Here is a 122,348-nt window from a genome sequence, read left to right on the forward strand (position 1 = left end):
AACTATTTACATTTAGAGTCCAACTAGAACCTCATAGATGTGAATCAGAAATTCCTCCATAAATGGTGATGTAGTTGCTGCACAATGGCAATTTAAGTACAGAATGACATAGGTGTTATGCAACCTTGCTTTCAATACAGGAATATAGCCAGAACACAACCAGCTAAGACTGACTCAGACTGATTGCAATATACTGGCAATCGGTCTGCATTTGTAAATTAGATTGAAATTATTTCCAGCCCTTGCCAATCTGTCTGAGAGTCACTCCGAGTCGGACGGTGATTATTTGGAGCAGATAGTTTGCCTCCCAACAGGTGACCTGTTCACTTGCCTTGGAATGAAAAATGACCAGTTTGGTAGTGCAACTACTCACAAATGGTTGCCAAATGTGATAAAATTCAAAGAAATCGCTTTAAAATTTGGGGGACAATATCTCACTATTTCACACATATTGCACATTTTACAAGCCATCCAGTCAGTGAAGGATAGCCAGTGTTGTACCAGTACTGAACAACTACAATGTGGTAGTTTATATTGTGTCTCTGAGTATACATACATAATAATATGGGAAATTGGGAAAAATAGCTCTAAGTGCCTTGGTCACAAGGTAGATTAATCAGTCAAAAAAAAAAAATTAACAATTAAAAATCCAACAACAACAACTCCAATATATGATTAAGCAAAGTATTTTACTTGAGTTGCTGATCAAATGATCAGCAATTCTGGCAAAACAACAAGCCTCTGAATCTTCCATTGCCGTGTGCTGTTAGTCTGTTTTACCAGAACATTAATAGTGCTTGCTGACATGAGCCTTGCTAGCACAAAAGTTCTGGTACTCTGAGCTCTTGTCATGAGGAATTAGCTTTTGCAGTAATGGCTTACGCCCCCCAAAGTCCCCAGGTTAATCCATTTATTATTGGAAATCTAAAGTGTATTAGGCATGATGCAGTCGTTTCAATACAAGGATAAAGATTCTGTCTCACCCACTTTAATAGGCGAGTGTAAAATGAGCAATACTTGTGATAACTACACATTATGAGCATATTTGTTGCCGTAATGTGTTTGATCAACACTGACATTCACCCTATTGAAATCAAAAGCTCTATCCAGCTACACCCATTTGTTAAATATACAAGGATTCTCCTTTGTGTGAATGGGTGCCATGTTGTGCCACAGCTAGTATTTAATAACTACTACACACACAACCTTCTGTGAAGTCTTTATATGCCAATGTAAATTTTCCATTTACTTTTGACACACACGAAAGTCAAGTTTGAGTGCCTTTTAAAACATTTGACAAATTAACTGTATAAGGAAAAAAAGAAACACTTTCAGCATTAACATCAAGTGGAATCATGATCAGAACTGCAGATATTTTAGCGGTGCTCTGCTCACGCCTAATGTGTGATTAGGAGTTTTGCCTTGGGAAAAGAAATTGGTCATATATTCAAGAGAAAAAGAAAAGACAGGATTACAAGGCCAACTGGTTATAAGAATTCAGAGTCCTCTGCATTGTATTGTAACTGTATGATTTATGCCATATGTTTTCATCTTTTTGTGTAGAAAATAATATTAGACCTGGGGGCTGGGGTGGGGGTGAACACTGGTGACTTAATGCAGCACAGTCCATTTTTCTTCATTTCCTTTTAGGAGCGCATTACAGTAACCTGCAGAGCTCTCTAGTTATCTTCACAAACATCAGAGAGGCAATGCATTTTCATCATGTGCCTCATGGTCCCAGCCAATTCAAAGATCCACAGCTTTTTGTCTATATTTCACAGATACATTCATCAGTCTTTGCTGTTCCAAAACCTTGTCTCAGGGCATGTTTAAGGGGTTTTACTATGTGTGTGTGTGTTGTGTTCATTGACATGCTTCCTTGCACCCCAAGCAACACACCTCCGTCATAACAAGCAATTATTAATCGTCAAATTCAGAACCCTAAATCCTTAAATACACAAAGTGTCTCCAGCCATGCATGCGAATTATCACCTGTCACTGAGGTGTCCAGTATTTTCAGAACAACAGCGAAATGAAATTTGGAAACAGCGTACTTTGACAAATTAATCAGCACCCTCCTTCATGATTTTACCGACTGCCTCAGGCTAATTTTAATTAATGACAGTCCTCTTCTCGTTTTTCTGTTTTCAGCTCACCTTTTCGTACAGTTTTTTTCTCTTCTAGAGTGACACTTCATTGGATCACAGTAAATTTTTTAAATCCAGGGAGGCTATAAAATGGCAAACTATGAAAACAATGATGACATGATTTTCTTTTTTTAATCCACATCAACTGGGAATTTCAGTGAGAGAAAATGTTGCAAAAGTCTGTTGCGCATCTTTAAGCTTAAGGGAAGTTTGGTATGTAATTTAAACGAGACAGCTTTGGAATAAAAGTTCTCCTTGTGGGCTACACAAATGTGAAGTTACAGTTTGCAGAATTTTGAACTAAATACATCAGCAAAATGTGAAGAAACAATGCAACAGTATATCCAAGATCTCTATGCACTGCGTTCCAGAGATATATAGTAAAGTTGAGCTATTGCCAGGCATTACCCTTGTATAATACCACAGTAAATCAATGTTGCATGTAGCCTGCCTTGAGTCCAAAGAAGAGAGAGAACAAAGAAGTAGAACTGATGCTGAGACAGTAAACAGAACAATGTCTGAAGCTTCTTCAAGAAATGAAATGATAAAAATAAAAATGCAACAAGAATAAACATTTGCACCACTTTCCATTGCCTCAGACAGCTTTTGGAGAAAAAAGGAATTAAGTTTGGTGCTGAACTTGTTTCTTCTAGACTGCTAAGTAAACTGTTGTTAATAGTATGATTAATACTATTCACATGTGACTATTACCACCTCAGGACCTCTAGTAATTTGTAATATTTTCAAAGATCCATGCTGATATGTCTTTAATTTTTAAATTAAAAAAACACCTAGCACAAATCACAGAGGTAATATTTTTTCTGCCCAAATATGGCATGTTGATCCTTTCTTTTTGCTGTAATTTTATGCCGTCTGAACCTATGTTCTGCCTCTTTACAGCACGGGAGTTATGGAGCCAACATTGGCAATTATAAATAAAAGTTTGGACAGCATTATAGACCCAAATTTAGGAGGACTCCTGTCGCAGCACAGCATGGAAATCCATTCATGGACAGAAGAAGGGAAAAAAACCCAAAAAACAGTGAAATCTCCACGAACGGATGGACAACATGTTGCTGCCTTTCAGCAGACTCAACAGTTGGTATACTATTAATGTAGCTGCTGACCACAGATGTCAGCAAAGCACAGACTTTTCTTATCCCACGTGAATGCAGTGCACAGATGGAGGCGGTTGGTGGGGGAGATTTCGATCAGGGTAATACTTTTCCTAAAATGCTGCCCCCTCTGTGTTCACTATTTCTGATGAGAAATCTCACATATTTTACCTTTAATACCCTTTTAAGTGCTTGTTCTTTCTAAAAAAAAAAATGCTTTAAAACATATTTTACTCGTGTGTACGTGTTTGTGCCTATGTATGTGAACACATTTCATGGTCGTGTCCCTTGAGCCGTGGCATGTTTGTACATAATGGGCAGCTAAGTACGTTATGTCACATTCTCCTAAGAGTAATTTTAATGGAAACACAGATTTTGGTATTTTGTCTTTTAATGGTTCCACTGCTATTTTCAAAATAAAAAAGCTGCAATGCTTCCACTAAATGTTTCTCTGTAATGTACTTGTTCCCACTGACCTACTGGTAATCCTAGTAGACTAGCTGAAAGCAATTCTATAAAGAATAAAAACAAAAGAACACAGTGACCTAAATATGTCTTCAGATATAAAAGAAAAGCTGGCCTTTCAAGGTGATACTGTTTATTAAACCAGAAGCTGGGACCTTTTGCTCAAGCTCACAGCTTGCTGTTGAAATTCACACTATAAAATCTGGCACAGTATGTATACAAAATTTAACTGAATGCTGTCCAGTGCAATGCTGTGAAAAAAAAAATCACTTCACATAGTAAGGACTTAAGTCTGAGGAGATATTCGAATTGAGCTAAGACAAAAGCCCTTTTCAAGTGTATGGGGTTGAGATGTAGGTTGTGCTATATTTGAAACATTAAGTGAAATAGGACTTCATGAGAAACATGAGCAGATATAATGGACTGCTGTGTTGTAATGTAAGCTTCGTGATTTCCTGCTCAGTTGCTATCAAAAGACTAGCATAAAGCTTTTTGAAACACAAAAGCCATAGTAGTCCAGAATTTGTCCCACGTGTCACAGCTAGCAAAAGGAAGAGGGCTATGAAGGATGTTAATGACCGTGATATCTGACTCCTCACTGTGATTAGTTTGTCTTTTTGAACTTGTGATGACACTCAAGGGAAGCATGTGTTCATATTCCAAGGCTGCACATGTATTATGCCTACATACTTTGGAGGTTATTGCATATCTGCAAATGAATATGTAGAATCTGTAAGAAAAATACTTTTCAGATGTGAGTTTTCTCATTCTGTATGCTTGTATACTATTCACTAATCATGTTTTAGCAGGCTTTGGTTGCATGCAAGTACACAGTCTTTGTGAGGAACAAAAGAGGGAACTCATAAAACTACCACCTACCACCTATCATCTGACAATGATTTAGGTTAATTCATCTGAATTCATGAGCAATAGCTGGCAAACTGAACACAAATTATAATATATTAGCCTAGGCTGGGGTTAAGAAAAAACAGAAACCCACTTGCATAATGGGATCCATTCCTTTTGGTGGTTAAACGATCTTTTTTCATTTTTTTTATGCTGAAAGAAGCAAAGCATTTAGAAGAAAAAACCCAGACTGGATCAATACAAATGGCTTTAAGGTAGAGGTCTGCTACTATACTCTGAAATGCTCATCTGTAAGGTTCAATCCCTGCATTCAAATCATGTGTAAATGCAATGCGTAGTCATGGAAATGATTAGTTTAACTCAGAAGCCCTGAACTGCACAATAGTTTCACGATAAAGCCAGTGTTTTGAGAGTATCAGTGACATGACTGTGGTCATTCCATTGAAATCCTCTGTGTTGCAGTCAACCTACAACATTTCAGAACTAACATTGAGAACAGTAATTGATGTGTTTTGACTGTTGTAAATGAATAGATTCTTTTCAAAATAATGACTGAATAATTAGTCATAATTAAGTATGCTAACAAGAGCTGATTTATTAAGTGATTTCTCCATACCGGCTTCATCAGTGTTCACTGCATGCCAGGCTTTATTTTAATGATGCTGTCTGTCCCAATCAGCGTCAAGCCATTTCTGCAGAGAAAAAAGTCAATTATGAACCTTTCAAAGTACCATGCTCTGTTGACGCTGTTTCTGATCTTGCACACATCTTACACACAATTCTGCATCCATAATAAAATAGTTACTCAGAAAGGACAGACTATATAGAGACTACAAGCCAGTGGTTGATGGAGTTTCTTCACCTTAGTACTCTCTATTAAGGTTAGGTAAAAAATATAATGAGCTGTTACACTTGGTAGATTGTATATGTTATATACTGAACAGCTAATCTTAAGTATTACATATCTTCCAATACCACACTCATAAAAGGTTATCAACCATTAAAACAAGACTTTCTGTTCTGCTGTGGATAGATTTGTAAAGGTATCTAATTATTTAAGAAGAGTAAATAATAAGAAAGGCATCTGCGAAGCAAGGAGTACCAACAATAGGCCTGACGTCTGTGGTTATTAAAGTAGTAATTTTGGAGATTTCAGTGCTGGTATATTTGGTTACACCTGTATTTACTGGTTGTAACAGAAATGACGGATTGAAAGCACAACCACACAATTCTGGAGTTGATAAATTTTATTTTTTTTACTGCGGCCCTCCCAGTATACTTTCAGACTGTGTCGCCATCGATGGATTCGCTATGCTGGCCAGCAAGCCCACTCGGTCTTACCAGTTGAGTGCCCACCTGTATGGAGCTGGAAGCGGGTCTCTGGAGGAGGTGTGGATCACAGCAATCTTCGCCGGCTGGGACGCGCTCCTAGTAGCGTTAAAGTGGCTACGCTCCGAATGGCTCTGCTAAACACTAGGTCACTGGTGAACAAGTCCTTCGTTGTAAACGACTTTTTTCTCGCGTCAAGGCTGGACGTCCTGTTTCTAATGGAGACCTGGATTCGCCCCGGTGAGTCCTCTTCCTTTTCGGAACTTATTCCTCTGGACTGTGCTTTCTTTAACTCTCCTAGGACCTTGGGCAGGGGTGGAGGGCTAGCCTCGGTTTTTAGAAGTAAATTCCGAGTGCGGCAACTGCCTCCTGCCTCGTATTCCAGCTTCGAAGTACAACTACTGGAGCTGTCCGGTTTCCCCCGGACCCTCTGCGCGGTGGTGTATCGACCGCCGAAGCGCAATAAGGATTTTATCCGTGAATTTGCTGATCTTTTAGGATTTATCTTTTTAAATTTTGATCGTGTTCTTATTTGTGGTGATTTTAACATTCATATATGCTGTGAGGCGGACTTATTGGCTAAGGATTTTCTTGCCCTTATTGACTCTTTTAATCTCACTCAGTGGGTGAGAAAATCAACCCACACTAAAGGGCATATGCTGGACTTGGTATTGTCGTATGGACTGGATATTTGCATCACGGACATTAATGATGCTGGGATTTCGGACCATTTCCCAGTTATGTTTGATGTTCAGTTATGCAATATGGAACTGAACTCTGAGGGTCCACAGAGCCTATCGCGTCTGATTAATTCTGAGGCTGTTGCCCTTTTTTTCTGCGGCCTTTGCTAACTCTGCTTGTTACGATGACATCAGTAATGCACCTCTCTCGGTTGATGGCGTAGTCAACTCTTTTATTTGTACATGCTCTTCTATTTTGGACACTGTGGCTCCAGTAAAGACTAAATGCCGTAAAACCTCTCGCCAACTCTGGCTAAATGAATCCACCCTCGCTCTTAGGCGTGAATGTCGTTGAGCTGAGAGGAGATGGAAAAAAGATCAACTTCAGGTGTCCCTTGACATCCTGCATATGAGCCGGTCTAAATTTCAGAAGGCTGCCAAAATGGCAAAAACTTCTTTTTTGTCGAACATTATTGCAACTAATAGTCACAATCCTCGAGTTCTGTTTAAAATCTTTAACTCAGTGGTTAATCCCCGCTCTGATGTTTCGATGGGTGCCTCCCCGGCCCTCTGCGAAAAATTTCTAAATTATTTTATAGATAAAATCTCAGTGTTAAGGGCCCCACATTCTCTAGTAGTAAATCAAGCCCCAGTTTCCGAATGTTCAACGGTCTTTCAACAGTTTGAACCTGTGTCATTCTCGACTTTAAAGAAAATAATTAATAACCAGAGAAGCTCAAATTCTCTGCATGACATTATTCCTTCTCGTATAATTTAGGATGCATTAAATACAATTGGGTCCTGTATCTTATTTTTAATGAACTCATCACTGTTATCTGGCTGTGTTCCGACTGTCTGTAAACATGCAGTCGTGCAACCTGTTATCAAGAAAAGCAGCCTTGATCGTAACACCCTAGCAAATTACAGGCCGATTTCTAAACTCCCTTTCATGTCAAAAATTTTAGAGAAAATAGTGCTTCAGCAACTACAGACCCACTTAGAGAGAAATGGTATAAGTGATAAATTCCAGTCTGGATTTAGACCGCGTCACAGCACCGAAACTGCCCTACTAAGAGTTTTCAATGACCTTCTTCTAATCGCTGACTCTGGGCGCTCTGCGGTCTTAGTTCTATTGGATTTGACTTCAGCCTTTGACACGGTTGACCATGATATCCTTTTGGCAAGGTTGGAACAAGTAGCAGGCCTTAAAGGAAATGTCCTATCATGGTTTAAATCATATTTCTCTGAGAGGTCGTTCTCTGTCATGATGGGAAAATATTCCTCTTCTTCTGCCCCTTTTTGCTGTGGTGTGCCCCAGGGCTCGGTATTGGGTCCTGTGTTGTTTTCTCTGTACATGTTGCCCTTGGGCTCCATTTTTGAAAAACATAATGTCTCTTTTCACTGCTATGCGGATGATATTCAAATCTACCTCCACCTGACTGGGGATGTTTCATCTTCACTACATCCCCTGTTTGATTGTCTGAGGGATGTCAAAGACTGGTTATCACGTAACTTTCTTACTTTAAATGAAAAGAAGACAGAAATTATCGTTTTTGATAGAAATATGCCTCTGGGACAACTGATTGGCACACTCGGGCCTGTTGCTAATCACCTCACTGAAGCTGCTAGGAATCTTGGAGTTTTCATGGATAGTTCCTTCAAACTAGATAAACAGGTTTCTAATGTGGTAAAAACCAGCTTTCACCAACTGCGCCTAATTTCTAAGGCTAAACCGTATATACCACGCAAAGATCTGGAGAAACTCATTCATGCTTTCATCACTTCAAGACTGGATTATTGTAATTCTCTTTATTTGGGCCTACAATCTTCTCTTCTTCAGCGATTGCAGCTGGTCCAAAATGCCGCAGCACGTCTCTTGACCGGCACTAGAAAGTATGATTCTGTCACCCCTGTTCTGGCCAACTTACATTGGCTTCCTATTAAATATCGAATTGATTTTAAAATTTTATTGTTTACTTATAAAATCCTAAACAATATGGCACCTGACTACCTAGCTGATCTCCTCTGTCTGTATAGCCCTAAGAGAGCACTAAGATCATCGGGCCAACTGCTCTTAGTGCAACCTAGGTCTCGGCTGAAGACCAGAGGAGACCGTGCCTTTGCCGTTGCCGCACCCAGGTTATGGAATACTCTTCCTCTTCATATTCGTGCATCAGATTCCATTCAGTCTTTTAAATCACGTCTAAAAACGTATTTGTTTAACCTGGCATTCAAGGCTAATTAGGGTAATTTACATCTGGCTTTGCATTTAGATTATGTAATTATTTTATATTCTATTTATTATTTATATCTGTAAGTTATATTTTATATTGTGATTTTTATCTGTATCATGATTTTACTGGAAAGCACTTTGGTGTACTTCGGTCTTTAAAATGTGCTATATAAATAAATTTGATTGATTGATTGATTGATTATTGTCATTTTAATAAATAAGCAGGAAATCGACTTTCTCCATTTTTCCATAAGAAATCCTTTTCTTTTTTATGCAACAGAGAGGCACAATGGAAGCTAACACTGTTTACCTTGCTTAGAGGTTGAAGTTTTGTTTTTTTTAAAAAAGAAAATAAGTTGAAACTAGGCCAAAAAGTCCTGCATCGGCTACAATGTAAATTTTAAACTGGGAAATCAAAGGGGAAAAAAGAAAACAAAACATGATCCAATGTCTATGGCACTCACCAAACAATTTATTAGGTACACCTTGCTAGGTATACCTTCAGAGCTGCCTTAATTCTCGATGGCACAGATTCCACAAGTTGCTGGAAGCATTCCTCATAAATTTTGGTCTATACTGACATGATATCATCAGACAGTTGCTACAGATGTGAATCTCCCATTCCACCACATTCCATAGGTACTCTGTTGGATTCAGAGCTGGTTACTGTGGAGCCATCAGTGAACTCATTGGCATATTCAAGAAATCAGCGTGAGATGATCTCAACTTTGCGACAAGGCCCTTTATCATGCTAAAGCAGCCCTCAAAAGAAGCCTTGTGCTCATTAAGGGATGGACGTGGCCAGCAACAACACTTAGGTAGGTCTTTAACCTATGTTTAGCTGGTACTAAGGGACTCAAAGCATCCCACCATCCTGAGCCATTGAGCTTGTGTGAATTGTAGCCTGTTTCCTGTTCTTAGCTGATATGAATGACACCCAGTGTGGTCTTCTGCTGTAGCCAATCTGCTTTAAGATTTGCCATGCTAATTCTTGTAGCGTGGTTATTTGAGTTACCCTTTTTCTTCAAATCAGCTCAAAGTCATCTGGCCATTCTCCTCTGACCTCTGACATCAGCAAGGCATTTTTACCCAGAGCCGCCGCCACTGCCACTCACTGGATATCTTCTCTTTTTCAGACCTTTCTCTGTAAACCCTATAGATGGTTTTGTGGGGAAATCCCAGTAGATCATAAGTTTCTGAAATATTTTGACCAGCTTGCCTGTCACCAACAACCACACTGCACTCAAAGTGACTAAAATCAACTTTCTTCCCCATTCTGATGTTCTATTTGAACTTCAGCAGGTCATCTTGACCACGTCTACATGCTTAAATGCAATGAGTTGCTGGATTTAATTGGTTTATTAGATATTTGCATCAATGAGCAGCTGAAGAGGGGTACCTAACAAAGTGGCCAGTGAGTGTATACTTGACATTTGACAAACTGGAGACGTGTGTTTGGTTATTCATCTGCTGGTATGATAATTTTCACAGTTCACAACATTATATTTTTGTTACAATGCTGAGTTTTAAGATGTTGGTGTTATTGCACTGAACACTAAAATCCCTCACAATGAAAATGACTGCAGTACTTGTTTGGCAAACTCACTGTAGTCATCATAGGTGCGAGTGGATAGATTTCTTTGTTTTCCTTTGTTCTATATCCATAAATAACTGAGACCACGTCGTATTTGAAGTCGGATACAAGCAAAAAATGTTAATAAGCTGTAAGACATACAGTTGTACTTCCGGATGTTTCCTCCCTGAGTAGCTAATTAAAAGACATCTTTTTGATCTCATAATAGCTTTGCTGCCAGGGTAAACAAAGCAAGTGACAATGACACAATAATGGATTTTAGCATTTCAAGAGAGGCTAGAACTTAAACACTGGTCTATTTTTAACTGTTTGTTAAGCAGCACCTTTAGAAATGATATTCTTGGGATAATTAACACATCTTAGATTTTGCAACTCCACAAATATTTCTTGATAAAAAAAAATGTTGTATTTTTCTGAGGTTTCTTTTCACTGCTAAACTCTCCATCTACATTGTCTGGCAACATGAAATATGATGAGACATAAAAGATAACTTATTTCTCTCAAATAAACAAACATCAAAACAAAACCCCGCAGTGAAATCCAATAAAAATGGCCTATAACAAACTTTGGTTGTGAAAAAAGCAGAGTCAAAGGACATTTCGTGATCTGAGCTTTCTTGTTTAAATCTTTCAAATTTCATTGTGCTACATTTTTGTCAATAATGGGGCTAATTTATTCGATGAGTAACTATTATGTCTGATTAATTTACAGCACCCTGTCAGAAGTAGGCCGCTAATCTTGCCATCACATTAATTTCAAAATTGCGTTAACTACGTGTCAGACAGGATTTTTTTCTAAAAAGAAGTGAAAGTAGGTTATTCGCCTATTGAATTTCATGAGTGGCAGGTAAACGACAACAGCTATTTACAATAAAAATAGCAGCTGAGAATTGTTTGAGTCACCTGTGTCGATTTAATTATTCCAGTTACCATCGACTCGTTTGTTTTTACAGACAAAAGGTATATTAAAAAAAGTACTAATTACCTCTGTCGGAAGGCTTAGGAAAAATGACTGGTTAGTTAACCTTTGGTCAGGTGGCGCTTTATAAGACATGTCAAATTTGGATTGTGGGGTTATTCTGTATTCTAATAGGGATTTTGTTCAGGTTAAGGTAAGCGGAAACACACAAACAACATAAACAGAAACACTCGCGAGATTTGAGCTCTACGAGCGGGACTTTGCCGGTTGCTATGGAGACGTGTCCAGAGTTAACTAAACTGGTGTTCCTCAACTGCCTTTATCATTTGAACAGAGGTGTACGCCCACGTCAAATTAGTATTTTCACACCGCTGACGTTGTGTCATGTAAAATGTTCAGGAATAATTATCAGGTAAGCTTATTTTAACCGAATCAATTTAGCCCTTTATTTACTAAAACTCTTGCCCTGTGTATAAAAATACAATTTCCTTGGGGCTGATATGAGCTTCAGGCTGATGTAACATCGACTGCAGGCTAGCGAGAACTAGTTGTTTCTTGCAGGGTGGAGCTGTGGTTGAGATCTTCAGTGGACAAGGAAAAGACCCTGCGGCTAAATGGAAACTCTGCGGAGGGCCGTCAGCCATATATAAAGTTAGTTATTTATTAGTTATTTATTTATTATTTATTATATATATATATTTATTTTTTAGAGCTGTTTGTTTAACTTACTATTAGCTTATTACTAGTAACGTAATCGCACTAACCTAGGCTTTATATCCTCTCAAAGACAATCTGGCACCTGCATATGAGGACTGAAACAATTGCATTTCTCCAAACATGTATGCTATAGACTTAGATAAAATTCAGATAAAAAGCAAACAAACAAAACTAAATACACAAACGAAATTTTGCATCTCTGAGAGCAGTTACACAACAGGTAGTCTTCTGGTCATAACACACGGAGACTGAGCAATTCCTCTTGTGCATTATTTTCTCCCTTAGGAGTATAATAAAGAAGTCAAAGGATGTGTTTACTGTCTGGATGGAAGCAGCCAGACAGTCAAGATGCAAATGCCAGAGAATGGCAAAATGTCTCGTAAGTCTCTACTACTTTCATATATTCATGTGCAACTTGTTTTGTTTAATTCTAAATATTAATAGTAACTCATTCTTTTTGTTTGCTTTTTTTTTCTTAGTTGGACTTCTCCAAAGATTTTTGGTGCTTCAAGTCAATGTTTCTCACGGTCATGACTTTTCTGCTGAGCTTGTGTAAGTAGCGCAGAGATTGTTCTTATGGTACAAATGTTAATTCAATTGACTGACTTAAACATTTCGGTATAAATCTTTAACATTCTGGCTGAAAAATGTATGCGAGCGGAACAAAATAACATTTTGTGTACTCACTTAGAGTACTTGCTTATTGTAATGTACAGTGAAAATGCTTTTCCAGTAATGTACAGTGTGACAAAGAAATAGTGATTGAATAACAATGGGCTCACAGTGAAAACAGCTTGTTTACATCTGGTAGGAAAAAACCCATCGAGCCACTTAGAAAACAAAGTGCCTCATTGACTGTTATGTAACAGCCTAAATAACCATTTATTATTAAGATATTGTTCAACAATTTGTTACAAAGAAGGCTTTTATCTTGTGTGCCACTATAAATTCTGAACAGCCACATTATTAAAATGTAGAATGTGAATGTCAAGTGCTCACTGTTTTTCTCCACAGTTTGCATTTAGTGGCTCTGATTGCATAATGCAATTGTGTGTTCACATATTGTCACTGCTGCATTTAGTCACTGAAAGAAGAATGCCACTCTACATTGTGGATAAAACACACATTATTTCAATCTTTATTCTATTTCAGTCTAATTTGGTAAATTCTATATTTACCCCAAAAAATCTTTGGTAAACTGCAGCTTACAGTATGCAGTAGAAACTGCTGTTTGGATATCAAGAGCATCAGGGAGAGATATTGCCTGAAGTTGAAATGATTTTCTTACACTTACCTGCTTATTTACTCGCACACTATTTTAAGAATCGGTGAAAACATTGTGTGTCGTTGTTCTTCTTCCATTTGAGTATGTCATGACAGCTGATTTCACAGCGTGAGATAAAAGTGAAAACATCTTTAAGAGCTTACTCTAGAGACCAATAAAGCTTTTTGTTTTCACAGGTCATGATTTCTTAGTGGCACTACTGATGCTGGTGATAATTCATGTTCTACTTTGCTGTCTGTTAATCACAGGATAACTGATTCAGAGGGCCTAAAAAGAAGACTCCACTTATCAACAGTGCATAAAGAGGTGTCTGCCACACTTTTGCATGCAAAGATACCTTTTGTTGGACTGAAACGCAATGTTGTGAGTATCTTATTCATCTTTGACATTCCTTTAGTATTAAATTTGCTGTCAGCTGTTTGTTTGTTTTTTTTTGTTTTGTTTTTTTTCTTCTCCATGTTTCTTAGTAGGTATTGAGCTTTATCTGTGTGTGGTGCTTTTAATTACAAATTCATATTGTATGTGCTGTCTCAGTGGTCAACTTTATGCATCGACCTTGTATCACTGAGCGGTGAACTGTTCAAGGGATTTTTGACACTGGATGGCATCACGTTGTTCGCTACCTGCAAAGTCCGGAGAATCTTCACTGTAAGAACGGAGCATGCAGGAATGTCAGATGATGGTAAAGCAGTTGGTTGCTGGTTTCAAATTTTGAAGTTTTATCGACTTACCCAATACGCTACTCCAAATGTGTTTAATAAAGATACAGTACCTAAGTACTTGCCACAGAAGCAAGCCAGTGGTCTTTGTTCTTGTGAGTTTGTGTGAAATTATGTTTGTGTGTTTGGAGAGATAGAGAGACAAACAGTTGGCTGTTTTTCTGTGGCTGGCTGAGAACTCAGTGGTAGATTTTGTTCAAGGCTGATATGGCTCAGCAGTGATAACAGCTGCACATTACTGGCTGCCTACTGCACACCTACTCTATCTACCAAAAAGGGTGTCTCAGTCAGTTCGTATTTTTCAGTTGATCAAAGTGTTACTTTTGTGGTGTGATGTTATATATTGTAATGATGCGTTTGAGCTTATTTTATAGCTAATATTAGTGTGAGATTGTTACTTTTTCCAATCTAGACATGTTTCACAGTGGAGCTGGTCTCATGGACTTAATCCCACGCAGTTGCCAGTTCCCACCAGACGTGAACCAAGTCATTCAGGTGTTCAACAGGGAAAATGTGCGAAAGACAGATTTGAGGACTGGTCTTTCTAACTCTGACTGTGGTACGTAAGATAAGACACAAACAAAAAACATTTTGAGAATTGTAATTTCATCAAAAGTAACCATAAAGCGTGTAAAAGTGTAAACTGTCATTAAAATCATATATGAAGTAGCTGTTGCTTTGTTTAACAAAGACGATTTAGACTATTTGGAGTAGGACCCTTTGTTTTTGAGATTGGTAGTCTTTTCAGCAACAGTTTGGAGGAAGGACTTTTATCTGGAAGGATAACAGTACCCCTTTGCACAAAGCCAGGTTTGCAAAGAAAAAGGCTTTATAAGTTAGGTGTGAAGTAATTTTTCTGCACAAAACCTGAGTTCAATGCCACTGAGCGCTGTTGGGATAAATTGGAGTGCAGACTCAAAGACAGGCCTTATCTTCAGCATCAGTGCCTGACTCCGCCAACAATGTTGTGGATGAAATCCCTGCAGCCGGATTTAAAAATCCGTGCAAAGCTCTTGACCCCAGAGGAGATGTGATAGTTACTATAGCATAATAGTGGTGTGTTACAACATTGCAAATTAATGTAATGTTCACAGGGTCAACATAATTTGTCAGATATTTCTGCCCTTTAGTGTAGGTCTTCTTTAACGCATCACAGGAGGTTCATAGCATTCATTGTTTTGAGAGTAACTTACAATCAGAGTGCTAAATATGTGAGTCTATACATTGAGCGTACACAATATGAGCCACAGTCCACCCATGAACTCACTTATTTATACAGATGAATAGGAAACGGTTCACAAATGGTTACATGTAGAGAAAGTGTTTGCTACAAAGGCACTGTGATGATAATCACTTTGTTTTCCTGGAATGAAATTCCCGTGGTCTTCATTTTTGTGTTCATTTGTGCCTCACCTGTACTCAAGGAGCTGCAATTATCTCCTCATACAAAAAGACATGCACCAGTAATCCACTTCTGTCGCCTTTGTGGCCTTTTTTATCAGTGCATATTTATTTGTTCTGACAGCTGTCTAAGTCATGTTGAGTCAACCAGCAGTGCCCATAGAAGAGAGCAGTAACCATGCACAAGAAATATCTTTTCATAATTAGCATCTGCATTATTAGCATAACATTCCTAATCATAATTAAAACGATTGCTATTAAAGTAGGCATCCAATTTTGACTTTGACAGAATTGCTGGGTGAATGCTGATCCTTCAATAGCCAAAGTGTCAGAAACTGTTAAAAGTAAGCTACAGCACTTTGTATCATGCAACAACAAACAAGCCCTGATTATCTCTGTGCTTCAGCAAAGACGTTCTCTTAATCCCAAAGACAAAAATTTCTCATAAATTAAAGTCTGTTCTAAAAATATTTTTAGCTTATGCAGACATAGATCTTGTTGTAGTTCTTGCTGTTATATCACTCTTTTTCAAGTTTCAGGAGGAATGTACACATTCCAGCAGTAAAGTTCAATTAATTTAACTTGCTGTATCACACAGGGGCAACATCATCTCTTTCTCTTCTTAAATCCACCAAAGCTCTGTGTGTTTTTTATTGTAGTGTGTGTGTGTGTGCGTGTTTTGCAGAGAGCAAAGTATTTGCTCACTCTTCTGATGAGGCTTTACAAGAAAGTGTGTTTGGCTGTTAACATCAGCAGAGGTGGTCCTGATGAGTCCTGGCACAGATACAGCGGGGTCAAGTTGTCGCCATATCACATCTCCCACTGTAGCCCATTATTTTCACATGATGAAATGGAACAGATTGTTAGATTAAAGAAAAACATCCGTTATATCAGCTCAGCAGTAGAGTCAAATTTGTATCCAATCATTAATTTTCATTCCTCATAAAATATTTTGCCCATTAGACTCTAATTAAAATGCTAAGCATTAGTAAAGTGCATAGTATTTTCTTATTGATTATGTTTGCAATATAGTTTAAGAATTTAATAAAAAAAACATATTGCAGTATATAATCTACATAAAAGGGAACGTTCTAAAGATTTTTATTCACAGGTACAAAGGGACTTTAAGGGATCTTTTTAGTTTGAATGAACACAGCTCTTTCCTCATCTTAATATGCTGGTCTGTGCCCTTCAAACTGAAATGGCCTTATGTATTAGCATAAGAGAAATCCTACAGGAACTAATCAATTCAGATCAATAACTAATGGGAATGTCTTACTTTTGTGCAGTTCCTACCACTGCCAGATCAACCAGTTATCGGAGAACCAGGCCCCAGGGCATTTTACACACAGCCTCAGGCTCCAGAGCCTCTGGACCACCTCTCCTAACTGGAAGAAAAAGCAAGGTAACATAAGATGGAACTGAAAGAAATGTAGTCTCTTTTTTTTCCTTTCCAAATTAGTAATCTAACCAATCCTGTAAGAACATAGAGCATATCTCTCTGAATGATTTGTATGCCTGCCATAAATTGTACTTACTACAAAACAGAATAAATTTGTCTCTGAACTTGTATGTTTCCTTTGGTTACGTCCCACAGGGATCGAGTAGAATGAACCAAAAGGTTACTACAGAAAGTCAGAGCATTACCAACCAGAGTGAGAATTTATCACATGGAGAACCTTCCCACATTCTCAATGAGGGTAAATTCGACAGAGTACAGAGAGTGATTTTATTGAGTCTGAATGCTATCTATGTATGAACAAACCCTGTTCATCTTGCTATTTTATCACTCAAACACTTAGCATTGCTTGTTACAGACTTTATTTATCTATTATCTGTTTGTTTGTTTCTTTTTCTTTCTATTTCTTTTTACACTAGCTCAAGCTGAAGTTATGCTTTTCTGGGCTGCATGTACACCATTGTAACATATGTCTGTGTGGACTGGGAGTGTTGTGTATCTGCAGGAACCCATGCCACATTAAACAAGGTTTAGAAAATGAGGAAGAACCCAGGAAATGGGACTAGATAAATATTTAATTGTAAAATGATATTTAGGGGTTTCAACAGGGATTTAAAAAAAAAACAGTTCTTTAACCCAAAAAGAAAAAAAGAGGCTGAAACCTGAAGAAAAAGAATAGTTTTTGGAAAGAAGCCAAAAAAATATATTATTTTCACTTCCTCTGCTCATTTTTTGCTGTGCCGATGCTGAGCAGAATGATGATGGGTTATTAAACAGATACTACAAGCACTACTCCCCACACCCTCATTAGGTCATATTTTTTTAGATGTGTTTTTTTGGCATTATGCCTTAATTGAATAGCTGACAGCAAAGAAGGAGACAGAACATTGGGTGAGAGAGGGGTGTGATATGCAACACACCCGCTGGCTGTAATCAAACCAGGGGCATTGCAGTTTTGCACTGTGACCTTTCAGTTACTGGGCAGATATGTTATTGTTGAATCTGTGCAGGTCTTGAGGACCACTTTATCTAATTTGCCAACAAAGGAAATGAAGAGTTCATTAGAGTTTAGGTTTGTGAAGCCGATTCACCTTATACTTGCTGATGTGAACTGTTAGATATAGACACAAAACAACTAATGCCTATTGTATGAACTTAAATTGTGGTCTGGAAAAACATTTTCATCATACTTTGAACTAAACATTGGTATAATGAAACTAACTGAAACAGATTTTACCACAAATCTTCAGTGCAAAACTAGCTGCCATTGACTCAGTACCTGTGAATGGTTTTTGACACTAAATCCTCAAAGAGTAAAAAAGTTTAAGCCTTTGGGACTGGGATTTTAATATACTTGATTTCCAGTGCATCTTTGCCCTTAGACCATAGATGATTACTTTGCCTTTTCATTTCTTCCAGATACTAGACATCAGTAAATGCAGTGCATTTGAATCAACAAACTAACAAAATAAGAGTCCTCTTTCTCAGAACATGCTCTTTCAAGCACCTAATAACAGCTTTTATGGCTGGTAATACAGCATTCTTTGAGCATGACAGAATGAAAAAAATGGGATGATTAAAATTCCCTAATTCAGCTGAACATAATGTAGCTGGAAATATTCTCCTCACTGAATGAATGTAAGAAGCTCAGTTACTGAAATGCCTTCATTAATAAGGATTTTCACGGTGCATAATCAATTCACAGATATGCTTCTGGCAAGCTCTAATAACATTGTTGTTTGACTGTTTTGTGTTATAAAGCTTTTGTAATGTTGAAAGTACATTATGTAGGAGCATCTGGCAGTTTACAGCCACATCCCCCTAAAAAAAGATCGGTTGACAAGAAGGGATCTAAGAAGCTGAGAGTCATCAGTGCTGGAGGAGAAAAGCAAACATCATCAAGTAAGTTGTGTGCACTGTATAAACTCACCAGCCACTTGGACCCCATTTTGCCTTCAGAACTACCTTAATTCTTTGTGGTGTAGGTTCAACCAGTTACTGGAAACATTCCTCAGAGATTTTAGTCCATGATGACATGTAGCATCACACAGATGCTGCAGATTTGTCAGTTCCACATCCATGATATAAATCTCCTGTTCTACCACATTCCAAAGGAGCTCTATTAGAGATATGAGCTTTGTGACATAGATGGCCACACTGTGGTTATAAAGGGATGGATGATCATCAGCAATATTTACGTAGGCTGTGATGTTCAAACAATGCTCAGTTGGTAATAGGGGCCCTTAATTCAAGGGATACTGGAGCCATGCTTTTTGGTAGTTTATGCCTAATTCTGATCCTACCATCCAAGTGTAGCAATAGAAAGCAAGACTTATCAGATCAGGCAGCGAATTTTCAGTCTTCTTTTTTCCAATTTTGGTGAACCTATACAAGTTTTAGCTGCAATTTCCTTTTCGTAGCTGGCAGAAGCAGAACCTGGTGTGGTCTTCTGATGCTGCTGCTGTCTGTCTGTTTTAAAGTCTGACATGTTGTGCGTTCAGAATTGTTCTTCTGCATACCTTGGTTGCGTTTATTTGAGCTTATTTCAGTTACTGTACTTTGCCTCCCTATCAGCTCAAAGCAGCCTGACCATTCTCCTCTGACCTCTGGAATCAACAAGGCATTCTCACCCAGAGAGCTGCCTGCTCGGTGGATATTTTATCTTTTTCAGACAATTCTCTGCAAACTCTAGAGATGGTTGTGTGGGAAAATCCCAGCAGATCAACAGTTTCTAAAATACTCTGACTAGCTCGTCTGGCACCAACAGCCATTCCATGTTCAGAGACACTGAAATCATTTTCTTTCCCCATTTTAATGTTTTATTTGAACATTTCATTTGCATGTCATCCTAACCATTTCTGTTGGCTATTAGTGATTACCAGATTTAATATTTTCATTAATGAGCGGTTGAACTGGTGTACCTAATAAAGTGGCTGGTGAGTGTATATTCTATGTGTGTTGTGGTGGGCTAAAGGTGTACTATTCTTTTATATTATTAGGTGTTTCAGTTATAGTTAACATCTCCTTGGGATGCTGTACCTCAGCACCATAGAGGGAATAGTGAAAGCTGGGAAAGCTGCAGTCCTTCATCCAGCAGGCAGGAGAGCAAGCACCAGCCTCTGACCCTAGCAGAAAAGTCAGAACATGTAGCAGCCGATGAGGCTTAAAGCAGCCGTAAATAGACACCAGGAAGACATGTGATATCAGTGAAAAGTTAAGCACGACAGCAAGAGATGGGAACACGAAACAAAATAGAGCAATGTACTTGCTGGGTGATTTTGATGACTGCTTTGCATGTTATGATTTTAATAAGCACCTTGTTTATGCTTGAGAAAAACAATATGTGTTCCCACTCTTACTTTTTAAACTGGATTGTTGAAGTGTTGCATGAATTTTAAAAGATCTCATTCTACATTGGACACAAGCTTTTCCCCCCTTTTTAATTTTGCATAACCTGTGTCAAGGCCACTTGTGGGATCCCTCCCCCACAAACTCTCCCCGCACTGCTACCCCCCCCACACACACACATGGACACACCTATACCCACATTGTCCTTGTGAAGTGAGTGCATGTGTTCCGAAAGCTCAATTATGGATGTTTCTCCAGCAGTAAGCTCCTTTGCTGCAGCCCTGCCCACAGACGGAAAGCAGTTAGTTCATTAATGGTAATGTGGCGCATTAAATAAAAGTCAGAGGGACATCTCCTGGGCACAGGGTTTGCCACACAGTGGGCAATTAGAGAAAGTGATTATACTGTCGAGAGATTCAAATGTGCTCACTCATTCAAATTTAGGTGCCCCTTTCTGTGATCTCAGGCTTATCTCGCAGTATAAGGATTCATTGTTTCTCGCATACCAACAGAAGTGGATGCAGCATTCATTAAAGGCTAAAACAAGCTTTTATTCTCTTTGCTATGTATATACATATATGTATATAAAGTTAGCATAGGTGACATTTCATCAGTGACGAATTAACAGTAAAATGGTTTTCTTACTACTGATGTTTTTCTTCTTTTTTTGTGTATAACGTTTCACTGTACCTAATTAACCTGGCAGGGTTGTTAATAAGCGATACAAACATGTCAGTGCAGGATAACTTCATTAATGCTCATTTTGCCAGGTCGTTGAATGATTTGCAACCCTATTATATTGTTATTATGAATTTCGTGTGCACATATTCAAATCAAATTAGAATGACAGTAACCGTATGATTAAAAAGTAATAAAACAGTGATTTATTGCTCATTGTAATTTGACTCCATGTCTAATTGTTCACACGCGTTGTGAAAGACATACTTGGGAATTTGTACATTTAAAACTCTTAATAACGTTTCCTTGCAACTATTCTTTTGTTACTTGATCTTATTTTATCATCTTTCATTTAGATGAGTGCCACACTCCTGCAAAGGAAAGTTCAGCACTCATGGTCACAGAGTCTCAACTGTGCTCTGTGCAGCAAGGTTTGCCTTCTGACCTGAAGGTCTGGAACAGCTGGGAGAGTAATGAAGGGTCTGAGCCTCAGCTCACTCTGCAAGAGGAGGTGTTCACTTTCTCATCCCAGCCTCACTCACCCAAACGAGGACAAGGCCAGGGTGACCAGGAGAAGATGGAGATGAGAGATCGTCAGGTTCAGAGCAAGATTGGGAGGCGGTATGATGTCCAGCCCGAGGATGACTTTATTGGCAGTGAAAGTGATGAGGTATGTTAAGGGAGAGACACAAGCACACTGTTCTTTGAATTCACACACACACAAAGTGTTCCTGTCTTGCGGGGACACTTAATGATTATCTGTCAAGCAAAAACTGCTTTATATTACATGCACTACTAGTTTGACATGGAGTAGAAATGAAAAACTATGTCTAATTCACTAAGAAATCCTTCAAAATGCCCAAAGTTTGATTTATTTCTGTTTAATCAGGGTAAGTTTGAAGTACTAGCGTTAATTTTACTTTAAATTTTTGGTGAGTAGTATTTTATATTGCACATTTCATATTATGCATCAAATTTTCACTTGAAAGGTCAGAGTGGTTATTTATCATCAGATAATTTATTAATGGCTCTGAGACTTGTAACAAAAAGCGATGATTTTCTTTATGCTTAGCAAGGAGATTAAACTATGATCACAAAGAATGATCTTCAAAGACATGCTAATTGCTTTTACTTATTTAAAACTTTATAATAAATCTTATAATTCAGAATTAATATCCTTGTTGTGATTCTACAGGAGACGACTCAAATGCAGAACACTGAGCCAGGATTAATACAAAAGCTGAGGCTTTATTGACTGGCAATAAAACATGCCATGTACTTGGTAAAACAAAATAGGAATCCAGAAAGGGGCACAAGAAAAATAGAGACAAAAACTGAAGGAGGGACAGGCCAAAGTATACACAGAGATCCAATAAGAAAACAAAAAACAGGTGGAATCAGTGTTGGGAAGACAAAGACAGAATGTAAAGTTACAGGAAACAAAGAGGAAAATCAATTACCAAAAAAATATGAAGCAAAACCCAGAAATGAACAGGAAACTAACACACATACAAATTCGAGGAGATATATTGAATCAATTACATTATGTAAAGTTAAATACAAGGTTTTATTCACGCTAGGCTGTACCAGTTCCTTTAACAAATATGATCACTGCTACTGTGTGAGGAGCACATGTTGTCTGTCCAAGATGTGGGCATGTGTTTTCTGCCCAAGCATGAAACTCAGACACCCATTGCCTCTGAGAAAGTCAATGCATTAAGTAATTTATAAATCTGTAAGGCATGTGAGAGAATAGTGCGTCGCCGCTCAAAAAAATAAAAAAATAAACCCCTGTCCAAATTAAGCCACAAAATGCATAAAATTGTGAACCTCATTGTGCTCACAAGAGTGCTTTTCAAAAGCGTGTGTGCATGAAATGGGGAGAAAGCTTATTGAGATGCTGAGACAAATTGATGCGTGCTCAGGCCTGGATCATAAAGCACAGTGTGAGTGCAGTCCAGCAGACAAGGGGGGAGGGAGCACAGTTGTGCATGGGCACAGTACAAGACAACCATGTTTAGTGTGAACAGTACATCTTAGGAAACACAAGGCCAGTGATCTTACAATATCAAACTCAACACTCTTTTTGTTTTATGGCAGTTTTAAATTAATGCATTATATCTACAAGGTTAGCAACTACATTGAAAAAAAAACAACCAGATACTTGAAGTCATCTCTAAAATATTAATAGTGCATGTTCTGATTTTGTATTTTTTATTGTAAGAGCTTCTCCTAAGGCTCACATTTATCACTGACATTGTGTACAGGTGCAGATGTACATGTTGAAACTGAGGAGCCAGGGTTATCATATTGGGAAAACAGTAAAATAGATTGGTTTCAAAAAATGAATCTTTTATAGTGACCTTTGTAAATTGCATGTCTAACCTTTCTTCCATAAAGCTCTTTCCAGGTTGAACATTTCTTTAGAATTTGCATGAAATATTGGTTTGGAGAATGGTTTTATAACTACTTTCACCTCTGTCAAAAGAGCACAGCCATTTCAGCTTCCTTGGCTGCCAATTTATAGTGTTTGTTAAATAATCTAATAAAGGGCCTATCAGAACACTTATAAAGAATAAAAAAATACTGTAGGGATATATTGCCTCAGCATTGGGCATTGTATAGTTAGTACAGCATGCTTTTTCTGTTGTTGTTTCTTTTCTTTTTTTTTAAAGACCTCAGTACCCTGCTGTCCAAACCAGAACAATGTGTGTGAACACTAGACTGATTGAAAAAGTACCTATAAGGTGAATTGTAAAACTTTTCTTGTTTACTACTTTTTTTTTCTTTATCTTTGCTCTGTTTCCAAAAGGCATTGCTTTGTCTCAATATTATTTCTATCTCTGGCACCATCCTTTGGGGGAACTATCTTTGGAGTTTTCAGTAATTGTGTTTAACGGTTAAGGTTGACATCTACATACAAAGAAAAAAGGAAATTATAACAATTCACATATAATAATGTCACTTCTTAATACAGAGTTTGTCATCTGTTTGCATTAAAATGCTATTTTGGGGGATTTATAATAGCGCTATAATAAAAGGTTAGCAATGTAAAGGCATGAAGACATTTATTTTTGTGGCTGGTCTCATTGCATATGCATTTTCAGGAGTTTCTCTTTCAGAGTAGAAAAATTTGGGAAGGGAGAATTGAGAAATCAGTCTTACAGCTGTAATTTACTGAGGTTTGCGGTAGGCAGTTTACTGCTGTGTGTGCCATTGTTTCATACTGAAAGAAAATCATCTTTTAACTCATTTGCGCTTGACATAGCTGCCAACACTCTTATTTGAACAATCCCTTTAACGCCACAGGGGCACAGCTGCCTGCCAGAGTTTTCGGTCTGTCCTATAGGTTGTCACTCAAGTCCTCACCTCGATAGCTTAGCGCGAGGTCATATCTTTCCTTTTTCTAAACTGTGTTCTTTTCTTCTTTTCTGTTACATATTGTGTTTGTTACATAACACTGAAAGTATCTGTCAAAACAGCTGTTATTGGACCTCAGGCTGTTGTTAAACTTGTTAGAATAATGCCATTTACTGTAACTCTGGATTTTGTAGAGACATTCGACTCACAGATTGAGACTGAGTGTTGTCCACAGCTGGGGGTGTATCTGATTTTTTTTTCTTTGAGTTCAGTAAAATACCTGCAATATCACGCAGCATTCAGAAAAAAGGGGTGTGTATTTTTGCACATGTGGCACAGCAGTAGCTTTATTGGATCGCTCTGGATCTGATGGTAAATAATGTTTGGTGTTCTTCTACACCACTACACAGCTGTTACACACAGATTACATGGTTTTGCCCTCCATCACATGTATCAGGATTCATCCAGAGCGTCTGCCCCGATCCACCAAGTCCCCACTCAGTGTCTGACTAAAGATTTCACCATTGCCTTAGAACAAATCGATTTTCCCTCTGTGGCCTCTCCCTAGTCTAAATTACCATGGGAAAACACATATATAAAACCTAGACTTATACAATATTGTTTCCATCACAACAGAGGCAACAAGCTATGCCTCTGTTGTTAGTTGTTCTTTATTTGCGACCGGTCAATTTCGGCTGCTCTTGTTAAATGGTGTTGGTGATTACTGAAATGAACTGACTACGTTTGTGTTTAGAAATTGGAGAATTGTTAGTGGATCACCCTTAGAACTTTCTGCTTCCATCTGTTTTTTCTAGTCCAATTACAGCATCATACTAATTTGCCCTTCTTTGTACCTCTTAACGGTAATCAGCTGCTTTCACTCAGCTGAAAGCCGTTTAAAACCAGTAACAGAAAGAACTTTTATGTTTTCACTCTCCCCACCTACGACTTTTTGTTTTCTGGTCAGTAACGATTATTCCTCATAATGAAAAAGCCGCTATGAATGCAAAAGAAACCAGAACTTCATTTCTGTCAACAACAAGAGAGACCCATACCTGTTTAAAGGATGACTGTTATAGAACATCTCACTGTTTTCATAATGCTGTCAGTACAGCTTTTATACAGTAACAATAACAATGCTTATGTGACATGACTAATTAATGACGGAATCAATTTCATAAGGACCAATGAAGCATGGTGCGAGCTTGCGTATCAAGGACATCAAGGGAATGTCTTTAGCCGAGAGCCACACCTTCTGTCCAAGGTCATTGGGAGGGAGCGGAAGGCTGGCAGCGATGGGCATAATGCTGGTCTCTCTCGACCGTCTTGAGGAGGTCCTCCCTGGTACGGGTCCACACCTGCCTTCTCCTCTGTAGTTGTTGCTGTACTGTTGGCATGGTGAGGTCGGCTTCTATGGAGGGGAAGAGTGGTGGCTGGTACCCTAGAAATGCTTTGAAGGGTGAAAAACCAGTAGCAGAGGAGGTAAGAGAGTTATATGCGTATTCCAGCAATGCCAGTTGTGAGGACCAGGAGGAGGGGTTTTGGAAGGTTACACAGCGGAGAGCCGTCTCCAGTTCTTTATTTAGCCTCTCCAACTGGCCAGTGATTTGAAGATGAAAACCTGAGTTTACACATACCTTGGCTGAGAGTGCAGAACAAAAGGTCTTCCATACTTGGGAAATTAACTGGGAGCCCTGGTCAGAAACAATTTTTGTAGAGATCCCATGAAGCCTGAAAACATGATGGGTCAGTAATTTTGCAGTTTCAGTGGCAGTGGTTAATTTCTCGAGACTGGTGAAGTGAACAGCCTTGGAAAACCTATCCACCCATAAAAAAGTGTAGTGCTATGTAGGACCAAGCACGATCAGGTGTAGGTAAACACTGCAGTAGCCCCAAAGGGCGTTGAGTGTTACTCTTACTACAAGCACAGCTAGAACATGCTGCCACATAATCCTTTACATCCCTTTCCAATGATTCACACCACAAGTAACGCTTGAGGAACAATATAGTCCTACTCACCCCAGGGTGACAGTTGAACCAGGCGGTGTGAACCAGTGGATGACTGTAGAGCAGGCGGCCCGGTGCCAGCGTCTGGTTCATCCTGCAGGACTTTTTGAATTGTCTCCTCATAGTCTGATGTTAGTGAGCCCACTGTGCATGAAGAGTGGAGAATGTTTTGGGGCTTTGTTGAGTTAGTGGCAGCAGAAAATGGGACAGGAGGACAGGGCATCTGGCTTTTTTCTATGGAACTATTTTCTATGGAACATCAAGTACCATAGAAAATAGTAAAGTTAGAGCAACTTAGAAATAAAGACCAGTGAGCCTGGCGAGCATTGACTCGTTTAGTACTCCTTAGGTATGTCAGGTTCTTGTGATCTGTCCAAATGACAAAAGGCTGTTCGGCCCCCTGTAACCAATGCCATCGTAGTTCTGTTCAGTTGGGATTAGCTGGTGTGAGAAGAAGGCACAGGGCTGCAGCTTGCCTTATGGACTGGAGCATTGAGAGAGTACTGCCCCCAACCCCCGAGTCAGATGCATCTACCTCCACAATGTACTGCAGCTTGGTGTCAGGATGGACAAGAAGGTGGTGATGTGAACAGCTTCTTTAGTTAGACAAAGACAGCTTCAGCTTCTGAAGACTAGAGAAAGTATATTTTAGTGGAGGTAAGGCATGTTAGGGGTGCAGCTACCTGGCTGTTGTTGTGAATGAACCTCCAGTAAAAATTTGCAAAACCGAGGAACCGTTGGAGGTGTTTACGAGAGGTGGGGGTTGGCCAGTCCAGTCCACCACTGCCTAAATTTTCACTGGGTTGGTCTTCACAGGATCATCTCACACTTCTGTTTAATCAGTTTTCCGTTTGACGTTTATTCAGCTATAATCTCAGCCAAACCGATTTACTCACGAACAAATAAAACACTGAAAAAAGCCAAAAAATAACATTTTTAAGTTATCTAAGTGACTTATATATCATGTTTAACGTGAGTAGTGAAAGACCGCGGGGAGTTTGAAAATGATATGCCAGGAGTTTGCTCTAGTGAGCCTTGAACCCGTGACACGTGATTTGGCTAATAGCATGTTTCCTGTATCTTAGATTTTCCACAGATATAAACCAATAAAAGTTAAACAAGATTATAAAAATAAAAAATTGGAACCTAATGTTTGGCTTTCAAAGGAACTGAAAATAAATGTCTTGCGAACACCTATCTGGTCAAAAAAATGTAATCTTTATATTAACACATAACTGTGCTACAGTATTGTTTGGTCCGTGATTTTAGGTAGCTATTAGGTGGTTGCTAGGCAACATGACAGACTGATAATATGAATAATTAGTTATTAAATTATTAAATTATTGTTATTGTTGTGAAAATTAAGACAATATAATCCTTTTTATAAGGCGTTAAAGGTCCATAGATGCTACAGATGGGTCATTTTAGGCTGTAGGTGGGTGGTTGCTAGGCAACATCATGACATCAATATATGATCAAACAATATATGATATATAGATAAGAACCTTCAGGCGTCTAAGATGTACCTGTGTGCCAAGCTTGTTTGCTCAGCTCCTAATTGTGTAGGAGGGATTTGCAGACAGACACTGAATTTGTGTAGTAAGCTTTTGTTATCTATATTTGTAGATTATGATACCAACATTCATTTTTAAAACACAACTCAGTTGCCATCATGTAATAAATTTACAGCAAGATGTTAAACTAAGTAAGTCATGTATATGTTTTTCTAACCTGTTGTTTTGTTTTGTACAGGTATTGCAGATTGTGTGTTTGTGTAAATAATAATTTTGCTCTAAAATAATTTTGCTCAGAAAAATCAGGAGAACATTATGTTTCCTTATACTTAGAAAAAAAAATTTAGACAGAGATTCCAGTTTTGTACATATATTGATGTAATGGAATAATTTGCATATAAAAACCTGGTTTTGATTTATTTGTGTCAGGTTGTTCGTTTCTCAACTTGGAGCAATATCATCTTTCAAGGTGTTGCGTCAGCTTCATACAATTCTTTTGAGCAAGCATTTGCTCTTAAACATAGAGAAATATTAAAAGCAAAACAAAGAAATGAACTTTGAATGTATAAACTACTTTGAAATACATTAAAACCACGTTTGTCATTTTTTTTCAATATTTTCAGGGAAGTGCAGTTTTTTAAATGCAGTACCTAAGACAATGGACCATGAATTAGTTCATTAAAATGCATTCAGGATCATAAAAGCACCCATATCAGGGTTTCAGTAATACATATTGTTTATTGTTTATTCACCTTAATGTAAAAAAATGATAAAGTGTTGAAAAATGAGGGAAAACAAATAACATATAGAGCCGGTAAGCTACAAACCTCAAGGGGCTTGTGATAACCTTTCACCCCACAACAAAGCTCAGAGATGAAAGAAAACACCAAAAAAACAGACAGCATAAGGAAAAAATATTGATCTCCAAGGCCCAAGGAAAGCTTCGAGCTCTTAAATTCATGAGAAACAAAGACTACATTATGAACAAAGAAATGTTTTTGTGATAACAATCTGGTTGTGAGTATCCCACAACTGTGATTCTTTCTATTGTATGAAGAACTGGCAATGGCTGACGTGAAAAGTGGGAGGATAGTAAACAGCATCTTGTGTTTTAAATACTTAATCTTTCAATTCCATTAGCAGCATTTATTAAAATAAGTGCGATACATCTATTTTTCTGGGTGATGTATTTAATGCAAGTGATTTGTAATTTTAGTTTTTTACCAGTAGTGCAATATGACTATTCTCATATTTTTTTATAACTGTTGCGATGAGTTCTAAGTTTGATCCAGATTTAGAGTAAAAGAACAACTTCATATGAGTAGAACTCCCTTATTCTCTGTCTGCACATACAGTACTGCATGTATGTTCCAAAAGCTAAATACACAGTGCCAGCATCTGGATGATGTAGTTAGCTTTTTACATCTGTGTTGACTACACTTACTTATCTTGGTTCAGGATGGTCAACGGTTTTATTTTTATCCATCCATTTTCTTCCACTTAACTGATTACTTAACCGTCACTGGAGCCTTTCCCAGCTGTCACAGAGCAAAAGGCAGGGTACACCCTGGATAGGTCACCAGTCTATCGCAGGGCTAACACATCAGTAATTAACCTAACCTACCCCCAAGCGTGTCTTTGAACTGTGGAAGAAAGCCAGAGGGAACCTACAAGTAAGTACAGGGAAAACATGCAAACTTTTCACATAAAGACCCCATCTGGCTGGTCAGTATTAACCTAGGACCTTCTTATGGTGAGGCAACAGTGCTAACCACTGCAGCACCAAGTTTTTTTTTTCATTTTTTCTGGTATGAATCCAGATTGTAATCTCAATGTGGAAACGAACTGCAAAGGATCAGATCTCTTTCAAGAATACAGACTTAAATGTGTGATATGCAGATCTCTTTGTGTTGAGTATTCCTTTTAATGCTGAGACGACCAGTGTAGTTCTTGCATATGCAGTATCTTATATAATCTCTTTGGTACAGTAGGATGTGGGTTTGAAACTACAATACCAAGTTGCAGCTCTAAATCTGAAGGTGTGAGAGATTAGCAGATAAGAAGAAAATGCTATTATAAATGTGAGGTTAATTTAAAGCTCAAACACCAAAAGAGAGCACGAGAGAAACATTACTCAACTAGTGGGTAGAATTTAATAATTTTATTTCCCAATGGTGTCCTTGTATTTCTTTCAGGATAACAACTTCACCATGTTCCAACATCAACAAACAAGTGGGTCCAATCTTACATCTCCCAGAATGCTTGATCCAACTTTGAGCACACAACTTGAAGGTCACCCTGGATCTCCTAATGTGAACCTAACACCTCCACTTAACACCGGTATGCAGCCTCATTCCAGTGGGAAAGCTGAACCTGGGCTGTTTCCCACACGGTGCTTCTCACCTAATGGACTGGAACAGAAGCGTGGTCCAAGAGTTTCAGAGAAAGTAAACCGGGTTCTTGATGTGAGCAGCAGCATATCAGTTTGTAGAAGACTCCTGCAAGAAGTCAAATTGGATGATTCAAAACAGCACAAGGTAGGGGTTACAATTTTAACAACCATCAGCTCTCACCCAGTATCATGGCTCAGTATTTTAGTGATAGTTACTCATAGCTGAATAGTGCTGCAATTTATTGCTGAAAAAAGAGATTCAGATCACCTCTTATTGTGTCAACACCCAGGAAGGCATGCTCATTAACATGTCACACTTACCAGTGAAGACACACTTTACAACCCATGAAAAATCTTGTTCATTTGCATTGAAAAGAAAAAGTTAATATTTGTTTTATTCATATTTTTTATATTAACTTTAAGATCTTTAATTTTATTGTTTCAATTCAATTATTTGCTAAAAATGAGTGGGGTAAGGGGATGCCCATAGCTCAAAATCAGAGAATTAAAATTGCAGCTTTACAGAGCTTTTAGACTCATTCAAGCACATTTTTGGTTTCATGCACTGCAAATTTCCAGTCTTATTGTCTGAGCCTGAGTCTGAGTCACTCACAACAAGCCCCGTAGGCAACTGTTTCCACTAAAAAAGCTTTGATGAGTCCACTACACAATATTTGTCTAGGACCAAACATCAAAAACACAAAGTTATCAAGTGGCAAAAAAGAAAAAAAGTTGAGACTGAGCAGGCTAGCTCAAACAGCCAGACATGTTTGTCTGAAGTTGTTGGAGACCACAGCAGAATAAAAATGAGGGCTAATGTTTATATGTTTTACCCTCTTGAAAATTGATTAATGCAGCATGGTTTAATGAAAATTATTTTGATTAAATTCCATCTTTGGTAGATGGGTTAACTCAATTCTTTTAGTATGCAGTCATAAAGGTGCTGAGCTCTAACTGTGATGTGCAAGTGGGGGTTTGGAGTCCTTGTGGCAAATGTGCAGCTTATTAAAAACTTTGATGTTCGTACACCCAGCTGTCTCTCTTTACTCATAGTAATGTGTGATCACTGCTGATTTGGACAGCTAAAAAGAGCTGGGGAAAAGGTTTGCCGGATCAGTCTATGGTCTGTTACAAATTGAGGTAGGCCCCAGCACCAGTTGAAACGATCCAGGATCAGAGGATAGTCAACTGAAGCGATCACAAGGCCTGAAGGGAGATCTGTCACTTGATGGTTGCTTTCTGCATTTACACAACTCGCTGCTGAGTGATATCCCAGTTTCCTTCATCAGTGTAGCTCCTGACTGCTGATTTGTGCCAACTACAGCAGGCAACATGCAGTGAAGGCTTTGACTGAAAGATTGTCTGATGAATATGACAAGGAGTTTGTTTCCCTCCCTGCAGCCTTGGTTTATTGACTGCTATTGATTCGTCACCAGGGTATCACAAGACTTCCTTACACTTTGTCAGAAAAATCCTGTTACCATAGTAGTCTGCTAAATCAATAGATCCACAGTTAAAAGACATTTCCTCAGTGGGTCAAAACAATGGCGTATGTCCAGAATTGCCTTGAGCTCTATCTGGGACTAAAGCTTATTGTTAAGACTTTCAGTACTTTATTTGTCTGCACAAAACATTATATCAGTGTGTATATCTGACTGTGACTAAGTGCAGGGTATTGTATTGTGGATTGCTCCCAAAAAGGTAATCTCGGTTTTATTGGTGATAAATTTGAAGGAAGAAGAAGAAGATGAGACACTAAAGCCTGTTGATTCCAGTCATTGCGACTTGGACCTGCTCGGCAGTCCGCAGACACAAGATGATGAGGAGCTCCGAATGCTGGCTAGCCTAAAAAGAGAGCAAGAGGAAGATGAATGTAAAGCCTCGGGCCTCAGTGCATCTCAGATCCACCGGTGTAATGTCAGCATCAGCATGAGCAGTGACGATACTTCTACATGGACCCACATCTCTCTGGTCTGTATTGTCCAGCTTTGCTACTCTTCATATTTTATTGACTCTTCGCTAACAAGCAGCACATGTGCAGCTCATCTACCACTTACAATCATTAGCACGTTGTTCCTCTTTTTGTCCTCCTGTCTCGAATATTTTGTTTGACCCGGGTTGATCCTCATTCTTGCTCATTTCCATTTCAAACCCCAACTTACACCACCATGAAGTGCTAATGCACCTCTTCCACCAGTATGTTTTTGCATTATAAAAGGTTATTGAGATAGAAATACATTAATTGGCCTCTTCCAGTTTTTAAATATACACTGGCGCAATATCCACAGGTCCCTCAGTGACTAAAAATTATTTAGGTCATTTGAAAATTTCCCCAGAGATCTTTTTAGAATTCAAAGATGGTGCAGTTTTCTCTTGGCTATTGAAGGTCATTTAGATCTATGGTCCATTAACAAAAGTATGTTTCAGTTATGGAGAGATAACACCATCATGCCTGGCTCTGCTGAGTCCACTGTAGGATCCCCAGTGAATAAAATCATTACAAATTCTTGAGTTATACGCCTGTTACCATTTCCGTATATTCAGGTATCCATTAATGTCCTAAGATTTAAGGACACAATGAATAGTGCTATTACCTCAGGGATTACTACCTCATTGTTCCCATTGAGGACACAATTATGTGGCCACCAATAAAGACATGTATCTTTAGACCCCACTTTAGGATTTACATTTTACTCTATCATGCCCTGAAGTTATGTTTTTTTTCTTTCTATCTTTCTTTTTTTTTCAATTAGCTGTTGTGTTTATAATTGTAATGTATGGCAACAGCACCACCAACAGTATTTTAAGAAAACACTTTGCTGATAACTATAACGTGAAAGTGAGGAAGATAAAGAAAGATACCACACATTAAACTGACCACAAATGAAGAGAAATAGAGATATAACTTTTTAGTGAAGCTAACACCTAAAACTTCCATCAAAAGGATAGATTTCTCTAAAAAAGACACTAAGTGATTTCAAGACCTAAATAGTCATTGTCTGGGGCTGGGACTCCTCCATTGGCAATGATAATCCATCTCTGGACCCTGGATGTTGTGATTCAAGTGGTTTCTGCTGCTGTGATTTATGGCAGTGCAGACAAAACTTAACCTCCAGACAAACGTGTGCTAAGCTTCCATTACAATGTTGAAAACAAAACACAACAAAAAAAAATGTTATATAAAAAGTGTTATTATTTAATTCTTCAATAAAGAGTCTTACATGTTCACAATTAAGAAAAGGGTGCAAGAACAATGGCAGATAAATAATTGTAGTTTCATATTTTTTGGTAGCTCATTCCTATTTGTAGGCAGCACAGTATTTAAATCCATTTTTTAAAAGTACAGCTGTTAGTATGTCCTATGACCTGATATTCTAAGTACTGTATTTAAATTTAAGCTCTGAACAAGGCAATCTTTGTAAATAAACGACATACAGTCTTACTCTCTCCCTGTTTGTTAAGGATGAGTATCCCACAAAGAATGACCTGTGATAGATCATAACACACTGTGGTCAAGCAAACATGCATATGAGCCACTGTAAAATAATCTCATAAAACATGAGTTTTTTTCTGTATAAAAAAAGTAAAACAAATTTCTCTTTCATTTTCTAAGTTGTCTGGGATCCAGTAAGCATCCTACGTATTTAGAAACACTAACAGATTCAGTTTTATGACCATGGGGGGAGTAGGCTGGTTACTTTGTGGTGACCTCGTGAATAGCATGCACTTAGTTTTATCACTTTAAACTAAGCTTACTTTTGACGAGAGATTTCGGAAATGCATCAAAAGAGGCTGTAGATTTGCAAAGGTTACATCAAGGGAAGAGCCAGTGGCATATAAAATTGTATAATCTCCATAAAAAAATGTACATTATAGATTAAATGTGAAGAATTAGATTTCTGACACAGTGGTATGTTGTCCTAGATGTGAAACATATTCTTTGTGGACACATGGCTACAGCAGTGTCATTTCAGAATAAAAATGATACATTTGTAAATCTGATAATTGCTGTACAAGTGGGAGACTGACTGAGATAAAAAATGTAAGCAGTGTTTTTAGTAATTTAACCTGAAGAGTGATTATTTTTTTATTTGATAAAGAAAATTGACTAATTTGAAATTCTGGCATCAAAATTGTCCTCCTGTAGAATGTTTCAACATAAAGTTACCCTGTCAAACACATCTCGTGATGGAATTAAAGATTTAAAAACATTTAGCCATATCGCTTTAATTAATGGGAGGTTGGTAATTAAAAAGTTAAAGTGATTTAATGATTATGTGACTGTGAAATCTACAATAAATCGAAGTGCCAAATGTTTTTTTTAAAAAATGATTTTACTAAATCAAACGATCAATCTGCAGTTATATGTTGGATTATTATCCAGTCCCTGCCTCAGTCCTGCAGCCACCCCTCACTCAGCATCTCAGAGTGCCACTCACTCACAAGTTCTCCTGCTGCACTGAGGGAGACTCAGCGGTGCATCACGCTGTCAAAGTGTGTGCTTTGTTAAGCAGGAGAGGAAACCGCTGGGATTAATTTGTAAATTTGACTGCTCTGCTTTGGCAAACAGATAATAATGCTTTGTTAATGACAAATAAACACTGTTGATCTCTCTCATTTTTGACCAGTTACTTCCACCACGTAGTTGATGGGTTTGGTTTCTTAGCATTGTTACATACAAAAACCTTGACTATCTGAATATCGGAACAACACTAGTAAAAACCTTCATCGTGAGAAAAACTGCTTGTTTTTCTCATGATGTGTCTTCTACCAAATAAAAAATACATTATGGACACAAGTCTAGGCCTAAATATTTGATTTTCTTAGGACGGGGTCTTTAAATTTAATGGAGTTTATTATTATTATATGTGTTATTACAGAAATTATATTGGAAGGAAGAGTGAGAGGTCTGAGATTTAGTTTTGTAATACTACCCAGTCTGTAATTTTTCATGGGCAGATGTAGAGTGGGAATAAATAATAGAAAATAACCACTTGAGGGGAATTCAGCCACCATTCATTTGTCTCAAAGAAAATGCCTGGTTAAAAAAAGCAGAAAGCTATGGAAATAAATTATCTATCATTGGTTGACTTGACCTCTCTGCCAAATAGGTTTGCGCAGCATAGGTTTACAAACAAACACTTTACATGCACTGCTCTGTTTTAATATTTTCCTAATAGATAGTTGCAGAAACAGAAATCAGAACCTCAGACGATGTCGATCAGATACACGTGAAGCTCTTTAGATTTCTGATTGTTTGATCCGGCATACAGGGGAATAAAGGATGTATAATGGTTGATATATAAAGGGAAGAGTCAATAAAGTCCAAGGTGTTTCCACCAGGGAGACAATACAAACATTATAGATGTCAGCTCCAAGAGCAAATGAGAAGTGTGTGGGTTTCGCAGACACACAGCAGATAGTGTGCCAGGCAAGTCATCACATTGACTCCCAAGCTACTGACAGCCAGCGCTGCTATATTGAACATCCACACCACATTTTGCTGTTTGGTCACGAGGTGATGTTTGTTCAAAATAAGTGATGCACTTCTGTTGGCAGCAGATGTACTTAGTGCTCTCTTTGAAACTGGAGTTCATGCAGGTGCGATCGACCATGTGAGGTACTGGGTTTAATGTTACAGTTGGAATACAGAAATGGTTGCTATTTCCTAGATCCCCAGAGTTTCTCCATCCCTTGACAGGCAAGTAACTCATCATCATCATCCTCAGTCCATATTACCAGCAGAATTCCACAGGCTGCAATTTTAGGTCCTGTCTTATTCTAAGAAGGTGATTAGATAAAGAAGGTACGGAAGCATACAGATAGCTAAAATAAACTCAAGCACTGCAAGGACTGCAGCTTCAACATGAGTGCTTCTTCATCAAAGTCATGTAATGTAATAGCCTTTAACAGCCACTACGCTTAAAAATCCTCCTGAGGCTATAATATGGTCTTTAACTCTGACAAGATGGAGAGGGTAATGTGCTTGTGTTTCATGCAGCTGAAAATGAGTATATATTAAAAAGGAAATCATTGCTGTCTTCTACCTGTAATTCTACCTATGCTTTAGGTCTTTTATACTTACAGAGTATAGGGACATCTAAAGTTTTGAACACGTTATTAGATTCCACGGATTTCTTGATCACGGTTTGCTCACTCATCCCTCCTGTTCCTTGCTGCTCAGATTTGTCATACTTGATTTTTATGCCAAGGCACAAAACATAGAATTGGTTTTTTGCTCTGACCTGAAACGGCAGTACAAGGATTTCCATAAACTGTAGATTTGTAAAGAAGAAGAAAAAAGAAGAAGAATAAAGGCTAATTTGTGGTTGGACTAAAGCTTTTGTTAAAAAAGAAAAAGAAAAATGTTCACTTAGCTTAATTTTCTCAGGTGGTGTTCTTTATGTGTAATTTCAGGGAGCCTTGAACGGGCAACTTTGTGGATGTCCTGGACAGCTGTGTCTCCACAAAATGTTGCTCCTCATGCTTTATTTATATCTGAGTGACACCTCACAGCACGACATGCACAGTTTAATTCTCTGGCAAGACTGCATTAAATGCATTAATTCATGAATCTGCACAGGAAAAATTATAAATTTATCTCTTGATCCCTGAAGGACTCAACCTGTATTGCAAAAGCAGTGAAATATCAAAGCACATTGCAACAGTTGCCTTTGACTCAACAACACGATGTGCACAACAGTAGCGAAAGGCCCAGTGACACTTATCAGTTGCAGGTAAGTGTTGTGGCACAATTTTCATAGAGAAACAGGGCGACTGGGCTTAAAAAGGAGTCGAATGGCAGCGACCTTCATTACTGCCTTACTGAATGAAACAGGTCACTCTGAACCAAAAAATATTTTCGATTTTGATGTGCTGCACAAGTAAATCTTTTTCCTTTTTGCGCCTTAATCGAGTACTTAGTGGTCTTTTCAACTGAACCTAATGAGAATTCTTGGGAAAAATGATTTGCATTGGAGCATCTGGTGACATTTTAACACAGCTTTCCTCTACTTCTGCTCTAGCCGACTAATCAGGGACACCACTATCAGACGGAAATGAACCCCTTCCTGCAATCAAACCCCAGGTAAGAAGTGTGTGTTATTACACTTTAAAGATTTTTTTAGCATTCCAGTGTATTATACATGGAAGTGTGACTATTAAGAGTCCCTTTATTTAAAATGAACGGACATGCTTTATCCAAAAGCCCAACTTATTTTAAATTGTTGATAACTTCGGCGAGTAGAATATAATTTTTAAAGCCCTGCTGGTGTGTACCTTCAAGCCTCTATTTATAATTGGCTCCATCATCTAGATTGGATGGTTACCAGTCAGTGCAATATTTGTTGCTAAATGTCAGCTGTCAGGTAGATTTTCTGAATGGGGCTAACCTTACTCACATGAGTGCAAATAACCTGGAGGTGTGGTAGGTACAGTTCTTTTATTCTCTTAACACAAAAACAAATTTGCATTTTGATAAGGGTAATAGTAATAGAGAAGCTAATAGACGAGAATAGTACTGTTCCATCCCCACCCTCCAAATAGAGGCTTCAAGTTATTATTTCATATACAAGATATACATCTGTGGGGCTTTCAGAGTTTGATCGTGTTCATTTCCTTCCGATAGTGGTGCCTCTGATTAGCTGCCCAGAGCAAAGGTAAAAGAAAGCAGTCCGAAGATGTGTCATTGTGCTTGTCAGACTTGTCAGAAGTTGTTAAAGCATTTGTTTGTTTGCTATACAGTAGACATCAGGTTTCAGATTCGCCTGAATTCAAAATGCATGTGTTAGATTTTCTGCACAGCAGGAGCTTCAGTTCAGTAATTCATAATGCAAAACAGCCATAAGACACGTTCCACCTTGCTTTGCCTACCTACAGCTTAAAACCAAATAAAATTCTAACTTCAAAAAGAAAGAATATTGATGAATGGCTTTGTATTGCTGAGGGCGAAAGAAATAAAGTGTTATATCCAGTATCAACTTAAGGCTTATGCAGTGTGAAACAGAATAACAGAAAAGATATTTTACAAGTTGGAGAAAAGTACCCCTCCCCCAAAAAGTAAATAACCACCAGAGGTTTATCAAGTAAAGCTAAAGAAATTTTGCAAGGTTTCACAGACTTCTGAAAACGTCCTTTGACATGTGTTGAAAATTACAGATTGTCATTATGTAGCAGTGAAAAGAGAATGACTAGATTTTCTCCCCCCTCGTACTCGAAAGTTAAATAGGATTTGTCATTGTCAAGGCAAGATGAAGTAAAATGTTTTCTATAACCATCATTTTTGTGTGTGTAAGTGTGTGTGTGTGTGTTTTCTTCTAATGTTCCTTGAAGGGGAAAATAGCTCAGAATTAAGGCTTGAGTCAAACACCTCTTGGAACAGATTCAGTGTGTTGATTTAGAGCACAAGGTGAAAGAGTCTCAGAAATACAGCTCAAATACTTTCAATTTAACAGATTAACACTGGGAGGATATTACTGCCCACTTCACAACACTGAATACCATTATTTCAAACTCGCTTTCAGGTGTTTTTTATGCGTCTAAGAACCTAACTGCGGCAGGGTATGAATAGATCCAGTTCACCTTGGAAGGTTCTGGAGAAATCCTGTAGCCCCACAGCTGGCAGATATAGAGCCGCGTCCCTGCACACCTCCATCTCTTTGTGAATATAGACAACCATGTGGTCTGTTACACAACCATGTTGTAGGTTACAAAAGAAGACAAAGGAATTGCATCACGGTTTCACTACTGAAATTACGCAACCTCCATCTCTCAAACACATTTGATTTGTTGATGAAAACCAAGGTAGCATGGTGTGGACACGTGTAGACTTCCTTGAGCTGAAATATTTGTATTTGCATTACTGTATCATGCAGATTTAAAGATTTCAAATTTATCCATCCAGTCGACTGGCGAATATCTAGTTAAGTGATGCTGTTTGATTGAATAACCACTGAAGTTAATATTACTGTTCACAAACACACTGATGGAGCTCTGCAGCTTCCACAGCTGTAGTCCTGAAATGAGACTTCGAAGTAAGCCTCGATTTACATACTGAATAGCAGCTGCACAGGATTTGTCGTTGTTTTCTTTCATTTCTTTTAGGCATTGCATCCTGAGACACCCTTACAGGGTATTCTATCATGGTGTTTTTTGAGCGTCCTGGCACCACTGCAAGGCTTTCTTGCTGTTGAGAGCAACAGCTTCCCTGACAGCTAAAATGCCCCGATTGCTGTGCTTAATGTTGCCAGGGCTTTTCTGGCATTTTAACATGCTTCTTTGCACGTAATAATTGTGTCTGCCTTTGGCTAAAATGCTAAAGTTGAAACAGCAAATAAGGCTGTCAGTGAGACTTTGACTAGAAATACAGTTGTACATTAAATACTATTGTGAACTTCTGTTACCAGCGTGTCAGACAAACAGAGTTTCTTGATACTGTTTCTTTTCGAGATATTTAGAAAGCTCATTTTCAGTACACTCAACCACTGTGCAAAAGCAGTGTGCTTTCTCTAATTGAATAAAACCAATTTATTCCCTTTATCTCTGGTCTATATTTGGATTATAATGACTTGAAAATCTAAGAGTTTAATCACTCTTGCCAAGTCCCACTTAACAATTTGAAGTTCAATTTACAGTTCAGTAGCAGAGGCTTTTGTCCTTGAAAATTGCTTCCATTAACTTTTGTACAATGTTCCTGCCTATCACGCAGTCAAATGGGTGTTGGAAAGAAGAGGCGAATGCTTTTGTTAGAAAGAAAAATCAGAGCCTCAACAGAGATAATGCACTTTATCACTTAAAGACATAAAGAAAATGAAATGAATGTACACTTAAATGTATGGGAAGATCAGATAAAAAAGGAAACCTTCTTTCTTTAGGTTTAATGTATCATATCATTTACTCTTGATCATAAGAGTTTTTTTTTTTTTTTTACTAGCTATTATCAAAAGACCGCATCACTAAAGAGGACTGCTCATAAGTAATTTCTGTATTTTAATATTTCCCAATAAAGATTTCCCATTAAAAACATGGACACAAGAGTAGAGCCAGTGAAAATGAAAAGTAGTAGTATTAAGTACACCATGGTGTAAAGGATCACACTGTAGAGATAGCATGAATGGTTTTCTAGTTTAGGTAAAATACTTTGTTTTGAGAAAGAGTGACATTATCAATCGCTGCACTTGATGATGGTGAGGCGGGCTTAGCAGAGAATGTTGTGCATAAGACGATTATACTGTAATTCCTCATTAAATATGCTATGATGTGCTCTCATGAGAGGTTTTGTCCAAAGGCAGAAGATGTTAATGCATAATTGCACAACTGATGTATAGCCAAAAATGATTATGGATGCTGTTTAACAAATGAATGTTGCATTGCCTCCAAGTAAAAGAATTCATCTTGTGATATTTTCTCCTCTGGCTGTAATCTGTTACGCCATACTAAAACAGAACAGTGTTTTCATTTAGTGGAAAATGACTGATGTATAGTTGTAGCCTGAGTACATCGCAGACAGGGAGGATAAACTCATTTAGAGAGAAATGAAGTCATGCTCTCTCTGAAACAGGCAAGGTTAAGACCCCTACTCCGTGCCCGAATGTGGACACTTGGAAGTCACAGCTTGAGTCAAAATCTAATAAGTGATCCTTCAAGTAAAACTGTGGAGCTGCAGGAGAAGTGGCTCAAGGACAATGGGAGCTTAGATGGGCTTCTCAGAACCCACGATGATGGGACTTCATTGTTAAAATGTCATAGAGTAGGTTGGTAAGTGTAATGGTATGTGTTGTCATGTCTGTCTGCTTTTATGGTCTTTTCCCTAGGGAATGGATGGACGTGCTCAGCCCTCCTATTATGCCTCCCAGCCAGCAGAGAAGGTCAGGCAACACATGGAACAATGGGGGAAGTCTAGTCAGAGGTACAGAAACCTTCATATTAGTCCCTTTGCCTGCAGACTGCCTTTTTGTATGTGAAAGTCAGGAAGACAGAAAACAATCCAGTGCTGTAGCATTAACACTAATGGCACAAATGGATACAGCTAATGGAAACATTCACTGATGTCAGAGCTTGCAGAAATGTTAGGGTACAGAAATCCACCAAAGACTACACACAACATGGTGGGAAAGCAGGTGAAACTGTATCTAATTAAGAATAAAAAAAAATAAGAGCGAAGGTCTGTGTCCTCCACATTATGCCAAAGGTCACAAGAGACAGGCTCATTACAGGTCTGTACCCCCTAGACACATGGACAAGGTTAATTGATGAAACCTTTCCAGTTTACAACATCATTTTTAAAGCTCTTACACAATGTGTCTTATAATTAGTTTTCATTATTGTTGCCCGAGTTCTGATAAGATAAAATGTTCGTCCCGGAGCATTCCATAACCTTTTTAGTGTTTAACTGCCCGTCAATTTAACAGCTAAATTCTCATGCTTTAAAGTCGTGGGGATTACAGGGAATCTCTTTACAGCTTCATAATGTGGTACTGGGCCTGGGTGTCTTGGGTCTTGATTGATGAAGAAAAAAATGGCAGCGGCAGAAAACTTTTAAATCCACCTGAGTCTGAAGGTCACCCCACCATCCAGACTTCTCATTTTATTCCAGTAACAGCTGACAGAGTAGGCTCTTATTCATATCTGCTATGGCTATTCCGCTGTGCATTAAAAACATGATGTCTTACACTTATACATTTTATTTGTGCAAATTCCATTATGGATTGCTGTGTACTGTTACTTACGTACTTTTTGAACAGCTACACCCAGTGCCGCTGAATGGTTCTCTGGCTTTATTGCAGGAGGAGATGAGTCAGTGAATGAAGAGGAGAACGAGGATGAGTATTTGAATCTGCTCTATGATCCTTGCCTGAACTGCTATTTTGATCCAAAGACAGGAAAGTACTATGAACTGGCATGACTTGAAGTCAATTAGAGCCAAAAATAATAAATCAAATAGAAAGTGGATGAATGGCTTCAGGATTTATCAGCTGAGCTTATTGATCGGTACTGAATTCCCAATTCAGGAAAAAATCACTTTCTGTCTATCCGTTCATTTGTGGAAGCTAACAGGAGCTTTGTGTCACCATATGTAGTGTCATGTAAGTCTGTAAGAGCCTGGGAATGTAATATTGCTTTTTGAAAGTTCTTGCTTATTCATTCGCACATGTGATGCTAAAAAGAGTCTGTTCATGAAGCTTGGCTGGCAAACTCTTATCAGGCTTTCTGAAAGAACATACTGAATCTGTGATATTTCAGTTTTACATGTTACAATACAGATAATTTATGGTGTCACAAAATCATAAAACCATGCTATGCGTATGTGTAATGTGAATTAAATTAAATTTGAAATAGCAGTGGTTTGAATTTCTTGTGTTTATCTGGATTTAAAATGAGTAATTTGACAGAATTGGGACAAGGATAAAGGAAGATGATTGTTTTTTAATATACTCAATGCATGTAAAAATCTTCAAAATTATCATGGCCTGCAACTGTAACTGGGAGTACAACAGGCGGGTTGCTCATGAGGCTGGCAAGTCTTTTCGTCAGTCTCGCCAAATCACTCATCACACCTGATGAGCGCCTGATACCAGCTTGAATCATTATTTTCAGCCTGATATAAACTGTTGCCTAACCATGAAGAAAAAAAATGGCATAAAAGAAAGGAAAATCACATCCTGGGAAATGCTTTATTATTTGTAGAAATTCAGGAAACAATAGCAGAGTGACAAATGTTCAATTTCACAATGCATTGTTTCCAATTAACAGTTACAAGCTGCCAAAACAAGACCTTGGACAGAGAAAAATCAACATTTCTGAATTTTAATGCGCTTATGACTCACAAAACTGGTCCTAGGAACTGTGTGACAGCCTCGAAAAGGCACTGAATGTTACATAAGGAACTGTCTCGCATTTCAAGCATGATCTCAGTGCTTTATATAGTACAGGACCCAATAAAAAAACATGCCAAAGGATCATTAGTTAAAACTGACTTCCTCTCTAAAGTAATCAGACACATACGTCACCATTTGTAAGTACTATCACACTTTAAGAGTGGATCGTTTGCATCAAAAACGACAGGTCTGAAAATAAGTTTTAAATAGGCCATTGGAAGGTCATGTGACACATAACTTTATGTCACATGGTGTGCTTTAACGGGGGCGGGGAAACAGGTGAAAAAAGCAGAAGCAGGAAGTAAACAGCTGTAGATCTTACGACTATACTCGGACCAAAAAAAATCGTTTAAATCGCTTCAGTTTGGATCCTTGCAGGCTATAATGTCCACAGTTCGAGGCTGCATAATGAAAATAAGTTAGCCGGACTTTAAAGGTAACAAGGATGTCTGAACAACAGGTATGTAAGGCCGCATGAGTAATGAGATCCGATAAACTCGAGGTAAAAGTTAAATTAGTTTACAAACACGGTCCTTAATTTATGGCGATGTAACCATTTATACCTATAGTGCAGTGGACTTACTTTAATTTAGATGGAGATTACGTTTTCGTATCTCTGGTCTCAGCTTGTTGACTTGTAGTGAAATAGCCTGAAGCACTTCTTGGAAGTCTAAAAGCACAAGCTGATATATGACTGAGACTGATGCATTTTAGAGGAACAGTACTCCATTTCCTAAAGCATATTTATACCCCTCTGAATTCACTCAGTGTTACTGTGCACCTCGTCATCTTTGTGTTGCACACGTTGCTGTTTTTCAAATTTATCTGGAACCATACAGATGGGTTAGGGTTCCTGTTCCAGTGTGTGTGTATTACTGCATATCTACACTTACGTTTTATTATGTAGACATTGCCAGTACTGACTTGAACCCCATTTTTGCCTTCACCACTGCTTTAATTCTTTGTTGCATAGATTCAACAAAGAGCTGGAACCATTCCTCAGAGATTGTAGTCCATATTGAAAAGATATCATCACAGAGTTGCTGCACATCTATGATTCATCCTATTCTACCACATCCCAAAGATGCTTGTTGGATTGTGATCTGGTCACTGTCATGAATTTGAGATAATTTGAGCTTTGTGACATGTTGCATTATCCTGCTGGAAGCAGCCATAAGAACATTGTTACACTTTAGTCATAAAGGAAGGGACATGGTCGGCAACAACTGTGGCGAGAAAGTATCCCCCACATCATTACAACAGCATCGCCACCGGCCTGAACCGTTGATGCAAGGTGGGATGGAGCCGTGCTTTCATGTTGTTTACATCAAATACTGATCTGAATGTTGCAGCAGAAATCAAGACTCATCAGAGCAGGCATTATTTTTCAGATCTCCTATTGTTCATTTTTGGTGAACCTGTGAAAATTGTAGCTTCAGTTTCCTGTTCTTAGCTGACAGGAGTGGTACCTGGCTCTTCTGCATAACGTAACAAGTGGTTATTTGAGTTACTGCTCGAAGCAGTCTGGCCATTCTCCTCTGACCTCTGGCATCAACAAGACATTTTCTCCAAGAGAACTGCCACTCACTGGATATGTTCTCTTTTTCAGACCATTTTCTGTAAACTCTAGAGATGGTTGTGTAGGAAAATCCCAGTAGGTGAGCAGTTTGTGAAATACTCAGACCGGCCCATCTGGCACCAACAACCACGCCACGTTCAAAGTCGCTTAAATCATCTTCTCTGTTCTAATGCTTAGTTTGCACTTCAGTACCTTTACCACGTGTCCATGTCTAAATGCACTGAATTGCTGCCAGTAGTAAACTAAAGAGAAAAAATGAGCTGTGATATTTTTGGCATGTGTTTTCAAATAATATACAGCTTGACCAACCCAAAACAAAGTAAGGATTTATAATGATGTTTCATAACCATCAAACCCCACCCATCTCTGTTTGGTTGATTGTGATATTTGGCACCGCCAAATGAAATTGTTCATGTTCATTGTCACATTTTGGTCACGCTCCATCTGAATTATTGCTACAAAGATTAATTTTGTCATACTTTGTTCCAAATCATCTAATGGACAGGCCCGACTTAAAGATATTATAGTGATCTGCAGTATGATGTGACGAACATGTCATCCGGATTGCATCAGTTTCTCCTCTTGGCCAGAGACTTGCAGCCCTGCTGCTGAGCTTTTGGGATGTACCCCACCACTATGATTTATAATGCACCGCTGTTCAGCTGTCATATCTCCTGCTGTATTTCCTTTTTATCTTTGCCACACTTCATGAACTGAGCTGTTAGGTTTATGGGCTCTTTAACTACCCCACTGTTAGATCTTATTGGATTCATTTGTCTTTTTAGGCCGGGTTAAGGCTTCACCCCGGGATTATTGCATCAGTGATCTTGGTGTCTGCGGCGGCGGTAGCTGCTGCTGTATTGATCATCCGAAAATACTGCTTCCCAGTCAAGTAATGAAAATTTATTAATGAGCCTTAACGTGTTTATTTTAAACACTTAGATTGCAGTAAAAACAACTCACCCTGGTTTGCCGCATAACTTTCTTATCAGTGAGGCAACTTACAGATACTCAGTGCTGAGACAGATGGAGGAGGGGCATTCAGCAGCGGCAGAGGAGGATGGCGACAGGAGGTCGCGCACAGTGGGAGAGGATTCAGACGAGGTCAGTGCATCGTGGCTTCTCTGATTGTAGCTTTCGCTGTCATCTCTCTTCCAGTACAAGCCAGCACCACTGTATCCTTCCTAATCACATCACAAGTCAATTTCAACTTCCTTTTCTCTCCCCTTACAGGATCTTTTGGAATAAATCTCCAACTGGGAAGCTGCTGGACTGACTGAAATGGAGTTTATTCTATAAACTGTGTGGTGTACGAATGAAATGGAGGATTGTTTTCGTAGCGGGGATAAAAAGCGAGCCACGAATGTGAAAACCAAAAATATACAATTACAGATAAAATAAGTGAGGAAATAGTATTCAATATTTGCAATTATATCTTAAACTGTAATTCTGAGATTAAATGTGATTTCTATTTGTGCAGCTTCATACTCTTAGATGTGAAATAATGACCTTCATTTGAATCATCACTGACATTTTCTTTTCTTTTTTTCCCTTTTTTACACATAACACATGACATTTGATGTCTTTGGCTACTACCCAACCCTCTGATGGGTGGAGGTTGTTCCCGCAGGCACAGCTCAGGGCTTAAAAAAGGTGTTCTTTTTTTCCCAGCATAAAACTCATTTAATCCTTATTTCTCACAATCAATATTCTGCTAAAATATGCTACAATAAAACAACCAACAAAACATTCAGTATTAGCTGTGGTAGATAAGAGTCGTAATGAATTGTCAACAAAATTGAATGTGTTATTCGGCGATACGGTCAGTGTATTAAAGCAGCAATTCATGCAGCCTTTTTAAATTATTCTTTTATTTTGGAAAGCCTGATAACTACTGAGCTATCTGCACATCTTTCAGCTGCATTTATTTTGTTGTTGTTTTTTGGATGAATTGAGCTCTGAGACCTCTGCGTTTGATAAGACTTGTGGGTGTGTGATTTGGATGCTAATGCTGCTGATCATATGGAGAGTCAACACTCCACTATTTACTCCATTATTTCCACGATTTAACTTTAAATGACGACCCTTACCTTAAATATAAAATCTAAAGTGGAACATTATTTCCTGTATTATTTACTGGCAGTGCAATAAATGTCAGTGGGGCATTGAAAGGGCAGACACACTCACATTCGCTCAATGTTTGTCTGAAAAAGTCTGCCACAGAACATGTGAATGTGTAATGCTATGAATTAAGCGGTTGTTACAAAGTCGCACATGGAGATTTGATGTTTCGCACACCCCAAATGATGTGCAGCTAAAGGTAGTCAAAATAGGACTTCAGCTGTCTGCCAGTTGGGCAGTTTCCCTTTGAAAGGATTTCCTGTTTCATCGTTCCACTTAAAGGCAATTTGCAGTTTAGTCCACTGGGTCTTTAATGTAGCGCTGGGCTGAATGATGTACCCTGATCTTTCTGACAGCCATACTTGTCAGAGATAGAAAAAAAGCCACTTACCTGGTTGGGAGCTGCAAGTGAACATTCTGACGTGAACGTCAGTGTCACAGCTCAAACTAACGAATGGTTCATTTTAAGTTATTCGTGTGATCACCAAATCAGACACCGAGACCCGATTCTTGTGTTTTCCAATCATCTTTTGCTGTGTAGTTACTGATGTTGATGTGGATCAGTATTTATAAAACCTACTGTATCTTTTTATTTATTTTGTGCACATCTGGGATCTAAATCTGCTGGTTATTAAACATATTAATCACGTGGACTGGTTAAGTGTGCTTTGTATGTACTTATTTTTTCCCCAGTTTGTTACCTTGATGATTTGTGTCCTTATATAAAGGGAATGTTTTATTAAATGTAGCTATGGAATAAAAAATCCAGGAGCTATGGAGTCAAATGTTGAAAAATATTGCCGGCGTTCATTTGATTGCTGTCTGCAGAATGTCGGTAATCATACAAAAGGAAACCGATTCCCTCACTGTGTGCTTTGTGTTACTGCTGATCAGTAAACGGCAGTACACAAATACCACCTGCTGGTCACCTTTGGTAATACACCATCGTCACCTGAAGTTGGTGTGAACATAATGTGAAATCCTTGATATTAAATAGTTTTGTGCTTTGTTTGTAATTCTTCAGCCTTTCAAGGTTTTAAACAATCTTAAAAGTTCTGATAGGAATTCAGTTGATGAGTTCAAACAAAGCAGAAATAAAACCGCACTCTTCAACATCCCAGGCTCCTTGTGTGATACTTCTGTCTTATTAAAGGGTGTTAAGGCAAGACGATTTTAATCTGAAGGCCATGCTTTGTAGAAGGGAGCCAAAATCCATTTATTGGAGTTTAGTTGATGATTCTGTGGTAAAATCATGTAAAGTTAAGTAATAAATCTGTTAAACTTCATTTGGCTACAAATATGGAAAAATTAATTGGTAATGTTTTCAGCTGAACAAGTCTGTTTGGTTGTTTTGCTGAATCTGTAGAAGTGCTTGACACTGTCGCCATAAGAAGAAAACGAAACACAAATTTAGAAGAAAAGAGTACATCCCTTCATACTGTTTTGAGGAATCTATGCCAGGAAGATCTGATGCTGTCCTGGAGGAAAACAACACCTTTGCAATATTGGTAAAATAGCTTGATGAGGGGGAAACAGCTCAAGCAGAAAAGAGCTCAACAAAATAAAACAAAATTGAGTAGCTCAGTGACTAGAAAAAAACTAAATAAGGCAATAAAATAAAATGGCTCGATGAGTGTAAGAGCTCAATAAAATTAAACAAAAAATAAAAACAGATCACTACGTGTAATAGGAAATAAACGGCGAGATAAAAGTGTAGCAAACAGTGCAGTTTGAAATAAAGCCCATAAAATGAGACTATAGTATTATCTCCATGATAGATGTGCCGGTTGTTGTTATTGGACGAGGTTGTAAAGATCTGTATCCGTCCACGTGGCAGCAGAGCGAAATCAGTCTGTTAGAGAAAATGATCATTGTGTTCATCTGTGCGCTCGATTTGCCAGAATATGATACAAGGAGATGCTGTTTTTGTTTACGAGCTCTCCAGGCAGGAAAGGCTCGAGCTCAGCTACTGCTGAAGGATCAGCGGGGCAGATGCTTTGTGACAGACAGGCTTGACCTCCTCTTTGGGGATTACCACGTCTTTCACCATCTAAATGTGACTAATGGCTTATTCTTGTGCCAACAACGCGTTTGTCTTAAATGCCTTAAAAAACACCAGCTCTATTGCCCTATCGTTGTGGTTTTTATTCTAGATAATTGACTTCTCACTCTCCGCGGTGGTCAGCTTTCCAGGTTTTGTGAGTTACTTTCCCATTTGATTCTGCAATGTTTCTTTTCAGCAACGCTGTCTTTGCCCTTTCCCATAGTTATTTTTTAGTTCTGAGTAAAAGCTTTTGATTTTTTTTCTTTTCTAGTTTCTAGCATGTTTTTTTCTGTGTATGAGCTGCTTTATGCAGATCCTTCCACACATCATATGGGTTTTTACCCAAATTTACATACAAATGGAAAACTCTGACAGCTGGTACAATGATTCTTTAAATCCCCTTTTCTCTTACTCATCCCATTTGAAATATGAGGCTTTTGGGCCCTCCTCAGTGTCTTTTCTCTCTCTAGGTTTCAGAGGCTTGTTTATACACCTGCAACACACAATCGGCTGTTTGCAAGCCTTGTTGTTGACTACAAATAGTATCTGTTACTTGTGGACACCTTCCTTTGTTTGACATTGTGAAAAGGAGAAACTTAATCATCTAGTTTTCAGTAGCTATATACATGTATCACAGAAAGAAGGGTTTTTCCCACAAGTGATGGGTTATAGGAATTATCAGGATGCGTTTTCACGGACGAGATGACACCAAAGCTCTGCTAGTATGTCTTTTTTTTCCTCAGTTCTTCGGGTGAGTTTGAAAGGTCTCAGCTCTTCCCCTCAGGACTGAAAAAAAGCTCTCTGATCTGTTGCAGATATGAAATATCGAGGTAAGCTTTTCCTTCATTTCGCAACAGCTGCTTTTAGTTGTGTGTGACTGCAGATTTGATCTACTATCTTTTTACTGTTGACAGCTGTTTTGCCCCTTGCTGCTGTAATTATTGTCCTCCTAATCACATGGGGAATATCCATCAATTCATCCGTAGCACAGGAGAGAGAAAGGAATACTCTTGGTGAGATGTTTTGCTTATTAAATCCGGAGCTACAGCTTTTTAGTGACAGTTTATGCCTGCTGTCTCCACCATACTGTCTCATTTCTTTCAACTTAGGGTTTTATAATGCAGATCAAGTCAAAGCGAATCTCAAACAATGTCTTTTTAGCATTTTAACATGTCATTATCTGAGTTTAAATATGGTAAAATCACAGTATTCCTGCAGTAAAATCTTTTCTGTGCCTTTTTAGCTCCAACTACGTCTGTGCCAAAGTGCAGCCTCTCTAGAGTGTGTCCACCCAACCATATTACTTTACGTATCAGGAGCGGCGCCGCTGATATTGTCGGGCCAACGGTCTGTTTTGATGGCAAAATGTATGTATTAATTTGGTAACACCTGAATTAGCAGAGTACTTAAAAAACAAACAAACAAGATTCTGCAGTGAAACTGAACCCTGTCAGTGCTTCAACAGCATAATGAGTCATGCAATGAATAACGTGGGACCAGGGCTAAACATTGCAGTGATAAATGGTGAGTATAATACTCAGGCTTCTCATAAACATGCATAAACATTGAAAAAATGAACTGGTAAAATAGTCTTTTAAAGATTAATATTCGTAATAACCAATAATAGTAGCTTAATAATAATATTAATAATAATACCATAATTCTCTAACTTGGAAATAGCTGGTCTGGAGTCTTAGTGTTTTTATGTGCCGTGCAAAAGTCTTGCACATTCTCTTATTTCTTTATATCTTCCAGCGAATCAAACATTCTTTAAACTCTTGAGCAATAGCTTTCCAGGATTTCTGAAGATTTTTCAAAGTTTATCATTTATCAACAGTCTAGACTTTGTACCTGAGCATTTTCAGAGGAGTGTTTGTTTGTTAAGCACCGACCTATGACTCATTCAAGCATAAAAAAAGGCACCTAACATAACAGACAACTTAGCGAGGAAATAATTTTAAATGATAACTTTGGGGACTTTGTTACTAGCAGCCTGTTGCAAAAGATCAATCAATAATGAAAAACCCCCCACAAAAAAACCTGTATTTTTGCTTCAGCAAAGTCATTAGCAAAACACTATTAGCAGAAAATGTGGCATATCTTGGCATGGTGTGCAGCGTGTCCTTTAAGGGTTTTTGGACAAGTGGAGGAGAAAGGAAGAAGGAGATTTTATAAGAGATAAAAATCTGACACGGGACCTGATAGATGCATCTACGCCTTCATCAGAAAGATCTGAATGTGTGGCTGTGGAGATGAATCCAAATTTGAAATATTTGATTCAAATCATTGTCAGTAAGTACAGAGGAGGTCAGGAGAGAGGTACAATAGTGAATGCCAACAGCCATTTTTAAAACACGGCGGAGGCTCTGTTGTGATTTGGAGCTGCGTTTCGGTCAATGGTGTTGGGGAGATCATGTCAAGATTTGTGGAGTTATTAACCCAGAAAAAAAGGATTGTGATCTACTACGCAACACTGTCTGAAAAGTGTCCCACAGTGACAATGATCCCAAACACACTGGCGATATATAAAAAGCATACCTGGATAGAAAAACACTATCAGTCATGGACTGGCCATCTGTTTTTTTTAACAGAACTCAACACATCACTGCATCTATTTCCATTCTTCCTCGCAAAATAGGAAGAAATGCATGGTGACTCTAGATTTTGTGCAGAACTGCATGCATAATATTCCTCTGTCTGTTATTATTATAATTATTTTGATCATATGCAATTTTTTAATCATAGGTGAAACTGGAGTTGTAGAAAAATCTGTCTGTCTTAACATGAAAACAGGAGGTAAGCGCTTTTCTTTCTTTAAATCTTCTAATCAAGTTTTTGATTTAATCTTGTAAGGGAGCTTTGACTTTTTTCTTTTCTTTCAATTTTATACTCTGACAAAAGACCCAAAAGACATCCTTGCACACCTGAAGAAGATAAAACGTGGAATGATCGTTTTGGTGGCCTCCTTTGATGATGTCACACAAAAGTAAGTCCATATCTAAGTTATTCAACATTTAAAACAAATTTAATGTCACAAAATGTGACCCGCTCTACTACTTTGTGGCAGAATGACAAATGAAATGAGGGAGATATTCAGTGAAATGGGAAGCACTTTGATCAGGTCTGTAAAGCGCAGAGACAGCTGGGTGTTTGCTGGAAGAGCAGGCACAAAAATCAAAAGCCTCTTTGAGAAGGTTAGTGAACCTGTTAAGTGCAGTTTCATTTGTTCTATTTGTGTCAGAAAAGACCATCTATTTTAAAATCTGCTGCCTGGAAGGGGAAAAAATGATAAAAACAACCGTTCTCTTCTCCTCTGTTCATCTGTCAGCAAGCTGTTAATGATGAAAAAAACAACATTTATGGAGGATGGCCAGAGATGGTGGAGGTGGGCGGCTGTTTCCCAAGAGTCTTCAGCGACTGACTGACTGACTTACATAAACATTAATTAACATGAACTGTAAAAAGTGACTGCATTTTTTTTTTTAAAAGGCCTTTCAAGATTCACTGACACAAAAAACATACCTGTCTATAATTTCAGTAAAAGCACATATTAATATTTTCCCTACATTATTAATCCCACTTCTGTTTACAGTGTAAACTCACCCACCACTTCATTTGGTACACCTGTTCAACTCTTTGTCAATACAAATTTCTAATGAGCCAATCACATCGCAGGAATGCATTGCATTTACACATGCAGACATGGTAGAGATCACCTGTGGATCATCGGTGAGGAAAGATGATTACGTGACTTTGAAGATGGCATGGTTGTTGGTCTGTCTATTTCAGAAACTGCTGATCTACTGGGATTTTCCCACACAACTATCTCTAGGGTTTCCAGAGAATGGTCCAAAAAAGAAAAATTATGAATGGCCAAACTGCTTTGAGGTGATAGGAGCTCAAATAACCATCCATTATAGTCAAGATATGCACAAAAATACACAGTGCATTGAATCCCGAAACAGATGGGCTGCAGCAGCAGAAGAAGACCACACCAGCTGCTGTCAACTAAGACCTGGAAACTGAAGCTGCAGTTTGCTTATGTAATACTATGCATGAGTATCAATTTCTGCTGAAACCTGCAGATGGGAGTGTGAGAATTTGACCTAAATAACATGAAAGCATGGGTCCATCCTGTCTTGTTTCAGTGGCTCAGGCTGCTGCTGCTGGTGTAATGGTGTTTATTTTGTTGTCACACTTTGGGCTCCTTAAACACCACAGCCCACCTAAGAATTGTCGACCGTGTCCATCCCTTTATGACCGCGGTGTCTCCATCTTCTGATGGCTGCTTCCAGCAGAATAACGCACCATGTCACAAAGCTCAGAACTCACTGTCATGGTTTTTTGACCTTGACAGTAAGTTCACTGTACTATAATGGCCTTCTAGTCCAATCCTTCAAGGATTAGTATTTCTTCCCCCGTTGATATTCCTTGATATTTTTATCCTAATGAAAGCTCCAAGTATAGAAGATGTCTTTTCTTTTTTTTAGATTAGTGATTGTGGGCTGTATATTAAATGTTCAAATAGTAGAAGTCAAGTTACTGAGTACTGTGCACATATCTCTTACTAATGGCCTTGAAACACTTTTGTTCCTTTACAACAAAGCTGCTTTGCCACTAGACTAATTACTTTGGTCCAGTGGTTCAAAGCATACAGCGACGGCTCCTGTAAGGGGGTCACAAGTTTAAATGTGACAGATTAGAAAATGATTAATGGGACAGAGAAGAAGTAGTTCTGTTCTCTTGTAATTTTATAGACTTTTCCCCGAGCCTTGTGCGGTTAATTTAAAATCTTAAATCTTTTTAGCTAAATCCATCCAGCCATCCATTCATCCATTTAGCCGGCCTATGGCAGTGCTTTAAAATAAACAGTCCAATAAAATGCATGTATACAAATCTACTTAAATACAGCATGTAATGAGTAGGTATAGAGTTAAATGTTTTGGCTTTTTTTGCTGAACACCTTTAGTCTGCTCAACAGGAGCTTTTCTCGGTAGAGGCTTCCCTCTGGTCCAAACACAGGGCACTTTCCTCCCTCTGTGGCATTCTTGGCTGCTGGAGCAGAGAGAGAGGGTAACCTCAAATTATTGCTGAAACCCCGTAAAGTGTGAGCCCAGACGGAATCTGTGCAAGCACCAAATCTGGACTCACTCTGAAGACATGGGAGTCACTCATGGGAAGAAGGTAAGTTTGTCGTTATCATCCTAATTTTCATTTAAAGTACTTTGGGAGCATCAGGAGGAGGTGTGCATGCGTGCATGTGTGTGTGTGTTTGTGTGTGTAAGGGGTATTTTCAGAATCCAAATGTTGTAAGTGACACAACCATTTTACCGTAAGTTACCTTACTGTTTCCAAAGTATTTATATTTACCAAAGTATAACTTTACTGCTATCCTTAAATTGGTTTTCCTTATTGATTTAAAATAAAGTTCAGTCTGTAATACTCGATATATACTTTGCTATTACCTGGTTATAACTTTGTTTTGCTTAGTTATTACCTCGTCACTGTACTTTGGTATCATTGTGTTATTACTGAGCTTGACATGAAGTGCTCACAGCTTTTGTCCTACAGTACCATTTTTCCTGTGGCAGATTTTTCTCTTACTGACATCTCTCGTTTTTTTTTACCCATTGCTCAAAGGCAGTGAATGCTTAAACAAATATTGGTTTTTATATCCAACTGAAAAAAATGCACTCTGAAAAATACACTCTGAGAAGCTGCCCTTGGAGACTGTTTATCCTGTCATGTCCTATTAATTCTTCTCCCTACAATATCCACTGTGTGAGCTTTACCAAAACAACCCCCGCCCCCCCTCCCCGAAAAAAACAGTGGCTAGCAGCAATTTGTCATTAAAATGTATTCATTCCTCATCTAGATTCCCTCTCATTCTGACAATTTACTGTCATCTTGTTGAATTTTTATTTATTTGGATATCGTTGCTGGAATTTGATCACATTGAGCATTCAAATTCTTTTTTTTTTTTTTCTTTTTTTTTGCCTGTTTAAATGTAGCTCAAATGTCACTATGGCAAGCTGGAAAGCTCCGAAGTAGCAGACAGTTTTCAAACAAAAAAGGTTTTATGCTACCATGCATGCTTTTCCTGCATATTTATGAAATACTTCAGTAAGCAACAAAAACAGTCCAGAGCTGAAAGAACTGTTTATTCAGCTGTCCAGACTGATTCACAGAGGATAATGATTCTTGTCCCAGCTATTAATTCTGCTTAAATTCCAGCAGGCAAATAACTCAGTGGGAATTAACTGTGTTTTGTTTGATCCTGTCATTAATGAGGTGGCAGCCTTCCACCTCAACAGTAAGGGTTCTCGCTTCACTGGACATGTGTAAGGAGCTGACACTTCATTTGTCTGTCAGCATCATAATGCAGCTTTGTGTTTGTGCTATTTCCAATAAGATGCAGTGTTGACTCGACTTGGAGATTTCTATTTGTTTCCTTTTCCCTGTGCTGCTTTTATTTTTGCATGTACGTATCTATAAAACAGCAATATTTGTCTGGGGGATGTTGGTATCTCTAGGATGTATTATTTCCTTTTACCCCCACCTTTTTCTGTTGACAGAGAGATCTTCAGCATTTTCCAGGTAGAGATGAGACACAGTTTCATATGTATGGTGAGGAAATATCAGAGTGATGTTGTATATCCTGTCTAGTTGAAATACTGTTGTAATATATAGATTATAAATTTGTTGTTTTAACAGTAAAACCTTTTTACCTCATTAAAGCTTGTTGTAAATGTGTCTGGCAAACCTTAGAGTGAGTTTGGTATCTAAAACTGAATCTTACAAATCTGAGGCAGAATTCCACCCAGAAATCATGTTGATAGGAAAACATATTTATGTAAACTGTTTGTTCCCTTTAGCCTCCATGATGCAGACTCATCAAACCGAACTTGAAGGCCGATTTTCAGAGCTTCAGGCTTTTCCATCCCAACTGCAGAGTGAGGAGGAGAGCAGTAATCTAATCAGACCCCTAAAAGCTACTAGTGCGATAACTGCCCTGGAGAGCCACCGGGAGCTGCATAAGGAACTGCGGATGACCCACAAGAGGTTGGGCAGAGAGATTAAAGGTCAGAAATGCTCATACTCCAGTGTCATTGCTTGCATAAACCATTAAGTGTGTCTGTGTGCCTGAAAGGAAGAGAGTGTCTCAAGAAGGAAAGACTGAACTCCAGCGAGTTCTGGAAAAAAGGAAATGGGAACAAAGATTGAAAGCGAGCAGGGATCAAGAGGAGGCAAAGAAGAAGACATCAGAGCTACATCAAGAGCTGCTGAAAAGACAACAGAGGCTTGAAAATGTGAGCACAGGACACACAGCATTTGTTCTTTTATACATTTACTCATGAATATTCTTGTTACACATACACACACACACACACACACAAGCATGTCTGCTTTGCTATCCTCGTGGGGACATCCCATTGACATAATGCTTTCCCTAGCTGCCACTTACCCTAACCCTAACCATCAAAAATGAATGCCTAAACCTAACCCTTAGCCTAAAGCTAACCATAACCTAATTGTAACCCTGACACTAAAACCACATTTTGAGTCTCAAAAATGGCTTCAACCTTGTGAGGACAGCCACTTTTGTCCTCACGTTACTGTTGGTCCCCACAACTATAGCAACACTCCAATTTTTGGTCCTCACAAAGATGTCTAAACAGGTACACACACACATACACAGGTATATCACACTCACCAGCTACTTTGTTAGGTACACCTGCTCATTGCAGCTACTCAGTGCATTTAGGCATGTAGATATCAAGACAACCTGATGACATTCAAAGCGTGCATCAGCACAGGGAAGAAGGGTGATTCAAGTGACGTTGAATGTGGTGTGGTGGGTGGTGCCAGACAGAGTGGTCTGAGTATTTCAGAAACTGCTAATCTGCTGAGATGTTCTTGCATAACTCTAAGGTTTGCAGAGAATGAAAAAGAGAGGTCAGGGGAGAATGGGTGGACTGCTTCGAGCTTAGAGTGGGCAACAGTTACTTAAACAACCAAGGTATGGAGAAGAGCATAACTGAATGCATCAAACCTTGGAGCAGATGGGCTTCAGTGGCAGAAGACCATGGTGGGTGCCGCTCCTATCAAGCAAAGAACAGGAAACTGAGGCTACAATTTCCATGTACTCAAGAGAAAATCTTGGTTTCTACTACAACATTTTGGTCATAGGGTCAGATTTGGCATAAACAACATGATAGCAGGGATCCATCCTGCCTTGTATCAATGATTCAGCCCGCTGATGGTGGTGTAATGGAGTGCAGACGATTTTCTCGGCACACTTTGAGCATCATTTAAGCAACACAGACTATCTGAGTGCTGTTACTGACCATGATCATTCTTTTATGACCACAGTGTGCCCATCGTCTGATGCCCTAATTCCAGCAGGATAACACACCATATCACAAAACTCAAATCATCACAAACTGGTTTCTTGAACATTGACATCGACTTCACTGTACTCAAATGACCTCCACAGTCACCATATCTCAGTCCAATATAGCACCTTTGGGATGTGGTGGAATGGAAAAAGTCATATCATGGATGTGACAAATCTGCAGCCACTGTGTGATGCTATCATGTCAATATGAAGCAAAATCTCTGAGGAATGTTTACAGCACCTTGTTGAGTCTGTGCCATGATGGACTAAGGTAGTTCAGAAGGCAAAAGAGGGTCCAACCCAGTGCTAGCAAGGTGTACCTAACAATAATGTTTTCTGTAAACATGGAAATATAAAGAAACAGAATATTAAGTTGTTCTGCATCCAGCCAGTTGAGGGCAGTCTAGTCCACTCTGGGGTCCAATAGCACAACAAATCTATTTCTCTGCTGGACAGTTTACCTTTGTTTAGCATTAGCTTCTAGCTACATGGCCTAACAGTGAATCAGTGATCACTGATGATTTCAATATATATATATATATATATGCACTGACATTAAATAAAAATATCAATATGACCTTGTTTAAATATTTTGTCATAAATAAAAGATCCTGCAAAAGGTTTAAACAAAGGACTCAGTTGCAAAAGGAAAATAAGAAAAAAGAAATAGACACAGTGGGTGTTTTACAGTCTTGGTGTTACAATAACGAGGCTCTTTTAAATGTGTAAATGTAATTCTTTCAGCCAGAAGAGATGGAGGGTATTTTTACAGTACAGTTCATGAAATCTGTAAAATATATAGAATATACTAATCTCTGCCTGTCAAATAAATGTAATTGTGTAAAGTCAACATACTGAGTAAAGGCTTCACCTCTGAATTCTATTAAATTCATGCATAAGAAGGAAACAATGTGAGCACATACACTGTGTACTTTATGTCTGCACTTAGTTAAATGTACTTAAGCTTAATTCCATAAATGTATTTAGGTAATTCACTACAGTTTATATGATTTGTGTCATTTCTAAGTTGTTTTCTCTTTTCTCCACAGCTGGAAAAAGATCAGAAAGTTAAACAAGAAGAACCAGAGTTCATCCAAGTCAAAGAGAGACTGAGGAAGACTGCAGTGCCCTGTGCAAGGGCAAAAGAAGTGTGACCGTTTTATAACTACGTGTGTGTTTTGTATTCACAGTCGGTGCAATAGACTGTTGGGAATAACTGACCTGGTGAAGGATTCTTCTGCTATAAATAGAATAGATAGATAATACAGCTCAATGCTCATGATCGAGGCGACACCTTCTGGTCAAGTGGAGACACGTCATCATTTTGAATAGTGTCTTTTGTGTTTCTTTTGTTTTTCTTCTCAATACTTTGGTTAAATGTGACAAAATGTTCAGTAGAAAAAGAAAACTATAAAAAATTGTATTGTATACAGACATTGTTGATTCTTTTTTCTCCAGCAGCACAATTTATTAGGTGTTTATTTTGTCCATTTAATCCATAATAAAACTTTTTTTTAACATGCTTTCTATCTACATTCTTACTCTGTTCAGAATTTTTGACATTCATATTATTAGCTGACAGAAGAACCTCATACCATACATACTGTATACTAGACAAGCAAACATGTACATTTGTGATTAATGTTACCACTGACAATTACTCTAGATCTGTAGATATGAAATATACTTTAAATACTTTTTAATCAAACGAATTTGATCGTGGTTATTTTAAAAGCTGTAATTTTGTAGTATTGAGATTGGTGAGTTAAGAAGCGCCGCATTTAAAAAAGTGAATGCATTGCCTTTTGCAGACTATTTGGAATCAGCACACTTTACATTTCTACAGTTTCACCTGAAATCTTTCACTAACCCGGTTATTATATTATGACAGAACACACAATGCATAGACAAGGAAGTTTTATTTCAGTTTCAGCAATCATATCTCTGTGGGTACAAATCTTATTTTCTTACATCTTGTTCAATAACCCATGATGCATTGCATCCATACATTTGTAGCTCAAAACAGCTTTTACAAAAAAGGATATACAATATATACTTATATTTATATTTATATATATAATATACATGTGTTTCTTTATGAATTTAGATGTGTTTGTAATGGGTAATATAAGCTTTAAAAAAACACAGCCAAGTGGAAACAAATCCCAGGAAAGGTTGAACAGAAGGTCATTACCAAACATATAATAGCCAGTTTCTCAAAGTCATCAACACTGGCTATCTTACAGTTAACATTAAGCCCTTCAAACACAGTTTGCATATTTTCCACAATTACAGTCATGTAAATCCAGAGTGATAGCCTTCTTTTACTGTACTATATGTATCAATAACAAAATGAAGGAAAATAATAATATGAGTGGGGGAAATAAACAGGTTTAAATTCAACTAAAGTGGACTGTTTGCGTACTAATGTAACACAACACAACAAGTGTCAGGATTTAAGTAATTCTAGCAAGCTGTTGGAGGGAAAATGCTTTGTCACACTCCTTTTCTGTTTTAAATCTCTCGAAGGCCGTCCTTCACCTGAGTCATACATTTAAAAAATGATGACATGCTTGATCTGTATCTTTAGTAAAGCATTCCAATTTCCCTGTATGGCTTTAGTACTTTGGGCCTTTTGCTCTGGAGGAACAAAGCTTGTACACTGGCAGACAGGTGATGCACACAGTGGCACTGATGTGGGGGGTTTTTTCCATCACTGTCTAGATATCAGCTAGTAATGATTTGTTGAAGAGATTCAACATAAGTAATAAAAGCAAAAAAACCCAGAACGATTAAAAGAGATTCCAGATGGAAATAAACATAGTACAGGAGAATTGTCACTCAGGTAGAGACTTGACCATCACAGTCAATGCAAATGATAAGTCCACTGTGCTGTGTTGTATTCTGTTAACAACATTACTTCTGGTGTTACTCACTTCACATTATATATCTCAAAATTACAGTATTACATCTTTTTTTTTTTCAGTACAACAGAGTAATAATAATCATGTGTGTTTATACTAATTGATCATCATTCATGTAAACATATTGAACCAGGTCATGCAAACAGTAGACCAAAACTTCTTCCACTAGAGGTGCACAGCACAAAGCAGGCGGAGCGCGCAGACTGAGATCCCTCTGACTCAACAGGAGCCAGACCTCGAGACTGACAGCCGGCGGACATTTAGACACTTTGTCAGAAACAGAACAGGGAGGATGAACATGATATGGTTTTGTTTGTTTTCTTCCCACTTGTTGTGGATTCTCTGTATGCTTTTTCTAACATGACGAGCGCCAATGGAGGAAGGTGAGATTACTGTGATTTTCAGACTTTTGGGGATCTCAGTTTGAGCCTCAGATAACAGAACAGCCATAAAACAAACAAACAAACAAAGAAAAAAAAACAAAGAAGTCTCCTTTTGATATTCGTACATTTCAGTGTTTTCCCTAACAAAAAGCATGCAGACACTTCAGGTCAGAATGACCCTTCACAAACCCAGTCTGAGCCAGAATATAGAGTCCATAACCCCAGAATCACCCTTCACTTTCAATTATCTCCTTTGCAAATAGGCTTTAAACAAAAGAAGTGAATACTTTTTTTTTAAAGACAGAAACACTAAATAGTGACAATATGAGGGGACAAAAGGGTTAACCAAACAGAAATAGATAGGCAGGTGAAATCAGCAGTGAAGACACAGCTTGAGATTTAACTAAACAGCTACTTGGTCGATGACTAGACTGAGTCATATTGATGGGTGAAGAATATAAAGACATGCAGAAGGAGCTTTCAGTACTCTTTTCATTAGCTTTTTTTCCCCCCTGTCTGGCCAGATTTTTGGAGAAGGCTGCGAGAAATGTCTAGCATGTGGTCCAGATGGACGCCCATTGTAACTGCGATTAGAGGTACTGCAGATGACAGATAATATAAGAGATAAGTAATCAAAGAGAATACCTTTATCTCATCACAGATTAAAACTCGAGGCCCTTCCTGAAGCCAACCACTTATAGTACTAGCAAAATGTCAATGGCAATATTCACCTAGATTTTTTCAACAGCGTGCTTTAATGGTGGTGGTGGTGGAGGAGTATTGGCGGAGGGTTTCTGGACCACCATATTGCAAGATCCTTTAAAAGAGCCATGCCTACTTGAAGCAGCTTTGTTTACCATTAATGCAATGCAGTTAAAACTTGTGAATCTTCACTCATGAAGTTTTTTCTTTTTTAAAAATTATTATTTATCTTTTCTTTTTCTTTTTTTTCCCTGGGTAAAGGAAATGTATGTTTTGTCTGCACTGTAACAGTGACCTGCTGGCTGTGGATGTACTCTGGTGGACCGTGCCTGATAGCTGCTCTGCATTCCTGGCCAGACTGGGCGGGTCAGCGGGCTCTGGGCGCTCCAGGGATTCGATGTGACATGACAACACTATTAGGTTGTGCTCAGATCCGACTAGTTGGCCTGCAGCAGTAGGTGCAGCTTCTCAGGCTGTCCCGATCCGTACTGCCCTCATTGCTTCCACGACGGCCATCCTCGTAGTTAGACACTGGATGTTGGAGCAGAGCACGGATTATTCTGGGGTCTGAGATTATCCATGGTTGGTGTAAGAGCTTGAGTCTGTTCAAAGTTGTAAACTGGCCTAATCCGGCTAGCTCTTCCTCCTAATTCAACACCCACATCATATAGGGCTGATGATAGAAATGGGCAAGATTTCCAATTGTACCAGATTCACATCTCATGACAAATCAGTGTGGTTGTGTGACTGAAAACCTTACCGCAAACATCATAAATGATTGTGAAATTACATTTTAGGGCTATACTAAATAAGGAAGAAATTTTGTCTAAAATAAAATAGTTTGTTTTTGGTTTAATTGCAGCTGATAATTACAGTAACTATGATATTATTATATACATATTAAACTCATCTCTTTTGACATGAAAATTCACACAATTTCTAAAAATGTACACCTTCAATCACCTAAATTTTCCTGGGAAAAAATTGAATTCGCATATGTTCATTCACTGTGAACTGCTAACTTACAGCTCTCCTCCTCGCCATTCCCCAAATCGTCATCCTCCTCCTCCTCTTCCTCTGGGAGCAGATGTCCATGGCAGGGGCTGGTGGGAGTAATCTGACTGGGTCCCTCGAGACTAGTGCCCAGCTGCAACTTCCGCATGTGGCGCACCACCGCTGTGGCATTAAATGCTTGCTACATGGAGAGAGGAAAGAGTGGAAGGGGAAAAAAATTGTAAGAACCTTCTGTGTCTGACAGCTACTGAGGGAGGAAAACAGTTAAGCCGTACAAAATTAAACTGCTGGCAATCTTAATACAGCTCTTCCCAGAGGGTGCTGCGTGATTCAGCCGAGGAACTGACCTTCCATTTACTTTTGGCAAAGTTCTTCTTGATTTGTGCGCTGACAGATTCGTGGATATTCTTATCCAGAGCTGTGTCACCACATATCCTGAAAGTCACCAAGAATTGGAGAAATTACAGGAATTTTAGGCACATGACTGAGACTTCATATTGTAAACGATTAGCATCATTCATGGCTAAGCATTACTTAATTGAAGCATAAGCCAAGAACATTGATCTGCTGATCTGCAATGTAGAAATGTTTCTTTGGGCTTTTCCCAAACATCTGACAATGCACAATCAAAGAGATGAGTCAGCTAAAGCAATCAGTTATATGCACACTGACAGTAAGAAAAAACAATAAACAATATTGCAGTCAATAACTGATTGATTGTTGCATCTTGCGATATTAAAGAAGCCGAAATGTCACACCTGAGAAACCAGAAAAATTTAAAAAATAAAATATAACAAATGAATAAATAAAAACTTGAAAACATTTTTACACTGCTGCTTATGACATTATAGCAGCTACATATAGATCCAGTATATTAGCTTTCCTACCATGGATGCTGGAGCGCCTGCTCACATGTGTATCTTTTCAAAGGGTCTTTTTCCATCAGGTGACAGATGAAGTCTTTGGCTGCCAACAAAATTTAAGTTCATGTAAAAATAATAATCTCATTTATGTATTTTTTAAATCTGTATTTGTAGTAGACATTTCATGGTTACCTGAATCTGAGATGTCATCCCAGTATGGAGAGTCAAATTCATATTCTGCTTTCAGAATCTGCTCAAACAACTTGGCGTCATTCTCATCGTAAAACGGAGGATAGCCACATAAGCTGTAGAAACGACATTGGATTTTATTTAATGCAAGAAAAGCCCCCAAAACGCTCTCTATACTTCTCAGGGATAAATAAACTGCGACTTACAGAATATAAGAAATTACTCCTATGGACCAGCAATCCACTGCTTTACTGTATGGCTTCTGAGCGAGCACCTCAGGAGCTGAAGCGCACGCAGTCCACATTCACAGAGTGAGAAAGTGTATGAGACAGAGCAGCAGTGAGGATGAATTCAAGTAATCTTGACCTTTCAGTAATACTATGTGATCTGCCAGGTCATGTTAAACAGGTAGAGAGCACTTCTGAAACACTTGCAGTTGACTCAATAGTGGATGAAAGAGCCTCTCACAATGCAGAGTATAAAGAGGGGATATCAGCTGAAACAGCTAGTGCTAAGCTCACATGAAAGAGACGGGGGGACGTGAGAAGACCAGAAAATTGAATGCCTCACCCACATATCCAGGAGTACCACAGGCTGTGGACATGACGCTGCCCGCCCCCTCAATTTTTGACAGTCCAAAGTCACTGATCATAATCTTCGAGTCTTCATCCATACTGTAATACAGCAAATTCTCCGGCTGCAGAGACAAGAAGAAAGATCAAAGAGGAAGGTTAGAAAAAAAAGAGAAAAGAAAAAAAACAAGTCAACTGCAAGACAGGTTGAGCTTTTATATCTCTGTCTTTTGCTGAATTAAGATACCTTCAAGTCTCTGTGGACTATCCCCATATCATGGAGGTATTTGACTGCATCCAAGATTTGATGGATGAGCTGGCTGGCATCTCTCTCCGTGTAGAAACCTTTCTCCACAATTCTGTCAAAAAGCTCACCTCCAGACACCCTGTCAGTAAAACAAAATCAGGGAAAAGAGCTACATACTCTGTCGTCTCTACAGTACTGCAAATATTAGAAGTGATTTTCGCTTCAACATGAGCTTAAATTTGTTTAAATAAAAAAATCTATTATCTTATTCTTTTATGGTTATTAATGTCGTTTCCAATGGTTTACTGAATTTTAGCAAATTGTCCGAATTACGTAAGACTGCTTCATCCTGCTAGTGATTTCATGAGTTTGAACATTTGAAATGACATATATTAATACAAATATGATACACTGTCAAATTTGAGGTGTTACATAATGTCATATGTAACATATTTTTTAAAAAGAAGCTTTTTCCAGATTTATTTTCTCTAAATTAACAGAACAAAATCAAATGTTTCCAGGCTATTTTAAAGAAAATATGAGAGGCATGTGTATCTTGTGTTGTGCAGTTGGCAGTTGTGTGCAAGCAATGAGGAAGGAGAACTCACAGCTGCATGACAAGATAAAGGTGGGATGTACTTTCAAAGATGTCCTCCAGTGAAACAATATTGGGGTGCTTGATTCTGAAAATCAGAAATCATCAGAAATCTGTTGGGTTTTTTTAAAAAAAATTAATTCATATATTTTTTAAACAAGTCACATTTCACCAAACACCAAACGTTTATATTTAATTGGTCACCAGATGGCATTCTTGCTGCATAATTCCCATTTTAGTGAGCGCTGCTCTCTCTTTTCTGTGATGTGTACAATGGTGAACTCAGGTTAAAACAAGGTATTTACACTGCTCCCTAAAAATAGAAAATGTGACAGCCTCCCAGAGAAATCACGGCTAAGTTTTAGATAGATTACCTCTTGACTCTTTTCTGCACCTGCAGAAATGAACAAAAAAACACTTATATGGCCTAACAGCATGGCTATAACAAATGTTAGTCTCTTAAAACATTGATTTGGATTGCTTATTGTTATGAACCAGCCAACAGAAGGTTGAGCATCTCTCTTGGCTGCTGAGTCAAGTTGAGAGCATATGAGGCATCACTAACACAACAGCAGCTGAGAAGGGCTAATGTGACTTTTCGTAGGGTGAGAGAATCCCTCTGTCTTTTCTCAGATCATTTTTTTTTCAAACTTCCCTCATCTCCCTCACTCTCATGTCTCTCTTATTTATTTCATTCTGACTTAAATATTCAGTCCACTCCTCCCATTCTTTCATATCATTCTCCCTCTATAATACTCCCCCCACCCCACCCCACCCTCTCCACTTCTCCTCCCTCTATGTCTCTTTCTCTTTCTTCAGTACACTGCTGCGGGGAACTCCACACCATCTCCGCCTCTGTGTGCTGTTGCCCTGGCAACAGGGACACTAAAAATAGGTCTATCTTCTTTACTCCTGACATTTCCGGTGCACAATCCTACTGTTTCAACTGACACCATGCATTTAGTCACCCATTCAATTGACCCCTTGCATATATTTTGGTGTGATGTATATGCACTGTAGTACCAGGCTGCACTGATTGATCCTTTCAGCTGGACACAAAGCAGCAGCCGATGCATTGCGAGCAACTCCAGCGGCCTCACCTGTGTAGTACTGCGATCTCATTTTCGATATTGTTCTCTTTGCCTTCCAATGCTTTCTTGGGAATGCACTTAATGGCCACGAGCCTCTGGGTCCTCTTTTCCTCTGCTAGAACCACCTCGGAGAAAGCACCCCTAAAACACACACAAACGTACATGCACCAATCAGACAGTAATTGAGAGACGTGTGAGGAGTGTGGACTGAAACGGACAAAATCAGAAAGCTTTGTGCCACGATGCCTAGAGAGTGTGACATGAAAGAATAACACATGAAGAGTTGTTTTTTGTTTTGCTTTTTTAACAAAACATTCATGCTAATAAGCTCTAATAAATAAAAAATAACTATATATGTTTAAATATACTGGTTTTTGGTGCAATCTTCTTATTTCTTCTTATATGTTCTGCTAACTGGAAGGTTGGTGGTTTGAACCCCAGCTCCTCTGGTGTGCATGTTGTACTGTCCTTGTGCAAAATAATGAAAATGAATTTCCCTCTCTGAGAGTGTGATTGATAAAGGGCTGCACGCACTGAATAAGGCACTGTATTTGTGCATTAATGCATGAGCGGTCAATAGGCCTGGAAAAGTGCTATGAAAACACCAATGTTTAATTTACCACTTAACCACACCAGACCTCATACGCTGCATTCAAACCATCGAGGTTTGTGTTTGTGTTGCAAAGGTGTGTGCGTGAGAGAGCGATGTTTAGATGAATAATTCACAACGGTGGCATTACCAAGAGGATTTTGGAGGGCCGAGAAAAGGCTCGGGAGGTGATGCAACAGTCACATACAAAGATGGGAAGAGAAGTTGCTTTAAAAAAGGAAACGATGTTCAATAACAGATAGAGTAAATGTAGTGTAGCTATATCTGAGGGAGACTAGACTGCATTATAGATTACGGTCTGGTGATGATGAGAGGCAGAATAGTTTGTATTTACACAGTCTCCCCACAGGAGCGTGGGAGGGAGCTCAGGAGGAGACCTGAATGCACCAACATTGTTAGCAACCACAGGGATCCTTTCCATGTGTGCGAAGCAACACTGTCACTCAAAACACAAAAGGATGTTTGATGTTCAAGTTTTAGAATACGTCATCTTTTGAGCCATAACTCAAAATGTTTGCATTTTAATAAAAATCTTAAATAATAATTGCTCGCTTTATATTCTTTCTGCTTTTAAAGTTAATTAATATGTAATTACAAAGCTGATGTAAGGTTCTTCTTCTTTTTTTTCTGTCATCTCTCCATAATAAATGCTCTGCCTGAATCTGTGGTAATCCTTGAGATGGCTTTGCACCGTGGCCATCTTGTGCTCAACGAACCAAAGCAGTAGAAACATTTGCATAGTGAAGCTGATGCACAAGAAAGCAACCAATTCTAACACACATCTCTGGTTTCATTTTTAAAACGTCCTTAAAATAGTCTCAGAGCAAAATTACATAAACCTCTATTTCTCATCGACCCTTGAAAGCATTTTAATATGTTTAAGCCTGCAACATTTGTAGCTACATAGGCTTTCATCAGAGGGTCAAGAGTGCAAAACTTACACTATCGGTCAGTAAAACTTTGTCTAACTTTATGGGGGTTATTGAAAGTAAGGCAATCAACACCTCAGGGGGGAGAGAGACCTATGGAAGTCCTAATGTGATCACGTGACTTTCTCATGGAAATGTGGGCAGTATTATCTCATTTTAATATGTGTTTGAAATGTACTGTTACATTGTATAAGAACTACCTCATCAACTTTATAAATGGCATTTACACACTTCCTTGCTTTGATACATTTCTCTGAAATTCTTAGAACTACCTGCTCAACTTCCACATTACCACACACATCATAGGGCTCATTCCTTTTAATGCTTTGGCACATTTGTGGACATTACTACTAACTGCCCACATTATTAAATGCTTGTGTAAAGCAGCTCAAATTGTATACAACAGCTCCTTCTATACTAACTCTAAAGCACCGAGGTGTCAATCCTTTTGAACAAGTTAAAACATGCCGAAATAACAGAATTTCATTGTGACTGATTCTGATAAACGGCTGTGAAAGAGTCTTATCTTTTTATTTTCCATATCAAAATAATAGGATCTGTTAGCAAATTGCAGTACAAATTACACAGGTATAAATGTGAATCCTGTCCAATCACCCATATGCCGTAATGTGTACTGTTGTACTGGAAAAGAGTGACCTTGTGGATTTTCAATCATTGCCTTTAAACCCACAGTGCAGTTTACATCACGAAACACAGAATTCACTGTTACACTGACAGCTAAAGTCTGTTTACTTTGTACTGATAAAGATTTTGAGTGTGTAGACTACTGTGTGTTTTTGATAAGAAATACCACCAGGAATTGTTCTGCAGTGATTTGAGATATGTACCAAAGTGACTGACAAAACAGTGAAACAACAAGAAAGATAAATCATCACTTTCACTTTTTATAGGTGCAGAGTGCAATGCTGTACTGTTCAAAATGCTATAATATCAGACAGCAAAATATCAGCACAATACAATAGCCATAAAAAACAATAAACAAAAAATGAAGATTAAAATACATAAGTACATATAGTGCTTAACAAATTATTAGACCCCACCCAAGGTAATGTTAATGCCACAGCTACTGTAAATTAAAGTTACTGGTAATTACAAAAATATATATTTTTTATGTTTTTATATGAAACATTTTAATGGTAAAATATAATTATTGTTATTATCTATGAATTTTCTCATTTACTGTTTTACAAAAAAGGAAAGGAAAAAACAGTAAAGAAGATTGATATTTTTTATTACTTTGCAAATTAAAATTTTACCTTTTAAGTTTGAAGTTTTACTTTCCTGAACAGAAAAGCATGCCAGCTCAGGTTTGGGTTTAAAATGTTATCAGTTTTTTAGCAGTAATAGCTACCACCTGGAAATATGATATTAGTTACCATTAGGGCTGTGCCTCATCATACAATAATACTGGAATACATTTAAAAACACCCTCTCACAGATCAGTAGGGAGCAAACAACAATGGCATAAGCACAGGCATGTCCGAGAGTGAGAGCATGGAGTCAGTCCCCAGTGAAGACTAAGTACATAAAATGCAATGCTTTGCAAAATATGCAAACAAACAAAACAAAAACAACTGTTCCCGCTAAAAGTGGAAAAAACTTGTTCCACCATTTGAGGCAAAAACACAAGCTTTAAAGATTCATGAGGAGGAGATTCTAGCAGATTGTGATGTGGGAGCCAGGAGTAAACAGATAGCTCAACAAGCGCTGCTGGAGTGCTAACCAGTTGCACTCGCTGGTTAAACTTCATATGACAGGAAGCACAAAGAATAGATGGAATTTAACATGTGGTTACATGGTGGTAAAGCATGGCTTTAGCCAGCTGGTTAACAATGTCAACCTAAGTATCATCTCCAGTAGAAAATATTTTTCGATTTCAGCTTTATTATGTAACAATATTTTACTGACTACTAAACAGTTACAATGCTAGGTTGCTAGGTATTCTTTAAATTTTCACTGAAAAACATGACCTAGGCTACTTTTTGTGCTTACATGTGATTTATGCTGTGTCACTGGAAATAATGCTGTGTCACTACTATTGCACTATAATGGTGCATCTACTGCAAGCACCTTGTGGGAATAGATTCACATTTTGAATTAGGTAGTCTGTCATCAGTGACAGTAGCTCATTGGAAAAGAAGGATGGGAAGTGCTCTTCATTGTGTTTGCACTGATAAATACTGCTGCCTGCAAGCTGCAATTACTGATGAAACATTGTTGAGGTTTTTTTTCTATATTATCATAGATTTCATAGTCACAGATTTCCTTGATATATAATGATATAATTTTCAAGCTGTATCGCCCACCCCTCATCACTATTGCCTAATTGAGAGTTCAATCCCACAGTTTATTCACTTTGCTCTAAACAATGTCATGTGACTGAAAAAAGTCAGTCTCTTAGTACTACGGTAAAGGCTGTGACAAGAATGTATCGACATAAAAGAATATAAAAATATATTATCCAAAATGTAATTTAACATGCGTAAACATAAAATATCATTAGCTGTAATAGAACTATGAGGCTGTATAATGGTCGAAAGTGTTCTTAAAACAATATGACTGCGTGATTTCAGCACAGATCTGTGAGTGACAGAATGACAGAGCAAACGACAGAGCCAGAAAAGGATCATCATAGATGTACATATAAACACGCACATACACACACATGTACACACTTTCCCACTGTTGCCATGAGACACACTGTAATTAACCATCCAGTTGCTCATTTCTCCTTGGAGACATAGTAGGGGTGGACTCTCAATGGGTTTTGGAGAGGAACACAGAGGAAGCTACTGTAGCTGTTGCTCTAAACTAATGAGAATATGTGAAGTGCTGTGTATTTTAACCCTGGGCAGGCGCAAACCCAGCAAAAATGGGGCTGTATGTTCACATCCAGCTGTAAGGTTGTTGTTTTTTTCAGTCTCTGATTAAAACGTTGTTTCTGTATCTAACCAGCAATTGGTAACATACAATGGAAATGTATTTAATGCCAGTAAATAATCCTGGCATGTGCATCAACTCGCTGTTAAGAAACTAAAATAAATACATTTCACATGAGTCACTGCACTCAAGACTCATAACTGATGCATCTGTCATCTTGGCAGTTTGAATAAGACACCTTGTAGAAAAAAGAAAGAAAGAAAGAAAGATAGATAGACAGATAGATAGATAGATAGTCTTTATGTGACAATCATGTTTCTAACCCAAAGCCATAAGCACAACATGAAAACATACATCTCTCTCTCTCTCTCTCTCTCTCTCTCTCTCTCACACACACACACACACACACACACACACACACACACACACACACACACACACACACACACACACACACACACACACACACACAAAACACAAGTTGGTGATGACACTATCAGCCCAGCTGTCTAAATGGACAAATATTGATTCACACATTCTCATATCAATGTCTCGCATTGCTTTCACTCTAATTAGTGGTATCACTGTACAACACACACACACACACACACACACACACACACACACACACACACACACACACACACACACGCACGTGCATTCATTTTTGTGCATAATATACAGTACTGTGTAAAAGTCTTGAGCCACCCGTCATTTTTTTGTTAATTTTTTAAAGTGGTCGTTAGCATCAGTGTTCTCCAGGCCTTCAAAGGTATTTCAAATTTTTTTGTTGGTGATTGGTTGCAGATAATAAGAGAGGAAGCACGGTGAATGTCTGTAGCCATCTGTAGAGGCATTGACATGGTACAAACTCTGTCATTGCCTTACATGCTATTTCTATTTATTTTTACACAGGTTTCAAGAGAAGAAATAGGTGTTGATGGTGACTGATTGATCTGAATATTTCAAAAACTGCTGATCTACTTGGATTTTCTCACACAACAATCTGAAAACAGAGTTTCCAGAGAATGGTCAGGAAAAAAAATATCCAGTGACCCTCAGGTTTCTGTGTGAAAATGCCTTGTTGTTTCCAGAGGTCAGAGGACAATGGGCAGAACTGATATGCAGGTAACTATAACTCAAATAATCCCTTGTTAAAACCAAGGCTTTTAACAAGCTGTATCTAATGAAGTGGCCAGTGAGTGTATTTGCACCGTTTTAGTCTTAAGCCAGTGACTTCATACACTAAGTTGCAGCCTTAACCCTCTGAGTTCTAAGTTATTATAGATGGTAACCCTAACTCTACACTAACACTATATATTCACTGAACACAGGTTGTCACATATGAGTCTAAGTCTTTGCTACTTAAGAATGAATACTTTTTCTAAGTTCTGAGAGTTCCTTAGTTCAGAAATATAAATTTTTGTGGCAATTACTTTTATCAGGTTCTTTTTTGATTTTAGGTGATAGCTTCACAATCAGTAAAAACTGTTGCCCTTTTTGAAAACATCTACAAGGACCCGTAAGTCTATCGATCTCACCTGATACAAAATACTCACTTCAAACCCAACACGCCTCCAAGTCCCAAAAAAAACCATTCCCATTTTAGTCCAATCCATAATGTGTGTGTGTGTGTGTGTGTGTGTGTGTGTGGGCTTGAGAGAGTGTAAAAGAAGACTGCATCTCTGTGGATATACAGTACAATCCAATTCAAAATTATCTCTAGATCCATTTTTTGCATTGCAAAAATATCTTTATACATTCACACCACCAAAGCTTGGGAGTGGAGTGGACTATTCACCAACAATTGTACAACTGTACGTTCTCCCTTCACTCTGCTAGAGTTATGTGTAAGTCAAACCTCTTCACTCCTCTCCTATTCTCTTCAAACAAACTAACCAGCACAAGTGCTTTTCAGTGATTCTGAGTACTGCACAGTCACAATATTTATACTCATCATCCACCTTTACAGCACAAGTAGTTCTTAAAGCTGACCTACCTCATCTCTTTGTTTTATTTGAAATTAAGGCTCATTTTATTGTTATCCTGTCTTTCTGAGTCATACTTTATGCCAAATAGCCTCCCTTTTAAAATGTCAGTTAGGTCTTGATGTTAAAACTAATTGAAACAAGGGGTATTCCAAAACTGAGTCAGATACCATCGCTTAGGTGTAAACTATGATTGTGAACTTATTGCATTATTCCTCTAAAACCTGTTTGGTATCATGTAATTACCTTGTTCCTTAACAGGGAGCTCTAAAAGAAGAATCAGGCATCAGCAGTAAACTTCAGAATCACTCTGCTGTGGAAGCTTAAGACTGATTTTACTACTGTTTGGTGGTTTAAATGATTTGTTAAGTAGCCTCTGTGTAGCTCATTTCTGTTAGACAAGCTACCAGCTCATGGGTATAATCCCTGTCCACAGCACTCATAAACTGAACTTATGTTCCTGCACACTATCACTATTCATGATTAAAGTCAAGCTGCAGCATTCTGTTTTGTAAATAAACACATTAAATTAAGTGATTTCAGAGGACATTTATCCACACTGTAAAACAAAAAGACATCTATTTGGACAACTGAGATACAGAAAAGCTAAGGCTTTCAGTAATTAATGGCAGTAATAAACCACAGCAACTACAGCAATACCTCGGCCCCTGGACTCTCCTTCTATCTTAAAGTCTTAAACAAACACTCTGAGTAAAGAGGGCCAACACAGAAGAAACTTGAGTCAGCTAGACTCTCATCGCATGTTACACCTCCATAACAAGTATCAAAATATAATCTGAACTTTTGTCTACTAACCTTATGACTATTAATTCCAGAAACTTACAAACAAACAAACAAAAGATTCTATCTGTATTTGTTTACTGCATTTTTCATGATGAAAGATAACAGAAAACTCACATCTCTGCACAATAAGCTACATCTAGGTTGTGCAGGTGACCAAAGATAACAAAATCTGCTCCCCTTGACCCTTTGGTAACACATTCTGCATTTATATACTACCTTTTAACATTAGTAGTTCCACAAAGTAAAGGTTGACTGATATAAGCTCTTTAAGACAGATATCGATACTTCATGACACTTTATGATTTATAAATGTGATACTCTGATATATCTAGAGATGGGAATGAAGAACCGGTTTGAGTAGTTTGATTCCTTGGAATGTATTGTCGGCTTTTCTATCCGTCCTACTTGCAAATACGCTACAATCAGTTGATTTCAGTTTGAGTGCTGGAGGAGGAAAGTTGTCGTGCAGTCTAAAGTGGGGCTATGGACATTTTATTTTGACTGCACAAAAGGAGAAGAGTGCAATAGTAAAGTATAGATTGCAAACAACCACAATATGTTGCTAACGCACCTTTTGCTCTTAGAAATCACCTGCACAGACAGTATGCTGATGGTAAGCTAGCGAAGACCCCAGAGTGATGTTAAAGCTGAGTGAATGCTGATCCCACCCCAGCAGCCAGACCCTGAACTTCAACAGGAAACAAACTGCTGAGCAGTCAGGCTGCAGGCTTCGTTTTTACCTGTTCATGTTGGAGTAATTAAGTAACATACTGCTTTATTTAAAAATGTTCTGTGTGATATGTGTAATACATTACTTTTTTGAGTAATGACCCCAACACTGATCTCAACAAACAGGGGAAAAACCTCCAACATGCACAAACATTTGAACACACAGCTTGCAATTAATTTGCACAAATGTAGTGTCTTTGTATATGCTGGTGCATATACAAATCATGGTGGTGACTAAAAATGGAGCCAATGAGAACACAACGTCAACACTCATCACAGGGTTGAAAGTTGTTTCTCGTGTCTCTTCTCACTTTTTACATTTTAATTTATCAACTGTTATAAATACACATTCCAATAGATCATCAAACATCTAATAATAGCTGATAATATTGACCCATAAATAAATTAGGCTCACAGTCATACATTAGGAACAGGGAGAGGGATAGAGCGTGCCACCACATGAGCCCCAACCAGCCCCGATTAGGTAGGTGTTAAAAACTGTATCTTGATGGAGTCTCACTTGGTTGCCTGGCACAATTTATCTAATCATCCGATGACACTTGGGTTTTGTCAATAAATGAAAAAAAAGTGTGTTGAGGATTAGAGTGAATGTGCTCTGGAGAAACTGGTAGCTTGATTGCATTACCTCTGGACAGAAACAAGTTGTCTGTTTTCAGGAGGTGTCCTAAATAAACTGATGAATAGTTTAACACACCAAGAAGCTAAAAATGGGCAAATTTTTAAGAGCATGACACCCAAATATTCTGTTTTGGGAAAAGTACAATTTTGTGTACAATTTCATTACACTAACAGAATCCCAAGACTCTATAGTGCCCTACAATTCTGTCTCATTCATTTCATTCTTGGTAATTCACAGTGTTGAAGGAGAAAAGCATGAGAATAACAAAAGTGAAAAACAGTCTCCAAAGCAAGAGAGGTATATTAATTGTAGTGGGGGGATTTCTTTTCCCCCATCTGCTAACACTACCATGAGGACAATTTGTTCTCCAGTGGACTTCAAACAGAGGTAGAACTGTGAGGATTATTCGGATCTGAATATAATATTTCAACATAAATCAATTAACTTCACACACTGAATTCCTGGATAAAGCTCCCCAGTAATCTTTTCTCTGAGCATAAGGAGCTTTCCGTCAACACATTAATTCTACCCTCTGCTAGGTCCAGCTATAGTGACAGGAGGGAAAGAATATTACTACAGCATTTTCTTTTTCTCTTTTTTTTCTGGAATAAGAGAGCATGGCATCCTGGCATTTTACTCGCTTCAATCCAAGTTATATAACCTTTAATATCACACTTTAACAGTCACTGTTTTAAGTTGCTGTGGAGTCCTGGTAGAATCATTTCAGGAGTTATGAGCATTAAGCAGCAGTCATGAAATCTGAAACATACAGTCAAAGCGCATTACAGACAGCATGCACAGCTCTGAGAGACAGATTTTCTGTCTCTTACAGTGTTTTAGATAACGAGACAGTCTCATCTACCCACTGCTATCTCACAGTTTTGGATGGGGACCAGAGTTGTGCAGTCATTAATATCTGATTCTGTGTTGCCTCTCTGGGGAAGCAGGTGTGATTCCAAGAGGAAAGAAAACAGCCACACTACATATGGCACACCCGTGTCATCACAGGTGGATGTGTGCTAGGTCACTTGTACTCAGTTTAGGGGTGGAGAGGTGCCCACCTGACCATCTGGGCTCAGTCCTGTCCCCCTGGAGGGTGCAGATGCAGGTCTGCATGAACCCATGCTTCACCATCACAGACTGCAAGGCAACCTGAACCCAGCTGGTTGAAGATTAATTTGGTAGACTTATTAAATCAAGATTTAAAATGTATTTCAAATTCCAGACTACGAGGCAATAACAAAATGTAATCAGGGTCAATATGAGGGCAGCGGGAAATATGATTCACCGCCAGATTTTACATGACTGGTTGGACTCAAGCTTCAACAGATTTTCTGGCAAACTGCAGTCAGCAGTTACAGCCAACTTCTCCCGATTACCCAAGTTTGGAGTTCATACAACAGTCTTATATCCTCCTGTCAGCCATGATGGAGTAGCTCCCACAGACGCATATGAAAAGGATAAAGAGTAACAAATCATACTGAAAATTACAATTTCATATCTGGTATAAATAAAAGGGATCTATCCAGTTACATTGTTTTTATGTTATGAAATGTGTTCTTATTCTTTCTTTTTTTACTTTAGAGTTTTCATAAAAGGAGAAAATGTATTATGTACACTGTAGGAAAGAGGAAACCCAGAACAAACAGCCTACAAGTATTTCACATCCTCCTCGAGCACTAACCTCTGGAACCAAAAAAAAAATAAATTTACGTTTGTGTTGAAAACTGCAGTTCTTCTGCTGACCACTGGAGGCTAGTTCCCAAAACAAATCAGTCCCATTAGACTCCATGTTAAAATGACAAAATTTAAAGCACTAAACAGTCTGATTTACATTCTGGTACGAAAAGTGTTTTCATCTCTATGGATAGTTTCTCCCTTCATAACAATTCTAGAGAGTACATTTTCTTTTTTCTTTTTTTATTGCATTTAATTGTATTTTTTACACAGGCAGCTGCAGTCGATTGGTATCTGCTGGTCCCTTTCTCCACTAGCTGGAGTCACTGAACTGGACCACTACACTGTGCTTCTGCTTTTGATACCTTTTGGAGCATTTTAATTGAATTATCTGACAACTAACAAATGCACTAACATGATTTACTTGTTACCATGACAACTCCACCCTCTTACTGAAATATGGCCATTGCTACCTAAACAAAACAAACAAATAACAACAACAACAACAGCAAAAAATGAGGATAGTAAAAACACTGAAGCTTGCAGTTGCAAATCAGTTGGTGATGCCATGGTAGCTGCATTCCTGAGAGTATAGTTTAGATCAGTGATAGGTGCTACACAGTAGTTAAATGGTGTGGAAATATATGGTAGAATGGCTATGTCAGGCTGTGTTAATCCTCATTATTTTACTTTCACCACATTAAATCATGCAACATGCGTATGCACTCTGTCACCTGCAAGTACTCATAAGTTACAATGCGCATGGACAACAAATGCCAGCTTCACTATATGATGTCTCAGACTTTACAAATCTACCAGTACTTGTATGGGTTTTATCTTTGTGATGATAGAACCTCCAATAATGAAGGGAAAATTAATTCAAATTCTAAACAAACATGGTTGTTTTTGTATCTAGTTATCCATAGTGTTATAGAGGCATTCCCGTTGCTGAGATTTCAGCAGTATTGGTGTAATGCAGACACAGCAAAAAGGAGCGTGACATCCAAATATTCCCAAAAGGTGTGGGAGTGCCTTTGCAAGTTTCGGCCAGTCAGCCATCGAGCCGAAATCTGACAACTAAACAGTAAGTACTACTTACGTTCCCAGCACTTCTTTGAAGTCGTAATGTTCTTTGATGTCTGATGTCTTCTTTTTCCATCCATTTCCATCCTCTCCAAGAGGCATCCTACAATGCTGATGGGAAACGCCACACTACAGCTGTGGAAAAAAATAATCAAGGAAAAGACTCAGAGTATACACAATTAAGTTCAGATCAACTGCATTGATTTTCAATAGAGAAACAAATTAAATGATCAATTCGGGGAATTAGTGACTTGGTTGCTTTCTAAGACTTTTTTTTTTTTAATTCTTAAGGAAAAAACATCCACTTTTTCTCTTCTACTTTTATTTTGCCTGTTTTGCAAAGATTTAAATGCAAAGTGGAGATATACATTTTTAGGAATTTGTATACAATCTGTGCATTCCTACAGTGTTTAATATTCAAAATTAAACAAAATATTCAGTGTTTTTAAATTGTTTTAGATTACACTCTGGTTATCTGGTGTGCTGCACTGAATGACAAGAAAAAAGCTGGAAGTAAGCGCATGATGACAAAATACAAAATTACAACAGCTCTTGTGTTTGAATTTATCAAACAGGACAAATTAGATAAGCAAGGTATGTCTTATTAAGATGTAGACATTAATGAGATAAGAAATAGAAATAGATCACGACAAAACAAACCTGTAGCAACAAACCTAGGACAAGTTTACAAACAGAAACCACAAACCACTAAAAATGACAGTTCTCCAGTTCTAAAAACCACTAATAAAGTAGGGCAAACAGTGCAGCAGAGGCTGTCACAAGAAAGCGACCATATACCGTGGCAAAAACAAACGCATGGTCAGTAGGTTGTAGGCAGACACCAGCTGGGGGACCTGTGCTATATTTAACACTTCGCTTGAAACAATTGGGTTTCTCTGAAGAATGAGTATCTACAAATATACAAATCCTTGGAGATCTTTGAAGTGGAAAGTGTAGGCTACTCCAGTGATTAGGGTTTGACAATAGAGGCTGCAGGGCGTGAATGGCAAGCAAGCAAGGAGTTTGAATGGAAATTAAAAACGATGCGATATGCTTCTAATGCCACAGCGAGCCCGTTTTTCGTGGGTCGTGGTGAACATGCAACTATCATAGACTACAGGAAGAATAGGCGATGTGGGTGTGCGAACCATACTGCAGCGCTCAAGGGTATGGCAGTCAAATCAAGACAGCATCTTTAGGTTTAAGCAGGAGGCTGCGGACATGCGACAAGGAAGTGGAGCAAAGGCACTTTGTCTCACAGATAAAAATAACACAATGCAAACAAGCCTGCAATGAATGTTGAACTGAAAAGGGAACGTACCTAAATGGCGATCTGTGGCTGTGATGCGTTCTTCTTCCCTCTGGGAGCGAGTGTGCTTGCTGTGCTTGTGCGCAGCGCTGGGTCCGCTCCGACTTCTCCTGACGTCAAGAAAGCCAGACGTCTATGGACGTAGTGCACCATAAAATCACTATCTGTTCCCTCAACAACGCGATCTGCGATTCACCTTATGACTGTCGAGCGACTGTCTGTTACAGCTGAAGAGTTTTTATTTTTGGCGATACTATAGCACAGATAATTCTCCTCCTTAAGCACTGTGCGAGTTAGATTCAGGCAAATTTTCAAGAGTTTTTGAAAGTCATAACAATCCAGTTTGAATAAATTATCAATCACAGCCAGAGAAGCCGGTTTAGCTACAGCAGACTAAACCGTTTAAACGCAAAATGGCCCCAGGATGAATTATTATTTTACGCATGAATTATCAGAGGATTAAATCTCCCTTCCGCACCAAGCATCTTTCTTTTGCAGCTCTGTGCACTCTCACACTTAAACCATTTCCTGCCAGCCAAGTGACATGCAAAGGTGTGGACAAACAAAAAGCAGGTGAGAAGATCCGGGACGAAATAAAATGTCTCACTCACTCATTAAAAGTTTATCGTTCCCCCTTAAATGAAGTTTGATTATTGTTTCTTTTTTAGTTTAGTATTTATGTCGTAATTCAGTGATTGTTATTCCTTTATTTTGATCACCACTTGCAGGATACTGTCCACAGAAGACAGTCACTGAGTATCTAAATGTATATTCTTGGTAGACGTATACGGAGAACTCCACCAACCAGTCTCCATGGAACATCATGTAGGGAGAAAAGGCTCCACGGGGATGATAGCACACAGCCCGCCATTTCTGGGAAAAGGCAGGGAGTTGTCCTTCTCAGTGTATCATTGTAAATAAATGTTGGTTGGGCGTACTGCATAGCCAATACTGTAAATCCAAACACAATACATTATAATACAAATGTCCTTAAAAACACAGAAAAGCTAAGTGAAATTCTCTCTCATAAAAAGTTCTAGTGTCTGAACACTTACTCCAATACTATAAAAACCATCACTGAGTGCCAGTTCCTTTATGTGTTTTTTATTTCCTTTCTTTTGTCTTAAGCACTTGTTTAAATGTGCTTTACAAACAAAGTGATGCTGAAGTACTAGTAATATGCCATTACTACAACTTCTTCTAGTAATCATAACTACCATAATGAAAATACTTTTCTTTAACTCTCATTTATAATTTTCACAACAAAACTACTACATTATACTTTTGTACAGTTCTTTTTTTAGTTTCTTGTGGTTACAGTAACCATAGATGTGATTTGTCATATGTTACGCTTCTTCTTTCAGCTCTTCACCACAGCAGATTATCTGACTCCATCTCACTGTATCCCCCGCATCCTCCTCTGTCACACCAGCCCTCTTCATGTCCTCCTTCACTACATCCGTGAATCTGGCAGCTCCATCTTCAACATCCTTTACCCCATATATCCATTCTCCCTTCCCTGCACATGTCCAAACATCTCAGCCTTCCCTCTCTAACTTTGTCTGAACCCGAGCTGTCCCTCTGGTGTTCTCATATTTAAGCTTGTCCACTCTGGTCACTCCTAATGAAAAGCTTAGCATCTTTAGCTCTTTCACATCCCACCATCTCCAAACCAAACATCATAGCAGGTTTCGCAATCAAACATATAAACCTTTCTTTTCACTCTTGTTGCCTTCCTTCTGTCACAGATCACCCCTGACACTTGTCTTCACCTACTCCAACCTACTTGCACTCTCTTCTTCACCTCTCTTGTGGACTGTCCTTTGCTTTGGATCATTCTCCCCAGGTATTTAAATGATCTACCTTCGCTACATCTGCTTTTTACAGCTTTACTGTTAAGCCTGTCTCCTTCTTATTCACACACATTTTCTGTGTTTCTTCTATGGATTTTCATTCTTCTTCTCACCAGAGGATACCTCCACCTATCAAGACTCTCCTCTGACGTTCTCTATTCTTCTGTATCAACACTCTCAAAGCAAACATTGGATTGCTCTTTCTTAGCATGAAGCATATCAGCAAGCATATATATATATGCTTGCTGATCATCACCTCTCTTCCTAACCTAGCTTTAACAACTCTTTCCCTTCTGTCTCCACAGTATGGCTCATCAGCTTGATCCCTCTGTAGTTGATGTCATATGTTTGTTAAAATACAGGGACAACATACAGGGTGGAGACTCTGCTCCATGGTTCTATCTCAGAATGCATTGTGTCCACTGCTTCTTGGGCTTAGGACTTCTGAGATATTAGTTCTCATTACCACTCCATGTTATGATGTTTGTACTCTGGTGATTCAGGTGACTTTGATTGGAGTGGAGGTGTCCTCTCCACATAAATCACCACATTGCCTGGTTTTGTTTCTGCGCATTTCTTTAATCTTCTTTAATCTTTTGGTTGCCAGGTTTCTTTGTGATGAAACACAACTGGGTGGGTTTGCAGTCTCTGACCCCCCCAAAAAAAAAGTCATGAAAAAGGTTCAACCTGAACAAATCTTTAGGTCAAAACACAAAGAAGTGGTGTGGTTACCATTGTTGCCTGACACCAAGAAAGTCCTGAGTTCAAATCCCTAACTGGCTGGGGCCTGTTTGTGTGGGTTGCTTCTGGGTACTCTGGCTTTCTCCCACGGTCCAAAGACATGAGTTAGGTTAATTTATGATTCTAAATTCTTCTGTCTGTCTCCCTGTGAAAGGCTGGTGACCTGTCCTGGGTGTACCCCTGCCTGGGTCGATTGTGATTTCTTATTCAATTTTTTTAATATAAATTCTGTGATTGTTTTAAATGTTATTTGTTTCCCATGAATGTGCTTCTTGTTATGTAATGCTTCCAGAAGCTCCACTATGAAAAACAACTTGATCCATGTGAACATTTTTTTTAGTATTTCAGTGTTGATTCATATAAATGTATGGCCTGTGATTTAAGTCGGCGTGAAATAGAAATCAGTCAATCAATGAATCATATTACTGTAAAAATGTTCGTTGAATATAGTACACGGTGCAGTATTACTCCTAGACTCTAGGGGTCAGCACTGCCTCAGTTGGCACTTTTGCCTCTGCCTTCCAAACACAACCTCAACATCCGGGCAGGAGTTTTCAAACAACACTGGCTAGCCGGTTAGCCGCTAAACATTTTTGCTCAGGGAATTACGGCTAACTTTTCTGAGATTTTGGTAAGACTTGTTTTTGAAATTTAAATTATTTGTTATTTTTCCCCCAGCTTGCGCGTATTTTATTGGGGGAGAACTTTATCGTTTTTAATTTACTCGTGTTGCAGTAGCATGCTAACTGCCGCTCGTTTGTTTGCTTTGTTTCATACATCCAAGCGACGCTAACGTTATCTGATTAAGTACTACTTTCCATTTTAGACTTTATAAATGAATAAAAAACCGACTGTCCTCTTTATACTAAGTTGATTGAAAATAAATTTACAGTGGCGTTATTATTTTTTCTCTGTTCTTGTAGCCGTGGGCTAGCCTGTTGTTTAACCAACCAGCGATGTCAGCGAGCTCCAAGCGGAGACGAGCTACTTCTCCCTCCAGCAGTGTGAGCGGAGGGGGAGACCTCGATGATGTCTCTTCCTCTACTCCTGGAAGTGGCAGAAAAAGAAAAAGAGTCTCCAATGTCCCTCCTGTGGATACGGTAAATGCGCCCTTGTGTGTGTGTGTGTGTGTGTGTGTGTGTGTGTGTGTGTATTTTACATGACATGACTTTAGCAAGGCCGATGTGATCTGTACGTGCCTTTGAAACCATAGTAAAAGTATATTGGAGTTTTAAAAGCTTTCCCCCCCCCTCTTAGATTGCTGTATGCCATGAATTGTTCAACACTATCAGAGACTACAAGGATGATCAAGGGAGGCAGCTTAGTGAAGTCTTCCAAAGGGTGCCAAAGAGGAGGTACTGTATCTGTTTGATATTACAATACTGAAGAGGAGTTAAGGTAGTCTCTGCAGAAAAGCTAAAGCTTACCTACATAGTAATGTTTAGAAGCTGCAAAAGACAAACACACAAAATGTGTACTGAATATATGGAATAATGGACGTTGCTATGAAAAAAGTATTTACCCCTTTGTTGTTTTATTCTTTTTAAATATCTGTCACAGTTACATTGTTTGATATTTAGTATTACATAAAGAAAGCCTGAGTAAATAAAAAAAATGAAGATTTCATTTATTATGGGGAAGAAGGTTAGAAAAAAATAACTGGTCACCCTTTGTTAAAACACGAATTTAACTTTGAATATTGTAAAAAAAAAATTAAAACCTGGTTGTGCCACCCTTGGCAGCAAGGGTTAGCTGCAAGCTGTGGGAAACGCAATCAAGTGTTTGCGATAATGGGCAGTGAGTCTTTCACATCACTTTTGATGAATTTTGGTCACACTGGAGGTTTTACTAGGATGAACGCCCTGTTCTCACTAGGATTTAAGTCTGGTCTTTGATTAGGCCACTCTAAAACTTTCATTTTGTTTTTGAATCACTGTCCTGTTTGAAAACCTAAGTGTGTTTGAGCTTGGATAGACATACTAAGGCTGCTCGATTATGGCAAAAATGATAATCACGATTATTTTCACTGAAATTGAGATCTCGATTATTTGACGATATTTATTTAACAATAACAATGTATTGAATAATGGCTTTAAAGATGTCAAAAAATAATATAAAATAGTGTGCAAATACTGATAACAGTGCAAATGTTTGCAATATAAAAAATAAATGAAAAATGTAAACATCTATGTTTAGTGAACTTCAAAATACTGCATAATACTGGTTGTTCACTGTATTAATTGAGCAGTGGTCTTTGGCGAGGAAAACGTTACAGCGTTTGTTATCTCCTTGTGTCTCTGGGAGCTGGTGGGATATTTAGTCGCGTTGTACAGGGTAGCGTGAATGGAAGTCTGTGAGGATGAAGCAGGTGTTGTCAAGAGTTTTTTTCTCTATGTTCCTTCATTGTTTGATCGTATGTCACTTTGTGAGCGGTCTTCAAATGATTGAATAAATTTGTAGTGTTGCTCTGTGGTGCAGCTATGACACCGTAGCAAAGTTTCCACACTATGTCTACTTGATCCACGTCTGACTCCGCGAACCCATAATGTTTCCACACCACTGAAGTCGTTTTACCTCTCTTTTCAACCAACGGCATTCTTTCTTCAGCAGCCATTATCCTCTCCTCTCCAAATAACTTCTGCTTAGCTTTCCTAGCTTTCCGAGCTTCCCTCGGGTCCTCTTAATTAACGCAGAGAGGTGCGCTCGATTTGCCACACGGAGCAGCGCGAGAGGAGGAGCTAATAATCGGCTCAGTCATTTTTAATGATCGTTGAAAGCCCAGATCGTAATCACGATTAAAATTCGATTAATTGAGCAGCCCTAAGACATACTCCAGGATTATTTGCTAGAGAGCAGAATTCATGGTTCTATCAATTACGATAAGTCATCCAGGTGCTGAAGCATCAAAACAGCTTTAGACCATCACACTACCACCACCATGTTTGACTGTTGGTATCATGTTCTTATGAAATGCTTTTAGTTTTTTAGTGAGATGTTATGAGATTCAAACCTTCCAAGAAGGTCAGTTGACAGAATATTTTCCCAAACGTCTCGGGGATTGTCAAGATGATTTTTGGTAAATGTGAGCCTTTATGTTCTTTTTATACAGCAATGGTTTCCACCTTGGAATTCTCCCATGGATGCCATTTTTGTAGTCTCTTTTTTATTGTTGAATCATGAACTCATCATGAACTTGTGACTTCCTGGATGAGTTGTTTCTCTAAGTAATTTTGGTAGGCCAGCAACTCCGGGGAAGGTTCAATGCTCTTCCAAGTTTTTGCCATTTGTGGATAATGACTCTCACTGTTGTTTGCTAGATTATCAAAACCTTAGAAATGCTTTTGTAGCTCTTTTCAGACTGATAGATGTCAGTGACTTTGCTTTTCATCTGTTTGTTTAGTTTGTGGCATGAAATGTTGCTTTTTGACATCTTTTAACATACTCACTTTGGTTCAATTTGATTGACTCCTTATGGAGAGAAATTTGCCTCAAAAGTGCCTACAATATGATCCACAAGCATAAACTAAGATTTACAAATGTGTACAATGATTTGTGTGTAACGTTTGTGAACTCACAAACGTGTTTTAATCCACACACAAATACAAAGCACTCTGACCACATGTAAAACAATTTTACACATTCATACATCCAAACCTGAATAAATACTGATCATTGTACTCATTGTGCACATTTGCAAGAATTAGTTATGCTTGTGGATTATTTGATTGGCATTTGCAACCCTTTTTGAGCCAAATTTCTCCCCATAATTTCTTGATTCACACACAGGGCCAGAGATGGGTTTGGACAGTTTTTTCCCCTTAATAAATGACATTTTCATGTAAAAACTGAATTTTGTATTTACTCTGATTATTATATATTTATTTTATGTTATTATGCCTATTTTTAAAATTAAATTGATGTGAAATGTGTTAATGTGACAAATATGCAGGAAAAAAAATGTTTTCACACTTTTGTAAAATGAATGAATAATGTATATTGAACATACTCAATAATGTTGGATAATGTGAAAGTGTTTCAATTAGCCGTGTTTTTTTTCTTTTTCAGGAATCAGCCTGATTATTATGAAGTGGTGTCCCAGCCAATTGATATGACGAAGATTCAGTATAAACTGAAGTCTGAGGATTATAATGATGTTGAGCAGCTTACTGCAGATTTTCAGCTCCTGTTCAACAATGCCAGATCATTCTACAAGGTAGGTTTTGGAGAATGACAGTGCTTTCTTTATTCCTACAGGTAGCCTCTAAGGTTATAATAAATACACTATTACTTCAGCTTCATTATATAAGCTTTTACTTAGGTGTGCATCTCCCAATGTAAACCTTATGTGATTGTTTATTTTGCCTCATGTTTAATGATTCAGAGGGACAGTGAGGAGTATCAAGCTGCATGCAAGCTTTGGGAAGTGTATTTTCAAACAAGGAATGAGTTTGTGCAACCTGGAGACGGAGATGAGGATGATGAAGATGGCGATGATATGGATAACCCAGGAATGGCAACTGAAGAGGAGGTAAGTCCTCATCTTGTGTAAGACTGAGTTGCCCTGTGTGTATGATTGCCAGTTATTAGCTCAATAATAACAAAGGGTTCATATTTCTTTATTGAATTTAAAAATAATTTAAAATATTAAAATCTGTTTGAGGATATTGCCTTTGTATTATGAATAAATAGCACCACTGTGTGGGGTCAGAACTTATTTATACATATTTGTCTTTTAGACTTCAGCTGGAAGTTTGAAGGAAGTGCTGGAGCAACTTTTGGAGGCTATAGTGTCACATGCTGATCCCTCAGGGCGTCTGGTCAGTGAACTGTTCCAGAAATTGCCTTCCAAAGTGGTAAGTTGCACTTGAAATTGATTAACTGTTCTTCACACAAAGCATAATAATATAAGACACGTTAAACAAAGCTTCACTTTGCTATTTTCTTACATATAGGTTTTTATTCAAGGCACTTTAGGAGTGTAAAGTCCAGTTGTTTTCCTGTGTTTGTGGTTTTGTGTACTCCAGTCCATTATAGAATTGTTCTTTCTTTTGTAGCATTACCCAGACTACTATGCCATTATAAAGGAGCCGATAGATCTGAGAACAATCGCTCAAAGAATACAGGTAGTCATTTTGCTTCTTGACCTTTAACCATTTGTTAATTTTACAGCTTCAGTGTGTTGCATTTCTAACCATCAAAATTTAATTTCATTTGCATAGATTGGATACTATAAAAATGTCAATGCTATGGCCAAGGATGTTGAACTGATGACCAAAAATGCTAAAACTTACAATGAGCCAGGATCTCAGGTTTTTAAGGTAAAAGTCCTTTTCTCAGTTTTCTTCTTTATGAGTTTTAATACTCTGAATATTAACAATTGCTCTTTTATTCTATAGGACGCCAACACCATAAAGAAAGTCTTCATCCAGCGTAAGACAGAGCTTGAGCACGCAGAACCTACTAAATCTAGTCTTCGTATCAGGTATTAAACAACAGTATAACATTGCTCTTAGTGTTGTCTTTTTGTCAAATCTGTTTGTTATGCCAACAGAAAAATCTCATACTTTTAAGATATATATGGTGAGTTTTGTATCTTGTGTTACTATTTAGAAATCGCAGGTCTGGCCAGGGAGATCGAATTTCTGGTGTCAGCGTAGCTCTACAGTATGGCTCTGAGAGTGAGGACGATCCTGTGCTCTCAGGTAATTCTTATCAGTTCATGTAGCAGACAAATTTACTTTGTGGCTGTGCAGAAAAAAAGTAACACTTTGTGTTGTCTATGTTTGCAGGTTCTGTATGCTATGATGAGGGAGAGTCAGAAGCTGAGAGTCAGAGTTCAAGTATGGAGATGAGCAACCCGATCTTCCAACTGTACGAAGCTGTGAGGGGTGCCAGAAATAACCAGGGCCAGATGTTCTCTGAACCCTTTCAGCAGCTGCCCTCTCGCAGGGAATACCCCGACTATTATCAGCAGATAAAACAACCCATTTCCCTCCAGCAAATCAGGCAAGAACCAGATATTCATACCATATGGTATTTAAAAGTGAACCCTTTTCCCACCAAATTAAATTTCTGGGGGAAGTTTAAAAAAGTTTTTTCTTTCTCCTTCTTAGGGCAAAGATGAAGAATGGCGAGTATGAAAGCGTGGAACAAATTGAGGCTGACCTCAATCTGATGTTTGAGAATGCAAAGCGCTACAACATGCCTAACTCAAGCATCTATAAACGGGCTTTCAGGCTTCAGCAGATCATGCAGGTAACGACTTGTCAATCATTCTGTCAGGTTGTGCTTAAAACAGTTTTACCTGTACATTTAGAGGTCAGACAGCACATTATAAAAGCACAATATTTGAAGCAGACTGTAGATAATGGATAATAATAGGCAAGGCAATGTACCCATCTGCCTGTTCTGTGTAGGCAAAAAAGAGGGAACTTCTAAGGAGAGATGACGAAGATGGGGACAGCATTCTGTCTTCTGATGCAGGGAGCGTTAAGAGAAAAAGGTATTACTATTTCTATTGATACTAATGCCTTTGAAATATAAAGCATTAAAATTGCAAAAATTGTTTATAATTTTTTTATGTTTTCTCAATGCCTCAGTGTTGTCATGCTTTTATCTATTTTTAATTTTTGTGCAGCCACAAAAAAAACGTGAAAAAGAACCGAATGAAAGCCTTCTATGCTGCCGTGACAGAGGCCAGGGAGGCAGGCACAAATCGACGTCTGTGTGATCTCTTTATGGTTAAACCATCCAAGAAGGATTACCCTGACTACTATAACGTCATCCTTGAACCGATGGACCTGAAAACAATTGAACATAACATTCGCAATGAACGCTATACCACAGAGGAAGCTCTGATGGAAGACATGAAGCTAATGTTCCGCAATGCCCGGCATTACAATGAAGAGGGATCTCAGGTTGGGACTTTGACTCCTTCTGTGATAAAACTTTAATTTTTCTTATAGCCAAATTTATAACAATTTTAAGTCTTCTGACTCCCCAATTTCTGGTTTATGTAGGTATATAATGATGCTGACATTTTGGAAAAGATACTGAAAGATAAGCGCAAGGAGTTGGGTCCTCCACCTGAGGAGGAGGATGTGGGATCTCCCAAACTGAAACTAAGTAAGTGGGAATGCTTGTGCATGTTTTCTTTCCTTCATTAGGTTGGTTGAAAATACTTCTGCACTTGTAAAATATTACCATGTAATAACACTGAGGTCTGTGTATCCTTGACCCATTTTTCACTAATTGGTTAGTCTTTCATTTTTAAAAATTCATTCATTCATTTGTGGAACTTCTTTGCACTTTTTTGGGGGGGAGGGGGTAACCTACTATATAGTTGTTCCTCTTAAATTATTATCAGCCAAAACGCTGCCTGTCTCACTTCAACATGTACACTTTAAACAGCAACTGGAAATCAGGGCTGGCTGGAAAGCTACATGGCTTAGTGGTTGGACTTGTACAGTATGTGAACAAATGCCATTAGTAATGAGTTGTTTCATTTCCCAGCCAGTCGGACTGTAGCTGCATATTATTCTCCTGCTTCTTGTCTGTATCTGCTGTGACTATCTAATAACGCAAAAATGTTCAAAAATCAACTTAAAAAAAAAGAACAAGAAAGAAATTTTTAAGTATTTCGGACAGTTTGAGCTGTATTGCTCTTTTGTTTTCTGGCTCTTTCTAACTTCTGTTTCAATTTTGTTTTTAAGCTTATTAAAACTAACATACATTTTTTATGATAAGGAAAGAGTGGTGTTTCTCCAAAGAAGTCCAAATACCTCACCCCTCTTCAGCAGAGGTTAAATGAGCTGTATGATGCTGTGCGAAACTTCACTGACCGCCGAGGTCGGCGCCTAAGCACAATCTTCCTCCGTCTACCCTCTCGTGCCGAGTTGCCTGACTACTACGCTACAATCAAGAGACCGATCGACATGGAACGTGTGCGAAGCCACATGGCTGCAGGCCGTTACCAAGATGTCGACGCCCTGGTGGAGGACTTTGCTTTGATGTTCAATAATGCCTGCATATACAACGAGCCTGAGTCTCTGATTTATCGGGATGCTTTAGTGTTGCACCGAGTGTTGTTGGAGACACGGAAACAGCAAGAGGGAGGGGAGGAGTTTGGTCCTCCAGCTGTGGGTCCTCTGGTGCGAGAACTGATCAGGAACCTGTTTGTATCCGTGATGGGTCACCAGGATGAAGAGGGTCGTTGCTATAGTGACTCACTGGCGGAGATTCCTGCTGTGGATCCAGCTGCCCCTGAAAAGCCACCGCTTAATTTTGATGTCATCAGAATGAATGTGGAGCGCGGTCGCTACAGGAGACTCGATGTCTTCCAGGAACACATGTTTGAAGTGCTAGAGAAGGCAAGAAGGTTACACAGGTATGGAAACTTATTATAAAATAAGCTTGGTGCATTAAAAAAAATTTTTTTCTTTAATTGTTTATCCATTAAAGTAAAGTGCATTTGCTTTGAGCGGTTCACCAAGGCTTCAAAAACCAGAGAAATGGCAAATGAAAATGGGTGTTCACAACATAAATAAATGTCTGACAATGCTAAGTGGTTAGATCATTTTTACCTTGAAACATTGCCCATTTTATATTTTCCATTTTGTAAGGATCAAACATTTTGTTTGTGTGCTGCTCTTCAGGAGAAATTGGTGACATGGTGCATATACCGGTACATATTTACTTTGAAACTGAAATTTAAAAAAATTTATATGCATTAAGTGTAATCAATTTTATTGTAAGCAAATCAATGTTTATTGTTAAATATGTGGCTCTTCCTAATAAATAAGTCCTGTTTTTACTTGCTTTGCTACACTAGGTGATACAACTCAAATGTTTGCCAGTGTTTTCTTATGATGAATGTTTTTCACGTTGGCAGGACTGACTCTGAGATATTTGAGGATGCAGTCGAGCTACAACAGTTTTTCATCAAAATCAGGGATGAGCTGTGCAAGAATGGCGAGATTTTACTGTCCGTTGCACTCAACTACACGTTAAAACACCTCCACAGTGACGTAGACCAGGAAAAGAGGGAGAAAATTCCCAAAGAGATTGAAGAGGACAAACAAAAGAAGGATGAGGATGAAAACCAAGGTGTGTAAACTTATAGAAGACATGCAGGAGGTGTGAAGAATATTAAATGTGGTTGTGGCATTGAAATCATGACATGTTTCTCACCTTAAGAAGATGAGAAGCCCGAGGACCTGGCGGGAGAGGCGTGGCAGTCAAAGCCAGAGCATGTGTACAGTCAAGACTGCAGATTTGAAAACAGTACCTACCACGTGGGGGACTTCGTCTATGTGGAGCCGTCAGAACCAAACCTCCAGCCCCACATTGTCTGTATAGAACGTCTTTGGGAGGATGAAGCAGGTAGCCTAACTTGAAAATTATAGGAAGAATTATAGAATTATATCATGATTTTAAATATTTCTGTTTCTGCAAGTTAGCTGATTCAACATCTTGATTTTGTTTCCATTTAGTCAGTATATTTTGCTAAAAACAGATTGTGTTTTATATATGCAGGTGAGAAGTGGCTCTATGGCTGCTGGTTCTACAGACCCAGTGAAACCTTTCACTTGGCCACACGCAAGTTTCTGGAAAAAGAAGTCTTCAAGAGTGACTACTACAACAAAGTGTCCATCAGTAAGGTTTTGGGCAAATGTGTGGTCATTTTTGTGAAGGTGAGAAAGTGAACCACATGTTGAAAATGGTTTAATTTAAGCCGCCAAAAGTCCATTGTCTAATTACGAATCTTTCTGTAGGATTATTTCAAAATGCAACCTGAGGGCTTCAGACCTGAGGACGTTTATGTATGTGAATCCCGCTACACTGCCAGGAACAAGTTTTTCAAAAAGATCAAGATTTGGGCCATGCCAGAGAGTTCTGTTAAATTAGTCCCTCGGGAGGCGCCTCTTCCTGTTGTTCGTGTAGCCTCAATGTTTGTGAAGCCTGACCAGGAAAAACCGGTGGCATATACAGTCAATGGCTTTGTAGACAAGGTAAGGTGAGATTGTATATTCTAGGCTTCGAACATATATAATGTTGCTTTTAGAAGAATGAATATATATATATATATATATATATATATATATATATATATATATATATATATATATATATATATATATACACACACACCGTGGTTCAGGGAAGCTCATCTTGTAACCGGAAGGTTGCCGGTTCGATCCCCAGCTCAGTCTGTCTTGGTCGTTGTGTCCTTGGGCAAGACACTTCACCTACCACCTACTGGTGATGGCCAGAGTGGCCGATGGCGCAATGTGGCAGCCTCGCTTCTGTCAGTCTGCCCCAGGGCAGCTGTGGCTACAACTGTAGCTTCCCTCCATCAGTGTGTGAATGTGAGAGTGAATGAATAGTGGAATTGTTAAGTGCTTTGAGGGTCTCGAAAAGCGCTATATAAATGCAATCCGTTATTGTTGTTGCTATTATTATTATTATTATAGAGATATAGCTATATCTATAGATATATATAGATATAAAAACTTACTCCTCGGAGGAAGCCAGCCCAGCTAGGTTCACTACTCCAAAAAAACGAAACAGTTGGCATTAATTGAAAAGCATTAACTCATAAACTATTAGCACACTGATAAGGAGCCTGTTGATTGTTTTTCCATATAATAAACACCTGAATCCTCTGTCTGTATTCATTTAGGAGAGAGAGGATGTCCCTACGGAGATGAGCGGAGCTGAGCCCGGCTGCCAGTACTATGAACAGTTATGCTACAAAAACATGTGGTTTAAAGTGGGAGACTGTGTTTACATTCAGTCTCATGGATTATCAAAACCTAGGGTTGCCAGGTTGGTTGACATATATTATGCTACATAGACACTTTTTGAAATAGGGCCTGATGTGTTGATTGGTGGTGTTTAGATAAGATGGAGTTATTAGCTGTTGGTAACATGACTTCCTGTGCTGGGCTATAGGATAGAGAAGCTGTGGCAACAGAATGGAACTACGTTCTTCTTCGGACCCATCTTCATTCACCCTGAGGAAACGGAGCACGAGCCCACGAAGATGTTTTACAAGAGGGAGGTGTTTCTGAGTCATTTGGAGGAGACCCTGCCCATGACTTGTGTCATAGGTATGATTTTGAAAACTTCCCAAAGATTTCTTGAGTAAGCTCATTCACTCCTCGTGTAATGCATTTAAATGAATTGTGCACTAAAGAAAAAAATAATTTTGTTTTTCTAGCAGAAAACAAATTGGTTAATTGGCAACCTCATAGACTTGAGAAATAGTCTTAGATAAGACAGACAAAAGTGCATTTCCCAGAAGGCCATTTCATGTATTAATTTTTAAATGAACATTAAAGCTGTAATTTTCTACATTTGAGTCACCTCAGAACAAGTTTTTCATCAGCAGTCTTTTCTAATCTTTTATTCTGCCTGTCTGCTCTCCAGGCAAATGTGTAGTGTCTTCCTTTAAGGACTACCTATCATGCAGACCCACCGAGTTTTCAGAAGACGATGTACTACTGTGTGAGAGCCGTTACATCGAGAGTGAGAAGATGATGAAAAAGTTCAAGGGTCTGAAACGCTTCTCCTACTCTTCCAAAGTGGTCGAGGATGAGATCTACTACTTCAGGTCTGTTGGTTAAACAGAGCACTTATTAGGATCATAGATGGTATAAAGGATGGATGTAGGCAGTAAGTAAGATGGATGTGCCAATAAGTTAATAAAGCCTTCAGCTGACCACTTAGTTTTGGCATCCTGGATTCAGATTTACTAAGACATTGTGCCAGCGAAAACTGGATTTTGGCGGATTAAAAAAAAAAAAAAAAAAAAGTAAAAGTACTATGGGTATGTACATGTACAAGGTGTAAAATATGGAGGAGAATATTTTAAATCCAGCGAGTAAAGTGATTTACTAATGTTTGCATAATGTAGTTTACTGCTAATTATGCTCATATTTAATGCCAGAGGTAAACAAATCTAATTTTTTGTGCTTGATATTGAAATGAACTGACTACACCTGTATTTAGAATACAGTCCAACCTTTTGGATCAACCTTAACACTAACCAAACCTCTGAGCGCTGTGTGGGGATTGAACTCACTCTATTTTGCCCCATTCAGTAAAGCTGTTCCTGTAAAACTAGAACTGATGAGTGAGGGGCGGATCTGATCTGATTGGCTGATTCTCGTTTCTGACATGAATAACGATCATAATGGACTTTATGTTTTACTCAGGGTGACCTGAAACTGCACTGGTGAAGTTGCCCCCTGCTGGGAATTGAGTAGAACGTTAGCTTTGAGGCACATGGGCTTCACTTTTCAGACCTGGAAGCCACAGCCATCTTTTATGCTCTCTATGATTCTAATTTAAATTTAACGATTAGCACTGAGGTGCTATGATGTCTGCTTATTTTATTCCATGTAGAAAATTAATAGTGCCACAGAAGGAAGCATCACCAATTTTGGACAAGAAGATAGATGAGCTTGAGGTTAAACTGGCAGATATGGAGGATGCAGATGATGACATGGAAGACATGGATGAGGATGAGGAAGCTCCAGAGACACCTTCTTTGCCTCAGATGCAAACTCCACTTACAAACGACATGGACGTCATGCCATACACACCCTCGCAGGTCTAATTTTTTTAAACCATCTGTCCCTTGTTTGAAAATGTTTTTTTTTTTTTTTTTTATATAAACTTGTGTCTTTGCTTTTCCATTTAGACCACTCCTAAGGTTAAAGGCTTGTCAAAGAAGGAAGGGGCCAAGAGAAAGATCAACATGAGTGGTTATATCCTCTTCAGCAGTGAAATGAGAGCAGTGATAAAAGCTCGTCACCCAGACTTTTCCTTCGGGGAGCTGAGTCGACTGGTAGGCACCGAGTGGAGGAACCTCGAAGCTTCCAAGAAGGCAGAGTATGAAGGTCAGATAAAATAATTAAATGAATACAAATATTAATCTATTTGAACTTGTGCTAGCAAACCCAAAAATAAATAAGTAAATCACATCTTTGGATGTTTCAGAGCGTGCAGCCAAAATAGTGGAACAGCAAGAGCGTGAGAGGCCACCTCAGAAGCAAGCTTCCCCAAGAGCAGGTACCCCTGTAGGGGCACTGATGGGGGTGGTGCCTTCGCCTAGCACTATGGGAATGATAAACCAGACCATGACACCTGTGTCAGGTAACCCCTCTCAGAGACAGCACGAGTGTTTGACAGCAGGAAAAATGAGGCTGGACTGAATTAAAGACAGTAATCCTGTAATTTTCTAACACTTGAAAAGAAGTTTATCTCAAAACGATGTTGTTATTGCAGTTTTTCCTCTTTATTTGCTGCTATTTGTTTGTAGTTTTGTCATCAACCTTCATATTTTATATTGCATGACATGAATTGCATGAATATTATTTTTTAACTATGAATGCCTTTTGTTAATATTTCATTTCCCATTCATGCTTGTTTTGCTAACATTCTCAAACCCATATGTATTGTCTGCCCCTTTCACACGAAACCTTCAATATCAACCATCAACTGTGTCTATTTATCTTTGCCGATGACCATGTGGGGCTGGAGGCCAACGTTTCTTTTTTTGGAAATGTAATCAGTGCAAGAATGAGCTGACTAGATTTTAGTGGTCTAAGGTCACTGTGATCTTATCTCAGAAATTCCCATGCTAACAACAACATTTCACACAGCGGTGGAATTTTATCTCCCATACAGTCATCTTTGCTGTTCAGAGCTCACAAATGGGGAAAAAATGTAGTTGCATGAATGGTAGAAAGTTTGTAGACATGCGAAAACTTTTAAATTAACAGCACTTGTGGTTTAAGGTACTTGTGTGAAAGGGGCCACTGTGTGCAGTAGTAGTGCATGTTATTTTGGTGTCAGCTGCATGTCACTTATGCATGGATATGTTGTCCTCTCCTCACACTTTTCCCAAAGGCATGATGGGAGCTTACGGTCCACCTTACATGCCAATGCAGGGCCCCCATGAGGGTTTGCTGAGTGTGGCCCCAATGCCACCTCACCCTACAGGGGGTCCTCACCTGCCTCCTCACCATCTCCAGCAAGGTATGCCCGGGTACCCTGGCATGCCTCATCAGGGTAAGGGCCACTGTCCTAGCCGCACCTGCTCAGTCACATCCAGTCGTGTCTCTCCTGCTGGAGGGGGTTTACCTGGTCCACAGGCTGCAAAGCCTGATCTACACACTGAGCAGTCAAAGCAGTCTCTTCTAAAGTGCTCTCACATTTCACACTTAAAATATACAAACAAATATATGAAATTCACACATGGAATGCATGCAAAACTGATACCAAACCACTAACGTTCAACTGGTAGTTAAAAAAACTAACATTTCCATGAGTCATTATAAAGCTTAACATAAAGTGAACAAAAACAAGACTTTACCACAGTTACAAAATGCACACAAGCTAAATATTATCATTTACAACAGGGATGATGGGCACTGGTATGAATGGCATGGCGGGAAGTCCTGCACAAGGAAACTTTATTCAGCAGGTGAGCCTGAGTGCAGAAAACCCTGGCTGTATAGGTGTTATTTCATATTTCTATATAGTTTATATTGGTCTTTTTAACTGTACAAGAAAATGTGGATTTTGTTTTGTTTCCTGCATAATCAGACATCACCTGCTTCAGTTTTACTAGCAAGTGTATATACAGGCCTATTTTTTGCAAATAATGATAATCATAATGATAATTTAATTTATGCTGCTTTGCAATTCAGAATTCTATGTATCATCTACATGCTAACAAAATGTTGTCATTGTGTGATCTTAGCCTGGGATGTTTAGCCCAGGACAGCATGCTCCTCCACCCTACCCTGGACAAGGACAGTTAGGCCAACCCTCACATTTGCAGCCCACCACTCCCATGTTTGTGGCTCCACCACCAAAGACTCAGAGAGTGCTTCACTCAGAGGCCTACCTGAAGTACATAGAGGGCTTAAATTCAGACTCCAGCACTGTTAGCAAGTGGGACCAAGCACTCAAAGGTAGGTTCTTTGTTTTTTTATTTCTAGAAAAATCTTCATCACTGCTTTTTTTTTTCAGTTGCTTTGTCTTTTTTTTTTTTTTTTTTTTAACATTTTTGTATTTTTAAGCTCTGAAGAGTTATTGCAAGAACTGTAAAGACTGTATTTTGCTCTGAAGTTTTTTTTCTTATGTTAAAATTATGTCTAAGTCATTGTCACAAAAATTAAAGCAACATAATTAACACTGTAAGAGGTTGGAAAACTGAGAGGACCAGATTCCTGTAACACAAAGCAGGATTTCGGCTTGTCTGAGAAACTTGAGGGTTGACACTGGATTTTCGGTGCAACGAAGGTGGATCACCTCCTACCGGGGTAGAGCGCCATGGTAACTTAGGTTAGGTTCCTGATTAGAGGTCAACATGTATAAAATCAGGAGGGGAGAGAGAATGGGGAAAGACACGCAGCAAAAACAATATTTTAAATGAAAAGTTCAATTATAATTATCAGATTCAGTCATGTCTTAATGAGAAGAGTTGTGATTATAAGTATGGTAACTTCTTTCAGTTCTACCTTGCTGCCAGCTTTCCTTCATATGGGTTCAAATGGGCAACATTTTATTAACGGAGCAGTTTTTTTTTCCTGTCTTATTGACCAACGCTCTTAAATGTCACACTTTCATTGTCACACTTTCATTTTCATATTTTTACTATAGTATAACTTTTATAAAGTTCTTTCAACCAAGAAAAAAAATCAGCTACTCTCCAGTGCTATTTACTGATAAGTGCTATTTCTGCTTATCAGTAATTGTAAATGATTACATGCTACCAGTATCAACCCTTTCATGTGTACATTTAGGGGAAATAGCTAAGTGATAGCTTCTGATGCACTGTAGATGATGAAATCCACAAATCCTTTTTTTTTTTTTTTACATTTTACATTGACAATATTATGAATTGTTCCACCTTTCAAAGCTTTGACCTCTCTGGGGAGCTTATTTTAGAGCCAGTCATGTTGCTGACCTCCTTCCAATCAGCCTAATTAGCTCTGTGGCACTCAAGCAGGAGCTTTTTAGAGCATTACAGAATTTTCACAGCTTTTTTCTCTCTCCACTTTTTCCCCCCATATGTGATGCTGGCCTTACATGATAGGAATATATTTCTAAAATGTTGACTGTGTTGCCTTAATTTTTGCATTAAGCCCAAATTGTAATTTCCCAGCATGTTTACCAGTTTGAGTGTGTGCATATCTTTGTTTTTGTTTGCTTTCAAAGGCAATAGTGAACATTATTTGCCTTTTGAATAATCACACTTAAGGAAAAATGTGTGTTTCCATTAACAGCGCAAAGGCGAGATTCTCACCTGACCAAAGAACAAGAGAGTCGGCTGCCAGCTCACTGGCTGAAGAGCAAAGGAGCCCACACCACCATGGTGGATGCACTGTGGCGTCTGCGTGACCTGATGTTAAGAGACTCTCTGAACATCTGTCAGGCTCACAACTTGTAACCTGTTGGACTTACAAACCACTCTGCTCAGTCACTGCTCTTATCCTCAAGTCACGGAGTTTAGCTTGTAGACCCTAGAAGCAATATTTTATAGTGAATCATGAGCAATTTTATATTTATTAGCTAACAGTTAATTGTGTGCTGCATTTCATTTTTTATACCATTTGGATGAATAGTTCTGCTAAACCTGTGATTTTTGGCTTATTGGTGCAAATAAATTTGTCAATACCCCAATTAGACTGTGTCCTCTTTTTGTTGTTGATGATGGGTTTTTTTTTTTATGTGATTATCCTCATAACGTGTTTGTGTTTTACTCCTTTGTGCTTCACAAGCCTCTCGATCCTGAATGATAATATTTGAGATCGTGGAAGTACTTCCTCCTAGTCGATGTCACTTCCTGCAGAGTGAAGCGAGATAGTGCCATTCTCTTTAGTGTTTGCCCTGTCTTCCCAATGTCCACCTCCTCACCGCTCGCATTTCGATATCAAAATAACGCACTGTGATTCTCCAAACTGGCCATTAACAAAAGCAAACGACCGTAAATCAGCGTGTCATATGGAATAGCTAAAAACCGCACAGAAGGAGCGACGAGGTGAGCTTTACTTTGTGCTCAGACTTTGTCGGCGTTAGCTAGCTAGCGGTGACACCGGGTGCTCCCAGACTCGCTTTGAATTAAACACAAGATGTTTCCTCCCCTTTTTTCTGATGTATTCATTTAATAAACAAATGTCAAGTGCTGTTGTCAGTGAGTTGTGGGCGTTGTCTTGCTGTTCTCAGCACCTGTTCAGTAACGGGTCCTGTTTTTTGCAAAGATTGTCCTATCATGTCCACCCCTGCCTTTCGTAGCGAATAAGCTAGTTAGCGAGCATGTTTCTCCTGTAAAGCTTGTACATCCAGCCGGCGGCCTGATTTTAATTAGGAATTAGCTACCAGTAGCTTGTGCTGCTTACAGCTAGTCAAATCATTGACGAATATACAAGTCCAGAAAGCCTACCAGACAGTAATCGTGGTTGTTTGCAAGCGGCTGTGTCAGCTAACCACCTAGCCTCAGTTTTTCGTGTTGTAAGTCGAGCTAATGGTAAACATTTTTTCTTAAACAAATTAGTTATTATTAGTATTATTTTTGTGTCTAACAATGCTTAGCATGAGATGCAGGTTACAGTCGTTGCATGTAAATGGTGGTTCTGCTCTATCAGTTAGTGAAGGCTCCCAGGGCCCCTTTGACAGCACGGACCCTCCCAGCTGTGGTTTGAATGAGAACAAAAAGTGATTTGAGTTTTTATCAGCAGCAGCCTTACTGTTAGATCAAGGCAGCGAAAATGCTGTTAATAAAACATTACTGTGCTGTATTATTAGAGGCACTATATGGCTACGGTGTTCCCTTGGTCACTTGGCAGATTATCACTTTTTGTGCCAAAAAGTGATTTCCAGTGATTCCGTGCGTTTTTGTTTCCCATGTTTCCAATCCTTTTTGGCCATTTAAAATACCTTTAAATAACTATTTTTATATTTCTTGCAGTTTGGCCTCTTGGCCAGATTACTTATAAAAAGCCATTTTTGTTTTGTCAATGAAACTTTTTAACTGGTTAAAAATGCATACATAATAGCCATAAACTGATTCTACCATGTGATAGGAATGTTGTTTGTGGCTCAAGATAACTTGATATCATTCATGAGGGATACGTTTGACATATGTTTCACATAGTATAGGCCAACAAGTTATTTTTAGCAGTTTAAATACAGCTAATCGCTTTTTGGCAAAGGCTGGAAATCAGTTTTGGGCACAACACTGTTCTTATAGGCTGATTGATAAAGTTATCTCCCCAATATAGACAAACTGGGTGAACTGTGCTGGGACCCAACACATATTACTGTTTCTGTCCTGCTTTTCTTTAAATTGGCAAATTGTCTGTAGTGCTCAAATGAACACAAAATTTGCATTTAACTACCAGAGTGATTTTCTTTCATGCTATGCTGTCAAATGTCTGTTACTTACAATGAAATGTATTTACACCCTTAAACCACCATTAAATGGGTTTCATATTGTTATGCAGATGATATCTGATTGTACATTTCTTTTTCTCCGCCTCACAATGTTCCAAAAATATCTATCCTTCATGACTTTAATGATGCCATGAAGCACTGCATGGCTGCTGATTAAATTTGAGTTATTACTGGAACAACAGAAGTTGTTGTTTGTGCTAGTGGCAGCTCAATCAAATGTCAGAAATGTAGGCGTTATATTGGACCAATTTCTTAGTTTTGATAAACACATTAAGTCTTTACCCCTTGAAAGCCTGCTAGAAGTAACCATTGAAGCTCTTCTGAACTTAGCAGTTTGTGTCATATTTCAAGCGTGCTTATAGAACAAAGTTTGTATGTGCTACAGAGTTCGTACGTGTTTTGAAGTTTGTACATGCTTTGTCTCTAAGGGCTACTGTAAATATACTTTTATTTATTCACTCCACATGAAATGTAATAAATAAATCATATAATACAAAAACCAACTATTCACATTTCAACTTTTAACCATTTAAATTTTCAGCTTTTTCCTTTTAAACAAATTTAAAGTGAAACAACACAAAACACTGCAAACCACTATACAATTAAATATAAATTAAAATATGAAAACAAAAAGAAGATGCATATTCTCTGTTATATGGGCCTGCATGAATAAACTTTCTGAATCTTTTATCATCCGCAACTGAAAATAGTTGTGGATGATTGCTATACCTTTCTAATGTGACGTTGTTGTCCCTGGCTCTCTTTCTCTCTCTTTCCCTCCCGCTCTGTTCCTGTGCTACTGCGAGTGTAACTACCGCCCCTCCCCCCTCTTCCCAGCGCAAAGCACAAGGCTCGCATGCGGAAAAAAAAGTGCGAGAGAGAGGGTGAGAGAAAGAGAAAAAAAAAAAACCCCACGGCTCGCGATAAGGAGCCGGCTCTGGTCGTTCACGTCAAAGATCCGGCTCTAAGAGCCGTTTCGTTCGCGACCGACACATCACTAGAGGGTGGTCTCTACCTGCAGCTACCGAAACTATTCTTAAGGCCCCAAGATCACATCTTTATTGATTTATACAGAGATTCAAAACTTGTCATTAATGGTACAGGGAAAGTTTTCAAATGATGTCTTTATGGGGAAAAGCATTAATAGTCTTGTGCGATCCTGCTTTTTTAATCTACAAAATATTGTGACACACATTTTCTTGTCTTAGTGGACTTGCCTCCCATTAAGTTCTTACTTAAGTTTAAGATCTTGGCGATCACTTTCAGAGATGTGCATTATCAAATGCCTGCTTACATTCGTGAACTCTTTCATCCTTATATAACGTGCAGATAATTCAAGTCTTTCTGCTCGACACCTATTGCCAGACTGAAAACTAATGGAGACTGTGCTTTCAAATTGCAGCTTCAAGCTATGGAATGCACTACCATTACATTTGAGATTTGTGGACTGTATTGAAACATTAGTTTGAATCAATAGAAAACACATCCTTCTACATCTTGAATAAAAAGAAAAAATGTTTTGTACATAAGCCAGACTTTCTTCATTGCAGTCCTGACTGATTGAATGTGCTAGAAAGAACATTTTGTTTTTGGCAACTGCAAAATGCAGAAAAATAAATAGTAAATTCAAATAGTGCTGTTTGCTTTTTTAGTGTAACTGATAATATTAGGTTGATTTAAGCTTAGTGTACAGCAGTGCTGATTGACTGCTAGAAGGTGCTACTCTTGGTTCCCCTTGTCTATTTTTGTTTTTCCCAACCCATGCACTTGTAAGTAAATTGTTTAGGTGTTTAAGTCTTTGTTTAACAGTCCTGCAATTGACACCTTTTATCTTTGACTTCTAGGATTTCTGCTCTTGTGAAGGTTTTGATGCTGCTTTATTTTTTCAAAATGAAGATTTTCTTATATCCTAGTTATTTATTATTTGAAAACTTATGTCCTCTTTTTCCAGGTAGACCCTACATTCAGATCACCTCAATCAGCAGTCCTCCCCCACTGTAAATTTATTTTCTTGACCTCATCTTACTGTTAACTTAGCTAGAGCAGCGAGGATGTCTCAGCTCCAGTTTCAGTGTCCAGCTAGCCCCATGCCCGCTGCTTCTGCCCCCCTGCAGCCACAGCCTGGCTACAGCATCCCTTGTGCCTCAGGCACCCTACCGTCAGAGAGTGCCAGCCAGCCCATCAGGAGCTCCGCTCTCCCCGCAGGGTCGGCCACTCCCTACAATAGCACCACAGGTAGGTTTTCTGATTTTGTTTGGTCAAAAAGCTTACTTATCAGTGATGGCATTTTTAATAATTTGTTTGGGATTTATTGTTTAGTTTTTATGATCTTTCTTTTCCATAAACAGTATCTAACATGGCAAACCCTAAAGAGAAGACCCCTATGTGTTTGGTGAATGAGTTAGCCCGTTTTAATAAGATTCAACCTGAATATAAGCTGCTTTGTGAGCAAGGGCCAGCTCACTCAAAGGTACGAGTTGCTCACATCATTTTATTAGTACTGTTATCCTGTTCTGCTGCAACTTTATGCTAATGATGGAGAATCAATTTTAGATTTTCTCAGTGAGGCTCACGCTGGGAGATCAGCATTGGGAGGCAGAGGGGACCAGTATCAAGAAAGCCCAGCATTCCGCTGCTGCATCAGCCCTCGCTGAGACTACACTCCCTAAACCCACTGTGAGGACACCCCGCAGCACAGGAAAGCACCAAGGTACACTCTTCCCACTGGTTTTATTGTATTCTCTTTTCTAATTGTTGCTAACACCTTGTAGAATAGAAGCAGTGAATTCATTTTTGTTTTTTTGTTTATCTCAAAGCAGATGGCATGACGCATATTACAGAGCTGAGTGCACTATGCATCAAACTTGGTAAAAAGCCTCTCTATAAACCCATCGACGCATATACGGGGATGAGACCACCAAACTTCAACTACAATGTGCGGGCCCCAGGGCCTTACCAGCGCTCTATGCAACAGTGAGTTTGCATCATTTAGAAATCTGAGCAGAAATCTTATTTTGTCTCTCTCTTTTTTTTGAGGAAATGGGGGAAAATGGGTTGTATTTAACTTCAATTGTCATCCAGGTACTACTACCCATTTCCTCCTGTGGGACCAATGTTATATCACGTGGAGCTTTCTATTGGAGGCCAGCAGTTTTTTGGGAAAGGACGAACGCGGCAGTTAGCCAAACACGATGCTGCTGCCAAGGCCTTGAAAGTAATGCAGAAGGAGCCAATACTGCAACAGTTGCCAGTGGTGAGGAAAGAAACCCACACTCGGCATCTGTGATTTTTATTGCTTCTGGGGTTTTTTTTTGTTGTTGTTGTTTGTTTGTTTTTAAAACATGTCCTCTTTTTTGACAGGTGAATGGAGAGCCCGAGGAGGAGAACCTGAACAAATCAGAAATCAGTCAAGTCTTTGAAATTGCACTTAAACGCAACTTACCTGTTAACTTTGAGGTTTAAATGGATTTTATTTATCATTCAGGGGGGAATTTTATGTCATTCACCAATTTGTACACCACTGCATGTTCCTTCTGCCCATAATCTGTTGAGTTTAATAGAATAAATGCTCCCCTACATCAGGTGTTTCCACTGTTGCTTTCCAGGTTTTAAAAGAAGAGGGCCCTCCACACATGAAGACTTTTGTGGTGCGTGTTACAGTTGGCGAGTTCACAGGAGAGGGCGAGGGAAAAAGTAAAAAGATTGCAAAGAAGCTAGCAGCAGCAGCGGTGCTGGGAGAGTTGAAGAGGCTACCCCATATACCCAGTGTAGAAAAGACGCAGCCCCGCATCAAAAAGAAAACCAAATCTATCATCAAGGTAGTGCAAGTTTTATACTAGAGTTGGGATAGTGATTACACACCTAACGGCTTCCTTAAGCAGTCATTAACCTGTCGTGCCAACAGCTGCAGACCAGTCCAGAATATGGACAGGGAATGAATCCCATCAGCCGCTTGGCTCAGATCCAGCAGGCCAAGAAGGAGAAGGAGCCGGAGTATAGCATGGTGACAGAGAGAGGGCTGCCACGGCGCAGGGAGTTTGTCATGCAGGTGAGTCAGCTGCAGCCGAGACATGCTGGCAGCAGCACTTATGTAACATCTGTCTCTGCTTTCCTCTGTCTCCGCTTGTTAATTTCTCATTTCGTTTATCTCTTCCATCTGTTTATTCTGGTCCAGGTTACTGTGTGTGGGCAGTCTGCAGAGGGAATGGGACCCAGCAAGAAGGTGGCCAAGAGGAACGCAGCAGAGAAAATGCTGGAGCTCTTGGGGTATAAAGTGCCTCAGCCTCAACCCCCAAAACCGGCACTCAAAACTGATGAAAAGGTACTGCTTAAACCTTCCTCAGGAAAGTCTCATAAATAAGTTAGGTGGGCAATGTTTATATTATATTTATATAGTAAAATTGTTGTTATATTTAGACCCCAGTGAAAAAGCCAGGTGATGGGCGCAAAGTGACCTTCTACGAACCTGGTGCTGTAGAGGAGGGGACACTGGGTAAGACTTGATGGGAAAATAAAAGAAAACTATTAACAATCATGAAGAAAATCATTAACCTTGGAGCCTTTTCTTCAAAAGGTTCCAAGGAGGAGGACTTCCGCCTGCCTTACCTGAGCCACCAGCAGCTGCCTGCAGGGATCCTGCCCATGATGCCTGAGGTGGCACAAGCAGTTGGGGCCTGCCAAGGATCCCAGGCCAAGGACTACAGTCGAACTATACCCAACCCAGGCAAGACCACGATCACTGCCATGATTGCCAACGAGCTGCTTTACGCTGGGACATCACTGACTGCAGAGACTATCCTGAAGACTAAAAATAACATGAATCAACTTCCCCACGGCCCCCTAACCAGGCCCTCGGAACAGCTCGGCTATCTGGCATCTGTGCAGGGCCTACAGGTAAACAATGGGTTTGACTTTCATGAGCTTAATTATTCAGTTTGAATTGTATATTGTATAAATTGTTTTTTATGGTACAAATTAGTATAAATTATTTAAAATATATCATCTGCTTGCAGGTGGAATACAAGGATTTTCCCAAAAACAATAAGAATGAGTTTGTGTCACTGATTAACTGCTCCTCCCAGCCACCGCTCATCAGTCATGGGATTGGGAAAGATGTAGAATCCTGTCATGATATGGTGAGTATTTATTTCAGAAACTACAGGTTTAACACTCATTGACACCCTTTGTGAGTGAGCCACAATAGTGATGAGGGAAATACATTTTCAGTGATGGGGGGTATAGTCAGCTGTTGATGTATAATAATAAGTTGTTAAATATTTATTTCATGAGAGTGGAAGAGGAAGCTTTCAAAGGTAATATGGGTTTTCTTTCTCAGTATGCAAGTCCTGAGCCCTTGCTACTAACAGAAAAACACATTTAATAATTCCTGACTTTATCTCAGCAACTTTCCATGAAGAGGATTTAGAATAAATTTCGTGTGGAGTCATGTAAGTGTGACCAAAAGGCACACGATTGCTGTTAATGTCATGATGACACATTACAAAGGCTTTAGGCCAGCCGTTTCCAAAATGGGGGCTGTATAAGCCAGCTGCTTCATGCACTCCCACTCCTTTTTGTTGCTTCTTCCAAGACAGTAAGACTTCCAAGACTCATACTTTTCAGGTTACAGCTCAGATACTGTTGCTTATCTTTTTTAGGCTGCACTGAACATATTGAAGTTGCTCTCAGAGTTGGACCAGCAGTCAAACGAAAGGACAGGAAATGGACCAGTTTCTGGGTAAGCTATGAGAAACACTGCCTTTCAACTTGCAAAACATTTAAATTTTTGTTGCTGTTATGTCTTTAAAAACCTAATTTTCTCTTGTTTGCTTGCAATAAAGACAAAGATTTGGAGTTTTACTTAAATACATTGCATCAAATGCAAGTCACAAGGAGGTTTCTGTCTTGTATTGTGTTACTGAGCTTATAAGGGGTGTAGAAAGAAGTAAACGCCACGTCTTGTTAGATGTTAAATGATGCGGGGCTCTGTAAACACAACAGAATTGTCACATGTAAATTCTTCCATGTTATTTTTAAAAATGAAGTGAATATATTCCACTTCATTAAACACTTGTGTATGCAGACAAAAAAGAGTGTTATGTGAGAGCTTAGCTAACTTAATCATTTTTTATTTCCCGCAGGTGTGGCAAACAAGATATTGAAGGGGACTTGCACATCAAACAGGCTAACTCAAGCACATTGGCACAGACCCTGGATGGCACTGTTTAGATTGTGAGGTTTGGTTGTAAAAGCACTAGAGAAAACTCAGACACTGTGTTCTTAGTCAGATTTAGAAGGCTACAGGAAACTTTGGACTCTGTAGACTCTAAACCATCACTGTTCATATTCACCGTTACAAAATGTTCACAGTTAAACAAGATTAATAGGAAAAATAGACTATCCTCCTTGATGTTGTTTAATTGTACACATTATTTTTCTGTTGCTTTGTAGAAAAAAAAAGTAGCTGCATCCTAGCCAATGAATTGGGGGGAGGGGTACTTGATAAGGGGAGGAGAAAAAGGAAGAAGTGATTTACTGTGAACTCTTTATTTTGCATAGAACTTGTTTATTCTTTGTGAGAACTGCTAACTCTTGTTTTTAAGTGTTTTACGTTTTGTCCCCTGCAGAGGTAGTTCATTAAAGAATATTCTCAATATGGTTTAGATCTTTGTCTAGGGTGCAGCTGGCGAACCTCTGATTTTCCTAGAGTGCTTTATATCAACAACCACAAGTGAAGTGTTATCAACATTACCATGTAGGGCTGGGAAGAATCTGTGACTAAATGTAGCGTGTTGTAATGTGATCTTGTCGAATCTGTGTGTGGCAGGGATGTTTCCCTGTTGCACCAGTTTCCTTGAAAATCCCTTTTCCTCCCTTATGTCAAACTCTCCCTACTCTTTCTGCTCCCCATGGTAATTAAATGTGCTTACATGCACAAAACTAAGATTTGCCATTTTGTCTCTTTCTTTGTAATGTATAGAGGTGTGCTCGATTGTGATTTTGCACTGATGTTGGCCAATTTAAGAGTTGTTACAAATATACTAACTCTTTAATATCCTTCACATATGCTAAATCTTGTGAATCTCTGGGCAGATTGCATATTTTGGTGATTCATTTTTTGATGTTTAAAAAAATGTAAATAAAGCCCCTGCAGCAAGCACACACCAAGTGAACATCTCCTAAACTAGTATCAAGGGGGTATATATTGTCTATTATGCCCTGATTGGACAGTTTATTTAGGTAGAACATAAAATTGACTCAATATTCAACTGTTTATGATACTGTCAACAGCATCTGCAGCAAATAATTATTTCATAGCAAGTTGTTTACTGAAGAAGAGAAAATATCCAGTAAGGGGTTGTTTTCTGGGTGAAAAAGCCTTTTTGATACCAGAGGTCAGGTGAAAATGGCCAGACTTCTCAGAGCTGATAGGCCAGCAGCAGTAATTCAAATAACCACATGCAGACGATCGCGTCTGAACGTACTGCCTGAAAGTTGATTCTGTTCATGACAACAGACCGTTTTCAGTGAGGGGAGCATTTAATCACTCATCCAAATGACATCTTGAGTCCCAGCTGACTGCAGGTTTCCCAAACCTTATAAACAGTACATTTGCATAATGACCAAAACTAGTACCATTGCATAACAATGAGCCATGGGCTTAGTTTCATGATTGTTTATATGCAAATCAAGAAACTAAGCTTGTGCAAATAAGTTCTCTGGAACCTGTACTCTGCTGAGACTGAAGAAGTCACTTGGATGACTGATGAAACATTTGCTCCATTGAAAACACTGGATCGTTCTGCATGCGTCAGAGACACCTCTGAATACACAGCACTGAAGCAGATGGGCTACGACAACAGAAGGCTACACCAGGTTGGCTATGAACGGGAAACTGAGGTTACAATAAACATGGGCTCACAAATATTGGACAATAGAAAATTGGAAAAACATTGCCAGGTCTGATGAGCCTCGATTTCTGCTGCAGTATTCACATGGTGGGGTGAGAATTTGAAGTAAACGACATGAACGCGTGGATCAACCCTGTCGTGTTTTAACAGTTCAGTATGTTGCTGTTGTAAAGCTGTGGGGAATTCTTCTTGGCACACTTTGGGCCCTTGACCATTGTTTAACTTTTGGGATTTGGTGGATCTGGAGATTGGCATCATGGACGTGCAGCTGACAAATCTGCACCAACTGTGTGATGCTAACATGCCAATATGGACCAAAATCTATGAGGAATGTTTCCAGCACCTTGTTGAATTTCATTTGTGCCATAAAAAATGAAGGTGGTTCTTAAGACATAAACAGGGTACCAACCCAGTACTAACAGCATGTCATTCAGGTAGTGGCTTTGAGAACCTATTCTGTAATTAAAGTTTCACCCCCTCTTTCATAAACATATTCAAGGTAGCTTGCTAACATTTTTATAGAAAATACTTAAAATTGCTTTTATTGCACCTTTAATGTCCCATTCAGGGGTTGAAGGTATCATTATAGTAAATATATATCTGTCTAAATATTGATTCTGCTAATTGAGTTCAGGGTCATAATACGTCAGTTTTACAGTATTTACTTTAACAGTCCTATTAATCGTTTGTTGCGTTATAACCAAATATTTGCTTCATAAAAACAAATTGTGCATAATCTGAATCTTCTCATCCAAAACTTTTCAGTTGTTCTTCCTTGAGTGCACAAACAAGAGCTCATTCTGGGAATTATGACCGGAGACATTTACAACACCACATTGTGCTGCAGGAAATGTTTCATCGTTAGTCATACTCGTTCACTTGCATAAAATTAGAGAATGTTTGTCCAGTGACTGTGTTGAGCTGCATCACTGCTGTCTTGTGAGATTAGCAATACTTTTTAGCCTTCTTCTGCTATGTAAACTACACGTGCACTCATACATGCATGATCTGCAAGTGCAGTTTGACCAGAATTTTCCACTCAAAAGTCCATATTAGCATTCAGTCAGTGGAGCTAAGCATCTTTTTTCTAGAAGGGACAGTTCTTACATATGTACGTCATACATCATAAATACTAGACACATTATTATTAAGGTTATTATTCTTGGTCTATATAGAGAAAGATTAATAAAATTCCCCTTTTGCAGTGTTACTTACTTTTGCTTGCTTACTGTTTATGATCTTTACAGGAAAACAATGCACCAGACACATCGCTTGCTGTGTTCTAACAGCATTTGTAGGTGTTGTTTTAGGTCATTTTATTACATGTGAATATAACACAGTATAGAGGATTGCATAACAGCTATTAAAGAAGCTTTCCCATTTGGATCAGTGTAGGTTTTAATCACTGTTTGAGCATCTCACAGATTTATGGTGAAAACATTTCAAGGGCACTTTACATTTCATATGAGCATTATTGAAATCTTCTTGGAGGCTGATGACTACTTGGCTGAGTTGTCATCCAGTACAGACTTCCAAATGATCAGCCTGAAAATGTAAAGTCTGTTTTATTATTTCCATTTGACTGACTCATGGCTGCAGATGGACAATTTGGCCTATTGTTCACAAAACCCACATTTTTTTTCTTTCTTTTTTTTTTGTCCTGTCTGATGTATTGTGGACCATTTGAAATATCTTTGAAGGTATTGTTAACATTTGTACTCCTAGAGTTGTTTCTTTGTGTAAAAATGTATGACTAGGCGACTGCAACAGAGCCATTTGTCACTTGTTTTTTCGTGGTTTCAATAAAGGGGTACATGCACTTGTCAGAACCCATGAAGCGATAAGCAGTCACGTTAGATTCCCATGGCAACAACCTGAAAAAGAACAAAGAAGCTTAAATACTGTAATCAGCAGTTGGAAATGGATAGAAAAGGACATTTTCGAAAAGGATTCATCTTTATTTAGTATCTGGAAAATGTGAAGGTTATTGTGAGACTTACGCCCTGAAAAGAACAGGCAGGTAGGTGAGGCGAGGGATACAAACTAATGGCTGGTTTACCAGGATGGCGTTCATAGCCTGCTCAACACAATACTGGGGCTCCAGAGGGGGTAGGAGCAGTTCCACTTCCTCCCTAACATCAAGGAACATTTAAAATATCAAGCAACATGAAACATTAGCAATAGACTCATACATAGGTTGTGTCATTGAGTATTTGAGGACATTTTTTTGTCTTTTTAAGAGCAAAATTGGATTTAGCCTTCTATGATAGACCCTCAAAGAATGATCAGTCTGTATGTGTATGTGAGTGAGGTATATTCAGGTCTACAGACTAAACTCTCCTTGTTTGTGTCTAAACTATGACATTCAAAATACATTTTAGAGTTAGGAGTAAACATGTTAGGACTGTCAGTGACACAGTTTTCATAATTTTTCACATGGCAAGCTACAATTGAAATACAGACCTTTAATTTTTAATTACCAATTAAATTGTCAGTTCAATTCAATTTTCAGTTCAAATGAGTTCAGTTTTATTTATATAGCACCAAATCACAACACCCTTTACCTTTATATTCTAAGGTAAAGACCTTACAGTAATACAAAGAAAACAGGGAAAACCCCAACAGTCATATGACCCCCTATGAGCAAGCGCTTTGGCAACAATGGGAAGGAAAAACTCCCTTTTAACAGGAAGAAACCTCCAGCAGAACCAGGATCAGCGAGTGCCGCAGCCGGTTGGGGGTGAGTGGATGAAGACAGTACACAGACATGCTTTGAAAGAGAGCCAGAGATTAACAGGTTTCATATAGATAGCTCCATTGAAACTTGCGATAGATTCTTGCGGTTTTTTATTAATAAGATAGAAAGGCTTCGATCTACATCTACCCCATCTCTGTATAATGTCTCATTAACATTTACTCCCTCAACTGCTTTTGACCAGTTTGAGGCTGTATGTCTTAACCAGGTAGAAGAGCTTTGCAATAGCATAAAGACATCATCCTGCCCCTCAGATGGAGTCCCAACCCATTTTCTAAAAAAGATTATTAAGGTAGTCGGTCCTGACATTTTAACTATTTTTAATAGCAGTCTCAGCTCTGGAGTAGTACCAACTGGATATAAGCACGCTGTAGTGCAGCCAGTACTTAAAAAACCGAATCTTGATTCTTCTGTTCTTGCTAATTTTAGACCTGTCTCCAAGCTCCCGTTTCTGTCAAAAATTCTAGAAAGGATTGTATTTGAGCAGCTACAATCCTTTCTAAACAGTCATAATATTCTAGAAAGGATTGTATTTGTCAAAAATTCTAGAAAGGATTGTATTTGAGCAGCTACAATCCTTTCTAAACAGTCATAATATTTTTGAGAAGTTCCAGTCAGGCTTCAAAACCCACCACAGCACAGAAACTGCCCTCTTAAAAATACTTAATGATATTTTATTAATCACTGACTCAGGAGACCCAGCTGTGCTCCTGCTCCTAGACTTAACTGCAGCCTTTGATACTGTCGACCACAGCATTCTGATCTCCCGTTTGGAGCAATGTGGTATCAAAGGCATCCCCTTGGAATGGTTTAGGTCATACCTCTCCAAGAGGACTTTTTCCGTGAGCCTTGATGATTTTAGTTCTTCCCCAGCTCCTTTTACATGTGGTGTCCCGCAGGGATCTGTATTAGGCCCAATTCTTTTTTCAATCTATATGTTGCCCCTAGGCCTAATCTTTAGGAAGCATAACATCTGCTTTCACTCATATGCCGATGACACCCAGATTTATCTTCGGTTTAATAGAAACACCTCTACGCCCTTGGAATCGTTAGTTAAATGTCTCGACGAAGTTAAAACCTGGATGGCCTCAAATTTTCTTAGCTTCAACGAGGATAAAACAGAGGTAATTATTTTTGGACCAAGCTGTAACTTCAATGCCCCAGATTTGGACTTATATAACCTAACATGTGCTGTTAAAACGCATGTAAAAAACCTGGGGGTCTTCTTTGATAGCAAACTTACATTTGAGAAACAAATTAATTCAGTTGTCCAGCGGTCCTTTTTTAAATTAAGGCTCCTATCCAAAGTGAGATCTTTTCTATCCTTTAGAAACTTGGAACGAGCAATTCATGCGTTTGTCTTATCTCAACTGGATTACTGCAATTCACTTTATGTGGGTGTCAGTCAGTCTAGCTTGGCCCGGCTCCAACTTGTACAGAATGCTGCAGCTCGCCTTTTGACTCGTGTGAAGAAACACCAACATATTACTCCGGTGCTTGCTTCCCTTCATTGGATTCCAGTGCGTTTTAGAATTACATTCAAAATCTTACTTTTAACTTATAAAGTGCTAAATGGCCAGGCACCGGACTATTTGTCTGATCTTGTGCAACTGTATACACCCTCTAGAGCACTTCGATCAAGTGATCAGCTACTCCTTACTGTGCATAAGTCTAGGATGGTTCATAGAGGAGACCGGGCATTTGCAGTTGTGGCACCGAAAATGTGGAACGATCTACCTCTCCACATTAGAAAGGCCCCAACTGTTACTCTTTTTAAATCGCATCTTAAAACATATTTTTTTACTCTGGCTTTCGAAACTGTAGGAGAGTTACCGATTCTTTTATCCTAATCTGCTTTTAATTTTTATCTGTTGTTGTTGTTAATGTCACTGTTTAATTGTTATGTTGTACAGCACTTTGGTCAACGCCCTGTTGTTATTAAATGTGCTATATAAATGAATAAATGAAATGAAATGAACAGTAACTAATAATTAGATCAAAAGTTAGCTCTTGTTGAGGGTGATGAATTGTTCATACTTTCTAGGGAACTCTATATTTTCTCGTTTTTGTAGTCTTCTACATAGATGGATAGAGATAAACCTAAAAAATAAACCTGTGTGTGTTTTATCTTATTTTAATATTCCTGAGTGTACCAAACTGTTGAGTTGACCTGTGATGGATTTTTGTTTTGTTTATATTTCTGTAGAGACCTCTTTTACTTGTTCACAGATATAGTTTCTAGATTCAAAATACTACCTTGAGAGTCAACGCTAGACCTTTTACCATCTAATTATTGGGAAAAAAGGAAAAGAAATAAATAATTACAGAAAAAAGCTTTGTTCATTAAAGAGGTCTTCAGTGATATTTCCAATTAACAGAAAATAGGGGACTCTGGATAAAAATGGCAGTAATTCCTCAACAGTTAATGCAATGTTTTTAGTTAAATGCCTTGATTCAAGGTTGAGTCTGCACTCTTGTCACATCGCCATTGTTTCATGATGTATCTATTGTGGCAGGAAAGAGAGCCAAATTTATGAAAATTGTTTCACTCGCCACAGTTTTTGGACCTTAACTGTATATGATTATTATCTTGGCGTACCTTATCTTGCAGCCTTCAAACATGCCCGTGTCCACAATGTAGGGACACACAAGGGTAGTCTTCACTCCTTCTACCTCCTCAGCCAGCAGCTCGTGGGCCAAAGACTCATGGAAGCCCACTGCAGCAAACTTGCTGGCACAGTAATCCTACCACAAAGAAAATCTATGCATCAGAGCTTATTCACGCTGCTTTTAAAGATGCTGAATATTCATTATTTGTGATTTGCCAGCCCTGCTTTGACTGCCAGTGCCATTATATGCATTTTAATGTGTTACTTGATTTGGGAACTTTTGAGAGAACAGTGTAAAACACAATAATAAAGCTGCCATATTCTTATTAGTTATATTCTCATATAGACTTATTGTAGTGGTGTTTCTCCTGCATTGGCTCACCTCCACACAAGCTGTGCTGAAGAGACCGAGGACGCTGGCAATGGTCACGATGTGTCCGTGATTCTGGGCCTTCATTTGGGGGAGGAAAGCCTTCACTGTCTGAGGCCCACACATAGGAACAACCAGACAAACATGCATTGTCATAGCAGCAAAATAGAATGAGGCAACAAACTGTGCAGTGTTCTTAAATGTGACTTAAATGCTGTTCAATGTGTAGGTTATTGTGTGTAGCTTATGTTGCACAAGCACCTCATTATTAAGAGGATTGACGTCAAAGTTGCTAGTCCATAGGGTGAATGGGATAATGCTCTTGACGCAAAGCAATTTTACATTTCAAGTGTCCCTCAGCGTTTGCACAATAACATGCTCTGTGTACAGCCGACTGTAAAAAGATTATCCAGTATGAAATCCAAAAGAAAGAATTCCAGCTCTCTGAATCTTAGTCGGTAAAAGTTACTGGCCAAAGATGTGCTATGATTTGATTGTGTAATGTGTATTGTCTGTGATGTGCTGCTAAACCGTTCTGCCTTTTGTTCCAGCTTTTGGCATTTTCACAGCTGATTAACTTTCAGCATGTATCTTCTGGATATGCATGGTTAGTGACCTTGATTGATTTCTGATCAGTAGTTTGCAAAGATAGTTGCATACTTAGACAGGAACACATTTTCTTTTGACCATACTCATAAAAAACACAGTATTACTCTGGATAATCAAGTTAGAAAAAAAAGAAAAAGAAAAACAGCTATGGTAAGCCCCAACGCTTAACATCCAAAATTTTGTAATACACTGGCATCTACAAGTATATCCAGCTAACAAGAAAGTTGGAAAGATTAAGTAAATCTGGACTGTTAAACCACTCAATTAAGAAGCTCCATTGCTTCAGATGTGACTGGGGAAATGTCTTCTATACATTTGATTTTGATCATAAAGTTCTTACCCAGAACAGAGCATGACAGTTGACTTTCATAGTCCTCTCAATCAGCTCATCAGGACAGTCTAGGATGCGCTTCCCAGCCACCACTCCAGCATTGTTCACTAGTATTGTAACGTCCCGACCGAGGTCCTTTCTCATAAGCTCTGCGTTGCGGTACACATCTTCCCGGCTGGTTACGTCCACTGTGTAGGTGTACGCCTTTCCCCCCATCTCACGCACCAGCTTGGCTGTCTGCTCATTGGAATTGCTATTAATGTCCCACAGCACCACTTCTGCCCCATGCTTGGTGAATTCCAGAGCAAAGAGACGACCCAGGCCACCGCCTGATCCGGTTATGAGCACCAGCTCGCCATCAATGGGCTTGGTGCGTGGACGCAAGATAACCCGCAAAGAATTTCTCAGGATGAAGTAAATGACATCCAGCAGCATCATCTGGAGGTCCATTAGAAAGATCATTCTGTTTTGTTTTTTTTTTACCCTACAGAGGCTCAGACTTTACCCCTGTTACCTGAAAAGGCGTGTTTTCCTACCTGTCCTACAACCAAGCTGGTGCTTTCCTCCTCCTGTGACCCTCAGTCTTCAACTGTGGCTGATTTAAATACTCTCCTCCTGGATTAGATGAAATAACTTCAGCTCCTAAGCTGTAAATGTATGAATTACTATAGATGAAAAATGTGGCCCAACAGCTTTGCAGCGAGTTCAGGTTTAACCTTTTAAAGCTCACAGCTGGCAAATACTAACAGATACACATCAGTAAATACTTTGAATACTATATGTAAAATATCTTGTTTTTTATGTATGCATACAGTAACATTGGCTGAAAGTGGGAGGTGGTGAGGCACTGCTTTAAATGATGGAGACAAATGATTAAATGGATAATAGGGACAGGTGATTTTTCATCATTAGTTCACATTAATACAGAGCTCCATTAATATAGCTTTCAGGCAAAGTGATCAGTAATTAAATTGTATCCTAATATCTATTTGTGATGGGGAAACAAGAAGCTCGGTTAATGAACTTTTCAGTTCCAGCTGTACCCGAGTCAAGCAACCAGAAAGATTAGTGCGGCGTATTTAGCATTTTTGAAATAATACAGATTTAGCCAAACAAGAAAGAAGAGCTTACTGAAAGTCCAGGAACATATTCTAAACCCTCTAAACTCCCACAGATCTTAGACAAAAGGACAGCAGTGGCTCTGTGGGTTAGTTACAGTTACCTCGCAAGATAGATCTTAATTTGGTTCAGTGAAGGGATACGATTCAGTGATAAGATTTGGTCCCAGCTCTACAGCTGCTCAGTAGAGCAGCAAGAATCATATTAAATGAGAACATAAGGAGATTATGTCTATGAACTATAAATCTCTGCACTCTTACTTATATTCCATGAAGCCTGCTTGCTGTGTATCACGTTCTTGTTTTCTAGGTGAACAGTGCAAGCCTTGTTTACTTTCAGCATTGGCATGTGAGCCACTTTTATCAACCAATAGCAGTTTTAACCCATTTCTTGTCAATTTTTTATAGGTAATGTTAATATATGTATTTTTATAGGATTTACAAAGAACATTTACTTACCATGAGGCAATGCATATTCCACAGCAATGCTTTAGTTGTGATGGATGACCCCAGTTTGAATCTATGCATAATTTGCTCTCATATTGAAATGTGAATTAAAGAGGTGGTGGGGGGTAAATTATGAAACAAAATTAAGGTAAGATAAAATCCATGTGCATGTGTTTCTACATCAAATTCTTTTTTAAACAGCAAATCTGCTTTTTAAGCTGGTACTAGTTTGTGTCTAACAAGCATTTAACATGTTAAATTCTGTCAAGTGCGCTGGTTTAGCAATCCAGTACAGAGCTGTGTATCATTGCTTGCTTCCTCTGGTGGACATGCATGGATAACGATACATTTTCTAACAGTATTCAGCACCCTTACTGTTGTGAGCCATTTAAAACTGGGCTGTTTCAATATTTTGTGAACTGCAAATAAACCTTTGAATATAATATATTTTAGCACAAACTGAGTAAAGCAGATTTTGTTCCCTGTTGTGAAATGGAGACAAATATAATGAAGCAATAACCGGTTGGCATGGACAGGATGAATGACCATAACAAGCAAAACCTGTTTCATGGGTTTCTCCATGGTGACGTTAGACAGGTTGAGTCAAGTTAGTATATTTACAGAGCACATTTCAAAACCGGAAGTGATGACCAGGCGGGTTTTTACAGGGTGGCAACATTGAGATGTTGTTTATTTCATAATTACTATCCTAATAAGTAGAGTAATGTAAAAAAATCACTATGAAAATAATTTATTAAAATGATCAGAGCAAACGGTGCAGTGAAAAAGTACTTTCCTCCTTTGTGATTTCTTATTTTTTTTGCATATTTATCACACTTAGATTTTTCACATCAAACAAATTTAATATTAGACAAAGATAACCGGAATAAACACAAAATGCTGTTTTTAAATGATGATTTAATTTATTACGAGAAAAAAGATGTCCAAGCCTACCTGGATTGTGGCTGACCAACAAAAATGAGCTCCAAGAACACATTAGTTTAACTTTAAATGGATTTTTTATGCTAAAAAAACCTCCAAATGTGGAAGAATTAAAACAATTGTGCAAAGAAGAGCGGGCCAAAATTCCCTGGTGGCACGACCATTTAATAGGTTTAGGGAGCAAATAGTTTTCCACACAGAGCCAGGTAGGTTTGAATAGCTTTTTTTTCCTTTAACAAATAAGATAATCATTTAAAAACTGCATTTTGTTTTCACTCATGTTATCTTCGTCTCATATTATTATTTGTTTGATTATTTGAAACATCTAAATGTGATAACTAAGCCAAAAAAAAAGTGAAAAAATCAAGAAGGGAGCAAACACTTTTTCATAGCACTGTGTGAATAAAATCATAAACTAACTGGAGAAATTGTAACTGACTGAAATCTGCTCTTGTTCCCAAATGGATATCATTTCCTCTTATTTTATTGTGAATCTGACCTTTTGGTCTGAGAAGCATTCTTTAGAAAATAAAACATATTATTTTGAAAATCTTTTAGTTCTGTCATGTGTGTTTTTTATGACACGCATTGCAACGATAATAATACCTATTTGGCCTGGTGCTGTACTCTGCGAGAGCTGTCTCTCTGTTTACTCGAGCAGCAAATAAATGAGGTCATACCTCTAAAAGCTCTGGAGTTTTATGGATACATATAGAGGAAGTTAGAGTCAAGAAAACAAGAGAAATGAGCCACGCTGTCATGTCTTCGTTTTTCATTACATTTCCTGTTTCAGTGCAAGGCAAGTCTTAAAGTTGTGGGGTTGTGATTATAACCAATATTTCATGTCCACACATTACCCCTTCCTTCTTCTCTCGCTGTAGCAGCAAATTGGAAATCTGAGTTTAACGATAAGAAGTCTGACAGGACAATAGTCCTACTTTACGCTACCCGAGTGAATAACAGCGACTGGCCTTTTTTCAAAGTCATTCAAAGTATTGCATAGTACATTAAACTTTTTAAATTTGTTGCTGTGTTGGGTGGAGTTGTGATTTCATTTCCCATAAACACTGTGTGTCACTGATTTTTCTCTTCAAGTGTATTTATTTCTCGTACGCCAAGTGGGTTGTCCTAATGGGGGTCTGTGATGCATCGGCCAGGATCCATCATGAATTAGTACAGGATGGAGATCTGACAGATTATACTACTGTGACCACTGCAGACTGTTGCCAGGACTTTCAGACTGAATCTCCAGGTAGGTATTTTTCAAAAGAGGAATATTATTTTCTCAGTATTTATGAGACTAATGTCTAAACTTTAGGGTTTGTGGATGTTTTACGTTATTACGAAGCCATAATAGAAGGCGATGAAGTGTCTGACCCCAGTACATTATGGTGTGCAGTCCATAGTACTGTGTATCCAACAATCACCTTCATGTGCCTGTTTCATTTAAAATGTTTGGATTTCATGACACTCGAATGGCAACTTGACCTGCAGATGCACGATTCTCTAAATACACTCGTTTTGATCTTTCCTCTGCCGCTTTCAGCAATATACTCTTTACCTCAGCAGTGTCCCGTGTGCCAAGTGAGTAGACAGAGTGGTCAGGCTGTGCTGAGCTCTGCAGCGGTCACAATCTGCAGCAGGAGCAGGACAATCCTGTAGGAGCCACTCAGTTTATGCAATCCCTGTCCCACTTTTGAGAAGGGCACTATCTGTGCAGAGTGCTGTTCCAAGCAAGGACACTTCAATACATCCATTTCAAGTGGGGGGTCATACATTTTTTAATTTACTTTTTAAGAAAAAAGGAGCATCTGTAAGTGTGAGGCCTCCTTTTGATTCATATCTAATAATCTCACAACAGGCAAAATGTGAGAAATTGTGTCATAAATTCCCAAATTAGCAAATTTGGTCACAGACTCAGAGACAGTTGGCAGGTTTAGAAGCTTTATTGCAGACATAATTTTAATTGTACTGAGCAGAGATATTTTGACAAGATAATTTTTCCAACCCACCTACTGAGACACGGGGAAATGAGTGAGATTTAAGGAAACAACACACTGAGAGGAAAACTAGGAGAAGAGGTGAGTCAAAAAGGTAAGCAAGAACACATAGCATAAAAAAAAATATCTTGTCTAACTAGATCATTGTGTTGCCACTGAGTAGCTGTACAGCCTGGAAAGGAATCGGTGAAAGAATGGATCGTTAAATACACAGCAAGCTTGAGGAGGAAATGGTTAGGTGTGCTTCATGATGCTCAGTTGCCATTTGACTGAGGGGACCGCCTAGAGCAGTCCCAGAGGAACAGCGGGACTTACCCACCTGAGAGGAAAGAGAAGTATGGAGGGAAAAGACAGAAAGAGGGGATCCTGACAGATGGACAGGGGGGCGGATACTGCCAAGACCATAACAAGCTATCTGTTTTTAGGAAATCTTTGATGGGTTTCCTCAGACTACAAGTTTGGCTGGAAAACTTGCTGAAAGTTCATTTTTATAGGATAGTTCTTCCTTGATCTCACTCCCATTATTTTTGGCCATACTTTAAAAATCAAAGTGTGCATGTTGGAATGAATGTATGACCATATGTTTGACTTCATGCTTTAAAACGTTACTAAGTGCTACATGTTCAAGTGCTTTACAAATAATGTTTTCATCTTGTTCTCCCCAGCATGTACGTATTTTGAATAAAAACATATGCATTTGATGTGGAACATGACCCATCTCCATTATCCCAAAGTTAATATCCAAATTGAGGGTGTGCTACTTAACCCTTTAAAGTCAAATGTTAATTTTTACTTTCTTTTTAAAAACAAATGTCAAATTCCTGTAATTATTTCATGGTTCAGTCTGTACAGGGTTAACGCTTATCTGGATGTAGAGTGAAAAAAAGACAATTTTTGAAATTTGCCAAAATAAAGAAGTTTTCAGGGGTAAACTGCAACAGCTGGTATTTGTGATAACCATTCTGTAGTGTCTGTAATGAAAAACAAAATATCACTAGTTCCCTTTGAAGAATTATATTTGACCAAGATAATACCTAACACATTAAAGGTAAGGTATGATCTCTATGTTTATTATTATGTGTATTGTCATTTCATATGTATCAGTAAAAGTCTTGCAAATTACAGACAGTAGTCATTTTATAATGATTGTATATGCTACACTAGCATTAAAGCACTCATATGAGAAACATTTTTGGTTATCATCATATTGGAAAGGAAAAGTGGGAAGAAGCTACTACATAGTGCAGGATTTGTATTATAGCCTAGTTTCAGTATACTGTATGTAGTATAAATTACAGACAATGCTGTGTACAAGTCAAAGCAATCGAACAGAAATTACTTAATTTTTTAAAGTCCTTTGAAAATGACATGGCAGGTCCACTCATGTAAAATTTCCTAGCACAATGTAAAAGGGTTAAAAGTGTATTTGAACATATGGTGCTACTAATGTTCTTGTCATAAATGCTTTTGCTGTAGTTCCAGCAGTTATTACCCTGCGTGACCATGGCAACGCTGGCAAGAGAGAGGTGTCCCTCACAGCAGCAATGTGATAGGTTAACACTTAGAGACAGCCTAGAAAAATGTGAAATTATACTCTTTAGCTTTTTCACTGTATATTTTTTTGTTAACTGCGTGCACATGTGCAGACCTGTGTGCATGTCTGTGTCTGTTTGTATAAAATAGGCAATGTGTCCACTTTCGGTTGACCTTTCTAACAGAAGGCTGCCAGCAGAGTAAGGGCCCACATACCAGGTGGATGCAGTACTTGAGGGAGGGGCACCGTGTGTGTGTCGAGTGGCAGCCACCTGCTGGCGCTGCTGGACGAGACGAAGAAGAAAACAACACGGATAGGCTGAAGACAGTTTAAGTATTTTGCATGGAAACATCAAAGCTAATTGTCTGCTTTGTTTCACCAGGATGTGCTTGACAGTCAGCAACACTGAATTTAGATTTGAGTTGTTCAGAAAATATTAATAATCAAGTGAGATAGGTAAGGTATGCTTGAATACCTTACCTATCTCACTTGATTATTGAGTGTTTCGTGACCAATAGACTGTATATAAGAGATGGACTTACAGGTTCCAGATAAAGCTATTATTGAGGTGCCCTAAACCTGCATTTTGTCTGAATGCAAAAGCTGAATTAGATTTCATAGAAATCTTTGGTAAAATGACCCTATTGCGTGCTTCAGATTTGACACGTCCATGATGAGTAAGCTCATTTCTAGTTTCAAATTTGACTGAATACAGCATGATAGCTAATCTCTAAACTAAGATCCGGTGTAGGGTCTGATTGATGAATGAAACCGAGTGTTCTTCTAGTTGTGGCTACCTTCTGATTGATGCAGCACAGAAACCAATCATTTTGATGTGAAGGAGAAAAAGTTCACTACACCAATGTGACCTTTCTGCCACTGCAGAGTTATCTTAAATACTCCTGATCTAATTTCTATTTGAGTCACACTGCACTAGTCCATATCTATTTTTATTTGGTCCATTTGTTTCTAGTGAACAACCACTGCTGGTCCCAAAGCTGGATAAATGGGAGGGTTGCATCTGGTGTAAAAACAAATAAGGAGATTAATATGCTGTGGGGAATGAGGGGGCAGTTTACTAATGCCAAAAGTAATTTTAAAAAGTAATTAAAACACATTTACTAAAATTATGATTTAAGAACCCGGTAAATGTTTTCATGTCTTATTAAGGATTGGCCCTAATAACATAAAGACAAGACAATACAAATATTGGTATATTGCATAAAACATAATTTTAAAAAGTCTTCTAAAAACACAAAAATTCCTTAATTTAAGTATGTTAACTGGCAATTCCTGCCAGTTAACATACTTACTGTAAACCTAGCTAACATTTATTGTGCATACAGGATCCTGACCTTATTACCTGCTGGAGCACATAGTTATACATGTATCTGAGCCAATACATGTGCACCTCTGCATTTTGAGAGGTTCAGGGGTAGCTTAAGTGCAGCTATACTGTAATGAAAGTCTGAGTCACATTTCCAGGGTTTTTTGTTTGTTTGTTTTGTTTTTCATCTCAGATTTCTGATATGAAACTTATCATTTCAGCCTAATTGGTCAACAGTGACCACTGCCACTAGATGGCAACATTGCTTATCACTTGAGTTTAAGGCAAAGACCTGTGACCACTAAATAATTTCTCCCTTCCCCCCCTGCAGAAGGCAGTCTCTCCAGTGGCAGGCAGTGGGAAACCCTAGATGCAGGGGAGTGTGGAGACGTGTGGGGAGGCTGGAAGCTTGCTCCAGCTTAACAGTCAACAGCTTCCTCTTCATCTAACCTTGTCCTGCTTTCTTCTGATGGCCTGCATTCTGTACATACAATGATCAGATTCCAATTCAGTTTTATTTACATAGCACCAAATTACAACAGTAGTTGCCTCAAGGCTCTTTATATTGTAAGGTAAAGACCCTACAATAACACAAAGAAAGACCCAACAATCAAACGACCCCCTTTGAGCAAGCACTTGGCGACATTGGGAAGGAAAAACTCCCTTTTAACAGGAAGAAACCTCCAGCAGGCTCAGGGAGGGGCCTGAGCCTGTATAAACACACAGTGAAAGAGTGAGTGAGTGAAGAAGAAGCACTCAGTGCATCATGGGAAGCCCCTAGCAGTCTACTGCAGAGTGACTAAAGGAGGATTCAGGGTCACCTGATCCACCCAAGC

General features: G+C 38.6%; 8 protein-coding genes across 18 annotated transcripts; 6 read left to right on the forward strand and 2 right to left on the reverse strand.

Annotated features, from left to right (window-relative positions):
* Positions 1 to 11,739: 11,739 nt before the first annotated feature.
* Positions 11,740 to 42,130, forward strand: cfap20dc (CFAP20 domain containing). Its single transcript, XM_063474441.1, is given in 19 exon segments — positions 11,740 to 11,760; positions 11,910 to 11,999; positions 12,351 to 12,444; positions 12,545 to 12,617; positions 13,599 to 13,713; positions 13,885 to 14,032; positions 14,482 to 14,628; positions 16,760 to 16,931; positions 17,076 to 17,170; positions 18,721 to 18,831; positions 18,915 to 18,966; positions 19,350 to 19,392; positions 19,974 to 20,090; positions 21,317 to 21,625; positions 30,032 to 30,373; positions 31,963 to 32,199; positions 37,254 to 37,315; positions 41,040 to 41,134; positions 42,012 to 42,130. Coding segments are annotated over 19 exon segments (2,442 nt in total).
* Positions 42,131 to 43,388: 1,258 nt separating this feature from the next.
* LOC134627035 (sortilin-like) lies at positions 43,389 to 47,424 on the forward strand. The gene is made up of 4 exons (XM_063472950.1): positions 43,389 to 43,563; positions 45,468 to 45,574; positions 45,675 to 45,786; positions 45,916 to 47,424. Exons 1-4 carry the CDS (start codon positions 43,549 to 43,551, stop codon positions 45,928 to 45,930), a joined length of 249 nt encoding a protein of 82 aa, XP_063329020.1. The 5' UTR covers positions 43,389 to 43,548; the 3' UTR covers positions 45,931 to 47,424.
* A 2,240-nt stretch (positions 47,425 to 49,664) lies between these two features.
* On the forward strand, positions 49,665 to 52,268 carry si:dkeyp-67f1.2 (uncharacterized protein LOC556106 homolog). Its single transcript, XM_063474447.1, has 8 exons — positions 49,665 to 49,677; positions 49,762 to 49,860; positions 50,091 to 50,214; positions 50,313 to 50,371; positions 51,593 to 51,643; positions 51,749 to 51,833; positions 51,915 to 52,041; positions 52,176 to 52,268. Exons 1-8 carry the CDS (start codon positions 49,665 to 49,667, stop codon positions 52,266 to 52,268), a joined length of 651 nt encoding a protein of 216 aa, XP_063330517.1.
* A 1,597-nt stretch (positions 52,269 to 53,865) lies between these two features.
* On the forward strand, positions 53,866 to 58,761 carry LOC134627596 (protein FAM107B). 2 transcript variants are annotated; one of them, XM_063473830.1, is made up of 5 exons: positions 53,868 to 54,031; positions 55,423 to 55,474; positions 55,723 to 55,909; positions 55,998 to 56,157; positions 58,295 to 58,759. In XM_063473830.1, the coding sequence occupies exons 1-5, from the start codon at positions 54,008 to 54,010 to the stop codon at positions 58,397 to 58,399; spliced, it is 528 nt and encodes a 175-aa protein (XP_063329900.1). In that variant the 5' UTR covers positions 53,868 to 54,007; the 3' UTR covers positions 58,400 to 58,759. The 2 variants fall into 2 exon arrangements, with proteins under 2 accessions (XP_063329901.1, XP_063329900.1); XM_063473831.1 differs by lacking the exon at positions 55,423 to 55,474 and having other exon boundaries at positions 53,866 to 54,031; positions 55,737 to 55,909; positions 58,295 to 58,761.
* Positions 58,762 to 59,166: 405 nt separating this feature from the next.
* On the reverse strand, positions 59,167 to 78,792 carry camk1a (calcium/calmodulin-dependent protein kinase Ia). The gene is made up of 12 exons (XM_063473832.1): positions 78,508 to 78,792; positions 77,203 to 77,321; positions 65,835 to 65,966; positions 64,748 to 64,822; positions 64,140 to 64,278; positions 63,891 to 64,017; positions 63,527 to 63,602; positions 63,324 to 63,436; positions 63,156 to 63,234; positions 62,616 to 62,703; positions 62,281 to 62,449; positions 59,167 to 61,785 (listed from the first exon to the last, which is right to left on the reverse strand). Exons 2-12 carry the CDS (start codon positions 77,286 to 77,288, stop codon positions 61,682 to 61,684), a joined length of 1,188 nt encoding a protein of 395 aa, XP_063329902.1. The 5' UTR covers positions 77,289 to 77,321; positions 78,508 to 78,792; the 3' UTR covers positions 59,167 to 61,681.
* A 2,819-nt stretch (positions 78,793 to 81,611) lies between these two features.
* LOC134627599 (protein polybromo-1-like) lies at positions 81,612 to 97,783 on the forward strand. 7 transcript variants are annotated; one of them, XM_063473833.1, is made up of 30 exons: positions 81,612 to 81,720; positions 82,013 to 82,189; positions 82,347 to 82,444; positions 85,155 to 85,302; positions 85,471 to 85,617; positions 85,826 to 85,942; positions 86,144 to 86,212; positions 86,309 to 86,407; positions 86,486 to 86,571; positions 86,700 to 86,791; positions 86,879 to 87,095; positions 87,203 to 87,344; positions 87,506 to 87,591; positions 87,727 to 88,006; positions 88,109 to 88,214; positions 88,836 to 89,475; positions 89,980 to 90,194; positions 90,285 to 90,470; positions 90,624 to 90,781; positions 90,863 to 91,099; positions 91,771 to 91,916; positions 92,043 to 92,200; positions 92,520 to 92,703; positions 93,498 to 93,705; positions 93,796 to 93,994; positions 94,095 to 94,250; positions 95,007 to 95,168; positions 95,519 to 95,583; positions 95,863 to 96,076; positions 97,394 to 97,783. In XM_063473833.1, exons 2-30 carry the CDS (start codon positions 82,046 to 82,048, stop codon positions 97,555 to 97,557), a joined length of 4,923 nt encoding a protein of 1,640 aa, XP_063329903.1. In that variant the 5' UTR covers positions 81,612 to 81,720; positions 82,013 to 82,045; the 3' UTR covers positions 97,558 to 97,783. The 7 variants fall into 7 exon arrangements, with proteins under 7 accessions (XP_063329903.1, XP_063329906.1, XP_063329904.1 ...); XM_063473836.1 differs by having other exon boundaries at positions 95,007 to 95,135; XM_063473834.1 differs by having other exon boundaries at positions 90,288 to 90,470.
* A 169-nt stretch (positions 97,784 to 97,952) lies between these two features.
* On the forward strand, positions 97,953 to 106,503 carry stau1 (staufen double-stranded RNA binding protein 1). Of its 4 annotated transcripts, none has more exons than XM_063473841.1 (15): positions 97,953 to 98,148; positions 101,512 to 101,795; positions 101,909 to 102,030; positions 102,114 to 102,270; positions 102,377 to 102,533; positions 102,642 to 102,813; positions 102,921 to 103,016; positions 103,166 to 103,378; positions 103,465 to 103,608; positions 103,735 to 103,881; positions 103,977 to 104,052; positions 104,134 to 104,453; positions 104,573 to 104,695; positions 105,218 to 105,297; positions 105,701 to 106,503. In XM_063473841.1, exons 2-15 carry the CDS (start codon positions 101,612 to 101,614, stop codon positions 105,786 to 105,788), a joined length of 2,079 nt encoding a protein of 692 aa, XP_063329911.1. In that variant the 5' UTR covers positions 97,953 to 98,148; positions 101,512 to 101,611; the 3' UTR covers positions 105,789 to 106,503. The 4 variants fall into 4 exon arrangements, with proteins under 4 accessions (XP_063329911.1, XP_063329914.1, XP_063329912.1 ...); XM_063473844.1 differs by having other exon boundaries at positions 102,380 to 102,533; XM_063473842.1 differs by having other exon boundaries at positions 101,516 to 101,795.
* Positions 106,504 to 109,064: 2,561 nt separating this feature from the next.
* rdh20 (retinol dehydrogenase 20) lies at positions 109,065 to 114,606 on the reverse strand. Its single transcript, XM_063472951.1, has 5 exons — positions 114,154 to 114,606; positions 113,217 to 113,315; positions 112,825 to 112,970; positions 109,471 to 109,602; positions 109,065 to 109,344 (listed from the first exon to the last, which is right to left on the reverse strand). Exons 1-5 carry the CDS (start codon positions 114,604 to 114,606, stop codon positions 109,224 to 109,226), a joined length of 951 nt encoding a protein of 316 aa, XP_063329021.1. The 3' UTR covers positions 109,065 to 109,223.
* Positions 114,607 to 122,348: the final 7,742 nt, after the last annotated feature.

Source organism: Pelmatolapia mariae, linkage group LG5 (assembly GCF_036321145.2).
Source record: "Pelmatolapia mariae isolate MD_Pm_ZW linkage group LG5, Pm_UMD_F_2, whole genome shotgun sequence".
Lineage (NCBI taxonomy): Eukaryota > Metazoa > Chordata > Actinopteri > Cichliformes > Cichlidae > Pelmatolapia > Pelmatolapia mariae.

Coding starts and splice junctions, on each gene's coding strand:
- rdh20 (XM_063472951.1), bottom strand. CDS start 114,606: ATGATCTTTCTAATGGACCTCCAGATGATGCTGCTGGATGTCATTTAC. Junction 113,316..114,153: donor ACTGTCATGCTCTGTTCTGG/GTAAGAACTTTA, acceptor TGTGGGCCTCAG/ACAGTGAAGGCTTTCCTCCC. Junction 109,603..112,824: donor TTTGAAGGCTGCAAGATAAG/GTACGCCAAGAT, acceptor CCTTGATGTTAG/GGAGGAAGTGGAACTGCTCC.
- LOC134627035 (XM_063472950.1), top strand. Junction 45,575..45,674: donor AAATACTGCTTCCCAGTCAA/GTAATGAAAATT, acceptor CTTTCTTATCAG/TGAGGCAACTTACAGATACT.
- stau1 (XM_063473841.1), top strand. CDS start 101,612: ATGTCTCAGCTCCAGTTTCAGTGTCCAGCTAGCCCCATGCCCGCTGCT. Junction 103,017..103,165: donor ACTTACCTGTTAACTTTGAG/GTTTAAATGGAT, acceptor GTTGCTTTCCAG/GTTTTAAAAGAAGAGGGCCC. Junction 104,454..104,572: donor CATCTGTGCAGGGCCTACAG/GTAAACAATGGG, acceptor ATCTGCTTGCAG/GTGGAATACAAGGATTTTCC.
- LOC134627599 (XM_063473833.1), top strand. CDS start 82,046: ATGTCAGCGAGCTCCAAGCGGAGACGAGCTACTTCTCCCTCCAGCAGT. Junction 82,445..85,154: donor CAAAGGGTGCCAAAGAGGAG/GTACTGTATCTG, acceptor TTTCTTTTTCAG/GAATCAGCCTGATTATTATG. Junction 85,303..85,470: donor ATGCCAGATCATTCTACAAG/GTAGGTTTTGGA, acceptor TTAATGATTCAG/AGGGACAGTGAGGAGTATCA.
- si:dkeyp-67f1.2 (XM_063474447.1), top strand. Junction 49,861..50,090: donor GAGAGAAAGGAATACTCTTG/GTGAGATGTTTT, acceptor GTGCCTTTTTAG/CTCCAACTACGTCTGTGCCA. Junction 52,042..52,175: donor TCAAAAGCCTCTTTGAGAAG/GTTAGTGAACCT, acceptor TTCATCTGTCAG/CAAGCTGTTAATGATGAAAA.
- camk1a (XM_063473832.1), bottom strand. CDS start 77,288: ATGCCTCTTGGAGAGGATGGAAATGGATGGAAAAAGAAGACATCAGAC. Junction 63,235..63,323: donor GGATGACATCTCAGATTCAG/GTAACCATGAAA, acceptor TTTTGTTGGCAG/CCAAAGACTTCATCTGTCAC. Junction 62,450..62,615: donor TTGCCAAAAGTAAATGGAAG/GTCAGTTCCTCG, acceptor CTCTCCATGTAG/CAAGCATTTAATGCCACAGC.
- LOC134627596 (XM_063473830.1), top strand. CDS start 54,008: ATGGGAGTCACTCATGGGAAGAAG. Junction 54,032..55,422: donor GAGTCACTCATGGGAAGAAG/GTAAGTTTGTCG, acceptor TTCTGTTGACAG/AGAGATCTTCAGCATTTTCC. Junction 55,910..55,997: donor CTGCGGATGACCCACAAGAG/GTTGGGCAGAGA, acceptor TGTGCCTGAAAG/GAAGAGAGTGTCTCAAGAAG.